Source organism: Antechinus flavipes, chromosome X (genome assembly GCF_016432865.1).
Source record: "Antechinus flavipes isolate AdamAnt ecotype Samford, QLD, Australia chromosome X, AdamAnt_v2, whole genome shotgun sequence".
Taxonomy (NCBI): Eukaryota; Metazoa; Chordata; class Mammalia; order Dasyuromorphia; family Dasyuridae; genus Antechinus; species Antechinus flavipes.
The window spans coordinates 44,159,168-44,303,346 of NC_067404.1; the positions used below are offsets into that span (position 1 = coordinate 44,159,168).

At 40.8% G+C, this 144,179-nt stretch overlaps 2 protein-coding genes across 5 annotated transcripts; one reads left to right on the plus strand and one right to left on the minus strand.

Moving 5' to 3' along the window:
- The first annotated feature begins 11,165 nt into the window (after positions 1-11,165).
- On the plus strand, positions 11,166-52,014 carry FRMD7 (FERM domain containing 7). The gene is made up of 12 exons (XM_051969154.1): positions 11,166-11,222; positions 24,601-24,705; positions 25,802-25,844; positions 29,362-29,440; positions 32,130-32,227; positions 36,905-37,019; positions 38,327-38,474; positions 47,578-47,673; positions 48,626-48,789; positions 49,549-49,617; positions 49,710-49,785; positions 50,625-52,014. The coding sequence occupies exons 1-12, from the start codon at positions 11,166-11,168 to the stop codon at positions 51,678-51,680; spliced, it is 2,106 nt and encodes a 701-aa protein (XP_051825114.1). The 3' UTR covers positions 51,681-52,014.
- Positions 52,015-52,337: 323 nt separating this feature from the next.
- Positions 52,338-106,299, minus strand: STK26 (serine/threonine kinase 26). 4 transcript variants are annotated; one of them, XM_051969070.1, is made up of 12 exons: positions 106,193-106,274; positions 101,471-101,503; positions 67,926-68,156; positions 62,372-62,428; positions 58,601-58,709; positions 58,360-58,517; positions 57,115-57,300; positions 56,190-56,338; positions 55,292-55,385; positions 55,046-55,108; positions 54,814-54,963; positions 52,338-54,111 (listed from the first exon to the last, which is right to left on the minus strand). In XM_051969070.1, exons 1-11 carry the CDS (start codon positions 106,232-106,234, stop codon positions 54,823-54,825), a joined length of 1,263 nt encoding a protein of 420 aa, XP_051825030.1. In that variant the 5' UTR covers positions 106,235-106,274; the 3' UTR covers positions 52,338-54,111; positions 54,814-54,822. The 4 variants fall into 4 exon arrangements, with proteins under 4 accessions (XP_051825030.1, XP_051825028.1, XP_051825031.1 ...); XM_051969068.1 differs by having other exon boundaries at positions 54,827-54,963; positions 106,193-106,273; XM_051969071.1 differs by lacking the exon at positions 101,471-101,503 and having other exon boundaries at positions 54,827-54,963; positions 106,193-106,299.
- Between the last annotated feature and the right edge of the window lie 37,880 nt (positions 106,300-144,179).

Genomic DNA, 144,179 nt, shown 5'->3' on the forward strand with positions numbered 1-144,179 from the left:
TTTCTTTTTCCAAATTCACAAATCCTTTTCTCCCTCCCGCCACCTCCCCTTCCCCCATGCAGAAGTGTGGCTGCCCTGGGCAAAAGCCCCGTGCTGCAGAGTGGGGTTGCACACAGCTGTGGTCCATGCTGAGTCATTTCCAGTGCTGGGTAGGTGTGACCAGGTCCTGTTAAACACTGGCGTTTTTTGGAGTACACTCTATCTTTGGCATTTGTGTAACTTTTCTGCTGATCTACTGCTTTACAACCAAAGCAGAGCAGCCAACCTGTGATGGAGTCCTCTCTGCAAATTCTCCTCCCATGGAGATCATTCCCTGCCTCTGAACTGCTCATTGTGCTAGCTTCCATGTTCTGTCTCCCTACACGCGTTGGCCTTCTCCTGCCAATCAGGACATATCTTTTTTTGGTGATCTTCCAGATTATCTTCTGCTTGTAATTTGTTGTACTCCCAATATTCATGCATTTTACCAGTCAAGCACTATTTCAGAGCTTGAATTTGGTAATTAGTAGTGAGGGTAGAAGGGGAGCTTAAAATGAAGTGTGTCCTCTCTGCCATTTTGGCTCTGCCTCCTTGTTTTTGTTTTTTTGAATACTTGGCATGTGCAGTCATATAAAACATTTCCATGCAAGTCATTTTATGGAAGAAAACTTGAACCAAAAAGATGAAAAAAAGCAAAGAAAGTGAAAAATAGTGTGCTTCACTCTGCATTTAGACACCCCTAGTTCTTTCTCTGGAGGCAAGTAGCATTTCTCATTATGAATCTTGAATCATTGTATTAGTGAGAATATCCAAGTCATTCACAGTTGATCATCATACAATATTGCAGTTAAAATGTACGGTGTTCTGGTTCTGTTCACTCTGCATCAGTTCATGAAAGTCTTTTTAGGTTTTACTGAAATCCTCCTGCTTGTCATTTCTTATATCACAATAGTAGTTGATTACAATTGTATACTACAGCTTATTCAGCCACTTCCCAATTGATGGACATCCTCTTGATTTTTCAAGTTCTTAGCCACCACAAAAAAAAAAAAAAAAGCTGTTATAAATATTTTTGTACAAATAGGTCCTCTCCTCTCCCCCTTTTTCTTTTTTTGATCTCTTTGGGATATAGATCTTGTGGTGGTATTGCTAGATCAATGAATATGGACAGTTTGCCCTTTGGGCATGGTTCCAAATTGCTCTTTAGAATGGTTGAATTACTCTGTCAAGAGTATGTTAGTGCCTCAGTTTTCCCATATCCTCTCTAACATTTATCATTTTCTTTTTCTATCACATTAGCCAATCTGATAGGTGCGAAGTAGTACCTCAGAATTTTTTTTGTTGTTGTTGCATTTCTCTAATACTAATTTAAAGCATTTTTATATGACTATACATAGTTTTGATTTCTTTGTTTGAAAACTGTCAGTTCATATATACTTTGACCATTTGGCAATTGGGGAAATGACAGTCATCATTTCTTGCAGCGCAGTAATATATCATTGCATTCACATACCACAGTTTGTTTAGCCATTCTCCTATCATTGGGTATCTCCTTTTGTTTCCAGTTCTTTGCTATCATAAAAAAGTAGTGACGTGAATATTTTGGTGTGTTAGAGGACTTTATTATCAATAAAGACATAAGTCCTTATTTTCCTTTGGAAAGTTATTATAAGCACAACTTGTTTTTGTCTGGGTAAAGGGTCTGGACATTTTAATAATTTTAAACTTTTTTTTTTTCAAATGCTTTTTTTCTTTTCACAGTTCCACTAATAATGTATCTGTGTCCCTATCTTCCCGCGTTGATTATTGCCATTTTTTTTATCTTTTCCAGTTTGTAGGATATGAGGTATAGCTTCAGGGTTATATTGGTTTGTATTTCTCATGTTATTGGTGATTTGTCTTTCATATGGTTGTTGATAGTTTGCAGTTCTTCTTTTGAGAATTATCTAATTATCCCTTAACTTTTGGGAAATGGCTGTTGGTCTTATATAGGTTAATTGTTTATCTTGGATTCCAAACCTTTTTCAGAAAAATTTGATAGAATTTTTTTCCTTAGTCATTTCCCTTCTTATCCTAGGTCATTTTACAGTCTGCTTCGGTCTCCTTGTCTGTAAAATAGGGATAATAACAGTATCTACCCACCAGAGTTTTGAGAATCAAGTGTGATAATATTTGTAAAATACTAACAGTTTCTGACACAGAAGTAGGTGTCATGTAAATGATTATTCCCTCCTCTTCCTCTTTATCTTATCCATTCCCACAATATATTGACACTGATTATAGGAAATCCACTGCAAATGGGCTGCTTGATGGTACAGCAGATAGTCAGGCTTTGGAGTCAGGGAGAGACATGAGTTCAAATCCTGCCTCTTAGTAGTTGTGTGAAACCTGAGCAAATCACTTAAGTTCTTTACTTATTTGTTTGTAAAAGGGGCCTAAAAGCACTAACCTAAAAAGATGTTAGAATCAAATGACATAATATATGTTAAGTGGCTTTGAAAATTTAAAGTACTATATAAGTTCTAGCTATTACTATTAGCCACTTCAGCTGTGACCTAGACTTTTTTTTTAACCTATCTTCACTTGAGCAGTGATACCACTCCCTTCAGTAGCCCTGTTTCCAAAATTCTCAGTAGAAACTGTGATTCCCCAACAGACTCATCAAGAGTCCCCAGTATAATACTTGATTGCCAGTGTATCTAATAGCCTCATATATTTGATGGTTTCCCTCTTGACTCCCTGCCCCTTTCCAATTTATTGTCACTTGGGCAGTGATCATCACCACTTGTCTTGCAGTTAGAATAGATTGAGCTTCAGGGGAAACTTGACTCTTGCTTTAGAATAGGAGCTCTTAGTGTGGAGGTCTATGAACTTGTTTTTTCTTTTTTTTTTTATATTTCAATCTTTGTATTTCTATATGATTGATTTCTCTTGAAATTCTGTATATTTTAGGCATTTAAAAACAGTCTGAGAAAATCTCCATAGTTCGTACCAGCCTGCCAGAACAATCCATGACACAAAGCAAGTTAAGAATCCTTGGTCTGAGTCCTTAAAGTCTGCCATAAAAAGACTTGAGTAATTTTGTAATGGTCAGGTTGGGTGGGGACTTTGAGAAATGTCCTAAGTTTAGGCTAAATAGAAGCATCATGATATCAGGTAGCATGATATAATTTTACTGAAATAGGCTGGTGATCTTTCTTGAAACTGTGTTTCAGGAGCTGATCCTCCTTATGGAAGATGGTATCATCACTGCTCATCTAAAAAGATGATGGCCATCATCCCTTGAGCACCTATTTGTTTGAGGGACCATATTTTCCTAGAAAGCCTCTGGGGCAGTCCTTGTCTCCTATTTGCATTTCATGAGTTGCTCTGTCCTAGTTTGTATGGAGGTGTGGTAGTGAGACTCATAGCTAGCTAAAGTGTGTTCTATTTATGTCGGCTCCACCCAGAATGTGAAATCTAGTTGCCTCTGACAAGCTGGTCATAGTAGGGCTAGAGAAGGTGGGGATGAGGTGATATAAGTTTACCAGACCCATATCTTTAGAAACTTTACCTTGCTAACCCCACTAGGAAGATGGAATTCATTTTTATTGGGCCAAGTATCAAGAACTCATCTTATCCACTAAAAAGGGACAAAGGATAATTATCTGGGTCCTTTAACTGACTTTTCCAAAGGAGATGTGTGAAGTCTGACAAATTGATGACCCTGCAGCTGAGATTACACATTATCTCCATTAGATCACACCCTCAATAACCGTTGTTCTAATGGTTTAAGTTGCTGTTAAAACTTCTCTAGATTCCCAGGTTTCTTGCATGGGTGAAAGCCACCTACTGTCTGATTCCTTTGTAGGGGAAATCCCACTCCAGGGTGGTGTAATAGGATAAGCTTGACTTTCTCACTATGTGCCACAGTTCCAAATTCTCAACCTCACTCAGGCTTTGGTTTTCATCCCTAATAATAGACCTACTATCAGCAAGATTCAATACATTTTCTAGAGGGACCTCTGAGTCAGAAGCCTTATTTCTCACCTGGAATCTATCAATCCCATTCCTTCCCCTACATAAATATTGTGCTTTCACCTGAGCTGTTGCCAGCACCATTTACTGCCTCTTTGCCTTCAAGGCATGAACCTTACAAAGCAAAAGTATATCTATCTCTTATTACTGAATATGCAGACATTTTGTTTTCATTTCTTTTATATTGTTGATCCAGCTTTTCTAAGACTGTTAGAGCCAGGGCATGTTAGATTTCAAAATATTTTTACTCTCCCTGTCAAACTTGAGCAATTTGAGCTAATATTACAGGGTCAGTGGGAGCCACCTTATTCTATTAAGACTTCCCATGTAGGCCTAATAGTGCTGCAGATGCAAAATACTCATCATGTGTCCATCCAATCTAAGACTACCTTTTTGCCAGCATGGCCCTTTCCCCACTTCCACCATGAGAACCACAAAATCATTACCATTTAATCCTACTAAATATTGTTGTGGGCCAAACAGAGATCGGGCCAGTTCAGTGAGTCAGGCTTGAGGATGGATAAAATAAATAAAAGTAACTATAATAAAAAGGATACACTTAAATAAAAACACTCCCCCTGCCACTTTTGCATTCACCAGGGCAGGGGGTCAGAATGTCCAGTAGGTCAGTAGGAACTCTACCAAACCTTTGGAGATGTGACCCTAAATAGACTGGGGTTTTTATACCTTAGAGTTCTCCATATCAAACAAAACACAAGAATGGCTCCCTTGAAGGGAAATGATCATAGCTCACATAAATACTACTTATATTACATATAGTATATAGATGTAATTGTGTGTGTGTGTGTGTGTGTGTGTGTGTGTGTGTGTAATGTAGTGTAAAGACTACAGTGTCCAATTTTCTCACCATTCTAGTTAATTTTCCTGAGTATTCCATGGTTTGTATTTTTCCTAAACTTGTGGCCATAACTGGTCAGAGTATTCTAGAGACACTGGTCACTTGAGTGAGAAAAATGTGGACTTTTATATGAATGTCTCATTCAGAAATTAACAGTTGAAGTAGGGGTTAAAAAAGAGGAGCGGGAGCTAGGCTTATTAAAATTTATTTTTCCAATTACATATAAAAACAATTCATTAACATTCATTTTTAAAATTTAGGTTCCAAATTCCCTACTCCCCTCATAGAGAAGGCAAAATATTCTTGGTTAGTCCTATTTCCTTGAGAAGGAGAGCTTGTTTTGGGCTTCAGACATTAGACCTCATTTCTGATTTTAACTGTTAGTAGCCAGCCACGAAGTTTGGATGCTATTCTTGGAGTCCAGATGGCTTGGATTCAAATGCTGCTTTGAATTATGTGTGACACTGGCAAGTTATTTTAATTCTCAATCCCAGTTTCTTCATCTTTGAAATGGGAAGAATAATACCTACCTCACAGAGTTGTTGTAAAGATCAAATGAGACACAGTGCATATACATACAGTGCTTTGTAAGTTTTAGAAGGTTTATGTTGCTGTCCTCTGTTTTTTATTCCCATCCAGCCTTCCACATCCAACCATCTTGCCACCAGTCCTGGAGCAGGACCAAGATCAAGGCCCAAACACAGGCTTCTTGTCACCAAGTCCTGCCCAGGCCAGAGACCTGTGCTTTTACTCCATCTCCCTTCTCCCCTCTCCCCTCCCCCTCTAGGTAATCAATTCCACATTGGAGCTGACCTTGAGGCAGAATTTGAGGGTGAATAAATCAACTAGACCTCACTTGGCCACAAATAGCACAAGTCTCTTCTCATCCAGCCTTAGGTCTCTTGCCATCTGGTCTATTCCCACTTTTTGTTCAGGCAGTGTTAATCTAATGTAGTTTAAATTGAACCAGAATCTCATCTGCCGTTGTTCCTGGGGTACTGTTCCTTAACTTGCAGATTGTTTTCTAGTCAGATTCTTTGTAGCTTTGTCCTACCCCTCCATTGTGTTTTAAGGGTAACAAATGACCTCATATTAGGCCTTTTCCCTCACACTTTGTTCAAGTTCTTTCAGTCACAAAATCCTGGCTTCCTCTAGAAGACATTGTGTCTATGTCCACTGCCTCCAGTACTGGATGCACCTCCTTCAGTGCCTCAGGCTAGGCCAGAAAAAGCAGTAGGCATGATTTTGTTCCTTATTCTGTGCCAACAGATCATCTGATTTAGAGCTCAATTGCTGTAATCTACTGACTCTAGGTTATCTTCTTTCTTAAGTTTGATATCTGAGTTGTTAGACCACACTCTGTCCTTACTTTGGGGAACTTCAGCTTACATGCTGTTATCTCTTTAAATGTGTTTGCTTCTTGGTTTATCCATCGCTCAGTCGCCTTTATTTCCCACATCTATGCTTTCATTCCATCTCATTGATCTTGTCACAAGTAAGTGTACCATCTCCTTAAACCAAAACTCTGAAATTCCTCTCTTGGGCCACAATTTTCTGATGTCCATCTCTTAACTGTTTGTTACCCTCGTGGAATCTATTTTCCCTTTTCAGTGTAGCTTTGTGTCACTTTGCCCTTCCTACTTTACCAGGCTATTCCTTCTACTCTGGTCTTTCTTCCCCTTCAGACTCTGATGCAGTTGTTCAGCTTTACAATATCTTGTCATATTAGTATCTTTCCATTGTCACAGTAACACAAGGAGGAAGGTTTGGACTCATGTCAAATACTACAGAGAAGTCTAAAAAAGAAACATTTAGCATAATGACCTTGGAAGGAATAGTTTTAGTCAAAGTGGTGGAGACAAAACAGAATGCAAGGGATTGCAAAGGGGGAGGAGGAGAAAAGAAAAGAAAGGAAAAAAAGTATAGAAAGCTTTTCTTGACTTGTCACTTTCTAAACCTTAACCTTTTATTTCTATTGCTTTCTCTATTCTTGGTCCAATGCTATTCAGTACTGTAGTCGCAAGGTGATTGGATCCACTACAGATTTGTTTTCCAGTCTCATTAAGGTGCTCATTGCAGTTGATCTTTTTGCTCTTTCCAGATTGATTATCTCATAGCCTCTGTTTCAAATCCTCTCTTCTGCATTTAAGCTGTTTTTACATTTCCCCTCCCTTCCCCCAAGCTTAGCGGAAGATTTATTCTCCTACTGGAAAAAAAATGGAAGCCCTCCATTGTGTGCTTCATCTTCTCCCCAAGTTTATACTTCAGATTCCTTCAATATCTTACTCCTCAATTCTTTCCTCCTTTTGTCTAGACCAGGGCTCCTCAAACTTTTAAAATTGGGGGCCAGTTCACTGTCCCTCAGACTGTTGGAGGGCCAGACTATAGTAAAAACAAAAACTTTGTTTTGTGGGCCTTTAAATAAAGAAACTTCCTAGCCCTGGGGGAGGGGGATAATCATCCTCAGCTGCCGCATCTGGCCCCGTGGGCCGTAGTTTGAATATCCCTGCTCTAGATTCTGATGAATAGGTGACCCTTTTTGCCAAAGCCAGTCTCTTATGCATTTGATCTCCTATCTCTTCTGGGAGCTTGCCCTTGAATTATGTGTTTGTATTACCTTCTCTTCCCCTGACCCCCACACGTACCCCACTCTCCCCATAGAATGTGACCACTGTTGACTTTTCAAGTCATTCTTTCCTCCCTTGCATGACTATTCTCTTTACCTGTGCAGGAGAATCTTAATGACCATGCATAGAAGGGAACAGAGGGGGAAAGGCAACAGGATGGAGGCTATTTTTAAAGACCACTTTTTTAGAATGGGGGGCTAAAAGGACTGGATCCATATGCCTTGTTCTTTCTCTCCTTTTCAGAGGTTAATCGGATATACCAAGATTCTCTTTCTTAAAGCTTCTGAGCCCCCATTCAAAATGGACTCCTATTGATTTCTGTATTTTGATCTGTATACCATGGCCCACACTCCACTCTGCCTTCCCTTGTAACAAAGCAAAACAAGGAAAACTAACTGACATAGCAATTACATATGACAGAATGTGTAGTATTTCACACCCATAGTTCCCTCCTGCTAGCACAAAGTGAATATAGTGCATTCCCTCACTTATTTTTTAGGAGTAAGATCGGTTACTAGAAGTACACAGCATTGAGTTTTGGTTTATTGTTTCTTGTTTATATTATTGTAGTTGCATATATTTGTCTTTGTCTCTTTTTGCAGAAACAAACATCATAATACTCATGGTCTATCAACCTTTATCAAATTGACATTCAAACAAATTATATATATATATATATATATATATCTTCAGAGAGCCAGAGCTAAGCTGTAGGTGGGCTTTAGAATAAGAAGTCACTTCCTGGGAAGGGAAGAAAGATGCTAAGACAGGGTTAGAGAGGTATCCATCATCTTTGGCAAGCTCAAACATCCATTGCCTATCATGCCTCATCCTCAGACGCTCTCTACACTGTGTAGGTTCCTCTCCCGCCCCCTCCCCCACACTGTCTACCACATTGTAACTAGCAGTCACTCCCTTGCTTCTTCCCCTTGTTTCTCCCTCTTGCTTGCGTTGCTCACTAGCATCTTTTCCCCATCCTTCTGTCCTGGATTGCATCCCCCAAAGTGTCTCCCAGAGCTAGAAGAAAATACACTAAATTTTTTTGGTTTTGGTGAGGCAGTTGGGCTTAAGTGACTTGCCCAGGGAAAAACACAGTTAGGGTTTAGTGTTTGAGATCAGATTTGAACTCCTGTCCTCCTGACTTCAAGGCTAGTACTCTATCCACTGTGCCAACTAGCTGCCCCAAGATGACTATTTAAAAATTTTTCCATCGTATTTTTATTTTTCCAAATATACATAAAGATAGTTTTTACCATTCGCCCTTGCAGTAACTTTTGTTCCATGATTTTCCCCCCCTCTGCCCTTAGATAGCAAGTAATCCAATATAGGTTAAACATGTGTGCAGTCCTCTTAAACATATTTGTATATTTGTCATGTTGCCAAGACACTACTTTTTACTCTTCATTCTGTTGTGTCCTGAGAGGCCAAAGACTTTTATTCCTCAGCACTCATTAGTCCATTTCAGGAATGTACCAGGTCACATCACTTTGCCTAATGTGAAGGCATTATTATGTGCCTGTCTTTGTTCTGCTTATTCCAACCTATATCAGTTCACCTAAATCTTTGCACATAGCTCTGAATTCTCATAATTGGCATCTTTCTCCTCAATTGCATTATATTTCTATATCATGGTTTCTTCAGCCTTTAATCCAAAGACTGAAAAAATGTTTGTGATCACCCAACTAGTAAGTGTCAAAGGTGGAATTTGAACCCAGGTTTTGCTGGCTAAGTCTGGTGCTCTTTTATCACTCACACTGACATTCTGCCATGTCATGTGACATGATGTTGTCCTTTTTATCCAGGAGCTCTGTCCTTTTTTATGGAGCTCTATTTATGCTCCTTCTCCGAGAGAGTGGGATTATGGGTTTCTGTATCTCCCAGAGCGCTCTCTGGCCCTAAGAGCTTCTTGCTTATATGAACTCTCTAAAGGTGTGAACACAAGCATTGGTTTTATCAGTTCTACTTAGTACCTTGTTTCTTCTGGCCCATAACATCTCCTTGTAGGATCACATCAATCATACTGAACCATCCTAAATTAGATAATTATTGTCTCTATCAACTCTAATGACTTAACAGTTTGTAAAGATTCCAACATCTCCTGCTTTCTTTTGTTTTAGAACATAAGGTGGTCATAACCTCCCTGACTTCTCAAGGAGGTGAGAACCCCCAAAAGAAGGTGATCACGCCTTCCCTGACTGCTCAAAAAAGGAGTGAAAACACCATAAAAATCTCCTGACATCTCAGGAAGGGAGATGATAACACGAAAGGAAATAGGAAGTCAAATCAGATTAGCATGTTTCTGAAGGGGGGCTCACTTGAAACGGGTATACATAAATCCATCAATATGGATTTCAAGCCATACAAGCCAAGAGGAACCTCGGAGACCACTTGCTGTGATTTTTTTATTTTTACGTCAGTGGTTTCTTGATCTACCCCAACCTTCCTTTATAACAAAGAAGAATTAAGCAAAACTAAAGGACTTAGCAGCTACATCTTACTGAACACGGCACACTTTATTCATGGTACTTTACCTCTCCAGTTAAGGGAGGGTAGACATTTCTTCATACATATGTATAGAATGATACAGTGTGCATGATACAGTATCAGGCTTGATTCTACTATTTTTGGTTACATATTGTAATTATATACATTTTATATATTATAATCTTTCCATCTTCTACAGTTCTTATGACACAATATTCTATTGCCTTCATATACCAGTATTGGTTCAGCCAGTCTCCAGTTGATGGAAACCTAGGGTTTTTGTTGTTGTTTGTTTTTTATGTTTTGCAAAAAGCACTCCTATGAATATTATGTATACGCTTTTATATATATACGTGTGTGTGTACCTATCTTTTTTTTTTTTTTTTTTTTTTGGCTGAGGCAATTGGGGGTAAGTGACTTGCCCTGGGTCACTCAGCTAGAAAATGTTAAGTGTCTGAGACCAGATTTGAACTCAGGTCCTCCTGACTTCAGGGCTGGTACTCTATCCACTGTGCCACCTAGTGCCCTAGTGTGTGTACATATCTTAATGTATGTGAACGTGTGTATTTTTGGAGCCTTTCTATTGTTTGCAGATGTATTAATGAATGAGAAATCATTAAGTGTTAGCACTATTTTAGGCACGTATGCCCAGCAGCAGTATTTCTGAGTCAAGGGCCAACTACCTTATTTTTTTAGATGGGGAAACTGAGGCCCCAAGCAAGAAGGGGACTTGCCCAAAGTCAGCCAGCAGTTTTAGCCACTACTATTGTGCTTCCCCATCCAACACTCTATAAAGAAGAAAAGCCTATCTGCCCAGTTCTACTGGGACGTCTTCCATTGTAGAATTCTAAAATCAAGGAGATGCCCTGTGGCTTAAAAATTATTTTAAAAAGCTCATTCTCATGCTGAGATTGCTTTAAGGATGCGCTCAGCATCCCAGCAAGAAATGCTTCCTCTTTGTCTGCCATCTAAGTCTAGGGGGCTGCTCCAGCGAGCGGGGTTATTTCTGGCACGGCCTCCTTTGGCATACATCACTTCAGCCCAACTGGATTGTGCCCTGTGCCAGGGGCGGTTTCTTTATCAAGCTCCATCCAGCTGCAAGGGGGAAGCCTAAGTGGAAACAGGCTGCATAGCGAGAAACCCCTTTCACTCGGTACCTACAACACCAAGGCTGCTGGCAGTCCTCTGCCTCTGCGAGAATGCTGCACTTGCGAGTCCAGTTCCTGGATGATTCCCAGAAGATTTTCATGGTAGATGTAAGTGGCAGTCCCCTTATTGTCCTCCTTGTTTCCGGCGTGACCTAATGGCCATTTGACCACTTTACCTTCATTAGCCAACCTAAGAGGTGATTGTTGTCCCCAGGAAAAACCATTCAAAGATAGTACTTTTGGGGAAAAGGGAGGTTTTATTTAATTTAAAATTGGGTTTGGGGCATTTTTCCATGAAACTCCTCGAGTGAGTACTTTGCTTCCTTGAAGAAGAATAGCTTTTGAGGCATGCTTAACATTTGCGAGTAGGAGCTGTTCCATGATAGAACGGAGACCCTGCTGTGGTGAGGTAGTGAGTTGGCCATCACTGAAAAGAAATCTCTAAGCAAAGACTGGATGATCACTTGGATGGGGCTGCCCTAGAGGGAAGTCTTGTTCTGGCATAGATTGGGCTAAGCTGGCCTCCGAGATCCCTTTCAGCTTGAGGAATCTGTGCTTTCACAGAGTTACCTGTTTAGACTGGGCATCCAAGGGGTAAGTGATGGAATTATTCTCATTGATATCATTCCGTGTCCTTTGTCTAAGCACTAGAGAGAGGATGACACTGGTCATGAAAAGGAGAGGTTCAATCTATTTGCCTCTCCCTGAGGAAAGGTAATCAGAAGAGGAAAGAGTGGAATACATAGAATAAATACAAGGGAGCCTTAGGAAAGAGGAAAAAACCAAGGAGGAAGGTTCAAGTTGAACTGAGCTTTATTTATTGATGCAGTTTTGGACAATTGAAGACGACCAGTCCTTTGAGACGATTTGTATCTTTTTAGGTGTCATTTCCCAATATCATCGGGAAGGGAACATTGTTAAAGCGATATTTATTTTTTTTATAGTAACCTGGTTTGTGAGTCTTAGAAGTTGATGATTCCTAATTGAAATAATAATTATCAGAAAGATAATTTAAAAAATCAAAGATTTCCTAGGATCATACAAAAGGTATATTTTATTTTGAAAACATTAACTCACAACTAATAGAGGCCTATCTTGCAGGTCAGCTGTGTGGGTAACCCCCTTTTAAAATGGGTTTTTCTTTTTATGTGCATCATGTGTTTTCGGTATGATGTCTGCAGTTCCAGGCCTGCCATTTCTCTGTCTCTTCATCGTTTTTATGTGGAAAGACGTCTGGAAAGCCACAGACCTGAACGTTTTCACAGCAAATGACTCCCATCATAGGGTCTAGGCATTTCCTATTCTTTCTGGGAACGTCATTAAAAAGAAAAGGAACTTTTGGGTAGGGGGAAGCTGAGAGGGGAGCAGCCTTTTAAGTATGGAAAGGTGTGGGAGGGGGAGTAGCCTTTTAAGTATGAAGTGGGGGGGGGGGGGGGCTGAGAGGGAGAACAGCTTTTTAAGTATTTTATCCATTTACTGGCTGTGACATGGTCTCGCCTTTCAGGCCCTGAATCGGCGACCTCCACTTTCAGAAAGACCTGCTCTAGGCTAAGTTTTGAATAGACATTTCAGGCAGCTCAAAGCCAGTCTTTTGACATGAAGTGACAAGGAAGCCTGTTGTACAGAAGACATTAGGAGATGGTTAATGGGGAAGCACCTAATATGGGAACTTGTGGGGAAAAGTCACCCATTGCTGTTGCTTTTGATTTGCTCCAGCTCTTGGCTTCGAGTCAGCTATCCTCTTGCAAATGGTGAGGCCTGCTGTTATTTTGGGGTATAATGGGAGAGGCTTGATACCCAGCAATTGGGGTGTCAGCACAGCTGAGGCTGCTGGCATTGTGGGAAGCCAGGCTGTAAGTAGTAATCCTAGCAGGATTCTCATTGCAGGGCTGGGTGTAGCCCTAGTTTTGGTTGGGGGGGGGGGGGAAGAGGGGGAGAAATCAGGAGAGGGAGCATGAAAAGGAAGCATCTTTTAAAGATGCCCAGCCATGGAAAGAACCCTCTAATGAAGTAATGATGAAAGCATATTTTTATAGCACTCAGAGGTTTGAAAAGTTCTTGCAAGTTGCTCATTAATGGCTCCCTATGACGGCCCATTTTATAGATGGGGAAAGAGGTTCAGAAAGGTTGTTACTTACCCAGACTTGTATAGCTACAGTAGTATTTGTGGTGGGATTCAAACCCTTAGATCTCCTTACCCTTATGGGCTTGGCTAGTGGACTCCCTTGGGACTGGAAGCATTGAAGCAAAGACTTTTCCCCCCATACACCTTATCAGGGTGTTCCAGGGGGCATGCCGAAGGCCAGCTCAGCCACACTAGGGTTCTTAGAAAGGCAATATAGTTGAATGAAAAAGACACTGATCTCAGGAAGTAAGAGACCTGGGCTTTAATGCTGATTAGGCCCCTGAAAAGGTCCCTTTCTTTCCTAGAGCTTGAATTTCCTTGTCAATAGAACTGGGGATACTTTTCTGGGTACCTATGAGGAAAGTGCTTTATAAACCGTCAATCACTGCAGTAATCAGAATTGATGTCTTAGTTGTGGTTTGAGGTTTGTGATGCTCTTCCTATGCGTTCTCTCCTTTGGGATGGAGTGGTCAGCATGGACTGCAGCAGCTGCCAAAGCTGGCTGCTGAGGTGAAGATGGGTGGTGGTCTGTGTGAACAGAGGGATGGACTCCGGGGAGGAAGTCCTGGGTCTTTGAGGTTTCGAAGATGAATTTGGTGGTCTCAGCAGCCTGGGAGGATGTCAGTGTCTAGCCTTGTAAAATTATTGGGGGGGGGGGGGGTGTTTTCCTCCTCATGTCCAGAACTCTTAATGTGTTTGTGTGTGATTTTTTTTTTTTTTCTTCCTCATGTCTAGGTCTCCTAAATTGTCCAGAACCCTCCTGTAGTGGGAACAGTCAACATGCATTTATTAAGCACTTATTGTGCACCAGGCACTGGGCTAAAGGCTGAGGATAAAAGTTTAAAATGAGCTTGGATTCTAGCAGGGAAGATAAATACATGCAGCAAAATACAAAATGAACAAGAACATATAGAGAGAATCACAAAGTAGTTAAATACAAGGTTGTTTATGAGGCGGGGGACCAGGAAAGGTTTCCTATAGACAATGATACCCCACCTGCATCTTGAAGAAGGGGATTGGATGAGGCAGGGGTCCATTGCAGGCAAAGGTACAGGGATGGGAGATGGAGCGGCATGACACAGGAACAGAGAGAAGGCCTTTTTGGGGAGATTAGTGTGTGGGAGGAGAAACAGTGTCTAATGAGCCTGGAAAGGTAGGTTGGGACAGATTATAGAAGGCTTTAAAAGCTCTACAGAAGAGTTGATCTTTTATCTTGCAAACACCAGGAAGCCCCTGGAGTTGATTGAGTAGGGGAGTGACAAAGATAGAAATATTTCCATCAGCCCCTCTCCTGACTAAGATGCACCAGTCAGGCTGTGGGCTCAAAGCACTAATCACAATGTGGGTGCTCGGTACCAGCAAGTACCCAGCTGAGCATTGAGGGAAGAGCAAACTTTGTTCAGTGCATAAATAGCAGGGAGTCAGCTAATGCAAGCCCCCACAAATAATTAAACCTCAGCACTTCAAGTAGAAAGGTATTGGCAACACTGGCACTGGAAGGGTGTAAATAGCTACAAGATAGTTCAGGGGCCCTTACGGGCCAACTTTTTAGTACAAGTTGCTAATGATTTGTACATCCTTCTCCCCTTTTCCCCATAAATTTCCCTGCCTTTGCAGATTAAAATGTGCCTCTCCTTCCCTCCTAGTCCACGTATATTGAAGTGTTTTGAAGAGGCGGACAGTATGGTATAATCAGAGCCCTAAGTAAGAAGGGAGGGGTGGTAGATTTGCTTGGTGGAGGATGCCCCTAGGTACTTCAGGCCCCAGCCCCTGCCTGCCCTGAGTGCTTGAGGAGAAGAGGGACCTTGGAAGAGTTTTACCGTGCAGCAGGATGAGGTCAGCTGAAGCCAAGTGCAAGAGGATGGCCATAAGAACCTGTTCACTTGACTCTGGTAACAGCTTGGGTAGAGAGGGGACAGTTGCCCAGGCCTGGCAGTCGGAAAACTTGAGGTCTATAGCCCACTCTGCTACCTAGTAATTTTGTGGTCTCCTACAGATCCCTTCCCTTCTTGGAGTCGCCTATAAAATGAAGTGATGGCAATTCTAAAATGCTAGAGCTGAAGTTATAAAGACACTGATCTTTACAGATGAGGAAACTCAAGGAGGTCCAGAGAGGGAAAAGGGCATTTCCAAAGTTGCACAGTAACTGATTGCTGACTCATAATCTATCCATATTTCTATCATCTTGATAATTAAGGGACCTGGTAGCGAGATGACCAAGTTTACCCTGTGAATTGATGACAGTCCTATGTGAAAGATGTGGTTGGGTAGCACAGGCTACCGCGGGATACAGGAGTCAGAAAGAACAGAGTTAAAATCTCGCCTCAGAGAATTGTTAGCTGTGTTATCCTGGTCAAATCTCTGAATCTTTGCTTGCTTCAGTTTCCTCATCTGTAATGTAGTAAGATAATACATGAGAAATGCCTTGTAAGCCTTAAAGTGCTACATATATATTAGCTCTTGTGTAGATGAAACTAATAAGTAAGTAACAAGCATTTATTAAGCACCTCCTATGCCAGCCATTAGGAGTACAAATAAAACAAATGAAACAATTCCTACTTGTAAGGAGCTTTTATATTCTAATGGAGAAGACAAATCCATATCTGAGCAGAGACAGAATAGATACAAATAAAATGACAAGCTCTGTGTCATTGAATACTTAGTAGTTTGGGACAAAGGACACTGGCAATTGAAAGAGGAGAAAGATCCTCGAGAAAGTGGTGATTGAGCTACTTCTTGAAAGAAAAAATCAGTCTTTGGAGGCAGAGGTGAGGAAGGGAAAATATTACAGAGAAGGAGAATGGTCTGTGAGAGATGGAATATAGAGAGTGTGTGTTTCACACACACATGCATGCATATATAACAAGAGGCCAGTTTTACAAGCTTTCAGAGTAAAGGTTGGACAGTGTCCACTGAGATAGGAAATATAGGTTGGAGCCAAATTGTAAAGAATTTACAAAAACTAAATCAGAGTTGATATTTTATTTGGGGGATAAGAGGGAGTCATTGAAGTTTGAGTAGGGGAATGAATGACATGATCATATGAGGAAGATCACTGGCAGCAATGTGTAGGATGGACTAGCTAGTTGGTCACTGATGAGTGACTTGAGGCAGGAAGACTAGTGGACATTATTGCATGTGAGAAGTGATGAGGATCTGAACTAAGGGGGCTAAGCTGTGTGAATAGACCCTAGTGGATGCCAGAGATAGTGAGAAAGGAGAACAAGATTTGGCAACTGATTGGGTATGTGGGGCAAAAAGGAGTGAGGAATAGAGGATAATGATGAGATCGTCAACCTGAGAAGGATGGTGGTGTTTCTGACAGAACTGGGGAAGTTGGGAAGAAGGGAGGGCTTAAGGGGGGAAAGATAGTGAGTCCAATTTTAGACTTGTTGAGTCTAAAATGTCTCTGGGGCATCCAATTTAAAAATACCCAATAAGTAATTGGTAATGGGGGACCACAGCTCAGGAGAGAGACTGATGTTGTTTTCATGGAGATGACCTGATGAGCCCAATGAGAACTTATTTGGGGGGTAGGGGGAGTAAGTGGAACCAGGAAAGAACTTTGAGGAACAATTAGAGTTGCATGGCATGACATGGATGGTGAGGCAGCAAACGAGATGGAGAGAGAGGAGTCAGGCAGATAAGGAACAGAACCAGGGGGGAGTAGTCTCATAAAGACCCAGAGAGGAGCCAGGAAGAGAAGGGCGTCACCAGTGCCAAATGGAGCAGACATGTTGAAAAGGATAAGAACTGGCAAGAGCTAATTAAAAGGTCATTTGTGATTAGTGAGAGGAAGATAGAAGCTAGTGAAGTTGATTTTTTTTTTTTCCTCCTCCCAAGGATGCGAAGATCAACAGGAGTTTTATACAATATCCACATGGCTACTGAAGGCAGTAGGGAGAGAACCAGTAGGTAATGAAAAGGAAGATGAGTGAGGATGATTCTCTGCTAGAGAAGACAGCTGGGAATGGATGCACTGTCTACATGGAGACATTGGACCATTGCCTCTTTGGCAGATTCTAGGAGGATGGGAGAGAGTGGGAGGAATCAGCCAAAGGGTTTTGAGATGAAAGGGAAATAATGAAGATTTATTTTCCAAATCCCAGAAGACTTATCCAATTCACTCCCAAAAGGGCATGGTCTCAGGCAATTAGGAGAACTTCCTGTATTTCCCCACTGTACTGTATAATAAACACCTGGAATCATTATCTTCAGTCCCGAGCATATGTTGAAAATATAAACAGGTTCAAGAAAGGCTTAAGGAAATTTCTGAATGGCAAACTTCAAATGATTCCCAAAAGAAGATTAGGGAGGATTGGGTATCTGGATACTGTGCTGGACCCAATGGGGGTGTTTTTGAAGTTTGTCTCTCTAAAATAGTTGCTGAAGTACAAGGCCGCCAGGATGAGATGACCTCAGGAGTCCTTTCCATTTCAGACATTCACTGTTTTGCTCATTCAGTTGACAAACCGTTAAGCCCCTTCTATATGCAGAGCCCTATGCTAAGTACTGGGAAAGATACAAAGTTGAGATGGAAATTCTGGTCTAGTCAGGGGATTAGCCACATGAATATTTGGTTTCTCTGAACGGAAGATGCAGTCAGTGAAATGGAAAGAACACAAGGTTTGGAGTTCGGAGGTCTTGATTGAAATCCTCCGACTTACTATATATGTGATCTAGAGCAAGTCACTTAATCTCCCTGGCTCTTAGTTTCCTTGTTTGTTAAATGGAGTTGGACTGGGCGAGCCTCTAAAAGCCTCCTAAGTTTACTATATTATGAGTCTAAGTCGGATTATCTACTGGCCTCTGATATCTGTTGCTGTGTCGTGCCAATGCCCGGAGAACAGATGAGGTGTTAAGAAGTCCTGTCCCCTGGTTTGTGGCAGGCCTTCCACTGTAATGTGAATTGAGATCCAAGGGAAAAGGGGAATGGGACCAGGAGCTCAAATAATAGCCAGATAATCAATTTCAAAGAAGAACAAAGAATTTAAAAGATTGGGTACCAGCCAGGAAGTCAGGTAGGAATTAGTGAAGGCACCGGCAAACCAAGGATCAGAGGCCCGATTGGAAGAGCTGGGTGATGAGAGACACCAGGATGGAGGAGAGGACTCCTGAATAACAGGCAACCAAAATGAAGCTTGATACCGAGCCAAAGGCTTTGCACAACAGGGACTTTGAAACTAATTCCTGCCCAAGGCAGGCACTACTTTCCAAATGGGGGTTGGGAGAGAGACTGTGGTTCCTGACGGCTAGAATGGCATTGATTCGTCACGTGACCTGTTCTTTCCCAAGGAGTATGGAGTGCTGTGGTTCATTTAATCCTATACTTAGATCCTAAAATACACGTGATTCCAAAGGGTGCTGAAGCCCTTCTCTCTTCTGCCCCAATCCCATTATAGTTTGTTATACGTTCCTAAGGATTTCTTTAAAAATGGGTTTTCTGTTCATTCAGTACAAATTTTCTATGCTAACCTTAATAGATTTGCATTCTTGGTTCCCTGTGCGGCTGAACTTTTCAAAAGTGTTATGTCTTGATGATTCCCTTTGAGAGTTTTCAGCAGCCCCTCAGAATTGAGCAGCTTCTAGCTGCTGACATTTCACTGCCTTATGAGGCCGGCTGGGGATGACCAGCTGTTCACATTCCTGGCAAGGAGGGCTAATGGAAGGAGGGAAGGGTACACGAGGAGGAGGGGAGAAGGAACAGCCAAACTAGTGGGATAAGCAATGGGAGGTAAAGGGATAGAATACAACTGCTGAAAATACAGGGACTGGCTTGCCTACTTGTGTTTTTATATTGCTTTGGAACACAGTAAGCACTTAATAGATGCTACATTGATCATCTGTCTAGCAATCATATATCTAGCTGTCATTTATCCACCTATTAGATTTGGGAAATAAAGGATCGGGGCTGAGGTGGAGAAGCTGGGCAACAAGAGTCCAGATTTAAGGAGAAGAGCCAGCCAGCCCTCCGTTTAACTATCCACAAATTATAAAGTTAGAAGAGTGGGGAAGAATGTAAAGAAAATAGGGTGAACTCCAAAGAAAGAACTTGGGAAGCATTTCTTGTCTCTGGCTCGCTCCCCTGTCCCAATATTATCCCTTTGTTTCAGTTATCTTGGGATAACAAAAAGTATACTGTTTCATACTTTTAGTATGGTGGTCGAGACTTTTTCCTCTGCAAAGTGAAGGAAGCTAGTTATTTTCTGCTCTGGCCTTTCTATGTCATGGAAAAGAATGGTTGGATGCCTTTATATTCATGCATTGATGCAAATATGTTTTGCTTCTTCAGAGAAGAATTCTAGCTCCCAGTTGCAGGCTGTGGCTGCACATCAAGCTCACATGGTTTTGGTGCTAGAGCATTCATAGAAACAAACAATTCTAATTGTTTTAATTACCCCAAGTAGCTAGCAATTTCCAGAAGACTTGGGAGCACTGTCTTGAGAAAGCTATTATTACACTGTCACTTTTCAGGTCTTTTGGATACAGGCATGGTAATTGCATCCCCTCCCCCCCCCAAAAAAAAAAAATAAGGCTGGGTTGTTCTTCCCAGTTTTATACAATATCCATGCGGCTCCCCTAAGCAGGAGTCTCAGATTTAGTGAGACCTTCCTGGGAAGCCTTAGTGGGCCAGCAGCATGGGGAAAGTAAGTAAAAGCTTGCCTACCCTGAGAAGTAACAGCTATTATGTTAACATACCTGAGAAGGCAACATTTCTTCTTTGGTAAATTATATAGAAGGAACTTTAGATTTGGAGTCAAGTCATTTAACCCCAATCGCCTTGCCAAAAAAAAAACCCCAAAACCAAAAAAACAAACAAACTACAGCAAGAAATGCATGGAGATGAGCAATGAGAGGTCACATTTAAGAAAGTTTCCCACTGAAAACAGGGACACTAATACACTGTTGGTGGAATTGTGAATACATCCAGCCATTCTAGAGAGCAATCTGGAACTATGCTCAAAAAGTTATCAAACTGTGCATACCCTTTGATCCAGCAGTGTTACTACTGGGCTTATACCCCAAAGAGATACTAAAGAAGGGAAAGAGACCTGTAGGTGCCAAAATCTTTGTGGCAGCCCTGTTTGTAGTGGCTAGAAACTGGAAAATGAATGGATGCCCATCCATTGGAGAATGGCTGGGTAAATTGTGGTATATGAATGTTATGGAATATTATTGTTCTGTAAGAAATGACCAGCAGGAGGAATACAGAGAGGCTTGCAGAGACATGAACTGATGCTGAGTGAAATGAGCAGAACCAGGAGATCATTGTACACTTCAACAACAATACTGTTTGAGGATGTATTCTGATGGAAGTGGATTTCTTCAACAAAGAGAAGCTCTAATTCAGTTTCACTTGATCAATGATGGACAGAAGCAGCTACACCCAGAGGAAGAACACTGGGAAATGAATGTAAATGTAAACTGTTTGCATTTTGGTTTTTCTTCCTGGGTTATTTTTACCTCCTGAATCCAATTCTCCCTGTGCAACAAGAGAACTGTTCGATTTTGTGCACATATATGGTATCTAGGATATACTGTGACATATTTAACACGTATAGGACTGCTTGCCATCTGGGGGAGGGGGTGGAGGGAGGGAGGGGAAAAGTCAGAACAGAAGTGAGTGCAAGGGATAATGTTGTAAAAAATTACTCAGGCATGGGTTCTGCCAATAAAAAGTTATAATTATAAAAAAAAAAAAAGAGAGAAAGAAAGTTTCCCACTAATTATCTGAATTCTAGAACGTGTGCAAGGGAATAATGCAAAGTCAAGTGGGATTAAAGAGGCTGGAGCTGGATTGTGGCTGGCCAAGGAGCTTGTCCTAAAGGTAGAAGGATGTGGCCTAGTTTGTGCTTTTAGGAAGATTATGACAGCACCTGCATAGAGGATGGATTGGAGACGAAAGAGGCTACAGTCATTGAGAACAAGTAGGAAGAAATGGCATGGGAGTGCGCATTTAGGGTTAGAGTCGGGAGGCGCACATTTAGGGTTAGGGTTAGAGTCGGGTTAGAGGGGAGTAAAGAGAATAGGAAGGTGGCAATGCTGTGGACAAAACAACAACAGCTTGTTAGAACTGATTGAAGATGGGTAAGAAGGAATCGAGCATGCCAGGCTGCAAAATTGGGAACTTGGTGGTATCCTCAACACAAATGGACACTTGGGAGGTAGGGACAGAATATACTGACCCTCATGCCTAGAATGCTCTCCTTCAACTCTACTTCTTAGATTTCCCAGCTCCCTTGGTGTGTTACTGTCATGGGACCTTTCCCTTTAGCCTCCTGGAATTATTTGGTATTTACTTTGTATGGATTTGTGTGTGTGTGTGTGTGTGCGTGCGTGCACATTTCCCATCATAAAATATAAACCCTGAGAGCAGGGACTATTTATTTTTGCCTGTGTCTTCCCAGACCCTTGCCCAGGACCTGACTTTTAAGATCATAGATCTGGAGGTAGAAGGGACTTGGAAATCATGTAATCTCATTCCTTCACTTAACAGATGAGGAAAAGGGGGAGTCCAGATGTTAAATGCCTTGCCCAAGGACATACAGATAATAAATGGCAGAGCCAGGTTTTGAACTTGGCTCTTATAGAGACAACTGTCTTGAGTTCTTTGAGTACTTGAGTACTATGCTGTATCCTTTTAGCAGGTAATTAATAAATGATTTTTGATTGATGTGATTGACTACAGATCAAAAGTGCTTTGTGAGAGGATTGTGCAGATACTGAGTTTACTTATTTGTGCTGCTACTGCTGCTATCCAGCTTGGCAAGTGCGTTTACTGTAGTTGGGGTAAATGAATGAATGAATGAAAGAGAACATATCGGTGCTTACTGTATGCTAAATAGGGATACAAGTAGAAAAAGTGAGATAGTCCTTGCTCTCAAGGAGCTCACACTTTAATCCGGGAAGATGAGACTTAACAAAAGTGAGCTGTAGGGTAGATGGAAAGTTCCTGAAGTCTTCAGGGAGTAGTCGCTGGGCAGATACCAAGGCCCAAGGGGGGTTGGGGTTGTAACACATGTCAGATGACAACGCTGAGGTCTGGAAGCCTAGAAGCAGGACAGGTGGTGAAAGTTCTTCAACTTCAAAATTCAAAGGCATGGTAGGTCATTAAACATGGCTTTCTATCTCCCTGGAAGAAACAGAGTTTGGCACTTCCAAATTACCCAGATGGCATGAGTAAATCAAGCAACCTATGGATGAGGTCTGGGCAGCCCAAGGATGGGATAAGGAGGAAAAAGCAAAATGGTGCTCTTCCACCACCTAGTTTGCCCTACACCCTTCTGGGTGGCTTGGTGCTGAAGGGAGGGGTTGAAAGGAAGGCAAAGGGATTACATGGGACTGTGGTTCGTTTGTAGCGGCAAATCATCTTGGCAGCCTCATGGATATGGATACCATACACACAAACTATCATTTATCCTGACTAAATGTATTTTTTGTTTTGTTTATATGCTTGGAATATGAGTAGCAGCAGTGTGACCATTAGATGGGGGCTCTTAAGCTGTAGATTAGATTGGTTGATTACCCTAGAAGCATTTTGAACCAAAGAAGTAGCGCCAAGGTGGGAGGTGAGGTGGGGTTTGCCCTAGCTTCTGGCAGACTTGTCAAGGATAACTTAGGAATTTGTATAAGACTGTTTTGGAGTATTAGGTCAAGCTAAGGCTAACTTTTCTAGCAGTGAAGGAAACCACTAAAAGGATTTTTTTGGGTTTATTTTAGGATTTTTTTTGTTGTTGTTTATATATTGGTAAGTGTCTAAAAAAAGCTGCCACCTCCCAAAGCAAATTATGAGTTCTAATATTCCCAAACAATTCCCATACTTTCCAGTCTTTTGGAAGAAGGACAGAGTTGATGTAAACTCAGCATTAGGTGTTGGAGTGCTTGAAAGTATCTTCAAGATATATTGGAGAACTTCTCTCATTCTTGGAGCAATGACTGGTAGACAGTGTCCCCTTGGAGGTTGCAATTTACTATGTCAAATTGATTCTCTTTCCCAGATCTAGCCTTGTTTCTGACCGTTTCTCTGTCTTCTTCCCCTTCCCCCATTGCTCTACCAGCTGTTCTTTTTGCTCTGTCAGAAACTCTTATACTATCAACTTTCCTTCTTGTATCTCCAACTTCCACTGCTACAGCCAATCTCAGTGAGGGGAGAAAGAGAGAGATTGGTTTCCCTTTTTCCTTTTACATGGAGCCCACTGACAGCTACTGGCTTTCTAGGGGGAAGCACAACCTTCTGGGAGATGTAGTTCCTGATATCTCCACCCTGGAACTATTCTCTTGCTTCAACAAAAATCCATATGAGAAATGAAAATAAGAGGCAAGAAGAAAAACTGGGAAAGTTGAGAATGGGGAGGGGGAGAGCATTTAGGAGTTATCGTCGGCATCAATTTGGAGCAATGACAAAAATCTTGGATGGGAGAGGCAGGTGACCCGGCTTTGACCTTGGACAACCCATTGAAACTCTCTGAGCCTCTGCTTTCCCTGTAGGATAAGACTCTTGCCTGTGCTTTCTCCTTTCCAGGGTTGTTTTGAACTCTAATTATAGCTCTAGAGAAATGGAAGCCGCCATCATGATTCCAACTGCATCCCTGACAAGCCCTGTGTTATTTATGGTATGAAAGCAACCCTTAAACATCACAAGCTTCCAGGGCCACAACCCTGAGCCTCTGCCTTAACTAGAGGCTTTCAGCCTATCAACATGCAGCCAATTTTCCCATCATGCTCCTCACCAAGCTCCCCTGGACTTTAGAACGTTTGCTGCCAAGCCTCAGGCTTAGCCAAACTCAGCTGGAAGAATATAGCCTCAAAGTTCCCTGTCAGTTTGGACTTGGGTCTGGCAAGGGCTTTGCTGGAAAAATGGGTGACCTTGGCTTATATTATGGTGACTGCTGTATACAATTAAAATAACTCTTGACAGATATTCATTAAGCACCTATTGTATGCGAAGCCCCATGCTAGGTACAGGGGATACACAAGCAGTTCTGGTCTTCATGGAACTTTCACTCTTGGGAGTTGCCTGGAATAATAACGGGAAGAAAGCGCTCCAAATTTTGGGAAGCATTTACGTGCATTAGACCTTTTGAGTTTTCCAACACTCTTGAAAAGTCGGTGTTCTTAGTAGCCTAATTTTACAGATGAGGAATCTGAGATTCAGTAAAGTTCAATGTTTTGTTCAGGAATACAAAGCTGATAATTAATAGATTGCATGGAGCATGTTCATCTCTTGAAAAATCCCTCAACAGCAACCCCACAAATGGGTCTTCGTATTTCTTGTTTATTCTGTGTGGCCATGGCCAAATTGAGCTGTGCCAAACCCTCAGGAGACTATAACTGTTGATCCATCTCTTTGTCCTGCTTTAGCAAAAGTCCTCCGGGAAAGCATTGTTCAACCTGAGCTGCTGTCACCTTAACTTGGCTGAGAAAGAATATTTTGGATTGGAATTCCGGAGTCAGTCAGGAAACAATGTAAGTTGGTTTGGTGCCAATGTTCTTGGGGGCAAAGCCCCATCTGGACTTGAGATTTGAGTCGGCTAAGGGCCAGTAACAATGGGGAGAAGTGGTCACACCAACATGGGATGTTGATTTCTACTCCTTGCTGTCCCTGAAACTGTATCTACCCTCAACAAGTAGAAATTGGATTCAGGTCTATTCAACAGGTAGCCATTAATTTGTGAGGGGCAGAGAGATGGTGCTGTAGTGGATAGAGCACTGCCCCTGGAGAGAGCCTAAGAGAACCTAAGTTCAAATCCAGTCTCAGATATTTAAATAACACTTCCTAGCTGTGTAACCTTGGGTGAGTCACTTAACCCCAATTGTCTTACCAAAAACAAACAAACAAACAAAAAAAGGTAGCTATTAGTAGGATTCCTTTCTTCTTTCCTCTTGCTCAGAGATGGTATTATTTATGTGCTAAAACCTACTTCTTTTCTGTCTGTGGGAGAGAGGGAATTTGTCAAGTCTCCCTGGTAAGCTAAGCTTGACCTGTAGCTAAGCCCTCACAATCCCCATTTCCCTTCCTGGTCTGAACCTATCCCATTGACTCCTAAGCGAAAGAGGAGATAGTCTTCCTTCGTACCCCCAGCCCCAGGCTTGACTCTTTGCCAAGTTTTCCCAGTTGGGGTCACTGATGGGCATCTTTACCATCTGGCCACTTTACCCTGGAGGCTTATGTTCATTCATTAAATGCTGCCATTTATAGGTCATAGGTTTTAATTGGAAACCAAATTGCTTTCATTATTCATCTGTGGCAACTCAGGAAATGAGTCTCTGCCACCTCTTTGTAATCGATATGGAAGCAAGGGAGTAGTAATTCTGAGAGGTTGGACCTATGATCAGGAGGCTTTTCTTACAATGTTTATCATCAGGGAGAGGACAAAAGAGGCAGGCAAGGTTGGGAACTTTGTGTCACCTTTTGGACACTGACCAATCTCAAACTTCCTTTTAAATCCAAAGTGCCAAGCTAATGATAGGCTAATTATTGACTCTGTGTGTGTGTGTGTGTGTGTGTGTGTGATGTACCTGAACTATGCTTTAGCCACCTTTTTAATTCCTGCCCTTACAGGTTTGGTTGGAACTTCTAAAGCCTATAACAAAACAAGTTAAAAGTAAGTGTCTTAACATTTGACAACTACTTTGCAGGTGGGACATGGGGGAAATCGGCAACAACAGAAGAACTGGGTTTGCATCGCAATTCTGCTATGTAGTTGCTCTGTGCTGTGGGCAAGTTGGTTTGAGCTTTCTGGTCCTTACTTTTTTTTTATATAAAGAGACCAGATTTCCAACAGGTGATCTCTCAGGCCTCTTCAGGTCTGCCTGGTGTCTAGGTCAGGGGGCTGAGCAGAAAAAGAGAGGAAGCCAGGGCCTGAGGTTTCCCAGAAAGCAGCAGGTAAGATCCTGGAATATGAGGTGAGAGGAAGAGAATGAGAGTGAGATTAGTTTCAGGGTTAGGGAGGACTCCTTGAGGAGACCTGGTTGAAAATGGATAAGAGCAGGAGGGGATAAGTGATGGCAAACAGTCTCTGCTATTGTCCCTGCCTCCCTCCTGGAGCTTAGTTTCCTCCTCTTCAAGATTGAAGGCGCTAGATTAGGCGACCAAGCTCTAAATCCTGTGAGCCCATGACTTTAAACCATCTCAGTGACCAGATCCAATTGCCCAAGTCCCTGATGTGTAAATGAGTGCTCTTACTGAAGTCTCTGAGGCATCAGGTGGGTTTTATGGAAACCTGTGCTATTTGGCCTGCACTGGGCTAGGTGTGTGAGAAGCCTGAGAGCTATATTCAAATGCTCTGCCAGTTTGCAGCTCCTTGAACCTGAATGGGACCCAGCTGTCCTACTGAAAATCCATTTGCCCTTTGCTTGAAGAGGTTTGGATTGTAGACAGTGGAAGAATGGACCCTGAGGTCAGGTCAAAGCCATCCTGTCTTCCTGTTAGATTCAGAAATCAGAAATTTGCTGGAGAGATGGCTCCCTCGCTTCTCCACACACTTGCGTCCTCCAGGCAGCGAGCTGGTCCTTATTTCTGAATGCCAGAGAACTCTGGAGGCAGACCATCTTATTTCATCTGCCATAAATACTGTGAGCCCCACAGAGTTGACCTGGCAATTGTTGGCTCTCTGAGCAATGTGTGCACTTGTGCTTTTCGTGGAATTGGGGCATCTCAGAGACATCAGCAACCTCAGGGAACATCCAGTCCAGCTCCCTTAGGAGGAAGAATTCTTCTATCTCCCTTTCTCCTTACAATATCCCTCACAAATGGTAAGAATTTAGGAACTCTTAAGATTTAGACTCCCCAAATCGAGAGCAGATTGGCCTACTACTGTGTTTTCTGGGACCATGAGCTAGCTGTGGAAACATCAAGTAACTCCCCCATGTCACTTTTGAGATGCTGGTTGTTTTTGGCAATGAAAAATTCTTACAGATTTCTAAATTGTAGTGATAGCCTTAATCTTGAGTGTTATCCATACTTGTGTTTTATCCTTTAGCTTAAGGAATGGGGTGTTGGGGAGTGGGCCAAGGGAGAGGGTAGGCACATGAATCTCATTTAACGAATTGGGTAGCAAACCTCAATGCACTAGTATTTCTGCGAACGTGACGCTTTCTACCCCGTTCCACCATCATTCCCAAGTTAAACTCTACCATATCCTCTTTGGGGCAAGGACACAGTGCTTAAGAAAAGAGGAAATTCAGCTTAGCCCAAAGAATATTTTAAAAAAGGAAAGAGCGTCCCAATTCTAATGTGGAGTCCAGGATGTGAGCTGCCATTAGCCTGTCTTCATTTTGTCTCTTGATAGTACTGGTCTAGTAGGTAAAACAGGTGAACCTAATAGATGTAGTTCACTTTGGTTTCAGCAAACATTGGACAGAGTCTCTCCTGCTGTTTCAGCGCGAAAGATGGGGAGATAGATGTGGGCTAGATGAGAGTCCAGGGACGTTGATTTGGAATTGCTTGAGCGGACGGACCCAGAGAGTGAGCGATCGTTAAAGTTTGGTGCCAATTTGGAGAGGTCTCTGGGCATTTGTGCTCAACACCTTTATTCCCTACTTTGGTTAATCACTTGGATGAAAGCTTAGATAACATACCTGCCTGACTTTGAGGGAGCACCCTACTAGGAAGGATAGTCTAGTTTGCCAACTGGATACAGATAATGGCTAATAATTACAGCTAACATTTGCATAGCACTTACTGTGTACTAGGCATTATCCTAAGTGCTTTACTTACCTCATCAAATTCTTATCTCCTTTGACCTTCACAACAGCCCTGGGAGATAGGTGCTGTAATTACCCCCATTTTACAGTTGAGGAACTGAGGTAAATAGAGGTTAATTAACTCATTCAGGGTACCACAGTTAGGTCAGAGGCCAAATTTGAATTCAGGTCCACCTGACTTCAGGCCTGGTGCTCTATCCACAGTACTAACTAGTGGCCCACAAAAGATTTCAGGCTCCAATTATGAGCCAAACCGAATAAATGATATTCACAAAGATAGAAGTCAAATTCAGCATGTGTTCCAACAGTCAACTTGAATAATGTACAGTTTAGAAGGTGGGGCCAAAAAAAAATCTGGGGGTTTCAGTGGACCACAGGCTGACTAAGTCTGCAGTGTTGAATGGAAGCCAAAAAAGGGGCTGATGCTATCTCAACATTTCCAGGATGAGGGAAATGATTGGCTCTGCTGTACTTTTGCTCTGGTCTGGCTTCACCTGGAGATGTTGAGTCATGAGCACCATGTTTCAGGAAAGATGTAGCCAACCTAGAGTGTGTTGAGAACAGGATGACCAGGTTGATGAAAAGCCTTATGATCCTGCGGCATAGGTTGCTGAGTGGAAGGAATTAGGATTGTTTAGTCTAAAGAAAAGACAAGACTTAGAGGGGATATGGTCACGTGACCTTTTGGAGTATTTGAAGGCCTTTGGCTCCAGAGAGGGAAGTCAGGAATGATGTGAGGATGCTGGAGAAAGAAAGAGAGATTGATGTAAGGAAATAGCCTCTAATCAGAGCTTGAAGGAGTAGATTCCCCTTATCTAGCAGAGGCTACTAGGGGTCCTCAAACTACGGCCTGCGGGCCAGATGTGGCAGCTGAGGACATTTATCCCCCTCACCCAGGGCTATGAAGTTTATTTAAAGAACCACAAAACAAAGTTTTTGTTTTTACTATAGTCCAGCCCTCCAACAGTCTGAGGGACAGTGAACTGGCCCCCTATTTAAGAAGTTTGAGGACCCCTGGCGCTAGACGATTAGTTATTGTGGATGTTACCATAGGAGATTCTTGCTCAGCTACCAGTTGGACTCAGAAATCCCTTCTAGTTCTTGGACGCTCCGTTTCTGACTTCTTAACCTTAATCTAGTCATCAAACATTTATTAAGCACCGTGTTCAGCTCTTGGGGAAATATAACATCGAGCTAATTCGATTGTTAAGTTTCGAGTGAGTACAGCATAGTCGTGTGCCTGCCCTCTTGGAACTCCTGTCTTGATTAGAATTTGACCTGAGTGAAATCTAAAAAGGAGAAAACTGCTGAATTGGGGAGGGCTTGGTGGGGGAGAATGGACAATAATTATGTATAGATATCTAAGTGTTCTTGATTGGCATTTAAATTAAACTTATGAAGATGTTGTGTTTTAAGACCCTAAGGAGATTCTTTTCAAATTTATGGTGAAATTTTTCCCAGTGGATCCTGGACACCTGAGAGATGAGCTGACAAGGTATTTATTATATGTATTCGCTCATGTGTGCTGATGTCATTGTATGAATGGAAGACTTGGAGTTAGTCACTAGTGGGGAGGGAAGATAGGAAGGGAAGAACGTCCTGGTCCTTGTCTCTCGTCTCTCCCCTTCAACTACCGCTACTGCCACACATGTGTCCTTTGAACCCAACATCTGTCACAGAGGTCAATTATTCAGGAGTAGGATGTTAAGTTGGGAGCCTATTCATCTTGGTTGCCAGGGGATGATGGAGTAGAGTATCGGTGATCACACAGCGACATGAGCACCGGGTGCCTACCGGCAACAGGGATCAGCAGGCACGTGCCATCTTTGGTACAGGGGGGAGGATGTTGCCAATTGCCTCACCCCAAGTGACCTAGTTGGGCATGCAAATCTTAATCTTGTCTATGTGACCCTATAGATGGTGACCTTTTTTTATACAAAATTCTGTTTTCTCTCTTATGATTCAAGCTGATTTTTGTGAGCATTGAAAGTGGTAGGTGTGTAGGGACATCAGCAGGTGGGAGAGAAAATAATAATGACAAATGGCTGCCAGTGAGCTTGATTTGTCTCAAACGTTTTCCATTTTCTGGAAAATATTTTCTCTAGTAATGTCTAATCAAGTTTTAGCTCCGAATGATCATGGCCTACGTTTCCAGGGTGTTTTAAGGTTAATAAAGATAATAACCAGTTATAGAACACTTTCCTCATAACAGCCCTAGGAGTCAGGTAGTCAAATTATCATTATGTCCATTTTACAAATGAAGAAACTGAGGTCCAGAGAGGGGGAATGACTCTTCCAAAGATCAATAGTAAGTCACAGAGGGGAGACTAGAACCCACGGTGTCTGATCTAAAGTTTAGTGCGCTGAGAATCTGATATGTTGCTTTGGCTACCCTCATTCAGAATGCCTATGGAAATATATTCTCACCTTAAAAGATGTTACTTCTTCTCTGGAAAAGTTGTCTGAAAACAGTTTTTCCTACAGTCTTTTCATTGTTCTTTTCTCCCCTGGCTCAACTGCTAGGTGCAAAACTACAGCCCCAGGAAAATGTGCACGTGTGCTGATATCTAGACAAGATTTAGATTTATGAATGCCAGCATGTACCATGAGTCATAGATGTTAGAGCCTAAAGGATCTAGGAAATTATTTAGTCCAGTCCTACCCCATTCTTCAGAAAAAGAAACCGAGGACCAATGAAGGGAAAGGTCTTGGCAAAGGTCACAGTCAATAAATGTGTGTGTGTGTGTGTGTGTGTGTGTGTGTGTGTGTGTGTGTGTGTGTGTGTGTGTGTAAGTAATATATTCAGATCTTGGTCTGCTGATACCAGATCTCACACTTTTGACACTATGCCAAACTAGACCAAACAAACCTCACGAGAGATCAATAGACCCAAATCTCAATTGTGGACAATGAAGGAAGGATCCCTAGATAAGAGATTCTTAACCTTTTCTTGGTTCCCCCTTGGGTTATCTCCTTGGGTGGACTGGTGAAGAACGTGGACCATCCTCAGAGTAATGTTTGTGAATGTACAAAACAAAACACTGCCGTTCTCTGAGTAAAGTGGAGATGTGATCTTTAGGAACATCACTTTGGTGTCTGAATGGAGGATGAAATGGAGTGAGGAGATGCTGGAGGCACACAGCCCCACCAGCACGGTGTGAGGCGATGACGGCCTATATTAGAGTGGTGCCAGGGTCAGAGAAGAAGGGGTGTGTTCCAAGAGATGTTGCAGTGGTGAAGTAGGCAGGCCTTGGCAACAAGCAGCTTGGATGTGGGAGATAGAGATAGTGAGGAGGTGTGGTTGCCACCAACATGGCGAGCCTAGAAACCAACGGAAACCACTTCCGTTGAAATACAGTTATGAGAACATTTTTAAAACCAAGTTCATGACCCCAGCTTAGAAACCTTTGCTCTAGAATTCTTATAACGGCATGAGCTAAAATGGGTGGGCCAAAGGTCATCTATCTGCTGGTGCGTGAGCCTGCAAGGGCATGGCCCACAGACCTTATTTCCAGAGAGTTTCCTGAGGGCACTGATGGTGTCTTGACTTGGTCAGTTCCTGGGCTGGAGGCTGGCCTTGACACCCAGTCCTTTCTACCTTGGAACCCAGGTCTCTGCTGTATATGCCAACGGGACAGCCCAGGAAGCTGACTGTACTTGTGGTCAGAAGGTTCAAGTTTGAACCTCAGCTCTTTCATTTACTGACTCAGTGAACTTGGACCAAACCTTTTGTCTCTGAGCCTGAGTTTTTTCATGTGTCAAATGGGGTTATTTAAAAAAATGGGGCTACCTCACTCTGAGGGCTATTGGCAAGGATTGTGCTGAGCAAATCTCTAGACAGCTAGAAATGTGAATTATTAACAGAAGACCCTAGAACATAGAATAGCACAGACTGTGACCCTGCCCACTCTCCATCTCTTCAACACTGTAAGGGACTCACCCACCTTGTCCCACGTAGGGCAGTTGAAACCCAGAGAGGGCAAATGATTGATCCACTGTCACACAGATAGTGATGGAGCTAGGCCTTGATCCTGGGTCTCTGGCCTCCTAGGCCCAAGGTCATTGCATTGCTTGCTGTCGAATCAGCTTGAATCTCCGGGAAGGAACAAAGTAGTGTTGTTGTTGTCGCTTTCTCCAGGGGACTTGCCTGCTAAGTGTACTGAGGCCTGCTTTCTGTCATGCAGGTACCTATTTGCCCTTCAGATCAAGAAGGATCTGGCCCAAGGAAGACTTCCCTGCAGTGATAACTGTACCGCGCTACTGGTATCTCACATTTTACAAGGTAAGCATGAACAGTGGGAGTGTGGCCGGCCCCCCAATAACGTGCGGGAGAATTCAAAGGGCATCTCCTCAGGGAATGGAATATTGACCGTGTCCAGGGAATCTCGGCCACTCTGAGCTGGAAGGGAGCTCCTGACCATAATTGTCCTTGGCAGCATCCCAGAGAAAAGGCTATCCACCTTCTAGAGGGCTGACATGTAATAATGGGAAGCTCCTTACCTGAGTCTAAGTAGCATGTCTTACTCTAGGAAGCTTCTCTTTCTATTAAGCTAAGCTCTGCCCTCTCTGACTGCCCTTCATCATGGAGGTGAACTTGGATTCTCAAAGTGTAGGCCAACTAAGTGGAAACTTCTCTAATGGGTCTCACTGAACTTCAGAGGCTTTGCATATGGGCCTACAATTGACCAGAGGGGATTTGTTTAAGATCCAGCCCAATGAAGTTCAGACAATGTAGCACAGTATCCCAGACAAAGTAAGTCTCCAAAACTATCTAGCTCTGATCTAGCACCATAAAGCTTACCAAGCACCAAGGATTGTCTCTTTTGAGTCTCACTATAACCCGGGGGGAGGAGAGGGAGGTAAGTGTTATACCTATTTTACTCAGGGAGGTTAAGTGGTTTACCAGGATGTCACACTTACATCTAGGGTAGGATTTGAACTCCACCCTTCCTGCCTCCCATTCCAGAGCTTTATTCACAGTGCCACTTAGCTGCCCATGCCTCGGTCATAGAGATTTTGATTTGTATTGATGGAGGGACTAAGCAAACTCATGGAATTATTGCTTGTTGAAGTGCAGGGACCATAAATCCGGAGCTGGCAGGGGTCTCTGAGGCCATCTAGTCCTGCCCCTCATTTCACAGGCCCTGTGAGCGTAAAGGACTTGTCCAAGGTCTCGTAGGCAGTGAGCGTCAGAAGAGGGTTCTGACTGCAGAGCCAGAGCTTTCCCCTTGCATCATAATTGTTGAATAGAATTATGGCTGGAGTTTTAGAAGGGACTTTTAGAGATCATCTCATCTAGTCACCTCATTTTACAAGTGAGGAAACTGAGTCCCACAGAAGGAAGAGATTTGCTATGAGACAGCAGTGTTCAGGGCCTGTTTGTCAGATCTGACTCACCCTGAGAAACAAAGCCACCTAAAGTCCTTCGTCTTATTTGCTTAAGCCAAACTGAATTGGATGAGAGGAGATAAATTGACCGCAGACAGGCTGAGCTGCCCAAAGCTTTTGGTCCCTGTCTTTTGGTTTGAGTTATCCCCTGCTTAGCTGTGTTAGCCCAGATAATCCCAACCTGACAGGGATGGCACCTCAGCACACCCTCGTCCCCTCAAGAGGCTGGCGTGATGAAGCATTCAATCATTTTCCAATTTTTCTTTTCAAGATTCAACTCCGTTCCTTATAGCAGTTTGCAAGAAATGCTCAAAAATCTCATTTCTTGAGAGAAAAGCAAGTCCTCCTCATCCTAGTTGGCTTTGCTACAGTTGCTATGTAGTTGTATAATTGCTATATAATGTTGTCTAGCTTCATTAAATCGCACAGTGACTTTGGGAAAGTGGGTGCTATTTGACCCCACCCTGTCTTTTCATCAGTGTTCCTCAGAAACTCCCAGTGGGGAAATTGCCAACAACTTCTCTGTAACTTAGAATCTGATGGAGTCTTCCAAGGTACCGAGACTTTGAATGACGTAGCCGAAGTCCTGGAGCTGGGATGTTGTAGAGCAACGGGTGATTTTCCCGGTGCCAGTGCCAACCCTATATGTAGACCGTGTTACTTCTCGGATACTAGTGTGACCCCTCTCTGAGTAAAGAGTCAATCTTAGGAAGGTCTGAGTTTGAATCCTGCCTCATTAGCTATGTAACTCTGAACATGGCACTGTCTTCTCAGCTTTCTCTTCCTTGTCTCTAAGTTCTTGAGAAGAGCAACTGAGATAACAGATGGAAAATGTTTTGCAAACTTTTTTTTAAAGAGCTTTAGAAATGTTAGCTATTTATTATTAACGTAGTTACAGATCTATGTTTCCATGATCCTTCCTTGGCAAATGTCTCCTCATTTCTGTCTTTCCTGGTCTTCTTTCAAGGTCCTTTTGGCCACTGCTTCTTTCTCAAAGCCATCCAAGAACTCCCCAGGAGTTGTGACTCTCTGCTTCTTGGTCTCCCACTGTATCCGGGTCTATGTCAGTCATCCCAGTCTCAATGTAGCCACTGGTCCCACGTGGTTCTGGAGGGGAAAGTGAGGCAGTGACCTTGGCCAGCCATCCTCACTTAATCCAACTCACTTGCTTGTCATGACATCATGACATGTCATGGGTCATGTCATGGGCCTTTTCTAGGATGAAGGGCAAACAACAACTAGCTTTGCACTTCCTAACTCTCAGCTCGCTAGAGCTGATTGTGAAGTTTTCAATGAGAGCAATTGGAAATTGACCAGTGCTACAAATTGGGGCTTGTATGATTAATTGTTTTGAGACTTGTCTCTCATTTTCTCAATATAAATATGCAGGTTAAACCTAAAAATGTGTTATGGGCACATTTTCTTTTCCCAGAGAACCATTTTAAACCTTTACCAGCATATCTCTGACTGTATTATACTTAATACATATTACTGTGTTCATGTTAGAAACCCTCTCCCCCTCCCCCCCATTTAGATTCTAAGCTACCTGAAGGCATGACTGTGCCAGTTTGGATCTTTGTATCTTCACCTCCTCCTACATGGTAGGCACTTAATAAATATTTGTTGAATTCACCACCCTCTTTTCTCACATGGGGAAACTAAGACCTAGAAATGGGAAGGAAGAACTTAAAATCTTAGACTTCCAGAAACAAAAGCTGTGATGTAGTAGAAAAACACACACATATACACAGAGTTACAGTTAGAGGGCCTGAGTTCAAATCCCGGCTCTACTACTATTTGTGTGACATTGGGCAAGTCACTTGTCTGCCTGGAGCCTCCATTTCTTTACCATTTCTTAATGTAAAAGATTAGCTCAAATGACCTCTGTCCCAGCTCTAAATCTATACTTCTCTGCTCTCTCATTAGTGTAGAAGCCTTTGTTCTGTTTTCTCCCTTAGAAAGATAATTCACACTTAGCTAACTTATTGGTCTGAACAGAGGATCAAATAAGAACTTCACATGGACAAAGGTTGCTTGCTACATATATAGAATCTGTGCTGTTACAGGGGGCATCTATCTGCCTTTGCCTCTCCACAGGAGCTTAGGAACACGTGATTTTTTTTTGTCCAGGGATCTGTTGCCAGGGATAGGGCTGGGGGGTATCTTAGCTATCTGAGGACTGGTAGATGAGGAAGAAGCCCAGAATATCGATTAGCTGTATGTAAAAAAAGGTTTCACATGACAAATAATGAGAAAAACTGATTAAAGTGACTGAGGCGCTACCTATCAGATTGCCAAAAATGACAAAAAAGGAAACTTAAAGAAGCTGGAGGGATTGTGGAAAATTGGGCATGTTCCCGCTGTATTGATGGAGCTGGGAATGGTCCCAGCCACTGTGGAGAACAATTTGGAATTATGCACAGATTTCCTAAGCCACGCAAGCCCTTTGACTCAGATACTACACCTGGGCCTGTACCCCAAAGAACTCAGAGCCAGGTAGTAGGTACTTAAGAAAACTGTATTTTTCCATTGCTATATACAAAAATATTTATAGCAGCTCTTTTTTTGTTGTGGCAAAGAATTGAAAACTGAGGTGGGATGCTTATCAAATGGGGAATGACTGAACAAATTATGGCATGTAAATGTGGGAGAATACTATTGAGCTAGAAAAAATGAGAAAGGGAGTTGGTTTTAGAGAAACCTGGGTAAACACACATAAACTGATGAAATGTGAAGTGAGCAGAAGAGAGAATAATTTATATGGTAATAGCATTATAAAGACAAACCATTTTGACAGACTTAAGAATTCTGATGCAGTGACCAAGCATGATTTCAGTGGACTCATGATGAAACATGGTCTTGACAGAGAGGTGGTGGACTTGGGGTGTAGAATGAGATAGATTACAAGAGTTGTTTCTATATGTATTTTTTATTTTTCATGGGATGATAGTGGTGGTGATAGAGAGGAAAAAAATAGAATATGTGAAAAAAGCTAAATATAAAAACACATTAAAAATTTTTTTTTATCTGTCCCTTCCCCCATAAGAAAAATTGGGGTCCAGAAGTGAACACAGTCCTTCAGGTGTGATCTGACCAGGGTGGAGGCCAGAGCATCCCTTTCCTAGCTGTGGACGCTACCGTTCTTAATGCAGCTAAGATGGCCTGTGCTTTTTTGGCTGACCTGCCATCTTATGGGAAGGGGGTGGAGGTCAAGAAGAGAACTGAGGTGGGAGGAGGCAGAGAAAAAAGCATGAAACATCCGACAGAACCAATAATCCTCAAATAACGAGGTTTGACTGAACCACTGACATTTCAAAGTCTGGATTGTGTTAATAGGACTTAGGCTTTCAGAGCCCGGGCTCCCTTGGTGTCAGAATTGATCCACAGCAAGGATGTGTAGGATGTCTGGGATGCCAGTCATTGCCTTTGCCCTTGGTTAGCAGCAGATTGACTCTAAAGCAGCCTCCCAGGGGGTTCCTCTTAAGGAGAGGAAATGGCCCAAGACATCAACTGGGACGTGGCTTTCTCTCTCTTTCTTACTTTTTCTCCCTCTCTCTTGCCCCCACTCCAGCGGAGCTGGGTGACTTTCATGAAGAAACAGACAGGAAGCATCTGGAACAAAACCACTACTTACCTAACCAGGCTGGCTTAGACAGCAAGATCCTGCACTTTCATCAAAGACACATGTAAGTACTTTAATTAGTGCCCGCTTCAACAGCCTCAACTAATGGTTCAGTCTGAAACAGTCTTGGAAAATAAACTGGAAAGGAGTAGCCCGGGGCCCCGATACGAGCACAGTAGAAGCGGCTGGCATTTCTGGTACACTTTAGCAGTTCCAAAGCACTTTACAGATATTACTTTACTGGCCTACAAGCCTGTAAGGCAGGCAGTGAGAAAATCATTGTTATAGCCCAGCTTGCTCAGTTGCCACGTGACATGGGGCAAGCTGCTTCATCTCCCTGGACTCCAGTTGAGAGATTGAGACTAGAGTAGAAGTGTCCCACACGAGGCCTATTCTGGCCCACGACATTTCCAAGGGTGGCTCAAATCACATTCAAATAGAATTGGGAAATATTTAACAATAAAAATACAAGAAAACATATAATAGGACATTTTAAAATTAAGTTCTGGATGAAGATCAAAGCATAATATTTTCACTTTTTTTTTTCCCTCATTCTGATTTTTCTTTCACAACATGAAAAATATTGAAATATGTTTAAAATGATTGTATATCTATAACCTATATTGGATTGCTTGCTGTCTGGGGGGAGGGGGCAGGGGAGGGAGAAAAAAATTGGAACCCAGTCTTACAAAAATAAATGTTGAAAACCATCTTTAACTGTAATTGGGGGGGGGGGGGGAAGATCCTATTAAGTGGAAAAAAGCAAGTCATTGGATAACCCCTCATGTATGGTTTAGTGGCCCCTGTTTCTATCTGAGTTTCACCCTACTGACCTATAAAGCTGCTTATAACCCTTAAATCTGTGACCTTCTGATCTCCATTTTAGAGATGATGAAGCTGCAGTTCAGGGAGGGGCAATGATTTAAGATCTCAGATGTGGAGTGGGAAGAGATCTTAAGAGTTCATTGGGTCTAAATCCCTCATTTTACAGAGGAAGAAAACTTAATCCTAGAGGCAAGTGACATTCGGTCTTAAATCTACTAAGTGTGTAAGGCAGGATTAAGCACCTTCCTCATAGCTCCATGAGGTTCATAGGGCAGGTATCATTAAGCCCATCTTATAAACTTGAAAACTGAGGACCAGAAAGAGCAAGATAATCCACATCAGAGAAAAAATTCCAATTTAGGACTTTCTTATGCTAAGGAGATTGCCTTCTTCCTAACTTGATCAGGATTCTCTGATAAATGGCAGAGGCAGGACTTGGGCCTCTCTCTTGTAATTGAGGGCCAGCTGTGGGTGAGCTGGGGAGAGGAGTGGGGGAGCAGTCCCTCCAGCAGAGTTGGAAAGTTCATCCATTTCTTTTCCTTACAGCGGTAAGAGCCCCGCGGAATCGGACATCCAACTCCTGGACGTAGCCAGGAAGCTTGAAATGTATGGAATCAGACCTCACCCTGCCAGTGATGGTGAAGGAACTCAGATTCATTTGGCTGTTGCCCACATGGGAGTGCTGGTATTACGGGTAAGGGTGTTTCCTTTTGCTCAGTGGAAACTGGTATCTCTCCATCATACCCAATTCCCACATAGGTTCTGGAGCTGTTTGTTTGGAACTGGAAACTTTTGACACTGTCTGGTTTTAGAAGATCACAAGGTTTCATAGCTAGAACAGATATTCGAGATGATCTGCTACTCCAGTCCCCTTCCCTTACCGATGACCTAGAACAGATTCACAGCTTGTTTGTAACAGAACCCGGGCCAGTGTCGAATACTCTTTCTGCTGTATTGTACTCCTTTAGTCTCCTTGTTTTACAGCTGAGGAAACTGAGGCACAGAGAATAATTTGCCTAAGGTCCTGTAAAGGACAGGAACTCTGAAAAGGTATACTTAAAGCTCTCTATGAGTGATTTAATCTTACAAGATAGTAACTCTGTGGAATTGATGAAATAATGGTTCCCTACTGATATTATGATTGGCTTATACTCAGTATGACGAATTGATTTAATTGTAATAGAGTATTTAAGAGGTCAGAGTCAGACTGAAGTCAGAACAGAGACTGAGATGTGCAGACTGCTGACTGGCTGACTGACTGAGACTGCTGGTGCAGACTGGGAGACTGAAGGAGACAATAAAGACTTTGGACTTTATCCCTGACTATTGTTGTGGTGATTATTCTGCTGAGACCAAAGCTGGTCTGAGGGCCTTCCAGAAGGCTAGCCTGGACATTAATTAATAGTGGAGTCAGATTTCATCTGGAGTATTGTGTTCAATTGTAGGCACTTTCTTTTTCCCCTTTTCTTTCTTTGAAACTTAAATACAAAATAGAAAAAGGAAGAAAAAAACATAGCTGTGTACAAACAACATAGGAGCAGATTCAAAATATGAGGCAGTAAATTTCCACTTTAAGAAATTCTATGTAATAAATACTTCACATTGTGTTCAGAGCTGTCCTTCTTGGCTTTGCTTTCTTGTTAGGTTTTCTTTTGTTCTCTGCTGTGCACTTTTTACTTTTTTTCCCCCCTTTCTTTCCTCCCCATTTTCCTCAGGAAGTTACAATTAAGTGAAGATATATTTATACACATACACATAGGTACATACACACACATACGTGCATACACATAGATAATCTAAAAATACACATATATATATATATTCATACACCAATATTTAAGACTGTACCATGTTCATTTGTGTTTCTCTGAAGGTAGATAACGTCTTCCTTCATAAATCCAAGTCTTACCATATTTTTCAGCTTATCATTTCTTACAGCACAGCAATATTCCATCTTTATACTGTCTAGTTATTTTGTGATTTAAAATTTTATTTATCCTAGTTACATGTAAAACAAGTTTTTTTACATTTGTTTTTAAAATATGGAGCTCCAGATTCTCTTCCTTGCTTTCTCCCCAGCTGCCCCATTGAGAATGCACATGCAAAATTATGTAAAACATTTCTGTAAAAGCCATATTGCTAAAGAAAACATAGATTTCTCCCCCCTCCCACCTTCCTCCCGAAAAAACCCTCAAGAAAAATAAAGTTTTAAAAAAATCCGCTTCAGTGTGTACTCAGACACAATCAGCTTTCTCTGGGTATGGACACATTTGTCATAAGTCCTTGAGAGTAGTCTTGGATCATTGTATTGCCGAGAATAGCGAAGTCATTCACGGCTGATCATCCCACAACATTGCTGTTATTCTGCACACAGTACATTTCACTTTACATGAGCTCATGCAGGTTTTTCTGAAGTCATCCTGCTCATCATTTCTCATGGAACAATAATATTCCTCCATAATCACTTACCACAGTTTGTTCAGCCACCCCCAGTTGATGGGCATCCCTCCACTTTCCAACTCCTTACCTGAGAAAAGACCTGCTATAAATATTTTTGTACATATAGCTCCTTTTCCTTTTCTAAAAATATCTTTTGGGATACATGCCTAGAAGTAATATTATTAGGTCAAAGGGTATGCATGATTTTGTAACCCTGTGAGCATAGTTCCATGGCTCTACAGAATGGTCGAATCAGTTCACAATTCAACAGGCCATTAATGTCTCATTTTTCCCACGTTCCCTCTTATATTTGTCTGACTCGTTGGCCAATCTAATGGGTATGAGATAGTACCTCAGAATTGGCCCAATTTGCATTTCTCCAATCAGTAGTGAATTAGCATTTTTTAAAATATAGCTCAATTAGTTTATTTGTTCATAGATTTTGATGACTTACTGACTGGGAAATGGTTTGTTTAGTTTTGTTTTGTTTTAAATAAATTTGACTCAGTTCTCATTGAGACCTTCATCAGAGAAACATGCTTCAAAATTCTTTTCACAATTACTATTGCTAACCCTCTATCTACCTCTGTTTATTTTGTTCTCTCCTTTCTCCCTGTCCCTCCTCAAAAGTGTTTTGCTTCTATACAAACACCCTTCTCCCAATATGCCCTCTGTTCTGTCACCCTTTCCATTTCTTTTATATCCCTTTCCCTTTCTACTTTCCTGCAGAGTAAAACAGATTTCTTTACCCATATTGAATGTGTATGTTATTTTCTCTTTGAGCCAATTCTGATGAGACTGAGGTTCACTCACTCCCTCTCCCCTCTTCCTCTTTTCTTTGTAAAAGCTTTTTATTACCTCTTTTATGGCAGATGATTTATATCATTTCATCTCTCCCTTTCCCTGTCTCCTAAGTATATTCCTCTCTCGCCTCTTAATTTTATTTTTTTAGATGTTATCCCTTCATAGTCAACTCACCCCTGTGCCCTCTGTCTCTATACACTCCTCCTAATTGCTCTAATAATGAGAAAGTTCTTATGAGTTACAAGTATCGTCCTCCTATGTAGGAATGTAAATAGATTAACCTTAGTAAGTCCCTCATGGTTCCCCTTTCAGATGTTCTATTCAGCTCTGGTCTTTTCATCATGAATGCTTAAAAGTCCTCTATCTCATTGAATGTCCCCCCTTTCCCCCTGAAGGATTATACTCTGTTTTGCTGGGTAAGTGATTCTTGGTTATCCCAACTCCTTTGCTTTTTGGAATATATTCTAAACCCTCTGGTTTGTTTTTTTTTTTTTTTAAATACAAGCTGCTAAATCTTGTGTTACCCTAACTGTGGCTCCAAAACATTTGAATTGTTTTTTCCTGGATGTTTGCAATATTTTCTCCTTGACTGGAGAGTTCTAGGATTTGGCTATAACATTCCTGGGAGTTTTAATCTTGGGCTCTTTTTCAGGAGGTAGTCAGTGGATTCTTTCAATTTCTAATATATAGTCAAAATTCTATTCTATAGAATTCAATATTCTATTTTTCCCCTCTGGTTCTAGAATATCAAGACAGTTTTTCTTTTATTATAACTTTTTATTGACAGAACATATGCATGGGTAATTTTTTATAACATTATCTCTTGTACTCATTTCTGTTCTGACTTTTCCCTTCCCTCCCACCACCCCTTCCCCTAGATGGCAGGCAGTCTTATACATGTTGAATAGTATAGCCTAGATAGAATATATGTGTGCAGAACCGTACGGTTCTCTTGTTGCACAGAAGGTAAAAATAACCTGGGAAGAAAAACAAAAAATGCGCACAGTTCACACTCATTTCCCAGTGTTTCTTCTCTGGGTGTAGCTGCTTCAGGACAGTTCTTCTTGATAATTTCTTGAAAGATGATGTGTAGACTTTTTTTTTTTTTTTTTTTGATCCTGACTTTCAGATAGATCCAGGAAAGAAAATTTTAAAGTTATTAGTCTATTTTCCAGACCAGTTGTTGTTTCAGTGAGATATTTCACATGTTTTCTACTTTTTTCATTTTTGTTTTATTGTGTCTTGATTTGCCATAAGGTCATTAGCTTCCATTTGTATTTCCTTTTGCATCCCTCTAATTTCTCTTTTCAATTTTTCCTCTGTCTCTATTACTTGATTTTCAAAATCCCTTTTGAGCTCTTCCATGGCCTGAGACCAATTCTTATTTTTCTTGGAAGCTTTGGATGTAGGAGCTTTGCCTTTGTTATCTTCCGAGTGTGTGATTTGCTCTTCCTCGCCACTATGGTCAGAATTTTTTCTGTTGTTTGCATATTTCCCCAGCCCATTATTCAGCTTTTAATTATTTGTTAAAATAGGGTTCTGCTTCCAGTCCGGGGTGGGGGTGGGGGGGAGGAGGAGGGAGGTGCATACTAGCTCAAGCTTCAGGTTTTTGTGCAGTAGTTTTCAGAGATCCTTCTAGGGACCTGTAAGTTTTCAGTTCGTCTGAGGTGGGATGATCCAAAGAGAAGTGTGGTTACTATTCTCCTGACCTGTGCTCTGGTCTGTGAGTGACCACAAACACTCTTTTCTGCCCTGGAGCTGTGAGGAGGATCCCAAATCTACTCTGGGTATAAGTTCCATTGTGCTAGTGTTCCTTCTTGCCCTGGGATTGTGAGCTAGCATTACAACCCAGATCTGAGTATGGGCAAAGCAACTGAGTCCTGCCTCAGTACTAGCAAAGGAGACCCTTGTAATCTGTTTGGGGGAGAGCGCGGGCGAATCCCAGCTTTTACTCTACCATCTTTGCTCTGCCTCTGTCTAATTATTTTAAATAGTCTAAAATGGTATTGATTAATATGGCTGGCATGCTGTAGTATCCCTATTTTTCTCTTTTGATTGTCTATTTTATCTTTAATTTTCAGATCAATGATTACTACCTTGATTTCTTTTTTTAAGCAAATAATTCAACTCCTGATCTTTATTATTAAGTTTGTGTTTATCTTTTCTTCCCTATCCCTCTTGAATCCTCTGCTTTACTTTTGCCCATTACCTTGTCTTCCTATTACTTAACCTGACCTCCCTTATCCTTTCCCAACTTTTCCTTCCCTCTTTATCCCCTTCCCATTAATCTATACATTCCACTATAACCCTCTTCTTATTCTCTCACCCTTGTATTTCTTTATAAATTAAAAAAAATTTGTTTCTTCTAAATATATATATTATTCTCTCTTTAACCTAGATAAATTGTGAGCGGGCTTCCTGTTTAAAAATCCCTTCCTTATATAACCCCCCTGCCTTCCCTATGCTCTTATCTTCTTATATTTTTTCTGAATTTAGAGGACTTTTATACTCCTTTTATGTATTCACACACACACACACACACAATACATACACACCTAGTTCCCTCTTTAACCTACTCGCCATGAGAGTACTGTTCCAGAAGTACCAGCCCTGGATCCTCATCTAATTCTTTTGTGTCAGTTTTTACTCTTATACCTCATTAGTGTGAGATAATTATTCTTTTGACCTTTTCTTGTATAGTTTTACTTTTTAAGAATCACATTATACTCAGTTTTACCCCAATCCTGTTTTTGAATTACCCGATCACTTAATGACAGCGTTAGACATATGATTTATATGTATTTCTTTGTATAAAACAAACAATTTGTCCTTATTGAGTTTCTTGCATTTGGTTTTTGATGTTTATCTTGTTTTTCTTTTGGATCTTCTATGTCAGATTTTCTATTAAGGTCAGGTCTTTTTGTGAAAAAATCCTGAAAATCTGGCTATTCATTGAATGTCCATTTTTTTGTTGTTGTTGTTGTTGTTCAAGATGTATGATATTTTCGGCTACAACGTCATTTCTTTTGCTCTTCAATATATGCTGTTCCAAAATCTGTAGGCTTTTAATGTAGCCACTGCTAGGCCTTGTGTGATTCTAATTGTGGCTCTGCCATATTTGAATTGTTTTTTTCTTGTCGCTTGTAATATTTTTTCCCTTGAAATGTGGGTTTTGGGATTTGGCTATGATGATCCTGTAAGTTCTCCTCATAGGATCTTTTTCAAGTGATGATTGGTGGATTTGTTTTTCCATTTCTACTTTTCCCTCTTGTTTTAACACTTCAGGACAATTTTCTATAATTATTTCTTTTATTGTTAAGCTTCTTTGGTTGTAGCTTTCAGGTAGTCCAAGTATTCTCATGTTCTCTTCTATTTTTTTCATTCTTTCTATTTTATTTTATTATTTTTTGGTGGCTTATAACTTCACTGACTTCCCCTTGCCCAATTCTAGTTTTTCATTTGATATTTAAAGTCTTTTAAAATTTCTCTTATGGATTCTTTGGGGACAGTTGGCCATGTGATGTTATTCATTTGACATTACTGTTTGGGTTAGGAAAGGTGTTTTTTGTTTGTTTTTTGCTTCAGTATCCTCCTCTGCAGAGGAACCCTGCTGACCTCTATTCTCAAAGTAACTTTCTGTGCTTGGGTTTTCTCTCCTTTAGCCACTCATTTTTCCCCTGAAAATTTATAGTTAGTTTTGTTTTAGGGTATGGATCTAAGGTGGATTGTCAACTGCGGTGGGTGGTAAAGGGCCTGGAGTCCATGACATAGGAGGTTCAGCTAAAGGTTATGTTTATACTGGAGAAGGGAAGACTCAGGTGAGCCATGGTAGTGGTATTCAGATATTTAAAGTGCCATCATGTGAAGGAGGGACGAGAGAGAAATCGCAGCCTTTGTTAGAAAGAGCTAAGAGGCAGGTTTAGGCTAACAAGGAGATTTAAAGTGGGATGGGCAACTACATGCAAGGTGCTGAGGGCAAAGTGACAAAAAATGACGAGAGTTTCTGCCTGCAAAGTGCTTATATTCTACTGAGGTGAGAGAGACATGTTCGGGGATAAGGATAGTGTAGTGAAGGAAGTAACAGAACCAAGAGAGTTAACATAGGCAAAGTATTTAAGCAGAAAGTGACGAGAAATGCTTTCGGCTCAGTGGCTCGGGGCAGGAAGCAACATGAAGGAAGTACATTCCAGACTTAGGCAGATGTACGGCGGCAGTCACTAAGAGGCTGAGCGTGGGGAGGAGCTCGGGAGTTCATTTGGCTGGACTTCTCTATGTGTGAAATAAGTTGGAGAGGTGGATCGTGGTAGACCTTACAAATCTCTATGGCGTCCCAGGGACTGTGCAAAGGAGGCAAAAAGATGATCCTTGCCCTTGACAAGCTTCTGTTCTGTTGAAATAACCATGGATACACAAGATGTATACAGTGTAACTGGAAGGCCATCTTGGAGGGAAGGCAATAGTAATGGGGTGAGCAAAAAAAGAAAGCCTCCTGCAGAAGGTGGGATTTTATGAGACTCTAGAAGGAAACTAGGGAAGCCAGGATTCAGAGCGTGTTCGTAAGAGGAAAGTAATTCCAGCCACATGACATGTTTCCTGACTCGGGGATCATAGAGTATGTACAAGAAAACCAAGTGTAAAAATAGCAGAAAGCATGGGACTGTTTGTAGGCAGCAGGGAAATAGCCGGGACATGGGGAGACACTGAAACTTGGCAAACATTTTTCTGGTGGAGAAAGGGGGGATGGTGACAGAAGTATACAGGAGTTCAAAAAGTGAAGTGATGTGGGAAGAGGTAGCACTCTGCGAATGGCCTCAGTTTTTTGGATCAAGTGTGAGGCAGAGTCTGCAGCCGAGAGAGTCTGAAGCGGGCACAATAGGTGGCAGGAGAAGGGATTAAAAAGGTTTGGAATAGGCACTGTTGGGAAGGAGAGTGACTTGATTAGGGAGGGAGGTGTCCAAGGATTGCCTTGCAGCGAGGACTCGGTTGAGATTACGTAACTTAAGCTCGTGATGGAGCCGGCCAACACAATCCCATGATTTTCTCCATGGAATGCTGGGAGTGATCCAGGGGCGGGGGTTTGACAAGATATGACTGGCAATAGGACGAAGGACTTGGGTTAGACTCGAATGATTCATCGGGTGGTCAAGATGGGGAAGGGAAGAGAGTACAGATAGTTCAGGGTCGTTGTCTGGGGAAGACCTGAGGATTGATTAGGAGGATTGATGAGGTTAAAGAACAGGTTGAGGGGTCATAAGGCAAAAGGAGACATAGAATGATAGAAGAGATGATCGTATAAAGGCACTTCAGAGTTCCTGAATATGGAAATAGAACCATTGGAGAAGATGGTAACATCCAGCAGATGATCATTCTGTAAGATCTGGGGTAGGGGGAGGAGTAGGCCATGGAAATTGAATAGATTGAGGAACTGATGGCAGGGCTTTTGAAAAGAGGATGATTGAAGCGTCCCAGTGGGAAGTTAGAAGTTAGGATGGAAAGAGTGGGAGCCAGGTCCTGAACTCATTGAGGCAAGGTGGGAGAATGACCTGGGAGTGCTAGGGAACAGATACAAGGTTCTTCACTGGCTGATAGATCCAGATTGCTCAAACCTCAAAAGAGATGTGGCTAAGGGATACTTGTAGAGCAGGGGTGTGGAAGTCCAACTAGTCCTCGAAAGGATGGCCAGGGGTGTCACATCAACAGGAAGGGAGCCAGGAGAGGGTAGAAAGCAAATTTGTTAATTTTGCAGATAGTCTAGAGAACCCAGGGACAAAGGGTAAATCTGAGTGGAATATTTGGGAGGTAGGATTGAGGAGATACAAATAAAAAAAGCAGGAACTGTGGGATAAGGAAACTGGAATTATATGCCAGCCAGCAGTTCAGAATCGCAGGAATGGGACTAGTGTGACCTGATAGGTTTACGATTGAGGGATAAATCCAGTCAATCAATGGCTGGAAAGAAGTCATGGGATTCAAGGTCCTCCCTCAACATAGCAGGTGGGGATGTAATGTTCTCTAGGACCCAAGAGGCCCGCCTCACAGTGAGCGGGAAGGAATAGACAAAGGTAAGACCTAGAAAGAGGCCAGAAGTCCAGATCCGGCTATTTGAGGAGAATCTAGAAATGACTTCCAGAAAACTGGAGAAGGCCCTGGGGCAGAGAACAGATTTGGGGCTGGTGCTGGGAGTTAACCAAAAAGTCAAGAGCATCTTATCCTAAAGGCAATAATGAGCCCTAAAAGTTTTTGAGAAGGTGACTGAAGTCAGAACTGTGTCTTAGGAAGGTTATTTATTTTGTCAGATGTATGGAGGATAAGTCAGTATTTAGTAAAAGCCTCCTGTCCTAGGGGAAAAGTGTAAGGAATGAAATGGCCCGCATTCTAAAGGAACTTAGATGCTAATGAAGTCAGACGAGTACGTCCGTAAGTATACACAGGAATAAATGAAAAATAGATCAGAGGGGAAAAGATCAGACTAATGAGGAGCCTGTTATGATAATGATAATAATCTGGCTGGGGGGGATGTGTTGACTTCAACACTTCAATGTATTTCATTGTAGGGGAATACCAAGATCAATACTTTCAACTGGGCTAAAATCCGGAAGCTGAGTTTTAAGAGAAAGCATTTTCTTATCAAACTCCATGCCAATATTTCGGTAAGTGTGTTCCGACTGTGGTCATTTGATTTCCTGTTCATTTGTGGGGCTGGGGCTGCTTTTGCAAACACCCAGCGCACGTGGTTGGAATGGGCACTGTGAATGTTGGCAGGCCCCTTGCTTCTACACCCCTCCCCTCCACCCCCACCCCCATCACCACTCCTCTCATGGTCAGAAGCAAAGCTCTAGTGGCGATTTTCCTGTGGGAAAATTCCAAAGCGGGTGGGTCCACGTGCCATTGTGTTCAGCTAAGGAAACGCCAGCAAGTTGTGCAGTAGGAAGCTCGGAGCCACTTTCCGAGGCAGCCGGTGAGTTACATGTGGTCCAGGACTACATGTGCTGGGGGGGGGAGGAGGTGTCGCTGACTCTCTGATTAGCTTGGAAAATGAGTTTGTCATTTTTATATCCCTGGGAGCCCCGCCTCCTCAGGAACCCATTCCTGTGGGTGCCGTCTACTTTGCTTAATGGTTTCATCTCCCACTGCATTCTCCATTCCGTACCCGTAGTCCAAGGAGAAGAGGAAGGTACATCAGAATTTTGATACTGTCACAAGCTTTGGTACAAACTAGACAGTAACACCCAGTGAGGTACAGCCTTCTATCTGAGGTTACCCGGGCTGTGAATCATGTTCTTTCTTGGTTTGAAGAATACTCAATTCAGTGCCATCCCTGAAATACTACTATGATGGTGTGTGTGTGTGTGTGTGTGTGTGTGTGTGTGTGTGTGTGTGTGAGAGAGAGAGAGATGGGATTTCTTCATTTGCATCCTCCCTGTTTTACTGATGAGAAAATTGAAATCCGGTACCACAGCTAGGAAATGGAAGTGTATGGGGTGTTTGCGTTGCCTCCCTAGAAAGGGAGCTATCTAGTTGGACTACCTCCCTTTGCAGGGTAAGAAACCAAGGGGTAATTCTTCCGGATTCTGAGGGCAGTGTCTTATGTGACTCGTGCAGGTGTTGTACAAGGACACGTTGGAGTTTACCATGGCCAACAGGGACGCGTGCAAAGCATTCTGGAAGACGTGTGTTGAGTACCATGCCTTTTTTAGACTCTCCGAAGAACCCAAATCCAGGCCCAAAACACTCTTCTGCAGTAAGGGCTCAAGTTTTCGCTATAGGTAATATGTTTTAAAAGCTTATTTTGGAAAAAAAAGAACAAAACCAAACCTGTTTTCAGTAACTGGGGGGGGGGGGGGAGGGAGGGAGGGGGAGGGAACCTGGAGACTTTGTTCTAGAAGTAAAAAAAAAAAAAAAAAAAACTAAGTTGGGGTTGGTTATGTGCATGCTTGGCCGTAGGCTGCCTGGGTGAGGTTCCCTTTGGTCCACCTAAGGCCCGTCCGCTCGTACGGCTTTCAGAGTGGCTGGGACGTGAAATGGTCGGTTACCGATACTTTGAAAAGTATAGAGATTGTGAGCTGGATCTGGCGAAAGCGGAGGCTACTAAGTGTGGTTTACATGCTTCCAACCAATAGGATAATTAAACACTTTCTTAACGATGCCAGGCTTTTAATTAGAGCTAGGGATTTGACCTGTAATTTCACCATGCCAGTGCGGGTTAGTCTCCTTTCTGCAACTTAGCCTCAAGTACCTTCTAGCTCTCCTGCTCTGCCGTTTTCTCGGGAGCCCTTCCGGCTCCCATCTCCATTCCTGCCTCTGTACTCTGGCCTCGGCTCCCTCCAAGCCCAGCGCGCTGCAGGTTTCCCAGCCTCCCTCCAGATACCCAGCTTTCTCTCTGTTTTCTATTTTCTCCCATATGTAGGTATCTTTCCTTCAATGTAACAGTGAGTGTAGGCTCTAATGCTTACGTTGACTGTGTTTAACTAAGATAACAGCGAAGACAAATGTTTTACTTAACACAGAGGTCTTCGTTTTCTTAGTGGCAGGACCCAAAGGCAACTTTTGGAGTATGGGAAAAAAGGCCGGCTGAAGAGCTTACCCTTCGAGAGGTAGGTGGAGGGGGTCGGTCTGAGCTGCACTTAGGTTTCTCTGTGCTGCTGTGCTCACGAACCCCGATGACTGTCCTGTTTTGGGATTTCAGGAAACATTACCCGCCTCGATACCACGAGCGGCAGTGCAGGTCATCCCCGGACCTCCTTTCGGACGTGGCTAAGCAGGTAAAATTTCTATCCGTTGAGCATTTTAGCAGCTTTCAGTGTTCCACCCGCTTCTCGCAAGGCTCTTCACTGGTGAAAACACAGACACCTTTAACGGCACACTTGGCTCTTTTGAGCCAGAGGAGCGTTTAGGAAGGACCATCTGGGTACCTGGGTGGCTGAGGTTGGGGTGACTCCTCCAAAAATGAGTGTCTCTCGAGTTCAAGGGGGCTGATTTTTCCTTACAGACTTTTAAAGTCTACCAGGAATAAAAGGTCTAAAGGCATTTTTTGTTTGATGGCTCCGAAACTCAATTTCCGAGAAGACATTTGCCGTTCCCTTGATACACAGGGATTTGCTTCAAGTTGAATTTAGTGACATTTATTATCCTCCTTCCCTTCCACCCCTAAGATTCAACAGCCTGTACTCATTCATTATGTGGCCCATAAACTCCTCTCCCTTCATGTAAATCAAAGGCATTTGTGCACACCCAGAAGACTTTGAGCAATGAAAGAGACCTTGGAGATAATCTAATCGAATCTGGTGTCTTCCCCCTTGCTCACAAGGCAGAGGAGAGAACTAAGGCCCAGAGAGAGAATGAGGAGGACTCCATGGCACGTAGTTCAGTTGGCGTAGAGCTGGGCTCCTGCCTCCCGGGCTCCTGCCTCCCAGGCCCATGGGATGGAAGGCTGAGAGACCACAGCTGGCCACGCACGGTCCCCCTTCCTGGGCTGGCCTGTCACATGCTTTTTATCTTTTCTGCACGAATGGTTCTGACCCCTCAATTCCCCTGCAAGCTTTGCCCTTTCCAAGCTGACTTAAAAGCTTTTCCTGTCCTTCCCTCCTCACCTTCCCCCAAGGTTGAAGATTTGCATCTCGTCTACGGCAGCGGGTGTTACCGCAACGCCAATGGAGTTCACGCCTCGGAACCCACGCTGGACAGCAGGAGGAGGAACTCCACAGTGGAGGTGACGTTCGCAGCCGAGTTTGAGCGCTCCAGACCAGAAGCCGCCCACCCGACACTTGTGCACCAGTCCCAGAGCAGCTCCACTTTTCCTTTCATTTACCCCCAGCCTGACTTTCACGCTGACCCCGAGCCCGATGACTTCTACAGACAGAAGAGCCCCCTCAACTCCTTCCAGATCAGCTCCAAGTTCGCCGAAGGGAACACGAGCACGTCTTTTGGGAGCACGAGAGGGGCGACCCCCCCAAGGCAGCAACTGACTTACACGGACCTGCCTTACGTTCCCAGTGTCAGCCAGCGGGTCGACGTTGCCCCTCCCCAGGTCTTTTTTTATGTGGACCAGCCACCCCAGGTGCCCAGGCGCTCTCCAGCCATGGCCGCTTTAGGAAAGGCAGCCAAAAGAAGCCCCCGGGTTGCCAGAATGGAGACCTTTCAGCATGATTTTCAGGATGTGGAAGAAGCCCTAGCCAGGACTAGCAGTGGGGACGCCCCCGATGTGGGTATGGAAGATGACGATGGGACTCTGGAAGGTGCCTTTGAGTACAGGGCTCAAGAACAAACCCCTAAACGGTCTCATAGCCATTCTGACATGAAAACCATCCGTTTTCCTTTTGGGTCCGAGTTCCAGCCTCTGGGGCCCTGCCCTGCTCTAAGTCGAAAAGCCGATTTCTTCACCTACATGTTTGCCCAGCAGGAGTTCCCAGAGGTCTTGAGGAGTCAGAGCGCGGCCGAACGATATTTAGGTAGCGATTCCAGCGACTCGGAACCGGAGATGCTTCACCCGGACTACTACGCTTTGTATGACAAGACGGTGAGATCCCCCGTAGCCAGAATCCGTCTGTCTTCAGGCAGTCTCCAACTGGATGAAACAGACGAGGAGGCGTCTTTTACTACGCCTGTCACTGACACGGGCCGGACTGCGCTGAAAACACGCAATTATTTTCTAGCGTAAATGGTACACCCCGTGTCGTACAAATACTGTTCTTTCTGGCAAAGTACTCTGGGTCCCCAGTGGAGCTATTGCTCCGGCCCCTTCCCTCCCTCACTCTGTTGCAATTGGGGGAGAACAAAAGGGATTTTAAAGGTAGCAGAGAGATTCGTGTGTCCTGCCATCCCTAGCTCCAACTTGAAAGAGTTTTTTTTTTTTTTTTTGGCTAGAGTATAAGTGGCGGTTCAGTTCCATCGTGTTGTTGGTGCCATTATTCTACCTTAGGGTTAATAACTGACTGACACTGGTGAACAACTCATGATTCCTCAAGAGGTAGGTTGACTTGGGTTGCTGGCCATTAGCAGCGGCAGCAAGGATGAGTCTCTTTTTGAGAGACTTCTGAAGTTTTTAAAAAGAGGTTTCTGCTTGAGACTTTGTTCCTCCAGTGAAGTAGCCTTTCTCAGTTCCCCTTTCAGTAAGCTTACTGTGTGTTTATCACCTCTCTCTCACCCTGTAACTCCTCTATTGTCATCTTTATCTCTCCACATAAAGCCCACCACAAGAAGCAAGACTATGTGCTCCGCCGTTCAGTGTCTGGCTGCAGTTTGCCAGCCGGAGACTCCCGAGGAGAGACAGGTAATCGTTCCCCGCCACAAACAGGAACAGTACAAGTCACGGAAGTTTACGGAATTAAAATATTTATTTTTGTAACCTCCCCGACAGGGTGAAGGAACATACACTTTAAATAGTAAGACTTAATTAACTACACTGATAATGCACGTTACTAGTTGAACTTTGTAAAGCTTCAGATAACTGTGTTTATATGACTTGTTGCTTATACAAAAATATTTTAATCCAGAACACTCTTGTTTTCAAAAATGACCTCCAGACTTGTAGATAGAAATCGTAAGTAATTGAGTTTCAGTTACACAGCAGGTGAAAATCTTAACAGAATCATTTCTTGAACACGAAAACAAGGAATGAAAAATATTTTTTATACACTGTAGGCACCATTGAAAAGAACTTATCCTTGGTATACAGGAGAACACTGCACTTTCTGACTCTCGGGTGTCTCGGATCAAAAAAAAGAAGCCAATGGCCACTTGACTCCCCAGACCTTCACACCTTCCTCCTTCTTATATTTGGCAGATAGGATATGCAGGTTCTTAACAAGACTTGTGCAAAAACAAGATTGTGCAGATCCAAATGATACGAGAAACACAAGAACCTTTATAAAAAATAAATGTACACCAACAATCCCACAAGTATTGAAATTCAGCATAATATACATACTGGATCCGTAAGTACCATAAATAGAACGAAAAAGCAATTGTATCACCTTACCTACTTTTTGGGAGGGAAAAATATTACTCTATTCCACTGGAGACTACTTGGGGGAAAGAATACCTCTAACTCAGTTATTTGCATACTAACAGGAAATATATATTCAAAATACCCTTTCGGAAATTATGAACAAATGATGGCTGTGGACAGATTGAGAAAACAAACACTTCACGAGCCAACTTAACCCCCATACGCACACACAAATAATGCTGGTTGGGATTTCTGCTCGGATACCCGCCGTCGCTGCTGGGGAGGAAGAGGTGGTAGCCAACCTCTTCGAGCTCCCCCTAAACCTAAGCATTGGGAACGTTTCAGGGAGATGGACCAGCCTGCATTTCCAACGGTATTGTAAAAGCCTTCCCTGGCTGTGCGGTATTGCTCTTAAGTTTCTAGCTGTGATTGACGATAAGACTTCAAATATGACTCGAAAAAGCCTGTTCTACGAAAGATGATGTTTGTTGATGTGGCTACATGGAGCAGCTGCAAACTACTTTACTACATTATTGCTCTCAAATGAGGGGAGTGGGGAATCGGTGAGTGGTTTGTCCTGGTCCAAAAACAGAATGGGTACGCGGTGACAAGTGCGCCTTTTCACGCTTTGCCTTTCCTGGTGCTACGCAGGTGAGCGCTGCCTAGAACGGTCTCTTGGGGGGTGGGGAGGAGAGAGAAGAGCTGGTTTTGGAAACTTCTTGATAAGTTTCACTCATGGTTGCTATGACAGATCTGTATGTCTCAGCAGTGTACAGTTAACCAAAGAGCAAAATCCTACTATTAACTTGCGCATCCTATTAAAAATAATTGATGCCTAAAAGCAAAACTAGAGCTCAACATTTACCAGAATAAACATAGATGATACTATGATATTAAAACCTCTCTACAAAATCATCTCCTGAAAATATAAAACCATATACGCCCTCACAAAATAGTTGAGTAGGTGCTTCCAAATCCTTCACCATCAGTATGCTGCAAAGATCCAAAAGGCACATGGGAGCTCATGAGCTAATAAGTAAGCACTGCCAAGCTTGAAGTTGTCTGGGTGGATTTCAATGGAGCTGGATGTAACTGAAGTCAATAATGGGAAGTTTCTTAGGATGAGTCATTAACGGAAAACCTATGAATTAAAAAAACCAAACAATTAAAAACAAAAAGTATTAACAATCAATTGATTCCACAGGCTGCTAAAACTCTTTTAATCTGATGGGTGGCAGAAATCAATTTCCAAGCAACTGTTATTTGCCAATTGCCAAGGAAGGAAAATAGTTTTCCATGTTTTCCTGATAAAACTGGAACCTGTTGTTCTTGAATCTCCTAAACTAAAAATAAAGGTTTTTGTGATTTTTTTTTTATAAAGTGGGGGGAGGGAAGAGAATTTAAATTTACATATTGTATCCCGCTTTGCCTTTTATGACAAAAAGAAATGTTTAAATGCTCTTCATATTTTTTGCCTAAAGAATATTATAGGGGCAGCTGGGTGGCACAGTAGATGGAGAACCAGAGTTCAAATCTGATCTGATACATTGTGTGGCTCTGGGCGAATCACTTAACCCCAGTTGCCTCAGCAAAAAATAGATTTTTTTTTCGGGGGTGAGGGGGGTGGGGGAAGAGGGAGGAGGGGAGAGAGAGGGAGAGCAATTTTTAAGTTCTGGAGACAGTCAACAACTGTTTCTAAAATGCTAGCTAAAAATCATTTCTTGGTTGGGAAGGAAATTGTGACTGTATGTTTGTGGCCAATTAGCCTGCTTAAGCCAAGGAACCAAACTGGAGGAAGAAGACGAGAGTTTTTCAAGAATGACTTGAAGGAAAAGTAGCTTACCCAGGAAACTTACTTTTGAAACTTCTCAATTAATTTCTTCACCATCTTATCCGTAATTCCAGGACAGGCAGATTCCGCCACTGCCATACTCTTTTCAAGCTCTTCGATCGCTTTTGTTCTGCTTGCGTTACTTGTGTCTTGCTCTTTCAACTAAACAGCAGAGACCGATGATACTTTCAGGTTAAAAAGAATCTTGCAAAGAGCAAGCCATAGAGAATGGAACAGTACTTACTTCAGCAAATACGGGTGTGATTATTGTAGACAAGCAGCTCAGGGTTTTGGCAAGGTCTTGTTCCTTTAACATAAAGATCAAAGGACAGACAAGAATGATTTGTTACAAAGGGAATGGTGCTCTTTTCCTAAAGGGCCACCTCCCTAAGCCTGTAGCCACAAACTAGCCAAAGAGGTGCTCAGCACCAGGGCACCTCGGGGCAATTTTAGTTTTTCCACGTTCTATAGGAAAAGACCATCTCCTTACCGTTCCGTTCTGGAGTTTCTTTGCATCAGGTTTCTTCCTGACGGTAGTGAAAGTCCATTCGGGATGAGAATTACTTTCCTTGCTGCTGCATTCCCTAAGAGGGGAAAAAAAGACCTTTTGTTTTTTCTCTGTCAACAAGAATACTTTATCCAGTAATGGTCAGTAAACGATGTTAGTGATGATAGAAGATACCAGTTAGCCCTCAGAGAGGTCTCCTTTTACCAAACTTAAGTGTTCCTGTGCCTGCACTGACTTGTTGGAATCAGTGAGATTCAAACTGACCAGTTGTTATGTAGACACTCTATGGTACTACCTTTGGAATCCTTAAAAAAAAAAAAAAAATGTTGAGAACAGCATCATGGGTGTAGGAATCGGAGATTTAGATAATTTAGAATTTCAATGGCTTTTGTGCCCATCCTGCCAAGGAAAAATGATTATTTTGGTGTAGCTAAACATAGACTATTCTAAAACTAATTCAGAAATTTTATAAAAATACCGAATCTATCTTATCTGCTCAGGTGACACGGTTTTTATAGAATGTATACATATAGCTATATACAGAAAATGTGTTTTGCAAAACTTAAGCCTGACATAATGTCAATTATGCAAACTCCGTAGGAACAAACTGTGACAATTGCTACAGGAGATAAAAATGGCTGAGATTAAACTACAGATTTAATGGGGTTAATTCAGGTAACTTTTTAGGGCTGATTTTGAGATGGCCTTAAGACATCTAGATCTACCACTTCCTTTTCAAAATCGGTCCTGGAGGCCAGAAGCAGATAATCAGATAAATAAAGAGATGGCCCGATGGTCAGTGTCGGTGCTGATTTGAGAAGACTTTCAGAATGACCCCCAGTCCCAGGTTAGTAACTGAGCGAGCTGCGGCTACACTCACGAGTCAGAGCCGTCGGAATCTGATTCGTCATCGCTGTGCCCTTCGGCTTTCCACCTCTTGAACCGATCGATCAGTTCTGTCAGGTATGATGTCTTCTTGGCATTTTTAATAATGAATTTGTGCTTCAGCAGTTCTTTAGCCGTCGGACGCTAAGTCAAAAATAAAGGATGCATGAATATGTGTATCTTTGAATTATTGATAATGCTGTGAATGGTTAAGCTGCAAAGCATATGTTGTGGAGATGACTAACAGTTTTGCAGCACAAATAGTACATTTGAACGGAAGCTTACTGATTTAGTACCAATTTGAAATGTCAACTTGGACACACAAAGATGACTTTACTAGCTCACCTGCAAAGGGAAAAGCTGGGCTCAGGACTTGAAAACAAAATTCCATTTAAAAGACATTTGGGAGTTCAGATACCGTGAGTATCTTAATTGTTCTCACTAAAATGATCAGCACTGCATCAATATGAATAAGTAACATGTTTAAATTTCAAGTTGTATCTCCAAACTCGGTTACTTTTTCCTTTTTGATGCCAGGGGGAAAAGAAAGACATCTTCAAGCCCACTGGCAACCGCCACGTAGGGTGCAGTGGAAAGCTCATTGGCTGGCTCTGGAGGTAGGGGACTCTAGGTTCAAATCGTGCCTTCCTTTAAGATGAAAAACCAAGCTGACTAAACTCCTTATGTGAAGGAAGCATTTTACTTTAAGTGTCACCTAAGCTACACCTTATTTTCCAAGCTCCCTCTCTCCTGAAAAGAGAAAGGAAGCAAGCTAAGAACCATGAGAGAGGCAAATTAGGGGAATATTGGACAATTTCTGTGTATCTCATTATTCACGGAGAAGGAGACATTTGATACACGCATACGTTCTTTACCATTTTGAACTTAATAGAATATAACAGCAATCAATAGATACTCACAAATGACGGATCCTTGTTCAAACACGCATCCGTGAACTCTTTAAAGGGCTTAGTAAAATCTCCCAATAGAGTTGGTGGATTATTTTTTGGAATCAGGAAAAGAACTCTCATGGGATGCATGTCAGAGTTGGGTGGCTCTCCTTTGGCTAATTCAATGGCAGTTATTCCTAAGGACCATATGTCAGCCTCAAGTGAGAAAAGAAAAAAATACAGACAATGCTTAAAAGGCAACATTCTTACACGGGCACCTTTCTTTAAAAACTCTAAAACAGGCTGAGATGGTAACTACAAAGTCCCATTTATAGTTTGGGGCCCTCTTCTCATTGATGACCACATTTTAGTAAGGACTCCAGCAATGTGATTCTCCTCTAGCAAGTCTTGAGACTTGTTGAGACTATCACTTACAAGATAAATGGCTTTCTTAGGCCATCTGGAATTCTGGGAAAACTTAATCAAGTCAGAAAAAGTACTACTTGAGCTTTAAGTAGGTGAGTGATTTTATATTGGGGGGGCGGGTAATGATGGAGGCTCATGGCAAACAGTTGATCCTGACACACAGAAGTGAGAGTTAGCAGGTAAGAATCCTATTCAGGAGAGGTACATGTGCATAAACACTTTGCTCACCACCTACTCAAGGTACTATGCTAGGCCCAGGGATTTATAAAGACAAAAATAAAGTTCCTGCACTAGAAATGAGATTGGGAGAGGTTTTCTAAGGGGGGGGAGAGGTAGCTGGGGCTGGGAAGAAAGCAGATAAGGAAGGAGAGTGTTCTAAGAATGGAATGTGAAAATGAAAATGTCCAGAATAGGAATGTCTTGTTCAAGGAACTTAAGCGGGGGAAGGGATAATGTTTAAGAAAACCAGAAGAGTATGTGTGTGGGGTGGGGGGGAAGGGGACGCAGATTACATAGAGCTTTGAATGCCAGAGAATTTCATATTTGATCCTGGAGGTAAAATAGGGAGTATGACATGATGAGGCCTCTGCTTCAGATCACTTTGACAGCTGGATGGCTTGGAATGGGAGAGATTTGAGGCAGGCCGCCCCAGCAGTAACGTGATAAGGCCCTCCACATGAACACTTAATATCTGCGAGATGAATTCCAACTTGGGAGCCAGGGCCCAAGCCCAGTAAGGTACCACCCCAACCTAGTGCCACAGTGGTTCTGGGGGCCCAGGGTCACTGAGATTTGGATCTATCCACTCACACCTAAAATCACAATGGAAACACAGGTAATGTATCTTACTTTTGAGTCATAGGCAGATTGCTGAATAACTTCAGGGGCCATCCAGAATGGGGTTCCCACAAAGGTGTTCCTTTTAATCTGCGTATCTGTCAACTGGCCAGCGACTCCAAAGTCTGCAAGCTTAACGTCTCCTTGCTCTGACAACAAGACGTTGGCAGCTGGAAAATGTCAAAGTCCAAAATGAATTACCTTCCTCAGAAGACATCCATTTTTAGCAAGTTCATACTGAAGTTTTGCACACCTTTTATATCCCTGTGAATTTTCTTTTCGGAATGCAGGTAGTCTAGACCTTTCAAAATTTCCTTTAGCATGGTAGCTATCTGGAACTCGTCAAATGGGCCAGCTCGAAGCTTAGGGGCAAAAAACAAAACACGTACACACACGATACACAAAGGTTTGGGGAAGAAAAAAGGTTAAATTAATCTTTCAGTTATCTTTGAAATAAAGGAAATGACACAAAAGCTGTTTCACAATGTTTAAGAAACATGCCTGAAACTTTTTCAAAAAGGAATTTCAATAGGACAAGTAAGCCAAAACAGGTCTTAAAATAAGGAATTTAACCTTGAAAGTATGAGAGGACTTACCAGGCCAGCTGTTCCACAAGAGTTTGAAGTAAGTATGCTTCAATAATGAAGGAAACTTTTTCACATGGAGGGAAAAGATTAGCTACTCAGATGCTGCCGTTTTGAAATAAAACAGCATTCTATCGGAATATGCTTTCAAATCCTACAGCAAAACGATTTCAGATTATGCGAGTTCTATGAGCTCCTGAGACAGACATTAAATGTTAACATTTAACAATGTTTTAACACTACATGGAAAAGGTGATGGATTTGGGGATGGAGGATCTGGGTTTCTTCCTCTTTCCTTTTTAAGGAAAAGGTCAGACTAGAATAGATGATCTTGACATTCCCTTTCAGGCCTGTTGGGCTTCCCAAATTCAAAAATTCTGACTTGTATGAAATCAGGCAGAGTTCAGATCTTTCATGAAGATATAACACATCCGTCCCTCTCTCCCCATCCCTTGTACCAAAGCCAATTGGCTTGACACGAGGAAAGCAATCACTGGGTTTCGGGACAATTTGTAATGGAATATCTGAAAATCTTTTTTTCAGTGAAGTTATTTTAAAATTCTGGTACCTCATAAAGCACAAATAGCGATGTGTACAATCTTATTACAGGAAAGGGTGGGAATGTCAAGGCAGGGTTGAGGTGGAGCTCTGTTTGCTGTGGGGAGGGCAGAGGTGGTTAAGAAAAAACAAGCCCCTGCCCACACCAAGGGATTCATGGTTCTCTGGCACCTCGTGTACTTCATCTGAAATGAATGCCACCTTTATAGTCAATGAAGAGCACTTTTATGTTAAACTTGAATCACTTAAACTAGAGCATGCTTCACTGTAGTCTGATAATCTTCCAGACTTGGGAAGTTCAATAGCTCTGTTGAAAATTTTATTTTCAAAACCATCAAATTCTAGGAAAAAAGTTTCTATTTTAATATGCAGTCATCTGGGAGGGCGAGAAACTCCCATTTTAATCACTGATGGCACTGAAACGTCCATGAGAGAGCAGACGTTAAGGAGCCGAGTATGTACTTCTTTCTGCAGGCATTTGGGCCTCGGTGGAAACCAGTCAGTATATTCTTATCACTTTGGGGAATTTACACAGAGCTAGCATCTCCATGCAGTATTTGAAAATGGATGGTCCTGGAAGACCTCTAATTTGAAAGAATCAATTTGAGAATAAGCTCTAAAACATTAGTTAACTGTGGCACTCATGGGGACTCAGCTGTGGCTAAGTGACAACCAAAAAAACAAAACAAAAAACCTGTTTCAAACTTGGCAGGTTATTGACACAAATTTTGTCCCCATTGAACACAACTGAATCTGTCTTTGATGGCTCTGCTGCTACTTAGGGCTAAAAAGGTGAGTGAATTTTCCAGTAAGCCTTAGGTTCATTGTCCAGGGCCCCTATGACTCTTTGGGAGATCACTGCTTCTACTATTTATGTACTTCTATTCTCTGTTAGAGAAGAAGAAAATTTTGGAATATACCAAGGAAATAACTGCACATAACTCCAGGAGTCTGATCTCAGTGTAAAGCATCTGTCTGCTCCCACCAGACATTAGTTCTTAGACTGTATCCTAGGTTTATGTATTTCAGCCCCTGCATTTTCCAGAAAAGAAACTTGGGCCTCGAGAGGAAGAGACTCGACTAGATTCGGGGCCTTTACTCCTCACACACAACATCAATTGCTTTTGTTCATCAGAGAATTAGATAAAATTTCCTCTCCTTATATTGTAGACTTCTAAAAGGGGAAAAGTTATTAGTTGTGGTGAATTGTAGCCAGAACAAGCAGAGAAGAGCAAGTGTTTGGACTGAGATATAGTTAGAGGGGGAGAGAGAGAGCAAAGAAATATAGATACAGATATAGTTAGAAGGGGAGAGAGAGCTAGAAAGTTACAGAGATAGGTACAGATATAGTTACAGGGGGAGAGAGAAATATAGATACGGATAGAGGGGGAGAAAGTTATAGGAGAGATAGCGGTATAGATACAGGGGGAAAGAAATGGGAAGAGATAGATATTTAGAGTTAGAGGGGAGAGATAGTTATGAGAGACAGGTAGATATGAGATACAGTAGTTATGAGATACAGTTAGAGGGGGAGAGACATAGAGGTATAGGTACCCTCTCCAGATAAGGACAAAGGGGTTACTTGAGAGCTCCAGAATTCTACTCTAGCCTTCCTTCTGCTATACTATTGTGACTTTCTAGTGAACAGTATTTATTCATTTAAATTAACCATCTTAAAGCAATACTCTTACCTGCTTTACCACTAATAAAATCTTTTTACCTTCTTGGTTAAATGGTTATCTAACTCTGTTGTCTTGACTCAAACAGTCTCTCTATTGAGAGCCCTGGGAGAAACAGCTTGGCTGTACTTTATGTATACCTGGGTATATAAGGAAGAACAACAAGCTGGGATTTCAGAGATGCTATAAACTAGCAGTATCCAAAGTAATCCTCTTGCCATCACCTAAAAAACGCTGGAGCAGACTTTTGTCCTAAAGGACTATCTCCTCCCTTCCATTAGGAATAAAAGGAGCTAAAGCCACCCACCTCCTCTCTTCCAGAAGAATATCAAACTGAAAAAAGGGGATAGTAAACCAAAAGAGACTTAAGTCTATGCAAACAATTATTGTTACTTTAAGTGACCTGCAGTTGTAAGCAGCATCAAAGGCTTTTCAACACCCCCAGAAAAAGCAAAGTCAGAAGCCAGCTAACAACTGACATTTGTAGGAAGCCTAGAGCTTTATACTTGCTGTTCTTCTGTGTAGTCTTTTCAAAAAGCACACAAATGATAGTAGAGGCAGAGCAGAAGCCACTCTATTGAGGAGGAAATCGGTCCCAAAGTCCAGGCCCAGTGCTCATTGATTATCAGAGATTATTCTTTCAATGAGTGTTTCAACTTCTTCCCTGGCTCACAGTTGATAGCCTAGCTGGTTGGTCTACACAGCCAACCTTGGCGATTGCTTGAATTGTGGGCACTTTGCCTAAAAGGAAGGACATATCAACTCCCCTGGGGCCGGCCCCACCAACCCGAATCTAAAGAGGCAGCAGATGCCACAGACAAAACTCTTTCAGGTTTAAAATGTCAGGCCAAAAGCATTTGCTAATTTTAGCATGGTGGCCAACACGTGGACCTTCTGCCACGCAGCCTTCTCCCTTACAGTAGAGGGAATGTGGTGCTAAGGGACGCTCCAGCTGCGACTACTCAAGAAGACTGCTTTACTTTGTATATGAGACACACACACACAATACTTAAAGGATAATACCGATCCTCCATCCAAGAAAGTTATTTCATTATGATCCACAAAGTGTTTGAGGTCTCCCCAACATGTGATTTCATTCGCACAGGTTAGCTGAAACTTTATTAGCCTGCTTGAGGAAGATTGCTCACCTCACTTTGTGTGTGTATGCATATATACGTACATGTGTATTTTTCCAATACTTACAAGATCCAGTGCTGATCCTCCACCCAAGTATTCCATTATGATCCACAGCTTTGTGCCCTGTGAAGACCAAGTCAACAAATGATCATGAAATGGTGTTTTTGTCTTTCAGAGGAAGGTCTAGGTTGTGTTCCTTGAGTTCCTATGTTTATTGGGTACATTTGATAATTCTCCCCCAGAACCTGCTCTTCCATCTAACTTCACTTTTCTATGTCTGAAGGCTTCAGGCAGATTTTCCCAGCTCCATTTCTTCCTATCACTTTTAGATCTACAGCCTTTTCACACATCTGGATCATCCTCCCTATTGTGGAGCTCTCTCTCTCTTGGAAGATCCTTCCAGTGAAGGAGCTAACCTGCCTGTCTTTCTGAACAAGTCTTGCTGCTTTCACTCTTCCCTTGCCTATCAAAACATCCTTTAAACCATTAACACAATCACCTACCTTACACTTAGATCTGGCCAACTCATTCTTCTGTTCAAAAGTCTTCAGAGAATCTCTATTGCTTTCTGAGTTAATGTTCCCACTTGTACACCTGGCATTCAAAGCCTCCTGCCATCTGCTGCCACTTGCCCTTTCTAGCTTTCTCTTATTCACTCTTCACGTTTTACATCGATACAAGTATACTGAAAGACACAATTGTCTATAATCATGTCCTTCACTTTCTTGTCTCCTTATGCCCAGAATGCATACCATACTCCACAAACACTTTTTGAATTCCACTCCGAACCCCCAGTCAAGTTTTTCTGGATTCGTCCTACTGGTTATATAATCTTTTGCCCTCATGCACTCAATCTTCTATACTACAGAGTTCCTTGTGGAGATCTCACACCTCACTATAAGATTGCAGGCTCCATGTCATATCAAATAAACATTTGGCATTGGAAATGCAAAGATAAAATAAAAAAAATCCAGTGCTGCCATAAAGGAGTTGATAGTCCGTTTAGCTAAATGTTGCATCTTCCCAATGCTCTCCAAAGTACTCGCGATACAATAATGTTCATTCAGTCATGTCCAACGCTCTGTGACCCCGTGGACCATGGAATACCAAGCCCTTCTGTCCTCCATATCTCACCAAGTCTGTCCAAGCTCATTTTCATTGCCTCCTTGATACCATCTCTCCATCTCATCATCTGCTGTCCCCTTCTCTTTTGGCCTTCAATCCATCCTAACACGGGGGTCCTTATCCAATGACTCCCGTCTTCTTAAGTGGATAAGACTCCCTATTTTACCTTCCAGCAAATAGCCTGAATTAATTTCTTTATATTGACTGATTTGATCACCTTGCTGTCCAAGGGACTCTCAATAATAGTAACTCACATTATCATAAGAGACTAACATTTCTTTCCTCATAGTAATCCTCTTTGGGAAGAAGTGCATCTATTCCCATATTACAGATGGGGAAATAGGCTTCAGAAGATTATGGAGCCGACGGTAAGTAGCAGAGTCGGGATTCGAATCCAAGTCAAGACTACAGTTACTGCTGTTCACATTGTACCACAATGTGCCTTATAACAGACAGTAAATGATGTTGATGAATCTAAACTTATTTTACAGAATATACTGAGGCCCAGAGAAGTGATAATCTACTAACAAAACAAAAATATCATATGCTTACTTAGAACAAAAAGTATTAAAAATATGGTTGAAATATTAGTGATCTGACAAAACAGAAAATTAAATGGAATAAGTAGGTTTTTAAAAAAATGGCTGCAGGTACTTGAAGTAAAGCGGTTTTAATGAAAAGATAATGAAGAGGTAGATGAAGACTTTTGAAATTATTCTGAAGGCAGTTTCTATACATTTTCAAGGATTTGAAAAAGTTGATGATGCTAGTTCTTCATTATAGCTAATTTAATTTTAAAACTTCTGTCTTTTCTTTCTTTCACACACACACAGCACCTGTCAGGCTGTCCATATAATTAGGGATTTTTTTTTTTGCCTTATAAAGAGAAAGGGGAAGATATCTCCATCCCCAACTCTCCCAGATAAAAAGGTAAGACTTATGAGAAGGGAAAAAAGACAGTTTTTACGTACACCTACAGGAGCTCTTAATCTGGTATAAAGTTTCTTCTTGTATATTTTTCTGTGTTTCAAAGATAATTGTGCTTCCTTTGTAATCCTGTTTTTCATTTTATTTTATGCATTTAAAAACAGGACTTTGGAATCACCACTTTTTAGACCATTTCTTACAGGTTCTCAAAGGAGTATAAAAATTTTCCTAAAATTATCCCTACTCACACCCTACTTCATAGCTGTACAAATCTATATTATTTCTTTCCAAAAAAACAAAAAAAAAACTTCTGGAACTTTTTCAGTCTTTTTCTAAGGGAAATTGAAAAAGGACATTCTTTTGGAGGCAGAGTGAAAAATATTTCCTTAACATAAATAGAAAGCTAGAGGCGATTTCTAACAACAAGTAGAGGCATGACTCAAATTACATTTAATGCCTGAGTGAACCTCACTGAGATTTACATTGAACTAGAAAAATACTTTAAGATGATGAAAGATACTTCCAGTGTGATGAGATCACATGGGAAGGGTTCACTAACTTCAGCACTCTTCATAAAGGCTAACTTTGTCAGTCAAGAAAATTGACAATGGACTCAAATTTAAGAAAAACATTGTGGTTATACCAAAGTGTTTATCTGGTTTCTGCTTTCGTTTTTTAAGATGGAGTTACACAGTGATCTCAGTCAAAATGAATACCTACTAATTTTTTTTACATGTCCCAAAGAAGTCACTACAACTCTCTAAGAACATATAATTATACACGCGCGCACACATACACACATACACACACACACACACACTCTCTCTCTCTCTCTCCTTTCCTATTTATTATGAAATATTGGTTATTCAAAGAAGCTTCATCTAAGGATGACTTTAAAAAAATACATGTCTTACTTGAGGAAATAAACAGGATTCCATGTGTAAGAGCCTCGAATAGTGCCAGAAAGAGCAGCACGGGCCATGTGTAGTATATCTATTAATAACACAGCTCCCAGTCTTAAGTGACACTGACTAGACCCTACTACTCTAGACTACTGTTGAGCAGATAACACAAAGTAAAAATGTATACCCAAACTAAAAACAAGATATTCTTGGCAGATAATTTGGATTGGACAGAAATTGATAAGGTAAGAAAGCCAGTCACTTAAACTGACAGAATATGAAAGCAAAAAGTTAGCTATAAAAGAGTAGGCAGGGCATAGGAGAAAGAATATTGAACCTCCAGACAGGAGACCTAAGTTCTGAGATATTTATTTTAAGTAAATTTTGTCATTTGCACAATGGGGGAAGTAACGTTCATATTAACTAATCCCACAGGGTATTGGGAGGATAGAAGCACTTTAGCCTTTAAACAGAAGAAAATAAAAAGGAGGTATTATGATCATGAATAGCAATATGCATGATACAATATAAATGGACTTAGGATTAAAGTTAATCACTCTTGTCATCTGGATATTCCTGTAATTGCACCAGGAAGCAAATAAACACTTCAGAAGTGCTCTTTTTAGTTCATTATGGAAACAACTAGCTACTGATATGACGATGATTTAATGTAGCTCTTTAAAAATGTAGTGGAGGCAACCATTTTGAATTGCTGGAGGGACTTAGGGCACTTGGAGTATAAAATTTGTATGAACTCTTTCAAAACCAGATTTCTTTAATTTAGAAAATATTGATCAGATATCTAAGGTGCAAGGTAAAAAGAAATAACTAAGAGCTCCTTTTTCAGGAGACTACAAAAATAAAAACCAATAGGAATAGAAGCTTTTTCAACATCGACAGTCTGTCAGTGTAATATAGGATGTCCTGTCTGAAAAGGTCTTATTTAATATTTTCAGTCAGATCCAGAAATATAGCAGAGGTTTGCTGCTATTTGTTCCCAAGTGGGACTAAAGGTCTGGAAATAGCAGAATTTAATGCAGACTACAGAAAACAAGTAGCAGCCTACAAGCCAGCCTCCTAAGATAAGAGAGAGCCACGAAGCTCTCTAAAAATAGCAACTGCTTCATTTAATCTATATGAATGCAAAGAAATGCTTCAGTGAATTATGGTAAAATGGTAAAATGTACATATACGACTAGTAACACAGTCATGACTTCCATCTTGAAATAAATGTTGAAATTCAGTTTTTTTAAAGAAAGTTTATGATATGCAACTATTCTCTTCTAATGGCATGCAATCTGTTATTAAGATTAAGTGGACTTTATAAGAAGTAATGCAACTCAAATGGCTTATTTGAAAAATGACTATTAGTGAGAGGATACCCAAATTCTCTGCACAGTACAGAAGGAAGAAGACCGACTTGGCTTCAAGTTCTAACTCAGACTTGGGGCAAGCTCATCATGCTTTTTGAACCTTGTTTTTATACTCTATAAATTGGAGAGCAAAAAGAGTGTCCATTCTGCCTACAAACTGATCTTTTAAGGGAATTTTGTGTGCCTGAATAATCTTACACTAATTAGGACAAAAACAAAAGCCCAGCCACAGAAGGATATTTTTTGAAGGTGGAGAAGGTACTATTTTGAGAAAATTCCCTTTCAAACTTTGAGTTCTTATGGTATCCATCACATTCCACATTGTATCAAAGTTATTTGTGTGCTTTCTTCTTCTTACCCTATTAACCTGGCATCTCCGTTACAGCAGGGCCTGAAGCTGCCTCTGCTCTGTAGCTCTCCTAATACCAACCAGATCATCTTTCAGGAGACTCAACATTCACCGAGAGATGATAAAACATCTTCCCAAAGTCACAAGGGTGTAAGCTGTGACCCCCGTGTCTCTTTTCGTAATTCACCTCAGCCCAAACGCAAAAGCCATCCATGAAAGTTGTGCCAGTCTGCTACACCACGGAGTGAAACAAACCTCTCTTCTACCTAGATGGTAAAATCATTAATTAGCTACTTTGTGCTAAAGGGAGATACAAAGATAAATAGTCACGATCCCTTCCTTCAAGAATCTCGTGATCTTGGAGAGGAGAAACAAAATTTCTCTCCCCACCAAAGTTCCTGGGTGGCAAAGAGGTAACAATGACAAAGTAAAGCCGTCATTCCTTCAAAGCATTCCTTCAAAATTCCTAGAAGTGTTGGCAAGATTGTTAGAGAAAGCTCAGAAACGCATGGGATTTTGTGGCTCATCTTTTCAGGAGACCGACCCAAACTTCCTGATGGTCAGTACTATCCTGGAAGCAACAAAAACATAAAATGTTGCTGTTTCGGGGGGGTTCCTGGTTCCTGCCTTATTCCATCAAATTTGTATACGAGTATCTTTGTAACCTGAGTGATCCATGTAAACATAAAGATCTAGCCCTTTCCTGGAGCTGCATTTGCCCAAGGGTCAGTTTCATTTTCAGTCCCATGAGAATCCAAAGTTTAGATGCAGAAACTGAGCCCCAAGCTGGAGTCAGGATACAGCTGTTAAATCCAAGAGCAGGCTGTTTGGCATCACTAACTGTACTTGATGGAGCCCACAGCTGCCAAACTTTGATTTAAAGCATTGCCTTTTATAAAAAGAACTATAATGAAAATACCTTATGACTTACATAAAAACATTACCTTTAAATATGATCCATAGTATTTGGTTACATACGAACTGTCACATTGACTTAAAACAGTTATTTCTTGCTGAATGTCTTCTATTTCATCTTCTGCTTCCTCAAGGTCTATGATTTTTATAGCAACCACTTGCTGGGTCCGGTTATCAATTCCTTTAAAAACTTCTCCAAAGGAGCCTTTCCCAATGCGCTCCAATTTGGTGAACAACTCTTCGGGATCAGTTCTCTGATTCTAAGGAAAAAGAAAAAAGAAAAAAAAATTGAGTAAGAAAGGGAAGAGAGGAGATAAATTCCTTCACTCCTTCAAATATCCATGATTTTGTCAATGTGGATCCAATCCTCCACAGATACAAAGTACTTCCCATTTCTTAGCAGAGTCTTCATGAACTGCTGCAGTTAAAAAAAATCACCCTTTGGCCAACCTTCTGATTAGGGCTCTCTCCAACAGCCAGGCTGGGCCTCAAGCATCCCATACTCATTATCCCTGGCCTGAACTTTCCACCTTAGTAGGCAGCCACAGATAGTATCTACTTGAGACTGCTTTCAAATATTAGCCAGATCTGCTATATATCGCAATTGGGGACCCAAGTGGGATTTTAGAAAATGGTTCAAAAATTGAGGAAAATAAATCGAAAACAGTTGTAGGGAGTACTGACTCTGCATTCAGTTTGTCTATTGCTCTGGCTCGTCCAGTTTTTTTGACCCTCGACTGGTTTCCTGGCCCTCGGCATCGGACAAACTCTATCTGATCATGGCCAGTGTGTGGCCTGAGCATACTGCCCCGGCTAGGGGCAGTGCCCCCAGCCAAGATTCCATCGGCATTCTAACTGAATCACCAGCCGTCATCCTCTGTCGTTTAATCTTTCATCCTATTACTACTTGAAACCTGAATTACCGAATTACTCCCACCACACCATCTCCTCTCCTCTGACTTGTGGGTTTAAAGGAACCAGAGGAAGTCCTGCATCCAAGCTACAAATTTATGATCTCAACTCAGTCTTCACTGCAACAAGATAATCTCTGTAATCTTCCCAAATTGACTTTATATTCTGTTCTTCCCAAAGGCTGTCCCCCCCAGACCACCTGCTTCATACTCCAATATCAGGTCCTCCCCTCAGACTTTTTAATAACAGCAAGAAGCTATTTACCATAAGCTCCTTTTTCACATTCTCTTCATCTCAAAACTCCTTTGCATCATTCTCACGTTACTCTCTCCTCCTTTACTTTAGTTCCCGATCATAAGGCAGCTCTCCTCCTCAGCCAGGCTAACAGTCCTTTTCCATGTGTCCTTGATCCCATACCCTCCTATCTTCTGACAGAGATTGTCCTTTCAATCATCCTCTCTGACTAATCTTCAATTTATCCCTTTCTAATGGTGCCTTTCCTGCTGCCTACAATCATGGGCAAGTCTCCTGAGTGTATCCTTAAAATACCTTCACTAAATATCCCTTCAAACTGTCAGACAGTAACATCTCCTCTCTTTCACATCAAAACTACTAGAAGAAGCACTATACTTACTGCCTCCATTTACTCTCCTCTGATTTACTTCTCAGTCCTTTATAATCTGGTTCTTAAACTCATCATTCAATGAAACTGCTCTCTCCAAAATAAGGAAAACTGCACTGAATTGCCAACCTGGAGGGTCTTTACTCAATTTCACTTTCTTGACCTCTTAGCAGTCTGACACTGCTGACCACCTGTCTTCTGTGAATCTGTGTGACACTTCTCTCCTAGATCACCTCCAATTTGTGATGAATCATCAGTCTCCTTTGCTAATTCATCATTTGTATCATGCCAACTTGAGATCTTCTCTCCTTTCTCCATATTCTCTCAGCAAGCCCCTCAGCTCCCATGGGTTCAGGTATCACCGCTTAACAAATAATTCCCAGATGTTGAGATGTAGCCTCAGTTTCTTTCTGGAGCTCCCACTCTGCATTGCTGAACATTCTTTTTCTTTTAAAATTATAGCTTTTTATTTTCAAAATATATACATGGGTCATTTTCAACATTCACCCCTACAAAACCCTAATTTCTTCCCCCGGCCCACAAGTGATATGTTAACATGTGCAGTCTCTATACATATTTCCACAAACATCATGCTGCACAAGAAAAACTGAACATTTCTTAACGGCTGTGCCACAGACATCTCAAAATTAGTATTTCCAAAACAATTCTCCCCTTCACGTCTTCCATTTAGAAAAACAAAAACAAAGCACAAAAAACTTCCCCATTACCATAGATGGCACCACCATCCTTTTAGTCACCCACGTTTGCAAGTCTCAGCAGTGTTAGCCTCATCTTCTCATTCTCCCTCACTCCACACAGCTGACCCACTGCCAAATGGGGCTGTTATCTCCACAACCTCTCGTATCTATCCCTATTCTCTCTACCTTACCCCACCACCTTAGCTCAAGGCCATCTCAACTCTCACCTGGACTACTGCAAAAGCCTTCTAATTGGTTTCAAGTGACCGTCCACAATCTACCTTCTCCGCCGCTACCAAAGTGATTTTCCTTAAGCTCTGTCACTCTCCTACTCAATAAACTACACTGGCTGCCTATTACGGTCAACTATAACATCTGTTTGGCTTCTAAAGAAAAGCTCTTCACAAATTGGCTTCAACTTGCCTGTCCGGTCTCATCATACACAACTCCACTCAGTTTAACTAAAATGGCCTTCCTACCATTCTTCACATATAATACTTCATCTTACCTCCATCCCTGGAAGAGATTCCCTTCTCATTTGTTCCTTCAAGACTCAGTTCTCAAATACTACCTTCCACATGTTTCCTGAGCCCCAACTGCTTATGTCGTCTTCCCCCAAATTAACTTGTGTTTATTTTGTATATTTGTATAAATATACATATTATTTCCCCTTCCTTTTTTTCTTTGCATCTCTAGCATAGCATACTATTTGGCACATAGCAGGTGCTTATTAAATGTTTCTTGATTGCCACAGGCTTCTCCATAGGTTGCTAATGAATGCTTAGCACATCCTTCAAACATGTCCTACATATTAATTCAAATTAACTTTTAAGCAAATGATTTGAGCTGATTAAAAAGCCCAAGCACATATGTGTTTTTCTTTTCTTTGTATATGGAGGTTTTAATGTTTCTTGGTTTGTGTCAAGGTCAGAAAAATAGCAAAATTGTTTTCTAAATGAATCCAGTTTAGTTGCTTAATCCAAGTAATACTGGTTTTCCTATGTAGATTTTCTTATGTTAAAAGTGCACAATTCTTCTAGACATATTTCCACAATGACCTTGTTGCACAAGAAAAATCAAATCAAAAAGGGGGAAAATGAGAAAGAAAATGCAAGGAAATAACAACAAAAAGAGTGAAAATGCTATGTTGCGGTCCATACTTAGTTCCTACAATCCCCTCTTTCTCTCTCTGGATGCAGATGGCTTTCTCCATCATTAGTCTATTGGAATGAGCCTGAATCATGTCATTGTTAAAAAAGAGCCATGTCCATCAGAATTGATCACCATATAACCTTGCTGTTATGTACAATGTTCTCTTGCTTCTCTTACTTCACTTAGCATCAGTTATTGAAGTCTCTCGGCTTCTCTGAAATCATCCTGCTGTTTCTTATAGAACAATAATTCATAACATTCGTGTACCACAACTTATTCAGCCACTCTCTGATGAGCATCCATTCAGATTCCAGTTTCTTGCCACTACAAAAAGGGCTGCCACAAACATTTTTGAACATGTGAATCCTTTTCCCTTTTTTATGATCTCTTTGGGCTACGTCTCAGTAGAGACACTGCTTGTTTAAAGGCGATCACAGTTTGATAGCCCTTTGGGTATAGTTGCATATTGTTCTTTAGAATGGTTGGAACATTTCACAACTTCACCAACAATGTATTAGTGTCCCAGTTTTCCCACATCCTCTCCGACATTTTTCATTATCTTTTCCTGTCAGCCAATCTGAGAGGTTTGTAGTGGATACTCAGAGTTGCCTTCATTTGTCCTATGCAAATATTCAGAGAGCTGGGCTAAACTTCAGAGATCAAGATCAATAAATTTTATTTACAAAAACTTTAACCTTGGACCAATGCTAATTCTTTTGAAAAAATATTCAGATTTCCCTTTCTCTTTTAAGGAATGGAACTGAAGGTTTGTTTTATATCAGTAGTGAATCTGTATTTTATTCTAGCAGTTTAAACAGTAAGCAGTAAGGATGAGAACAAGTAAGCAAATGGGACAGTGGCCATTAAAATGAGCATTTCAGGCATTTCTGTGGTCAAGCTAAGTGCCATCAGAAAGGACATGGTATACCTTCACTCACTTTTGCTTTCCAGAATGGGAGATAATTAGCTTAAAACCAACAGGAATATTTCACTGGTTCTGAGACTGCTGCCACCAGCAAAGATGAGCTCCTCTTAATTTTTGGCAGTTTGCCTGAACAGAGACAAAACCTTCACAGCAGCAAAGACACACTTTTAATGCTGCACAAATCCTTTTATAAGTGTGATGTGAGATTGAGCAACATGTGTCAGGCTAATAAAATACACCAAAAAAGGAATTCAAGGCGGAGGAAAAACAAATTGTAATGAAGTCAACACCTGTTAATAGTCTCGAAACAGAATACACCACTCATTATAGCAGACACCATTACAAGGAAACATGCAACACAGGTAAGCCACTTCCATATAACGCTGGAGAGTGTACAGCAATCGTATTTTATTTCAACAAATAATGCTATTTTTAAAAAGTCCTGCTTTCTACCCAAATATCAGTCATTCTGTCTTATCTAGGCAAGATCAGTAGCAGGCTAAACTCAGCTACAACGGACTTACTTGTATAACAAGCAAAATGTATTCAACTTTTGACCTCTCAACTAACCCACCTAAACATATGCTAGCACATGTACCAACATAATTAGAAATTAGCAGATGCATTAACAGTTTATTAGCAAGTTTGTTACCCAAGGGTAAGATGCTCTGCTCTTCAATTTGAAATGAAACTAAGCAATTGAGAGTCAACCTTTATATTTGTGAAGAGGTCATATCATTATAAATTATAATTTAATCCAAACAGAAACCACCTCCAAATTTGCCTTTAGCATATTACCCTGATTCCACCAGTAAGTGCTTCTACTGCTCTAAGAGAATGTTGTCTTGCAAGAGTTCGAGGATTTTTGTTTTACTTTACATTGTTTTTCATTCTGAAAGGCAATGGGAATAAGCATGGCTCAATGTGATAACTGAAACTTGGCCACCAAAACAGAAGTCTCTGAGCTTTTCAGGTGAAGATACTAATTTTCCATTCCCCCCAAAGCCATAAGATCAATGAGAGAAAGAACAATTGCTGCACTTTATTTAAAGTCAAGGACAGAGTTGGGTATTAAAAAAAGGGAAACACAGGCAGTAGAATCCCTGACTATAATAGAAAAGGGAATGCCCGTTTCTGTCCATCTCTGTGCTTCCCTACTGATTGAGAATACAGAGGGAAGAAAGAAGCTATTGTAGTAGGAACCAGCTTTGAGAACTTCTGGGCAGGCTTTGATTACCTTCCAACAGACATAGATCTAACGACAAGGGACATTTTAATAGGTATTATCTTCCATTAAATTTTTTTTTATTTCCAGCACCTGTGGGAGATAGCAGAATCATCTGAACCAGAAAAAGGCATAAAGTAGTTCAGGTGCTTCGGAAGAGGTTGATTTAGTGAAGTATGTCAGATGTTGAATTTGGGAAGGAGAAATTTTGAAGAATAATCTCCAGGCCCAGATACTGGGCTAGATCTGATTTCCAGGTAGGAAGAGAAGTAAGACCAAAGACAAGGAGGAAATAAAAGAATTAAGGAGAGTACCAAGTAAGAACAGGAAATAGTACTTGAAGAATTTGGTTAAGAATAAGGAAAAGATAGTTGGCCAAAAAAAGCAAATTAAGTAAGAAAAGGTAAAGGCTAAGCAAATTAACAGTGGTGAAGGGGACCAAATTGGTGACACGGAAAGGAGACTGGTTCAAGGGTCAAGGGGAAGAATTTGACTGGAGTTCTTGTTTAGACAAAGCAAAATTTGAGTAGGGTTGGCTATAAAAAGTTTTAATCTAGGTGCTTAGGATTGAGGAATAAATAACCACAAATAGTTTCTAAAAACAAGGCTAAAAATCTCAACAAGTGGGGAAAACTGGGTAGTTATTTGTGTCATGTGTGATATCTGTGTGACTTATATTTTAAGTGTAGGCTATCTTATATTTTTGGACCAGAAGGCAAATGGATCCAAAGAATGCCTCTCTACACTCTAGGTTGTTTGGAAGAAGGAAAGGCTTCTAAAGGAACACTTCAAGGAAAAAACAGATCTGAAGTTGAATAGGGATGACTTGATCCTTGTCAGTATGATGGAAAACAGAAGAATGTAACAAAGAGGAGAGAGGGAAGACAAAGTACACCTGTACAACGAGATCTTGAAAAAAGATAGGAGACTCTTACTGAAGAGGAGAAAGCTGAATGCTTTGAGTAAAAAGCTGCTTTTCTTCCCAAAATGATATAGTAGAAGCACAATAGCTAACAGGTAAAAAATCACGGTCCAGTAAGATGCAGGTGAAAAAAGGAATAATAGTTGGTGGCTTCTACTGAGGGGTATAGAGGCAACTATATGACAATGTGATAAGAAGAGAGATCTGCTTTCTTCTTGGGACAGAACAGAAAACTCCCTACAACTTATAAAGTGAATGACAACTAGGCACTTGTGAAGATTCACATGGGCACTAGTGATAGTTCCAAAAGGAAACTAAGAAACATTATGAAGAACATAAAGGAAAAATTAATTTGGGAAGTAAACAGCCCCAATCCATGAACAAGAAGATCGGGGTGAACAAGAGCAGTAACTACAAGACTGGAAAAGGGCAAATGTTCCTATTTTCTAAAGTGATGACAAGAGTTTAAAAATATAGACCTTGACTTCAGTTCCTGAGAAAATTCAGGAACAGATTATTAAAAAGATGATTGGCAAGCATCTAGAAAGGAAAGCAGTTATTAACAAAGAATCAGTATAGTTTCATCAGGAACAAGTTATGCCAGACTTACCTTATTTCCTTCTTTTGAAAGGCTTACTAAATGAGCAGAAGAGGGGAGTACTGAGTGTAATCTGTTCAGATTTTAACAAAACTTTGAATAAAATTATTTCATACTATTCTTTTTTTGCCTTTAATTTTGTTAATCTCTTCTTTGATTTTCAGAATTTCTACTTTGGTATTAGCTGGAAGGAGTTTGATTTGCTGTTTTTCTAGTTTAACTGCACATCTCATGTATTGAATTATTCTCTCTTTTGTTGATGAAATTGTTTAGAGATTAAAAATTTCCCTTAAAGACTGCTTTAGCTGTATCCCATAAATTTTGCTATGTTCTCTTACTGTTGGCATTTTCTTTGATGAAATATTGTAGTTTCTATGATTTGTTCTTTGATCTAATAATTATTTGGACATATAGCCTACAATTCTTTCTTCAAAAGTCTTTTATTAAATATAATTTTGGGGGTTTTTTGATCAGCAAAGAGTGTTCAGTATTTCTACTTTTCTGCATGCTAGTGGCCCTTTAATGCCTCCATGACATGGTCAATTTTATAAAAGGTGCTACACACATCTAAGAAGTACACAAACCTCTTTCTGATTCCCATCTGCTGATTGACAAAGATCTAGCAATTCAGCAACGATTCTTAGTAGTAATATTTCATCCTGACCTTTTGTGTTTTTTCTTCTCTCTGCCCCATTCCCTTTTAGAAAGCAGATGGTAAAAATGGAAATTTGCAAACAAAAAGAAGCCCAAGACCTGTAGACTATTCAGAAGCCTCAAAGCCTTTATCACTAAATATTTTCATCCAGAAGAGTGCTGAAAGACACTGGACATCGTGAGTGCTGAACAACACTAAAAAGAAAATAAAAGCGAATTTATAGAAACATAAAAGAAATTGGTCACTGATACGAGAACCCTATCAGAATCAGCTGTCTGTATGCAAGCAGTCATATCATTGCCTAGTCAGAGCAAAGGTCAAACATCATCAAGTCAGAAATGTAAAGATGAGAAGACACCGTGAACAATTTTAGCAGCTCCAACCTAACCTATTCAAACCAGCTGTCAATACTGAAAAATAGGAAATGAAAAAAAGGCAAAGGTATTGCTTTGATTAGCACCATTTCCTGTAAAATTCTAACCAATGTTCTAAAACATGAGGCCAAAGATTCCTGAAATCAAGTTACCAACAAATGCTATCTGATAAGCAGAGACAGATGTCAGGGTTAAGGAGCTCCCAGCTATGTTCCTTGGTGAGCTCATCAGTCCATAAGAATCATTTCTGTACAAGTGATTCAAAGATCTTTTAATATCCACCTCTAATCTCTGTCCTGAGGTACTATCTTACATCTCCAACATCTTGAGAGTTGGGTGTTCTCTAGGAATCTCAAACTCCAAATGTTTAAAATAGAACACATCACCTTTCCCCCCAGACCTTAACCATTCTTCCAGGGCCCCATCATCCTCCTAGTTACCCTCACAACCTCAGGGTCACTCCCCATTTTCTTTCACATTCACCTTACATATATTGTCAAATAATGTCATTTCTATCCTCTCTTGTATTTTTCCCCTTCTTTTTTATGGGTCCTCATTACCTCTCATCTGGTCTAATTAGACTCCCTACCTCAGTCCTCTCCCCAATTCACTCAGCTCAGGCAAAGATTCCTGAAATCAAGTTACCAACAAATGCTATCTGATAAGCAGAGTCAGATGTTGCTCAAGGGCAACAAATTTAGAATTTTAATAATTTATAAAATACAAAGGAAGGTAAAAGACCATGAGCAATATCACCTTATAAAATAGTGAAAAACAGTAGAAGTGAAAACAAATCCAAAGAAATTTGGCATGAGACCCAACTGAATGAATTCATCCTAAGGGTCCTTCATATATACAACTGGCAGGAGGCTAACAAATAGAAAATGAAACAAATCTGTTGACCTATTTTCATCGTCAGTAAATGTAATCACAGATTTGTACCCTAACATTCCAGGCTCTGATATGAGGAAGCTGAAATGATACTTAGGAAGATGAAAGTAAGAAGAATGGCTGGTCTATATCAACTGTATTCTAAAAAAATTAATGCTAAAAGTGACAATCCTGAAAGCACTGCAGGATAATTTTACAAGATATTTCAGAGTGGGAAGGGGGTTTATTAACCATAAAAATGTGACCAAGAGAATGTCAATAACTAACTCAATACTAAAAAGATAGTAGGCTACTTTCAGGCAGGGCTTCTGCAAGCAATTTTCTGTAATGTGCTTTGTCTTTCCCATCACTCAAATGACCAAAAATGTGGAGGACAGAAGATCCTGTTGAGCTTGTTGATTAAAAAAAAAAAAAAACTACTTGAATAGAGCCACAAAGGCTTTCCTCCAAAAACTTGGGACTTATGCATATGTTAAGATCCTATAAAATTGGATGATAACTGGAATTGCACAGATAACTGTTTAATGACTCTAATTCTTAGTGCCAAGCCAAAGAGAGAACAGAAGATATGTTATCCAGAGTTTGTCACTGTCATGGAATATGTTCTGTGTAAGGTTACAATGCAGATGGTGAGATGTTCTCATAGCTGATATTGTATTAAGTGCATCAAACCCCAATAATATTCATGCCTTCAATAAGAGCCACAAGTACTCATACAATTATAGATTTAATGCCTGATATCATCCAGGTCAATTCCCTCATTTTGAAGCTGAAACTGAGGCTTCAAGATGCTAAGTGGCTTGCTCAAGGTCCCACAGGCAGTAAATAGTAGGCTTGGGATTCAAACTCAGGATCTCTATCTAATGCCAAACCAGAACTCTTTTCATTGTACCCCACTTAGAGAGAACACATAGGAAAAGCTAAATGGATAAAAAATGCTTGTTGTCCAGACTATGAAGTGAGGTTATATGGTCACTGGAACAAGCACTGAAGATGAATGAGTTTGGCCCAGAATTAAATAGGAGAGCGGTCCAGACTGCATTTGGGAAAATGTACTCTCGACTTACAGTATTTTCATTGATCCAGATACTTCCCAGCACAAAAGCCTTTTTAAAAATAGTGTCTTGATACAGTAGACATATTCCAACTAGCACATCACTAGCCCCCACAAAGCACATTCCCAGGAAAACAATTAAGCAACACTAAATTGTGATAGCAGCAACTAGTAATCCATGCCACTTTAAATTTGATCTGCCATTTGGGGTTGTGTTAATTTATGTTACTGTAATCATTTTGTATTTGCCCTTTTGTCTCTCTCTTCATTATGTATCACTTCATGCAAATGCTTTTCTGAATTCTTAATTATCATTCCTTAAGATACAATAACATTGTATTACATCCACATATCATTCCATTCAGCAGTTCCCAAAGTATGAGGTGGTTAGTTTGTTTCTAACTTTTCTTTCTTCAACTAATGCTATTATGTATGCTTTTATACAGATGAGTTTTTTTCCTATTTTCAACAATCTTCCTTTAGTGTAAACCCATTATACCGCGATGGCTTTATTACATGCTTACTACTAGTGCCGAGCACTATAATAATCAACAGGAATGTAAATATAAACACTCAAGCCCGGCCCCCTCAAAGGGATTACACTCTGATGGCAGAAAACAATACATAAAGGGGTTCTAAAAAAGTAGAGGGATGTATATATTATCAGTTACGTGATGTGGAGATGGCCTCTAAGTGAGGTAAAAGCCGGGATCTGAGCAAGATAAAGAAGGATGAAGTCTAAGTTTTGAGATGGGGAGAACAGACAGGCCTCTTCTGAGGAACATCATACTTAAGTAGATGATTTCTGAGAAAACATGCACAAGAACCTCACAGGATGCAAAGGTTGCCTTCTGCACTTATGGAGAGGCCATTAACATAAATTTCCTGATAGAAAAGCAGTAGTGACCTACAAAATAGGTTTAAATGCTATAAAATAATGCTATACATGAAATGCTTCTGTGATAGTCCCCCCGACAGTTCTTCTCCAAGAAAGCAATCAATTGCTTGTTTGAACCATGCAAAAGTTGAGCTTTGGCTTGATCTCTATTCTACCATCAAGAACAAAACTGGGTACTATGTCACATCTATCAGCCATCCAGCCCAATATTCTATCTGACGTGGCACTATAAATCCATCATTAAAGTTTGTCAAGCTCTTTTTTGAATAGATTATTATTAGTCTATTGTATTTTCTGAGATAATTTCCACAGGCTTAAGATCTCTTAATGTCATGCATAAAGGCATAGATGAAATGCTTATCAAATTTCCAGATGAAAGAAAGCTGAAAGGGATAGCTAACACTCTATAAGATAGTCAGGATCCAAAAAGATCTTGACAGGCCAGCACACTGGACTGAATCAAATTAAGATGAAATTAAATAGAAAGTCTTGCATTTGAAATGGAAAAAAAATCAACTTTACGAGTACAAGATGGTGAAAGGTGTGGTTAGGTAGCAAGTCAATAATGGAAGAACTGGGGGTGGGGGTGGGAGTTTACAAGACTGGAAGCTCCTTGAGTCAACACTATCCCCCTCCCCCCAAAAAAACCAAATTGAAACAAAGTGATTTAGGCTGCAGTAAGGCAAGTTATAGCTTCTGGGGAAAAGGAGACGTCCAACTGAAACTGCTTCCCCAAAAGTCAATAATGATTCTCAATCATCATCTGCCTTGATTTCTCTGTATTCTCTGCAACTGTCAATCACCTCTTCTCCAGGATATTCTTCTCTAGGTTTATGTAACAAGTCTCTTTGTTCTCCACTTGTGTGTGTGACCACTCTATTCTTAGATAGAAGCTGGGACCCAATTCTCTTCCTTTCTTCCTCTATACCAAGTTCTTAAATTTTATTGTGACATTGACCCTTATGAAAATCTAGTGAAGCCCTTGAACTTCTCAGAAGAATGTTTTCAAATGCATAAAATAAAATACATTGGAAACCAATTCTATGCAAAATATTAAAAAAAAAACAACTTTGTAACTATATCAGGTCACATAACCTAGGGTTAAGGAGCTCCCAGCTATGTTCCTTGGTGAGCTCAACAGTCCATAAGAATCATTTCTGTACAAGTGATTCAAAGATCTTTTAATATCCACCTCTAATCTCTGTCCTGAGATTACATCTCCAACATCTTGACAGTTGGGTGTTCTCTAGGAATCTCAAACTCCAAATGTTTAAAACAGAACACATCACCTTTCCCCCCAGACCTTAACCATTCTTCCAGGGCCCCATCATCCTCCTAGTTACCCTCACAACCTCAGGGTCACTCCCCATTTTCTTTCACATTCACCTTACAAATATTGTCAAATAATGTCATTTCTATCCTCTCTTGTATTTTTCCCCTTCTTTTTTATGGGTCCTCATTACCTCTCATCTGGTCTAATTAGACTCCCTACCTCAGTCCTCTCCCCAATTCACTCAGCTGCCAAAGGGACTTTTAAAAAGTGCAATCATTTTAACCCTTTCCTTTCTCCCACTAAAAAACTCCAGTGGCTCTCTATTACTTCTAAGATAAAATCTCAAATTCTCTCTGACTTTTAAAGCTCTTAACAATTTGACTCCTTCCTAACTTTCTTTTCTTGCATTTTATTCCCTATTCCCAGTCAAGCACTCTACAAACCTAGTTCCATATTGCTGAGTCCAGACCGCTGCATTGGTTGTACCCCCCTATACCTGGAATGTTCTCTCTCCTTACCTATACCTCCTGGTTTCTTTGGGTTCAGCTCAAAACCTACCACCTACTGCAGAAGGCTATTATTGTCCCTGTCCCCTATATCTTTCCTTCTAAAGACTACCTTCTATTTATAATCGTATCTCATATGTACATAATTATTTTCATGTTGTTTCCCCCCACTCAGAATTCGAGCTCTTTGAGAGTAGGGGCCATGTTTCTGCCTTTCTTTGAATCCCCAACATTTAACAGAGCACCCGGCACCTGGTAACAAATAATTGGTGACTTGATTTGACATTTCTTTGTACTCTGCCCTAGTCTATCTTGTTCGATTCTGGCCACCACAGTTCTGGAAGAACTGCTGTGTCTAGAAGGGTGAGTAGGATGGTACCTGAGTCCTTGTCATATGGGGAACAATATAGTAACAACATGGAATATTTAGCCTAGAAAAGACTGACTAGAAGGGGGATAATAGGATAATTTTCTTCAAAGATATTAAAAGCCAACACATTGAAGAGATTCGGTTTGTTCTTTCTGTCCCCAGAAGGCAAAACCAATGTAACAGTAGACAAAGTTGAAAAGGGCAAATTTGGGCTGGTTACCAGAAAAGGCTTCCCAACACCAAGAGCTGCCCTGGAGCACAGCAGACTCCCCCTCATTGGTAGGCAGAGCATTTCTGGGACATCTTTTAGTGATGGTTCCTTTTAAAATCCAGGTTGTACTAAGTGGCCACTGCAATCTCTTTCAATTCTGAATTCTTGTGAGATTTTAGAGGCAGATGCAACCATAGAGAAACCAAAGCCTGCAAGTCATATAATTTGTTCCAGTTCATACAGGGGAGGAAGTAGCAAAAGTGGGATTCAAGTCCAACTCTTGACTCCAGCTCCAGTGTTTTTTGCATCAGATGATATTCTATTTTCTTTATCTGTCCCAAATTTGTATTTGGCATTTTATCAGTAACCTTCACAACATCTTAATATTCTGTAACTTCATGATTTTTTTAAATATTCAGAAGAATTTAGTGTTATTTAAGCACTCAATAAATGTTTATTGAATGATTCTACACAAACTTAAAAGATTATAAGGTATTTTTCCTTCACACTATTTATTAAAAGATTCAATAAAACTGGAAGTTAGTCCTGATTCTTAAAAAATACCTCTGTTCACATTAGAAATGCCCATTTATCCTTTTATATTCCTTTGCTGTTGCTGCTTCTTTTTGGAAAAGTGTTTGTTTGTTTTTTTAATAAAAATGCTGTTATTACCCAACGGCATCCACCTCCCTCTCCTTACATTTTGTTACCAAAAAGGCCAAGTTAAGCAAAATAAAACAAACTGATAGTATATGCCTCACTCTGTACCTGTAGTCCACCACTTCACCTAAAGAGCATTACTTAAACAGGACAATAGCACTTAAAAATCCCGTGACAATTCATTTTTAAAAGATACCCTTGGACATTATAACATGGCAATAGGATTTTTTCAGAACTAAAATATTATTTTTACTGGTTTCTTTTAACCCAAAACTTATTTATCTCCCCAAAGATTTTCTCTCATATGAGCCATGCTGCCTTTCTCCCCAAAAGCTTGTTAATATAAGGAGGCTGAGCTTTTTGGGATGGAAAAAAATATTAGTGGAAGGATTTAGAACTGTGGTTAGGTAGAAACCTAATAAGATTAGCCAGAAAGACTAGATAAAAAGGAATTGAACTGAGTCACTCTCCTTTAGATGTTTCTGCCAGAGAAGGGGATTGTGAGCAGCTAAGTCTCATAGAGGATAGGGGCTTTATCTGGGCCCACATGCCTCTCTCTATCTGTGGTATGGGAGAATGATGCCTTTTGTACAGCTTAGAGGTTAGAGCCCCATGAAGCAACCCTAAGCCCTGAGTAATGGCACAGAAGCAGAAGAACCACAGAGATAAATTAATACCCTTCTGCTAGGCCATGTTTAAATGTGGACCACAGTAAGGCTGAAACCCAAGTCCAACCTGAGATGGGGTTTCTGCCTTCTTACCTATTTAGTCTCTTATTCTGATCCTTAAAACTCCAAGCAAATTTGTTATAGATGTAATGTGGGGACAGTGGCTTTCACTACCCTAATCCTCAAGAAGCACTTGTTCAGGAAGGAAGTGCAGGCAGGAAGTCCAAAGGATAGAGTTTCACTGGTTTCTCTTTGGACAAATAATAATAAAGGCCAAATATGGCTCAGAAAAGCCAGAAGTGGTTATAAAAGAGCCTACTACCTGGCAGCATCACTTACTGTAGGCAAGCATAGCTTTAATTCTAAGTTAAAGTACCTTAGGACACAAACAACTTGGACATTAAAGATAAAAGATAGGATTTGGGAAAAAGAAAAATTAGAAATTCTTCCTCTAAATAACTTTGATATTAAACCAAGGTTTTTTAAAAAAAAATCAACAGCCATACTAATGAGGCTTCTATACTAATATTCCTCATAGCTCTATATCAGGCATTTTCAACTGAGGGTCTGTGGGTAGATTTCATGGTGGGGGCATAAACTTGGATAGGAGAGCAAATAACATCTTTATGTACATGTATGTGCGTAGCAGGGGAGAGGGAGAGAGAGAGAAAGCAAGCGAGAGCGAGAGAGAGAGGAGAAAGAGAGCTGTTTCCTTTGTAATTACACAGACTTTATGAATTTAAAAACATGATTCTGATAAGGAGTCCATCTATAAGTTTGCCAAATGTGCCCATGATGCACAAAAACATTAAGAACCTCTGGTTCTCTGCCTATGACCCTATGATAATAACAGGTTCCTTACCCCCATGTGTCTCTGCAGTCTTACACCCAGAGTATCGCATCTAATCTTTATAAAAGAAGATACTTGAAAAATTTGGAACACAAGGTTTTGCAAGGGTGAATGTTGAAAATTACCTATGCATATATTTTGAAAATAAAAAGCTAAACAAAAATTTTTATAAAACTTTTTATTTTCAAAACATATGCAAAGATAATTTGACAACATTGATCCTTGCATAGCCTCGTGTTTCAGATTTTCTCCTTCCCTCCACCCTCTCCCCAGAAGGCAGGCAATCCAGTATATGGTAAACATGTTAAAATATATATATTAAATCCAATATGTAGAAACATATTTACACAATTCTCTTGCTGCACAAGAAAAATCAGATAAAAAAAGAAAGTAAATGAGTAAGAAAACAAAATGCAAGTGAACAACAAAAAGAGTGAGAATATTATGTTGGGATATACATTCAGTTCCCACAGTCCTCTCTGGGTGTAGATGGATCTCTTCATCACAAGATCCTTCAAACTGGCACCAATCATCTCCTTGTTGGAAAGAGTCACATTCATCAGAATTTATCATCATATAATATTGCTGCTGCCATGTACAATGATTTCCAGGCCTCTCTAAAATCATCCTGCTGGGATTTTCATGATTTCAGAGAGGATTGGAGAGACTGACATGAACTGATGCTAAGTGAAATCAGCAGAACCAGGAGATCATTCACGGCAACAACAAGATTATACGACGATCAACTCTGATGGATGTGGCTTTCTTCAACAGTGAGATGATTCAAACCAGTTCCAATTATTCAGTAAAGAAGAGAATCAGCTGCACTCAGAGAGAAACTCTGGGAAATGAGTGTGGACCAGCGTAGCATTTCCACTCTCTCCGTTATTGTTTGCTTGCATTTTTGTTTTCCTTCTCAGGTTTTTCTTTCTTTCTAGATCTGATTTTTCTTTTGCATCAAGATAGCTGTATAAATAGGTATATATACATTGGATTTAACATATACTTTACCATATTTAACATACAGTGGATTGCCTGCCACCTAGGAGAGGGGGTGGGGGAAGGAGGGGAAAAGTTGGAACAGAAGGTTTTGCAAGGGTCACTGTTGAAAAATTACCCATGCATATGTTTGGTAAATAAAAAGCTATAATAATAAAATAAAAATAAATAAATAAATAAAATCATCCTGCTGGTCGTTTCTTATGGAACAATAATATTCCATAACATTCACTTATTTGGCCATTCTCCAACTGAGGGGCATCCACTCAGTTTCCACTTTCTTGTTACTATGAAAGGGCTGCCACAAACATTTTTGCACATGTGGGTCCCTCTCCTTCCTTTAAGATCTCTTAGGGATATAGGCCCAATAGAAACATTGCTGGGTCAAAGGGTGTGCACAGTTTGATAACTTTTTGAACATAGTTTCAAATTGTTCTCCAGAATGTCTGGATCCATTCACAGTTTCACCAACAATGTATCAGTGTCCCAGTTTTCCCACATCTCTTCCAACATTTGTGCCTGTCTTTTCTTGTCATCTTAGCCAATCTGAGAGGTGTGTAATAGTATCTCAGAGTTGTATTAATTTGCATTTCTCTGATCAACAGTGATTTAGAGCACCTTCTCATATGATTAGCAATAGTTTTAATTTCTTCATCTGAAAATTGTCTGTTCATATCCTTTGACCATTTACCAACTGGAGAATGGCTTGAATTCTCATCAATTTGAGTCAGTTCTCCATACATTTTAGAAATGAGGCTTTTATCGGAACCCTTAAATGTAAAAATGATTTCCAATTTATTGCTTCCCTTCTGATCTTGTCTGCATTAGTTTTGTTTGTACATAAACTTTTTAACTTAATATAATCAAAATTATCTAGTGTTCAATTATGAGTTCCAATTCTTCTTTGGACACAAATTCCTTCCTTCTCCACAGATCTGAGAAGTAAACTATCCTATGTTCTTCTGATTTGCTTATAACATCACTTAAAGAAAAAATTTTTAATAAAAAAGAAGATACTTATTTATGGTAATATCCAAGATTGAAGTCAGGTTTGGGAGAGAAGATAACAGAAAAGACTAGAAGAAGGAAAAAGGAATGACCAAATAGCAGGAAACGGGCAGCGACAAGAGTATTAGGTGCCACAATTCAATCTGTGGGGCATACACACAGGCCTAGAAAATTATTCTGCCAGAACCTAGAGAAAGAAGAAAGGGGACTTGATTCCTCAAGGCAAGGAATAGAAAAAAATAAGGTTGGCAGCTCTGAGTTGAAATGACCACCAGAAAGGAGAATCCAGAAATAGAAAACTCTCTAAAACTTCTCTCCTACCCTGAAAATAAGAAAAATGATGTCTCATGCCCAAGATTTTTGTCAAATGTATTGCTCAAAATACACTTCTTTACCTCTGAACTCAGGCTTATGCTAGTAAGTATTTGATGCTGTTTTTCAGAATAGAAGGGGAAAAAATCCTAATCTTGAATATACTTTAAACAACAGAATAGGAAATTTTTAAATATTAAAACCAAATGTCTATGTTACAAGTAAAAAATGAAGACAGGAGCCTAAGAGAAAGGGCTTAAGTTTTATATGTTAGGTTCCTTTAGGTGTTTTAAGTTCTTCAAGAGTTTGAAGGGACTTCAGATATAATTTAGTCTAATTCTCTCATTCTATAGTTGAGTAAAGTGAGTCAAAAGAAATGCTGTGACTAAACTATAGCATTGCTAAAATACTATGTACTTGCTGTGCAAAACAGCACGAATGAAATGATCAACTTGACAAAACAAAATTAATCTGAATAGAAGACTTTTAAAAATTACGGCTACTAACCTTTAGAGCTGACCTAAAAGAGAATGAAATATGTTTTAAACAAATTATATGTCACGGAAAGTTTAGAAAAAGAGAGACAGTGAAGTAGACTTATTTTTTGAGATTCTAAAGAGGACTTCTGAGAAGATTATTGGCAAACCTTAATGTACAATTCTAATGATAACAGTAATGATGATGATGTAAAAGGTTGATTACTTTTGTCTTTATTATATTTGATTTTATTGCCCAAGACAAGCAGTTGAGGGGATTAGGATTGTGAGGATAAGCAGGTAGAGGAGCAAAGAAGTCAAATACAATCATTTGTTTAGATGTACAAGCCATTTGTGGATCAGATGTTTACATGGGAAATCTTTTCAACTCAACTATGAATGATAGGGGGCGCTACCAGAGAGTTATGATGAAAGAGGGAAAAACGATTCTCCTAAGCTAACACAAGTGGGTTCCTATTTAGAAATATAGACAGGGCCCACTTTAGGAAACAAGTTTTATTCTAAAAGTTCTTTTGTAACTCAGAACACATTTTCTGGAGAAACAAGGCCGTAGATGGTAGCTGGAGTCTCTGAAGGGGTAAGAGCCCAGAGTGCTTGCTTTTATGGAATATTTGCATTTACCTTCATTTTTCTCTCTTAAATGCTATTTTCAAAATTCTAAGTAAACCCAGAATTCTTAAACTGTGTGTATACTGAGTTATAAGTACATTAAGACTACATGTTATTTTTTAAATAGTCACACACTTCCTTTTAGATAATAACATTTATCAGCTCACAAGGGGGCCTCTTTTTTTTGCCACACCCACTTAGAAAGCAGTTTCAAAGACCTGCCGCCCCCAGTGGGATGTTTGCCTGTTCTCAGAGGCAAAACATGAAAGTCGTGGAACTTAAGACTATATTTTCTCTATACACGAGACAGTAGTTTCACTTTCGGCAACATTATTGAGAATAAAGAGTACTTTCCAAGCCTTACGAGCAGTGAGTGTTCAAATCCTGCCCGTGACACCCAGTTTCACAGTATTCAGTTTCAGCTAATCTGTTAAATTACATCTGGACTCCTCTGAGTGATGAATTCACAGGTCAAGACCCTCAAAGCCTGCTTTTATACCCAATTACTTTGCCATTCCTATTTTTAAATATGTTTCTCAAATATTAAATATTTTCTTTAGCAATTATTTTATTTATAATAATAGGTCTTTACTTTCAAAATACAAGCAAAGATACTTTACCATTCACCTTTGCAAAAACTTGTGTTCCCAATTTTTCTCCCTCCCTTCCCACCTCTTTCCTTCCCTTAGCCTGCAAGTAATCCAATATATCTTAAACACGGGCAATTCTTCTAAACATATTTCCACATTTATCATAGCAATTATTTTAGTACAGTATAGTTTTGCATTAAAATTGTTCAACTACGACAAAAATATATACTGGTCTTAATAATCTTCTCATTCTGACTTTTAGACTTGAAAGAACTCTATATTAGAAGAAAAAAGGAATAATTGAAAATATTCTTTCAGGTAATTTTTCAAAAAAGTTCTAAGCAGGAACACGTTTCATTGCTTTCAATTCAGTAGGCAGCTAGAGTGCTGGGCCTGGGAACAGGAAGACCTGGGTTGGAATTCAGCCTCATTGGCTGTGTTGACTCTGGGGAAGTCACAACCTCTGCCTGCCTCAGTTTCTCCAAATGTAAAATGGGAATAGTAGTAATAATAGTACCTACCTCCTAGAGTGGTTGTCAGGGTCGATAACCCTTGCAAAGTGATTTGGTCCAGTGTCTTACACTAGCTATTATTATTATATGCTAACCACTGTTAGGTGTTGGGGATTGTGAAGAAAACAAAAATCCCTTTCCTCTAGATGCTTACAACCCATTTTCCATATAGCGTCCTTCCCCTTGGGCAGGTGTCTAACCAACAAGTCAAAAGAACAGGTCAGGCCTGCATACAGTCTAGGCAACCACAAAGGCCATGGAATCCTTCCCTTCTCTGGCAATGCCGAGCCTGACTGCCCACAGGTGAGCATGTGTGGATACTGCACTGGTCAAGTCCAGAACTTCATCTTTTCTCCCAAACCTGCTCCTCTGTGACCTTCATTACTTTTCTGTCAGTCTCTCATGCTGGAAATCTTGGAGTTACTTTGGGAAGTGAGCCACAATGAAAAGAGAGCATCACTTCTCAGTCCCTCTCTTGCCACTGACACCCCCTAGCAATGCCCACCTGGACTACCACCTCCATCCTTTCCCATGTCACCATACCGCCCTTCCCACCCTACTGGACAAACTGTTCTTGTTCAGAGATCCTGTCATATCAGTTTTCTTTTCAAAAATATTGAGTAGCTGCTCCCCCGAATCCCAGATAACACCCAAATTCCTTTGCCTGCCATTCAAGAAATCCCATCATCTGGTGCCATTTTTTTCTCTTTCTCTCTATTTTCTCTCTCTAATAGTCTGTGCTCAAAGCAAACCGAATTACTTATTTGTCATCCCCTCAACATACCCTGTACACTCCTGCCTCTGGCCTTTGGTCACCCTGTTCTCTAGACCTAAAATGCCTTCCCCTCCCCCCATTCTCTGCTTGTCAAATTCCTACCTAACATTTAAAGGCCACTGAAAATGCCATCTACTCCATGAAGGCTTCCTAGACTGCCCTTCCATTCAGTAATGGGCTCTTCCTTCATGGGCTCACAGAACTTTGTTTTGTGCCTCTCTTCCAGTTAACTGTATACATCATGTGTCTTTCCCTTCCCACGAGAGTAAGCTTCAGGGGAGCAGACAGCAGATCTAATCTACACGATGCATCTTCTATTCCCCCCCCCCAACCACACCCAGTGTCTAGCACATTTATTAAAGTTATTATTTTATAATATTTATAAAATTGAAAGTTCTGCACATTTTGATTTCTGTGCAGTTCTAAATACTGGTACAGAATAGGGAGCTCTCTGTGGCTGTTCCTCTCAACCTGCCCCAGTTTGGGGGCTCTTCAGACCTAGGGTAGGGACCTCCCCGATGAGGAAACTCCTTCCGCCAATGGATGGCGGGCACCTTCTCTGCAGTGCTACAAATTGCCTAGGAAATCAAAAGGTGAAGTGACTTGCCTGGAGTCGCTCAGCCGGTAAGTGTTAAGAGAAGGGACTCCAATCCCTCTATGCTTACCTCTACAGCCACTGTGACACCTCAAGCCACCTCTCTTGATATCTGGAACATGGACCCATTATTTTCCCCTCCCTTCCAGAAGGCTGCAATAGTAAGCATTTAAAAAAACTCAAATCCCCCTCAAAACCAACTCCCTAAATTAAAAGTAGGAAACTGAGCTTATTTTGCAGTTAGATAAGTCAACATTGGACAGAATTCTCGAATGAAAGGAAGTGATTCATTATTTGATCTTAAGTTCCGTAAAATCCTTAATGTGAGAAAAAAAATGAATCACCTTCCTCTCAATAACAGGCCCATGACTTGAAATAAATGAGAGATGCCAAAGCACTGCCTAGTTTATGTGACTCTACTTTTGTGACTTTTCTGGAGAAAACCCAAGATGAGGTTTCTCACAAATGGTCAGGAGCTGGTCAAATCAAGGCAGCTAACTGGGCTCATACAGAAAGCAGCTGGGAAGCAAAGACTGAGAAATGTGGAAACCAAAGCAAGTTTCAGTTTTCTCCACCTTCCTTTCTATCACCAAGAGAGATCAGAGACAGAAAGGCTGGGAGTTATCTGGCATATAGTCTAACCTTTCATATTGTAGGATGAGAAAACTGAGAATCAGGCATGTTGAATGCTCCCAAAGTCACAGTGCTGAGAGAGCCCAGATTTGAAATCAGCTCCTCTGACTCCAAATGGAACACTCTTTGCCCTGAACCAAGCTATCTCCCATTGCCACCATTCTACATAGACTCTTGCATGAATCAAAGATGAGGATGAAACTGGTCACATGACCATTAGATGCTACTCAGATGCTAAGAACATGAATCACAAATATATAGTAAGCAATCATTATCCTCATAGGAAGAAGTGAGAATGGGGGTGGGTACACTGCACTGAAGCTGTTTAAGGCCACAAAATACAACCAGGAGAGTCACCTAAATACAACACATGTTCCTCAAAGTGCAACACAGCAAATGAGTAGTTCAGGACCTTCTGCCCTCACCCCAAATCTCATCTCTCAGTGACGATGATCATCTTAATAGAATCATAAGTCAAAGCTGAAAGAGACCTTAGAGGCCAGATAAGGAAACCGAGGCCCAGAGAAGTCAAATGACATGCCAGGATCACCAGTTAGTAAGTATCTGAAATATGATTTGAATCCAGGATCTTTTATTATAATAATACAGGTTGGAAGGACTTAATAATACTAGAATTCTGACAGAAAAAATTACCAGCTACATTACCACATCTTATCTGTACTGTCTCAGGCCTCAGATATCAAGATTTAAACACAATGTGCTATGGAATGGGAGATAGCTTTTAGTCTTTAGGAGGGTATCTAGGGCAGGGAAGGAGAGAAAGGAAAGAGAAGAATAACAGAATAATTTCCCTTTAAAAACTTCATTTCTAAAGTTATAAACAGTACAAGTAAAAACTTCTATAACATTCATTTTCTTTTCTTTAATTTATTTACTTTATTAAAGCTTTTTATTTTCAAAACACGTGCATGGACAATTCTTCAATTGAAGAATTTATATTTATAAATATATAATTATACATATAATATATATTATATATATATATAAATTATATCTTCAATTGAAGATATTAAATTCTGGCAAAACCTCATGTTCCAATCCCCCCCCTTCCCTTACTTCTTCCCCTAGATGCCAAGTAGTCCAATGTATATTAAACATGGTAGAAATATATAATATTCATTTTCAATGCATAATTGGGACCTTTGTTTTTGTCAACCTGAATATCACAGGACAAGCAGTTTTTTTTAGATATGACCATAACACCATTTTTAGACTAATTTACAATGTCAAAATTGAAAAAAAAAACAACTGGGGGCAAAGTATGAAGGTGCTTCTTAGTTTTTTCCTTGAAAATTAGGTAGAAGGAATTTTCAAAATCTGCACACTAATTCTGACAGTGTTGATCTATTTTTGCTTTTAAATCTGGATGACTATACCTATTTCTCAAAAAAAAAAAGGGGGGGCTGTCTTTTTTCTTTGGGTGTCTGTCTTATATACAACTGCTCTAGTAATTTATCGAAAGAAATATCAGTGAAGTTTGGTGTTACTAAAATTCATTTGATGTTAATAACAGCCTTTAAGACAAAACACAAACTAAGACTGTCATATTGAGAATTCAATCAGTTTCTAACTTTACAATATCAAGTTTATCTTTTAAAGCTTTGCTCCCCTCCCTAAACACACACTCAGTGAAGACCTAACTAAATGCAACTGTAAACCTCCCAATCTTTATATAAAGCTTAAAAAAAAATCAGGAGGTCTAAGGTCACAAAGAAATCGAAAGCAAGATTAACCAAAGGGACAATTGAGATTTAAATGTATAACCAACCACAAGAAGTCTTAGGCCTAAAGTGACCAAGCATGCTGTATTAATTAGGAAGTAGAATCCTGAATTTTAGCTATCACTGTACATCCTTCCCATAATACATTTTTTTTTCTTCTCTGAGTGTTCTGGTCCTTTTCTCATTTTCTCTCCCTGCTCCATGAATATCATATTTCCTTGCTAAGCAACAGACCTAAAATGTTCTTTTATTTCCACTTTCCAAGGGAATTGCAAGGCTGCATCTGTGTACCTGCTAGTATACCTCCTCCTTCCACACCAATATTTCCATATATTTCAATACCATTCACTCTTAATACTCTGAATCCCACCAGAATTGAGTAGGACAACAGCCTCTCCCTACTCAGATTCATCCAGGAGATTCACTTTGTCCTACTCTAAGGCTTGGAGCTAAAACCTGCTCCCTTCAGTAAAGCACCCCAAATGACAAATCAGGTATTTAATCAAAAATAAGGGTTGCTAATAAGTCAGGTATAAATAATCACTTTTAACTAAGAGTCAGAACCTTTTAATAAAAAAAAGCAAATATCATCATAATCCTAAAAAAAGTATTTCCATGTCACTCAGAAAATCTGCATTGCTGATGCATCTAGAGCAATATCAGGAATTCTGTGTGAAGGAAGACGCCTATAAAATAGAAACATTCATAAGTACCTCTCTATTTCCCCCTCAATTCATACTGAAAAAGCAAAGATACTCTACAGATGATAATTTACACAAAGTAATTAAATACAGAACTTAATTTTAACAGTACTTGTACTTGAATATTTAATAATGTTCAGGTACTGAGCTATTTGCAGAGAGAATTTTATTTTAATAACATTTTAAATAGTCTTAATAAAATCCAGAATCAAGAAAACACAGTAGATGAAAAGTCAGGCTAGGAATCAGAAAGACCCAGCTTCAAAACTTGATTCTAACACAAACTGGTTGTGAGACCATAGGCATAGTCTCTTTACCAATTTCCATATTGAGAGTTCCACATGTGAACAAAATCACTGATGTGGACCATAATGAAAGAAACCGAGTTGGGGGGCGGGGAAGCATTTCTTCCCCAAAATGTTAGATTGTACTTAAGAGGTTTCATGCAAATACAAGACTGTACACTTGGAAAAAGATTTTATGAAGGGTTCACTTTAAAAAACAAAAAAGGAATGATTTCTGGCTACTAGTATACCTGACTGTGGTGAAAGGGGCTATAAACCCAAAGAAGCCCATTCAGCTTAGGCCAGAAGCAAACTATAAAGTGCATTCATTACCACTGTAGATTACTGGCACTGAAACTAAGCTGTCATTCATTCACAGAGTAATTAAAATGCTTTGGGCAGTTTGCTACATTACAAGATAATGAGATCGAGAACCTGAGCTGATCCATACCCTATCACTTTTCCGTTCCCCCCCCCCCCAGCTCTAGAATCAACACCTAAGAAGAAACTTCCTACCTAACAATAACATACCCAAAAAATCATCTATGTAATGCTCTGAAAAGGTCTCCTTACCCCCCATCAAGTCTGGTAATTTAACTACCCTCACCTCTATCACCTTCCCCAATAATTCTTCCTTGAAGGCTCATCAAAGTTCCACTTTCTCCAGGAAGCCTTTCTGAATCCATCCTAAACTCTCATTGCTTTCTCTCAACTTCTTTGAATTTTCAGCACTGAAAATCAGGCAGAGGGATTAGGTTTTGAAATTGTAGGAAACAGGGAGTCAGCGAAGGCTTTTGAGGAGACTGATAAGATGAAATCAATATTTAAGAGAAGATTAATTTGACAAGGTACAGGATGAATTGTACTAGCCAAGGAAACCTACTTAGTGGAAGGCAGATGTGAGATGATGAGGGTCTAGAACTAGGAGTGGGTGGCAGAGGTGACGTATGTGAGACATTTTGTAGGAGCAAAAAAAACGGACAGGGCTTCATAACTAAATGATGACAGGCAAAGAAAGATAGTCAACAAACTCCAAGTACTGCATTGTGGCAGGTTTTTTTTTTTTTTTTTTTTTTGTACTCTTTATTTATTTATTTTTTGCAGGGGGAGAGGGAGAAGGTTGTTCCTGTATCTTTATGACCCTCCTAAATCACCAAGGAGCCTAAATTATCTAGAACCTAATTATTCCATATGCTGTAATCTAATAATTTTAAAGTCTTGATTAATACTATTATTCTTACTGCTGACAAAGTGCCCAAGATGCTAATCGTGGGGTGAAGACACTCATTTGTTACAATGAAGAGGCAAATGTGATTACATTGGTCGCTTACCACTGCCTATTCACTTTCCTTCCCTAATAGAAATACCCTTTACTCTAAAATGCTGATTAAAAAATGTAATACTGTTATGATCTTCCCTCCTTCTTTACTTTCTTATTTGAACAGCTAGAAAAATCTCCTAGATCCTAATTTTTTTAAAAAAGGAAAAGTTAAAAAAAGATAAGTTTATATCATTATTTACCATTGGTAGCAAATTACAGAAAATTTAACTTCTATAAGAATGGTGAAACAGATTAATAACATTTACTTCTTTTAGCCCAGAGGCTTTGGCTCATTTGGTTAAGTATTGTGTTGAGGCCAAAGTATAATCCATCTGAGAACTGATCATGAGTCAGTTGAGCGTAGAGAAAAACTGTTCTATAGTCACATTGTATACCCCTGACCACCCCCCCCTCCCCAGATACCGATGGCCAGAGAAGGAAATGGAAGAATAAATGCAATGAAAACCCATCGCCAAGCTAGTGGAAAAACAACTCAACAAGGCCCACCTTCATCCCAAGAAAGACCACATTATATTGACTATAGAAGACATACATCCAAATTTTCAAGAGGCCTCTTTTTGTACACTATGTGCCAGATGTTTTAACTTAGCCACCTCTCAGCAGCAAATCAATTACACTTGAAATTAACAATTTCTACTCTCCATGTGGGAGCAAGCAGCTAAAGCAGATGCAACTCAAATTAACTTGGAAGTGAAGTGGGGGTGGCTGTCAAGTGTTTGGGGGGGAAATGACAATGTTTTATAAGTTCACCCAAATTTACTAGAATTTTATTTCTCATTACATATGCATGTATTTGTTGAGCCATGGTGGCTTGGTTTTCTGTTTTGTTTTGTCTTTTTTTTTTTTTTTTTTTTTTTTGCTTTATACTAAACATACTACACTGTGGCATAAACATTAAATTATTTTGAAAAGGTCTATATTGTAACAAAAAGTTAAAACATTCTGAAGGCTAACTTGTTCACATTTTATAAAGATGTTAGTCTTTTATAATGAATAAACTATAATCTCAGTAAGAACACATTTTAATTAGTACTGCCTTCCAGTATATCGGTTCTGCTGCACAGATTAAAAAGATGGGAATCGAGCAAAATACCTATAGGTTATTTGCAACCAATTCATACAATGCATTGATTTAAAACAGTAAGTGTATATGTGTGTATAAAAACATGTGTGTGTATGTGGACATATATACATATACATATATATAGTACACCAAAAACAATACATTTAGTTATAATTGGTTATTAAAAGGCAACAGCAGAAAATCATTTTTAAGATTTAGAATTGCTTAGGTTTTTCTTTTTCTTTTTCTTAAGTAATTAAATTACCACCATCCCTTCACCTCCACAGCATTAACCAAATAGTGTTAAAAAGTCATTAGGCAAATTTCTTTAAGGAACTATATGAGATATTAACTCGACCTTGAAATGAGCTCAAGTGCTGTGTTAGTCATTCCCTGAGGGAAACCTCTAAGGTCAAGCAAGGCCCATACTGGGAAAATAACAGTGATATTAATATTAATCCATGACACTTGGGAGTGAATTAGGGTCCTTCTCCTCAACCTTCTATGTTCCCTCCTTCCCTGCCCCTCCCCTAACTACCCATATTGGCCTAACAGAATTCAATAACATTCTGAAATTTTCACTGCCTAATGAGTGCTAATTCACTTTGACTATAGAAAAAGAAGGCCATAAGAAACAGCCTTAAAGGTCTAGAAACAATTTATTGGCCTAGGACAGACTCAGCCAAAACAACACATTTTAAGTAGAAAAGCAGCTGAAGTCACCACCCCTATGATGTCACCTCTTTTCCCATCTCTCACTAACTTTCCTCCAACCCCAAAACACCCTTATAAACCTTTTACAATGTTTAATTTACCAAAAACAAAAAGCATGTTAGCATAATAAATTAAGAAACTTGCTAATCCTCTGGCTTTAAAAAACTAGCTCTTCCTTCCTTAGGCAAGGTATCCTCAGTAGCATCAAAAGATCATTGTGCCCAAACCTTTGCAGAGAGATGAGTCACAGAAAAGTGAAGTATGGATTAGATAATTTCATTCTATTACCAAGAATCATGGTGGGGGTTTTTAAACTAACCCCTTTACTAAAACCTTCATATTAATTCACTGAATAACTAGTCAAAATCCCACTTTGTCATTTTCTGTGCCCTTTGTGTAGCTTGGAATAGATAGGGTGACGAAAGGTTCTCTTTCAGCTGCAGTTACAGTTTTTCATGGAGGGGATAAGCAGTTATGAACAGAAATCCTTCAGGTACAAGGCTTCTTTTGTCTCTAAAAGCAGAATCCAAGGCTCCGTTTTCCTCTGCGTTCCCCACCATGCTAGAATCTGTATTCTGAAATGCCTACACCAAAAGAATGAGGAGGTATTTCTATAACCCAAAAGTCATATACCAAAACTATGCTGTACAGCAGCTTTTCATTTTGCTAACTTTTAAACTAACTTAAAATTATCAGAAGTATCATCTTCAGAGCAACTATAAAATATAAAAGCTTTCACAGGCAAAATTGAGCAAAGAATCAGACTTGTCGAATACAATTTATATAATATCCAATTCAAATTCAACAAAGAATTAATTTTGATATACAATACCCTATATGGAATTGATTTGAGTAAAAGTCCAATAATTTAATACTAAGTATTAAAAAGGCATGAAAAATTAACTACTATAAATGTATCTATCATATAGATATTTAGAATGATTATTCTGAAACCAATGTCTTAAGTAATCCCTTATATTTCATGTACATCTATGGACAACAGAAATTTACTGAAGTCAACAATTTTACATGCACATGTATTATACACATACACACAGGTCCAATTTCATGGGGTTTGCTAATCATTCTTCCCTATACATAGAAGATACTTAGTACCAAAAGGCCAGGGGAATATAAGTACAGATTTTAAATGTTTTCTTTCACAGGGCAGCAAGGCTTTTTAAGGCTATTCTCCTAACTAGGAGAAAAAGTTAAAACTTCCTACCCCCAAATCAAAGTATGAACGTATGATCTGTTGATTAGTATACTCCTTGCCTCCGCTTAAAGGAAAGGCAGGTAACAGGAAATGATTCCATAGTCTTAAGACCTTCCCAGTTCCAGCAGGCAGAAATGATGATGAGGTAAAGGGTTATAGAAAAATTAGGTCCTTATAAAGAAGAAGAAGAATATTTAACACTTATATAGCACTTAATGTGTGTTTGCACAATTATTACCTCACTAAGCTTCACAACAACCCTGGGAAGGTGGTTATTATTCCCATTTTACAAATGAGGAAACAGAGATCTTCCTAACTCCAGGCTGGTGTTCTCTCCACTTCACCACTAAGCTGCCAATCTATGGTTTAAATGATTGACCTTTGGCCTTTTTTTCTTTTGCTTGCATTAACAACTTGTGCACCAACCTGATTCTAGATATTGCCTACTTCTCCCACGACACTCATTTCTACTAAACAGTTACTAAGTAAAATCCTGGCTTAAGATAATATATCTCTTGGAGTAAAGTGATACAGCCCAATGCCAATTTTTGAAGGGAAAATAAAATGGCACTAGCCATTTATACTTTAAAATGTCTTTAAATATTTCTGGATGCATCTAGATATCTTTGAAGTATTTTCCCCCAACTGCCAAATATTCACTGCTAAGACTGATATCAGGCATGAAAACATGGTAGAGCAATATACTACATCTCAGGCTAGAAATCTCCTAACAAATCTAATAAAGTATGAATTTCAAATACAGTAAAGCCTGATTTAAGTTGATACTAGGAGGTTGTTTGTTATTCAAAGCAACTGATGCCTCAGCTAGATATTGTTCATTAATAAACATATTGAGTAATCCAACTCCAGTTGATTTGAAGTCTGTTTTTCTAGTTCTAGGCATTTTAAATTGATTAGATTTGACTATGTTTCCCTTGTCTTTAGGGGAAAGGGAAAACAAAACCAGTCACACTAACTCAGTAATAAGGAGAGTGAATAGATGCAACAACTTGTGCTCCTCATCAGTAGAGAAACACATACTGAAACAATTCCTTTACTTCTACGGGATCTTATATTATAGCCTGAATTTTTTTAAAGATAAGAATGTTAAGACATTATCGTTTATGCACATCTCTCATCTACATTCTTCATTTTTCAACTCCAAGTTTCTAGTAACAGATCATACCTTCATTCTAATTTTGATATCATGACCCAAACCATACTTACTATTATTCTGATTCTTTTATGAACATTAATCATTCTACTTACTGATCTACAATACATTGAAGTTTCTTAACTCCCTTTTCATCAAACCCCTTAGCTCTCTCTACCAAAAGGAGAGAATACTACAGATAGGCAAAGTAACTAATGTGCTGGGGCCCAAAGGCAACTTGGGGGAGAAACCTCTATCTCTACTCCAATAGGGTACAGATGAAGGGAAAGGCAAATCAGATATACAGAAAGATGCAAGATTCACCATGTGACTTCTTGGGGGTATAGGGAAACAAAGTCCATGGCCACCAGAACCACCAATTTGAAAAATAAAAATAAAAAAATCCCACCATTTTTCAACGGTGCCTAAAAAAAAAAAAACACCAGTAAAACTAACTTTTAAAAATGCAAAAAACCTGAAAGGGACAGTTATTTTAGCTTTGATCACCCCCCCATTAAATGTTAAGTTGTTTATCACTCCCATTCTAATTAAAAGCCCAGTTAAAAAAATGAACCCTATAACTGGTAAGTTTTGATAACAGGGAAGGGAAGAAGGGGGAGAAGGGGTAGAAGGGGGAAGTAAGCAAAAAGAAACTCTGAAAAAAAAATCACAGGAAATGAAGTAATAGTGAAAAGAAAGCCAACCAACAACTTGCATTTATAGAGTGCTTAGAGGACTAGGTGTGGAGGCCCAAAAAAGTCAGGTTATTTCCCAGTTTTATCTAGAGTTCATCTCTCACCTTAATGGAGAAAGAAGAAAGGTCAAAGGAAGTCAAGGAAATCGGTTTCAGTATATGGACAACTGGCTTATTTCTAGGCTATCTAGGCTCAGAAAGAATTCTGAGATGTTTTTGAGCATATGCAAGTAGATAATATCCATGACATCTCTTTTTATTGGGCACTCATATCCATCACTCTTACTATGAAGCAAGAATTCAGGAATTGCAAATCTGATCTAAAGGAAAAGGTCTCAGAAAAAGAGATTACAAAAATAATACCTGATTTTGGAAAAGTCCAGCTAAATTCAGGCCACCTAACAAATATTTTTTACTTGCCCAACAATTAGGCTAGCTAAATCCAGAGAGGATCACCCCCAGGTTGGCTCTAAGGTGCCCAATTTTCCAACCACAAATTCTAGAAGACATTCTCATTCATTTTAGAAGCGTCCATGAGCACTGATAGGGGAAAATTACATTTTAATGTTCACTAACCTCTAACTTGGATTACTAATATCCTTTTTTTTTTCCTGAGGCAATTGGGGTTAAGAGATAGGAAGTGTTAAGTGTCTGAGGTCGGATTTGAACTCAGATCCTCCTGACTTCAGCTGGTACTCTACCCACCGCGCCATCTAGCTGTCTCTAATATCCATTTTTGTGCTGTGGAACCCTGTAGTGGTCTATCTAGTAAAGCCTAGTTAATTGACCCTTTAAATGCATGAAATAAAATACATAGGACCATATGGGAAACTACTTCTGCTGAAATACACTTTAAACATATTTTTAAAGACAAGTTCATGGACCTTGGTTAAAACCCTCCATTCCAATGGGAATTTTGCATTTCTTTCAACTATGAATGAATATAGGCAACATGATTAGTTGGCAAAAGGGTCCATAAGGTTCACCGGACTTCCAAAAGGGAGACAAAGAAACGCTGGCAAGAGAGACTGCAATATAGAGCAACACCAATGAAACTGCAGATAATTGAGGTATATGCTGAACATATAGAAAATAAAAGAGCAAGACAGTTTCTGTCTGAGGACCCTAGTGAGACAAGACACCTCAACAAGCATTTATTAAGAGTTTACCATGTAGTATGCACTGTAGCATGCATTGTAGCAAGCACTGAGGACACCAAAACAGCAAAACAATGGTGCTGTCCTCAAGGAGCTTACGCTCTAATGGCTGAAGCCACACATAATATCCAGGGACATACAAGATGGATGGATGGGGAAATTAACATTCATTAAACATGCCAGACACTGTGCTAGCAGAGATAGCTAAGCTGAGTTGGTGTGGAGGGGCCTGAAAAAGTAGGAAGGAGAGCCAGGTTTGAAAGGGCTCTAAGTGTCAAATAGAATGGAATATTTGATTCTGGCAGTGACAAAGCTCCTCTGGAGTTTACTAAGCAGAGAGGCAGCATGGGCAGAGTGATGCTTCGAGTGGAGGAAGGACTGGAGCGGGAGACACTTGAGGCAGGAGGAATCACCATTAGTCCAGGTAACTAATGGTCACCTAAGCTACAGTGGGTACTGTGGGTGGAGGTCAAAGACGTTATAAAGATAGAAACAATCAACACTTCACTACAGATCAAGTATGTGAGCTGAGTGAGATTGAGGAAGGAATCAAGGATAATACAGGGCCGGGGAACCTGGGTGCTAGACAGTTTGCTACTTCACAAGGTTGTTGTGGAAATCAAGTAAAATGAAATTTCAAAGCACTTCGTAAATTTTAAGCATTATAAGAATGGGAAATAGGATGCTAGGTGGCATAGTGGATAGAGGGCTGGCCCCGAGTTCAAATTTTTTGTCAGATTTTTTTTTAGCTTGGTGCCCCAGGCATGTCACTTCACCCCTGTTTGCTTCAGTCTCCACAACTGTCAAATGGTGATAATAATAGCAACTATCTCCCAGGCTTGTTTTGAGACTCAAATGACTTAACATAAGTAAAATGCTATATAAATGCTGCTAATATTATCCTTAAACAAGATTTGATTCTAAACCCCAAAATAACCATTTTAGAACCGAACCACCTCTAACAACTAAGAATACAAAGGCTTCTCTTCTTATCATTGAAGATATTCTATCGAATAGTGAGGAATAAAAGTTAATGCTTGAAATGAATCCAACATTACAACTTTACATTCTAGCGAAGAACTGTTTTGCAAAATAAACAAGATCTGCATATTTATCCCCATTAACATAAATAAAGTTCCTAAGGGGAAAAAAACCACCAGGCTAAAGTAAACCTATATCTATTTATTAAAGCCCCTACTATATGCAAAGCATCACACGAGACCAACAGATACAAAAATGAAAAATCAGTCTCTTCTCTCCTGGACTGTATAACATAATGGGGAGGATGAGACGGGGTTTATATTTACAAATAACAATGATGCGTGACAAAATAGACTGGGACAAGGACAAAGTACAGCAAGAGAATCAGAGAGAGGAGTGATCACTTTCAAATGCATGCTCAGGGAAGGCTTTGTGGAGGGAGTGCTGAACTTTCAGGAGTTAGAAGGATTTCAACAAGCACAAATGTGAATGAATGAAATGAATGAATCAAAAATCATTTATCAAGTGCTTACTGTGTTCCAGGAAGATGAGGCCGAGGCTCCTGCCTGCAGGAACGCACAGAGATAGGAGAGAAGAAAACATCAGGGCACAGTTAGTATTCTAGTTTGGTGGGACTGTGGTATGAAATAAGGCTGGAAAGGGAGCTGGAGCCTAACTGGATCGGCCTTTAACTGCCAGCCTAAGAAATCAGCATTTTCCCCCCACAGGCATGGGGCCCCACGGAAGATTTCTAAGCAAGGGAATATCAGACCTGGGAGTATTGGCATGAAGAGAAGGGAGAGACTAGAGGCAGGGAAGACAGTTAGGATGTGATTGAAATATTCCCGAATAGAAGTCATGACATTTAATGAAGGTAATATCAATGTGAGTGGGAAGAGAGATTACTTTCAACTGAGGGGATCAGGGAAGGCTTCCTGGAAGAGGTGACATCTGAAGGGGGCCCACAAAGGTAGCAATATGGAAAGGGAAATATCAAAGTTAACTTGGAGGTCTTCAGCTCTAGAGAATGGGCCACTAATAGAATTAAGTAATTTGGGAAAATTAGGAGTTTAATTTGGGAAATGCCAAACTGGAAGTCATCCTGTAGAGAGAATAGGCAGCTGCAAATGCAGAGATGGAGTTAAGGACTAGTTATCAAGTTTCTATACCTATATAAATAGATATAGAGAAATACATATGTGTACATAAATAGGTATATAGAAACATATATATGTACATAAATAGGTATATAGAAATATGTGTACATATGTATGTAAATAGAAACATATATATTATATATGTGGGTATTTTTGTATACAAATAGGTACAGAGCAATACATATATGTATAAGATATGTATAGATTATATGTGTATATGTATATAAATGGGTATATAGAAATACATATAAATTTGTATGTATATACATGTGTGTAGGTATGTATATTTATATATGATTTACTACATTTTTACATATGAATATACATATAACATACATTTGACAATCATCAGCACAAAAACTTAAGTTCTGGTGGGAATGAGATCATTAACGGAGAATACCGAGAGACCAGTGTCCAAGGACACAGCTTTGCAGAGAGACCTACGAAGAGCCTCAGTAAGCCAGGCAGGAGAATAAACAGCAGAAAAGCTCTCTAGGTCTCTCTTTTCGTCTACTCTTCTAAATCCTCTGCAATCTAACTTCCAACTTGATCCTTCGAAACAGCTCTCTCCACCAAAGGCAAGCAGGTGGCTCAGTGGGTAGAACACTGGACTTGGAGGCAGGAAAACCCAAATTCCAATCATCTCTTAAACACTACCTACATGAGGGCACCTATCAGCCTCAGTTTCCTCATTTGTTAAATGAGGATAATAATAATCATCATCCTTGATGCCTTACTTGGCCCACAGAAGCCAACTTATTGCATATCTTCTTGTTTGCGTGTTATAATGATTCTCCTCCAGTGGAGCTCAGCTGTGCTGCCTCTCTACTCAATAAACTTCACTGGATCCCTATCACTTCCAGGATCAATTATTCGATTCTCAGTTTGCCATTTAAGGCTCTTCAAAACCCAGCACCTTTTACTGTTCTAATCTTTTTCCACTACTCCCCTGCACACATGCTACACTGGCCTACCTCTTCTCCTGTGTGCGCTGGCTGTGTCTTATGGCAGAAATGCTCTCCTTCATCATCTCTGCCTGAGCACCAAGCCTGCAGCAGGAGGACACCATTCTCAGTGTCACCAGTTGTCAGTGCCTTCCCTCTGACATGACCTTCCATTTATGTATGTGTGTGTGTGTGTGTGTGTGTGTGTGTGTGTGTGTGTGTGTGTATTTGGTATGTGCTTAAATATTTGTCCCATTGCCCTCTTCCATTTGAATGTGTGCTCCTTGAGGGCAGGGATCATGGTTTTGGCTCCTTTTACCAGCACCAAATTATATAGAGCTTGAGAGTTTGCAAGAAGATTTATATACATCCCCCACTTTAACCCTGTACCATAATTATCTAATTATTACCCCCCATTTAACAGAACAGAAAACAAACTCCAAGAGATGTGACTTGCTCAGAGTCACACAGCAAATATCTCAAGGCAGCCTTTAAATCAAGGTCTTCTTAATTTCTCAAACCATAACCACTAGGATCACGTTGCTTCAAGAACCAGAGAAAAGTTGTGGTACACAAAGTATCTCTAAGAATAGACCAGTAGATACAGATTATATGAACAATACTGCAGTAGAAAGACATTGTTTTGATAATAAAAGCAACACTATACTTTGAGATTCTTAACATAGGAAAAAATGTTTCCACTTGTAGCTAACAAAAAAGTTACAATTTAAAAGGACCTATACAGACTGTACTAAAAATAAAGTACTGTGTCTGTATTTTGAATGATAGTGGAAAAAGAAGTTTCAGGAGGTTTGCTACCTAAAGTATCAGAATTGGAATGATTCTTGTGTCTCCTTCAAACTTTTTTTTTTCCTATTTTAAACAAGTGACAAATTCCTTTGTCTAAAAGTCAGGAATGTCGAGTAGACTTAATAGATAGAACAGGTAATTTTATTTCAATGTCCAGTTTGGGGTCAAGGGAATAAGTGAACCAGGAGCAAGATGATGACTTTCTGAAAAGTTTCTTGCTCCTAACTTCCTTAAATTGCTTTTAAAAATACTTTTAAAGGAGAAAATTATAAGAGCAATTATCTCCCTCTTTTTTTTTTTTAAATGTAGGTTCTAAAACACACGATTAACTTTAAAGTTTCTTTAGCACTCTATATCTGAAATTTTCTTCCCACTGTTTTGGTTACATCTTCCTAACGCTTTTTTAGAAAGTAATAATTTTCCTGCTATATGAATGTTGCATCGATAACATCACACAATGAATATTCAAAGTAATCTGGACTAATGTTATGCTCATGTGGTCAGATATTTATTTTTAGGGCAGTGTACAAACTTGACTGTGGAAAGCAAGAGTTTAAAAACTATGTTAGGAGTGGTGGTAGAAAGAGTGGAGAAGTTAAAATTTCATTAAAGAAAAAGGCAGATAAATGATTCTTTCTGTGTTCCTAATACCAATTTGGGGGTAAAAATCAATTTAAGAGTCCTATGACTACAATCTCGGTGGGAAGAAAGAAAGAGGCACAGCTTATAATTGAGAAAAAAGGAATATTAATATAAATCACTTCCATACTAGAAAAGCAGCTGATAGGACAAACACTGAAGATGAGTGGCTAACTAATTTATAGGACAAGTTTAAAGCGATTTGAAAACCACTTCACCAGAGTACCTCACTTGAACTTCTGAGACTCCCAAACTTTACAAACAGTAACCACAATCACAGACATAAAAAAAGGAATTGTCAAAAGGTGTCCACAGACTAAAGTAGAAATCACGTTTTACAAAAGAAATGACTGAGCAATTTATAAGCTGCCTACCCATTACAATTTGGGAGAGCTTAATCTGTTCTGTTTCCCATTTTTATTTTCTAAAAAATAAGAAGTAAAAACGTGAGATTAGGCATTGAACTCTCCCTGAATCTATCTAAAAGGCCTAGTTATTAGGAAACCCTGCTAAAACCTGAGTTTATATTACAGATAGATAGATATAGTGTGTGTGTGTAGAGAATAGAAATGACTTTTCCTTCTGAAGGACTTAAAAAATCACCACGAACCTGCATAAAAGAGACTAACTACTAAACTAAACGACATTCAAACCTCAATAAAACTTTAAAGGAAACTTTTCAGGTGGCTGCAAACCCATGATCAGGAATGCTACTGGAAATTTGTGGCTGCCTACTACTCCAACAAATTTTTCCGAACTTTAAAAAGTTTTCTTATTGTTACAAGAGGAGGGACGGAGGCTTTCATCTTCTTGGTCTCTGAGCTATTCACAGAAGACTTTTGGAAGCAATTGGGGGAGGAGGGGGCAGAAAGGGGGCGTTTAGAGAAGAGGTTTATGCTCATTTAGAAAAACTAGTTCAGACTTGGATGGCATTTACTAACTAGTCTGAAATGCAATGTCCCAAAAGTCTTAATTGTCTTCCTCGACTGCCTTCCTAAGGCTTAACAACTTTGCTTTTATAAGAAAGCGAAGGTGTTTGTGGGTTTTGTTTTTTTTTTCCCCTGTCAAGGGGAGGAGGGGAGAGGAGGGGAGGGGAGGGAACGAGAGGGGAGGGGAGGGAAGGGCGCAAGATGAATGATTCGGTAGAAATACATATTTGTCCTGCACACGCATCCCGTCCCACCCAGGGCACAAAGTTCTGTCCCTTAGGAAGCTGGGGCGGGCTGGGGGTAGGGGGCGGAGAAGGGCTCCCCTCCATCGGGCTGGAACTGGGCTTTCCAGTTGGAGAAAGCGATGAGGCTTCACAGCTGAAGCAGCAGCTCCAAAATGAAAGAAAAAAGAGAGGGGAGAGTCACCTCATTCTACCCACAGGAAGAGCCCATTTAGTTGAGCGTCTCCTCCGCCACCCCAGGGCCGGCCCGGCCCGCCCTGACTCCTGGGGGAAGGCCCATGGGGCCCAAGCCCCCACCGAGGGGCTGCCGCAGTCTCCTGCCCGCAGCCCCCAATCTTGCCTTCTCCCCACGGCGGGCGCAGGTGCTCGGGACTGAGGCCCCATTCCATCGCATCCCATCCCCTGCCGTCGGACGCCCCCTCGTTCGGGTAGTCCTCCCACCCCTGACCCCAGCTCCCTGAGGGGGCCTCCGAGAAGCCCCCTCTCCCGCCCCTGGGCCGCATCGGGCCGCCCCGGCGGCCTGGGCCTCCTCACCTGCATCCCGGGCACTTGAACGGCCACCGGCGAGTGCGCCATGGCGGGGGCGGCGGCGGCGGCGGCTGCGGCGGCGGCGCGTTCCTCTCGGGCCGGCTTCCCTCGCGGGCCTGCCCTGGCGGCTGCGGCGCCGGCGCCGGCACCGCGGCCTGGGGGGGCGGATGAGCGCGGCGTGTCGCCGGTGAGTGGCCCGGGACGGAGAAGAGGGGAGGGCTGCGCAGGTGAGGGGCGCTGCGCGGCTGCGGGCGCCTCAGTCTCCTCAGCCGCCGAGTCCGCGTGCCCCGGGGACGGCGCGCGAGCAGGGGAGCGGGAGAGCTCCCTGCGCAGCCGCCGCCGCTGCTGTTGCTGCCGCAGCGGCTACAACTGCCGCGGCCGCTGCTCCTCACGCCGCCGCCGCCGCCGCCGCCGTCCGGCTGCGCTGCGCCGCGCGCTGCCTCCCTCGGCTGAGCTCGCCTTGGGCCGCGCGGCACTGCGTGTGCGGCGCGGTGCGGCAGCGCGGACTCCAGTGATGCCGTCCGCCGGCGCCTCGCCGCTTTTGGCAGCTTGGGAGGCGGCGCCAGCCGGGGCTGGCCGGCCCGAGGGGCGGGCGAAGGGCGGGCCGGCGGCGAGCCCTGCCCCTGGCCCTGGCCCTGGCCCTCCGGGAACGGGCCGGAACGGAACGGGCCGGGCCGACACAGGACCGGACGCGAAGCCTTTGAACTCTTCGGGGACTCGTACCGCTCCCAGGCAATGGAGCTGGGGAGGGAGGCACTCTGGCCAGGAGCCTCGAGGGCTGCGGGGTCACCTCTAGGGGCAGCAGCTCAAGCTGGAGTGGGCGCCGGCTCGGAAGGCACACCTGAACCTCGGCCTTGGCCACATCAACTTCCCCTACTTCCAGGCCAGTAGGGAAAGCCCCTCTGGGCTGGAGAAACTCTCCCCTTGTGACCTTCTTTTGCCCCCTGCCCGGACTTGAGGGGGAAGTGCCATGAGAATGGGTGCTAAGATCACAATTCGTCTCATGGGAAAGGGCCCTCTGCTAGCTCAGCTCCCCTTTATTTTCGATTCAGAGAACAAGTGACTTGTCCAAAGTCACTCCTTCAAAACGCCAACACGTGGGGTGTTTTCTCAAAAGATGCTGATCACAAATGAGCCACCCCTGCCCATCTCAGGTTACTCTATTCTATGACCTCCCATAGGTTCAGCACAGGGATTCCACCCCACCTGCAAAAGGTGTGGACTCTTCCTTGCTTTCTCTGTGCCCTCTGACTATACTGGTGAAGTATTTGAGATCACCCTGCCTCCCACCAAATTACTTACATCTTTTCTGATCATATATTGACTCAGTAATATCCCTTATGACACTTCTCTGCTCCGGACCATAATCTGTTCTAGTATGCTAAATGGGTCTTTGAAAATAATTTTTTAACCAGATAGCCCCTTAGAGTCTTTAAAAGCACTATACAATTTCCCAAATGCAATTCAACCCACTCTTTTCCTCTTGGGCTCCAGTAACTGTCGGTCAGCAGTCCCAATAAGGATATTGGATAGATGTGCTAATGGACTGACTTAATGTTTAGGCCATCCAATTGCATGTTATCTGGACAATAAGCATTTTTCATCCATTTGGTTTATATTCTCCAAACTGTTAGGCTGAGCTTTTTTGAATGACTATAGATCTCATTGAAAAAAGCCTCTAATGCTGGGCAATTTTGAGGCAATCAGCACAATTTCCGCAACAAACAGTAATGTCTAGAGGACCTCACCATCTATCGGTGAGATTATTAGGAGTACACACACATAGGCAACACACACGTAAGCACAGTTCCTCTGCTCAGGTCTCACTCTTATCACGTCGATTTCATACTCAAGGAAAACAAGCATTTTTTTTAAAAAAAGAGCAATTGGATAAAATTTTATTTCCCAGGTGACCCTGTGCTCTCAAAAACTATTCCAGCAGAACAAGGTACTAACAAGCCAAATTCAATAAAGGAGCTGTAGTTGAAGTGTAAAGGCCCAGCAGAGCAAAGGGCTCATCAAACAGTCAAAGGCTGTCTCCCAAGATATGGAGAGGTTACCAGGAGGAAGAAGGTGTTCAGATTTTGGGGACCAAAGTTCCTAACAGATCATCTAATCACTGGATTATAGCTGAAAGAGATCTTCTTTATGAGTGATATCATCAAACTCACTGGACAGAGGAGGAGATTCTGGACCAGAGAGGTCAGGTCACTCATCCAAGATGGTTGCTTGTTGTCTGTTCTCCAAGAGGACCCAAATGATGTCATCATGTTGGGGTCAAGATGCAGTGTGTCTGACGGTGGCTGACCAGACCAGTAGGAGCTTGGAAAGCTCTATCACCCATCAAGCACAGATAGTCTATATGAACTTTTGAAATGGGAATGTCTCCAAATTTGCACCTCTCTCACATTTTACTTGGGCCGCTGCAATTCTGCTTTGCTCATAGAACACAATGCCTTCTTTGATGTGGGAGCACCATCCTGTGGCAGGGGCTCGTGTTTCCTAATTGGTTCCAAAGTTCTTCAGACAGACAGACCTTGAGAGTGTCTTTGGATTGCTTCTTCTGACCTCCATGTGAGTGTCTTGTGTGAGTTCTCCATCAAATAATCTTTTAGGCAAACATACTTTTGGCATTCGAACTTGGCCAGCCCATTAGGGTTGTGCTCTCTGCAGTAGAATTTAAATGCTTGGCAGTTCAGCTCCAGAGAAGACCTCAGTGTCTGGTACCTTATCCTGCCAGGTGATCTTCAGAATCTTCCTAAGACAATTCAAATGGAAATGATTCAGTTTCCTGGCACGGCGAACCAATGCCACTGTCCAGGTTTCACAGACTCACAACAATGAGGTCAGCACACGGCTCTGTAGACCTTCAGTTTGATGTTCAGTGGAGTAACTCTTTGTTCTCACACTTTCCTTCGGTGTTCCTTCTGAACACTGAGCAGGTTCTGGCAATGAATGAGTTAACCATATCATCTACGTGGACATCCCTGGAAATGATACTGCCAAAGTAAGTGACCTTATCCCCAGCATTCAGAAATTCTCCATTTGCTATATAACTAACGGATTCCGTGTATGGTTGGTGGGGTGCTGGCTGGTGGAGAACCTCTGTTTTCTTGGTATTAATTGCTAGGCCAAAATTAGCACAAGCTGCAGAGAATCGATCCATACTTTGTTGCACCTCAGCCTCAGAGACTGCATTGAATGCACAATCATATGCAAACAAAAAGTCATCCATCACCTCTCCTTCCCCTGCTCAAGGTGAAGTTCCATAGGTAGAGTCAGATCTAGGATTCTAACCAAGGTCCTTTGAGAGCAAATCTAGCTCCCCTTGGTTTCTATATGTATTCAATAAATGATATGATTTTCCTTACTCCATGTTCAATTGACCTTGTGATGCTGGACTTCATACCTACTTCACTTGGACAGACCATTCTTTCCATGCAAAGGTTTTTTACTTCAGCCACCCCTAGTCACATCAAACTTAGATTAGTTTGAATTGTCACCAAGTTGTTCTCTGACTGTAGTCTCTACAATCTATAATTCATCCTTGATCTGAGATTAATCATCATAAAACACATGCTTTCTAAATGACCACACTCCTCAGAATTTATAATAGCTTCCCATTACCTACAATAGTATTTCCTAACTTATGTAGCCACAGAAGTCCATAAAGACTGACCCAAGAGATCTGAGGACATCAAATAACCCAAAGAGAAAAGGGGGGAGGAGTTGTCAGGAAATTTGGGAACAGACTAGAAGAATTTAACCTGCAAAAATCATCAAGTATGTTTTTGTGGCATCCTTTAATATTTTAGAGGGGAAATATTTAATAGTGTCAAAGTCCAGAGCCCTCTATTTATATTGCACAGAATAACAGATGAAGAAACAGGCTTAGAAGAGTTAGGTTATTTTCTCAAGTAAGTGGCTGAGCTAGACTTTAAATCCAGATTTCTGAAGCCCAAGCCTAATAGTCTCTCTATTACATTTTATAAGAATCAGTCTAACTGGATCGTAAGGTAAAGGTAAAGAAAGTAGCATATAGTACAGTGGGGAAAAGCACTAAGTTTGGAGGCAAAAACGGTGAAGTGACTGACCCAGGATCACACAGCTACTAGGTGTCTGAGGCCAGATTTGAACTCAACAATGAATGTTCCTGACTCCAGGCCCAACACGCTATCAGTTGCAGAGCCACTTAGCTGCCCTGAAATGAGAGTATCTTGGTTTAAATCCTAGTCCTGCTATTGATTACTTGTGTCACCTTGGACAAATTGCGTCCCCTTTTCAGGACTCTGTGAAATAAGGGAGTTGGACTAGATGGCCTCTGTGGGCTCTTTCTTCTTTAGGAGTTCTGTATACTCCTTGGCATTCCTAATGGAAGTTCACACAGTGCTGAGTCCAGACACACATTAGCAGACTGGTGGTTCTGAATAGGTCTGGATTTTTTTGATCCTCTTTTACGATTTCAAAAGTCTCGGGCTTTCCCAGTATAGAAATCCCTCTATAACTAGAATATAACTTCTAATCTTAAACAGTCATTAGCAGGCCATCGAGAGACCGAGTGACTTCTCATAAGTCCATGTCTTGGATGTTCCAAGGATCTCAGGTCTTCCTGCTCTCATAGCCTATCGACAATGCCCTGCCTTTCCGACTCTTTTAGAACTTCATAATTAAATAAAAGGCAAGCTGCCCCACAGACCAAATGGCCAGTAAATTTCAAGTTAGCAGACGTGGTCCTTAGTCCAGCACAAACATCACCGTAATGTAGTTCAAAAGAGAACCCAGGACTTCAATTTCTCTAGGTTTGCAGCAGTCTTAATGTTAAACATTTTTAACGTCTTCTCGGGTTTATAAATATTTATTGAAAGCTATAAAATGTAAGTAGCTTGGGAAACAATGCAGGTTCATAAATAAAATGTAGCGGGGAAGAAAAAAGTGACAGAAGAGCTTTTAGCGTGGGCCAGCGGAAGGGAATGCATTTAGGGAAAAGTACACAGTAAACTTAAAAGATAATGGGCTCTCAGCTATCTGTTACTAACCAATAAGCAGAATAACTCATGTGTTAGAGAGCATTAGCGCACTCAGAGATTTGGGGAGTGGGAAGGCTGCAAACAGCTTTTGCCCCAAACCTTCAAAAAGGACAGCCAGCAACCTTTCTAACACCTAAAGGCATCTGGGAGCCTAACCTGAAGAAACAAAGGGAGCCCACCCTGTCTGGTCCGTACACTGCAGTGCCATTGTGTTAGGGAGGGAGAATAAGGGGGCTGGTCCAGACCTGACCTTTCTGTGGCAGAAACATGGGGAGTTTTTCCATCATGCATCCCCAGGACCTGACAAATATAAGTAGCTAGGCATTTCATAAATGTGTATCGACCAGAACTGCAGCTGTGATCTAAATGCTAGGGATCTAGTACTGGAATTCAAGAAGACTTAGAGGCAAATTCTGCCTCAGGTACTTACTACCCAGGTGACCCTAAGCAAGTCATTCAAATGCTCTGTGCCTCAGTTCACCTCTTTGTCAAAAGAAGAGGTTATTCTGACTGGCCTCCAAAGTCTCTTCTAACTCTAAACCTGTAATGCTATGAATTTGTAGGAGGATGATTAAAAACAAAATAGAAACCATCATCTTAATGTCATACAGTATTTTCCCTCTGTTATTCAAAAAGGTATACAGACCTGGTTGTTCACCCTTGGGGAGAAAAAAAAACTAGCAGAGTGAGAAAAGCAAATTGAAAAATACTCACTTTTCCATTTAAAATTTTCCTATTCTGGTTCATGCTTTCTAATGAGAGCATTTCATTAGATTTCATTTATGAAATAAATTTCATTCATTCAACCTTTCACTTGGCCTATTAAAACGTGTTTGTTACAAGGTGGTTTTTTCCCCCCAAGGGAGGGAGAAAGGAGAAAAGATCGATTTTTGTTAATTGAAAAATTAAAAAAAAACCTTCTAAATGGTTTTTTGCCTCTAGCCTCTCTTACCTCCAATCTACTCTGCACACAATTGTCAGATTAATCTTCCTAATAGGCAGGCTTGGTCCTGTCATTCCCCTGCTTGGAAATTTTCAGTGACTCTGAATCATCTATGGAAATAAGTCTCTAGCCCTCAGTTTAGAATTCAGAGGCCTTTAGGTTCTAATCTCCTTTCCCAGTTTCCTCTCTGTTCCTCTACATATACCCTAGGGCTGGCTCCAGCCAAAGGTGATGGTGGCTGTGGGGTGATGCTCGATGTTCTTCGAATATCCCTTTTTCTGTCCTTGCCTTTGACAAACTGTTCCCTCTGCCTGGATGCCCTTCCTTCCTGCTTTGCTTATTGGAATTCTATTCATCTTCAAAAGCATAGTTCAAATGCCTCCTTGATCAAAGGTGAATGCTAAGTAATTGGTTGGAAAAGACTTATTATAGGCTCATAGATCTAGGACTGCAAGGACCTGAAAAACTACCTGCTCCAACCCCTTCATTTGAAACTGAAGCCCAGAAGGAAGTGATTTTTCCATCTGAATGGCACTGATCACATACTCCAAAATCACCTGTGTATACTTGCTACATCTTTAGCTCCCTAAGGCAGTCACCGTGCTGTGGTCTGGCTCAGATAACTTAGATTCTAGTTGATCTTCCGAAGTCTACTGGGTGCCCTTGCATAAAGTACGTCTTTCTAAGGGTCTCAGTTTCCTCCTCTGTTAAACAGGGGACTTGGACTAGATGGACTCTGAGGGCTTTCTCAGTTGTAGAACTAGAATCCTAGAACTTAGGCTTCTTTCTGCCATTCTCTTAGTGGCTGGCCTTATCTGGAAACCTTACACAGAATAGATACTCAAGTAAATGTTGAACCAGTAAGTCTTCAGATACTGTTGCTGGGATAGAGTGCCTTTCAAACGCCCTATTAAACCACTAGGTCAAGGAACACTGAATCTCCAGGCCCAGTGAACTGGTCTATATATAGCTCAGGTTCTGAATTCAGGGGCCTACATGAATGCAGGTCTCTTCTTGGGTAATTTCTTCATTCATGGAGCTGAGGTTCCTCAGTATGGAATGGTCTAGGTCATCTTTTACTTCCTGGTGCTTCGGAAAGGACCAAAGTTCCCAGCACAGCCGCTGAGAAAGTAGTTTCCTGCCTCAAACATTTCCTTGCTTATGAACAGACTCATTTTTCAAGCATTATTCTCAATGCTCCCCTGGACTGTGCTCTGTATTCAATGCCTTCCCGGTGAATTCAGAGGGCTCACTGGGCTCAGTCCAGTTTCACTCACTTGCAGGAGTGACAGGTGTAATAGCTCCCATTTCTATAACAATAGCAACAGCTGCTCCTGTCTCTCTCAGGCTCTCACCATGACCTTGTGAGAGAGATGGTGTGACAGAGAACTAAATTGAGGTTCAGAATGCTGGAAGAGATTTCAGAGATCATCTGTTTGATCCCCTCACTTTGTAAATGAGGAAACTGAGGCCCAAGAAGGATTATAGCATGGTAGACAGAGCTGGAAGGAACCTCAGAGGCCATCTAGTCCAACACCCCTATTGTACAGATAAGGAAACTGAGGCCCAACGAGGTTTTTTAGGATTGTAAATAGGGTTGGAAGGAAGCTCAGAGGCTTAATCTTGAGGAGGCTTCCATGTTAGAATGGATTTGGGCTCACAGGTCTTGGGTTTGAATTCCAGCTCTCACTTCTTAGCTGTGGAACTCTGGGAAGGTTAATTTGCCTTCCCTGGGCTTCAGCTTCCTCCTCTGTAAAGCAAGAGAGTTGGAATGAAAATGAGATCCCTTTTACTTCTAGAGCTCAGCTCCTGTAAATCCCATGATTTGGCCAATGCTCATCCCATTAGCATGGCTCAGAGGCGGGACTTCCTGATCCCAAGGCTGGCCGGCTACACTGTTTCTCTCTCCTGCCACATAGTAGGTGCTTATTAAATGGCAAAGGCTTAATAAATATTCCTTGAATTGTGTGGCTACAAAGACTGCCTCTTTGGGGACATAACTGTGTACCCTCTCAGTCAGAAGGAAAGACATAAAACATAAAACAATCTTAAGCAGCAAGCAATCTTAGAGAAGAAAGTATAGATAGTGTTTTGCAATCTTGAAAATGTGATTGTGCAAGTTTGCAAAACACTATATACTTTCTCTGTGGCAATTATACTTTCTATATACTTTCTGTGGCAGTTATAAATGGGAAAAAAGCAGACAGTTACAGATCAATGGGAAGTGACTGTCATCAGCTCACACCGGAAGGGAAAGGAAGTTATTGCCAGGACCCCCAAGAGAAGCACTTGAGCAAAACGACTTCCTTTTAGTTGTGTCTCTGTCACCATTTTTTTCAAAGGCTACATAGTTCCCCCTCTGATTAGACTCATCTGACAGGGGATGAGGTGACAGCACACACATAATATTTTATCATAATATCATATTACATATGATAGGATATAGTGTAATATAATAATATATGATATTGTATGGTATTGTAATATATCCTATCCTATCCTATATCACTTTCCTGGGTTTCCTTATTAGAGCGTGACCATACTGTTAATCAGAAACTAAAAAGATTTATTAAGGCAGTTAGGTGGCTCAGTAGAAAGAACACTGGGCTTGGAGTTTGAAAGGTCTAGATTCAATATGACCTCAGATACTTTCTAGCTAAGTAACTGTGCTCAAGTTACTTCACTGCTGTTTGCCTCAGTTTTCTCATCTGTTAGATGGGGATAATAGCACCTACCTCCTAGAATTGTTCTGAGGATAAAATCTGTAAAGCATTTAGCACAGAACCTGGCACATAGTAGGTGCCATATAAATTTAGTTAGTAATAGAAGAGAAACCAAAAGTTTAAGGAAAATCACATCCCTACCTCAACTCATTTTTTGAGCATATCTCCAATCTATTCCAATAAGCAAGCATTATATTGCTTCTGTATGTCCCAGTCTTAAGACTAGAAGTAACAGAGAAGACACTGACTTACAGTGATAGTTTCCTCATCTTGGACTGCCCGATACCAATCAAATCACAGGTGATCTAAGCCTTTTCTTTCTAAGGCTAAGCCTAGTACCCTTGAGATATTAGGAGAAAGCAAGGACGGCTTTAAACATGTTGGGTGGACTCTTAAGACAAACTCATGGAAGGACATAAGGAGTTACAAAGGATAGACAGGCATGAATAAGCTGCAATCTGCATCATTGGGGAAAACTCCTACATTGATAAGAGGAGACATCATAGTCCAGAAAGATCTATATCCAAATCCCATCTATGATACTTATTACCCATATGACCTTGTACAAATCTTGTTACTTCTCTGTACCTCAGTTTCCTTCGGTGTAAAATGAAGATATTGGACTCCATAGCCTATAAGATTCCTTCCAACTTTAAATCTATGATCTTGTGATTCTATAAGATCACAGATATATTTTAATATGATAATAATTTGTATTTTAATGTTTGTATTTATTTATTTTGGCCTGGTTTGGTTTGTATTTATTTGGTTTGATCAGTGATTTCATCTGCATAGGAACTGACAAATCACTTGACTTCTGTTTGCCTCAGTTTCTTCAACTGTAAAATGGGGATAATGATAGCACCCACTAAGCAATATTTTGGGGAGGATAAAATGAGATAATATTTGAAAAGCACTTAGCATAGTGCCTGGCATATACTGGGTGCTATCTTAAATGTTAATTGTTTTATTATTATTAATTATAATTTCCAGTATGGAAACTCCTTCCATGGATGCAGAGCAACTCATAAATAAGTAACTCATTACTTACTTACAGTCTTAGAGATTATCCAAGCGGCAGGTTAAATGATTTGCTGCTATTTCCACCGTTTCAGAGGCAGAATTTGATTTCAGGTCTACTTGGCTTCCAGCCTAGCCCTTAATTTACTATACCCTCTCTGCCTATCTATTTTTCTCTATCTCTCTCCTCTCTCTCTCTTCTTTCTCTGTCTCTTTTCTGTAAAAAATTTCTCTCTTTTTTCTCTGTCACTTTCTGTCTGTCTGTGTGTGTGTGTGTGTGTGTCTGTCTGTCTCTCTCTCTCACACACACACACACACACTCATTCACTCATTCACTCACATACACACATACCTAAAGTCCAGTTCAATAACTAGCACCTAAACTTTAGCACCTGAATCTGAGATAACATTTTTCTTTCTACTCAGCCGGTGTCATCCTATTAGAGTATAGAATTTAGAATTTAAAGTGACCTCAAGAGATCAACTAGTTCAATTCAATTGTTTTAATGGAGAAGAAAACTGAGGTCTAGAGGGATTCAGTGACTTAAATTCAGAAGGGTCACCAACCTGAACCAGGAGCCAAGCCCCAGCTCTCCTGCCTCCATCCAATAATCTTTCCAGTGTGCAAAGAGTACTTAGCATTTTCTGCATCATAGAGCCCGCTGGAAACCTGGCAAATGCTATGGACCCCTCCTCAAAATCACATTTTAAAAGTAAATAAAATAAAATACATGGAATTACAAAGGAAATCATGTCTACTGACAAATAGAATTTATCAAAAAATTTTTTTAAAGTTTATGGGTCCTGGATTCAGAATTTCTTTTATTACACTGTATAGTCTTCCCTTGGTTACTTGGATTATTTTATGTATGGCATAAAGTTTTTAGGACCCCTTTAATACAAAACCCACATGACATCCCTGGAGTAAAAGTCTAGGGGGATGTCTGTATGGCTTCCTCCTTCTAGCCCAATTTTTCACATTTCTCAACCCTGTACAAGCCATACCTTCCACCTGTATCTTCCTTCTCCAGAAAATATTATAACATGTTTTAATGGTGTGTGTGTGGTGTGTGTGGGGTGTGTGTGTGTGTGTGTGTGTGTGTGTGTGTATGTAAAATGTGCATGTGTTTAAGGAGAAATTTCTTAGTCCTTCCCTGTGTTCTGAAAAGTACATTTCTGTCATCCAAATTGTATCATTAAGGTGCAGAAAGAACCAAAACAAAACAAGAGTTATTTGTCTTATCTCATACTATCAAGAAGGGAGCAGGAAAGGAGGAGGTGGGAATGAGCTTTAAGGCCCACTGTGTGCCAGGCACTGGGCTTACTGCTTTACAAATGTTATTTCATTTGATTACAACAACCCTGGGAGATTGGTGCCATTATTATCCCCATTTTACAGATGAGAAATGGAGGCAGATAGAAACAAAGTCACTTGCCCAAGATTACACAACCAGAAAGTGTCTACTGCTGGATTTGGCCTCCAGGACCAGGGCTCCCTCCAATTTACCACCAGCTTCCTATAAGAAATCTCGAAGAAGGAAATGTGAAGATGCAGCCTCGCCCATTACAGATGAGGCACAGAGACAGATGGGACTTGTCCAAAGTTGCCCATGGCTATAAATGGCAGAGACAAGATTTCAGCCCATGTCTTTTGCTTCCAAATCCACAAGATAGCTTAGGATCCTATCTTTGAGACCAAGGCAGATCCTAACAATGTCTCCTTGAAGAGATCCTTTCTTTCTCCTCTCTCTAGTCAGAAAAGTACCTCACTTTCTTTGAAATCAAAGCTGGCCAGCTGATGACTTCAACACTGTGTTGCCCATTATTATAACTGTTTTCTTACACACACACACACACACACACACACACACACACACACACACACACACACACACACAGCTTTTGAATGCAAGACAGGGACCATAAAGTGAGAGTCGGAATAGGGGACAGAAACAGATGTGGAGAGATTTGACTGGGATTTTGCCAGGTTTTCTGGGATCGTTTTTTCTTGCATGCAACTGTAAAATAGATTATCATGAGCCAGAACAGTTTGTATTATAATATTTCCCCTCCTACACTCAGAAGAAAATGAGGTGGGAGATGACAAGCTCGCCTGCTTTCATAAAGCCAAGATGGGGTCGTCTCCAGTGGAAAGAAAAATAGGAGCTACTTATTCACATTTGAAGCCCAGATTATTGGCGAAGTCGGGGCATTTGTCAGCTGCTAAAGGGCATGACCATACTTAGTGCAATTTCCCCCGATTTTTCAATCATTTGGTGTTATTCTCTCTGCTTTCTTCATTCTTTCCTGAAAGATGCCTTTGGTGCATTGAAAAGGACACCAGGTATGGGGCAGAAGGTAGGACTTGAAACCTGGATTCTGCTACTTATTCTCTGTGTGATGTGATCTTGGGAAAGCTTTCCTCAACCCCAACCCCACCCACACAGACACACAGAAGAGCCTCAGTTTCCTCCTCTCCAAAAGAAAGGCATTGGACTAGGTGGTAGCTAATGTCCCTTCCAGCCCTAGATCATACCCTCCTATGAAATTTCACACGTCCTTTGCATTTACCAGATGTGTAGGTCAACATTCAACTGCCTTGAAGACAAATCAGAAGGAGATGAGAGGCAGTGGGACTTAATAGAAAGAGCTCTGGATCTAAAGTCGGTATCTGTGTGACCCTGGACTAGTGGCCTTCCCTCTCTGGGACTCAGTTTCCTTTATAAGATGAAGAAATTAGTCTAGATGGTCTCCAAGTTATCCACCCCTAACTAACATGTTATTGTCATTGTAGGCTAATAATTCTTTTTTTCCAAAAATTTTGGAAACTGATGATAGTCACAACCTGAGATTTCAGAAAGAGATATATATCTTTTAATGCTTTCATTTTGTTTTTGTTCAGTTGTGTCTAACTCTTCATGACCCCATTGAGATTTCCTTAGCAAAGAGAGGTTTGTCATTGCCTTTTCCAGCTCATTTGACAGATGAGGAAACTGAGACAAACAGGATGAAGTGACTTGCCCAGGGTCACATAATTAATAAATGCCTGAAGCCAAATTTGAACTCCCAAAGATGAGTCTTCACGACTCCAGGACCAGCTTTCCATCCATTGCAGAGTCACCTGACTGCCCAGCGCTCTCATGTAACACATTTTATTGGGCCTGAGGTCTTTGTAAAGAGGCAGCCTAGTCAGGGTAAATACTTTCTTGATCGTCTCCCATCCTTACATGCCCTAACCATGAGGTATATAAACAAATCTCTGAACCATAGAGCTCCAAGAGCATCGCTGGTCTTTGCCATGGAAAAGACAGCTCTGGAAGGGGAGACTCACATACCTAAGTGGTGGGAGGCCTTGAACCCCAGGATCCAAAAAAAGGAAGTCAGATTTCCTGGAGAATAATGAGTCCCTGGAGAGTTTGGAGATACAACTTTATAGAGAAAAACATGGGAGGTTCTAGACAGTGGAACCTTCTTTTGGGGAGAAGATTGCATATGTGGTAAGGTGCTGAATTGTAATGGGGGGAGCAAGAGATCTGCCCTCTGCTAGTGGGTTAGAAGGACAATGCAGATCTGGTGGGGAGGGCCTGGTCTCTTTCACAGTCCCAAGGTGGTTTGCTTTCCAGGGAAAGTTCAAGCTGCCAAGGTAGTCCCATAAAGCTATATGCTAAGGGGTGTTTGGGGGATGAAGGTGGGACTCACTGGACTTTTGAGGGTTGCTGCTTTAGCTTTTAGCAGCTTCGAGTTTATTTCCCTTCTTAGGGGAATCCAAATCATAGGGTGACACTATGAGTCTGGGGTGCTATTTGTATAGAGTACACAGGACACAGGCAAACTATGACACTTCCAAATGTGAGCCCAAACCAAACGAAAATGTAGTTGGGAAACAGTTAACAAAATACATTTAAAAATGTAACATAGATAACATTAATTTGTGGTTTTCTAAGTCAACATCTAGCCAGTAGGAATCCTTATGTAAGGCTTTGTTCTTCCCTTTATCCCCTTTCTATGTGAGTCTGATACAACAGCTGTTTGGGACCCTGAGGGGTAAGTGGTTCTCACTGGAGAGAGGAGAGAAGAGAATTTTATCAATTGTTCGTGAGCTACTATGAGTCCTTTATGTACTTTTTGCATTTCCTATGAGCTAAACTAAAGGCTGTCCTATACCTAGTATACAGTGTTACCTTGGAGGGTTTGCACAGGCACTGGCAATCCTTTTGCCCAAGTCTATGGTGATTTATACATGAACTGTATATTGAGATTTCCCAGAAGGAATGCTGAGTGGAAGAAAAACAAACTTAAGATTTATGATTTGGGAATATGAACCTAAATTTCACCTGGTCCTTTTTTAAATAGCTTTTTATTTTTCCAAATACATGCAAAGATAGTTTTATCCCCCCTTCTTCTTCCATAGGCTTGAGGGTCCTGGAGGCATGAGCTACACTAGACGGGGAATAGGACACTCCTTCCCCAGCTTGATTGTGCCCGAACCCAAACCTACCTGAAAGATCTGAACTTTGTGTCCTAATGGCTAGGAAGATGAAGACCGGCTCTGTTCTCTCACCCAGATAGGATCCAATTTGTGTGTCTTTCTTTCCACCCCCTCACAAGAGACTTTCTTCCAAACTCTGACCTAATCCTGCACACTTCCCTCATATGTGGTCTTCTTAGCTACAGCTTGAGTATATTTTGCTATCTCTGTCTTTCCCCCTCCATGTGGTGGTGGTTTGGAGTTTTCTCCCCTTCCCTTTCACAGGAACTTAATATCCCAAGGAAGTCTCTTGCTCAAGTCTCTTCCCCACTGGCCCATTCTCTCTGGGCACCAAGCTTTGTTTGCACCTGGTTGGAGGGGGCGATGTTTGTAAGGAGGGTGGCTCATTTGCTATGGCTTGGGGAAAGGACTTTGCTTCTCTAAATATGAGTTTATTCATCTAGAGAATGGGTGTAATAATGTTTGTTCTACTTGTTCATTGGGCTGTTGTAGGGAAATTCATACTTTATGAACCTTAACGCATCATAGAAATAGAAATAAGAAGTTCATTCTTCTTCTGAGAAACTGAAATATACCAGTTCTTAAATTTTTAATTTAATGTGACCTTTGCGTCTGAAAATCTACAGACTTCTGTTATGTGCATTTAGAGAATTGGATATTCTCCATGTCCTGGAGGATAAAATTTAGTTCATGAAACACACAATTGAAAAGAAAAAAAAATGGTATAACATTCTTATTCTTTACCAGACTTTAAAATGTGAAAAAAAGTAATGCAATATCGAGTGGAAAGTTCATTTATTTGAATAGCAGCCGAAGAAACTGTATCTGGGCTTTAAAATCGGGAGTTATTAAAAAATGCTTTCTGGCAAAATAAAATATTTAAGGTGAACTTGCATAACATTACATTTGAATATATTCACTTGTGTTTTTTCTACGCATACATTTGGTGATTCATAAGTAGTGTTTGTTTGGGGCTACAGAACTAAGATAAACAACAGTGAGCATGAATAAGGGATCTCATTTCCATACTGAATATGGAAGGTGTCAGACCGGGTCTCTAGAACCAGGAGGAAAGGAATGTTAGAAGGAAAGCAAAGGCTCGGGAGGCAGTGTCAAGGACATGGCCCTCACTGGTCTTGTGACAGCCCACACAATCCTTTTAGGGTGTGCTACGCTTGGAGACCTCTGGGAGCCTGCATTTTAGCCTAGTCTCTGTGAGAGACTAGCAAAGGGAACAGAAACACAGATCTGCCTGGAACTCCGTGCAGGTAAGCAGATGGCCCACCGCTGTACTGTTCTGCCCTGAAGAGGTCTTCTCTGGCTGCCTTGCTCTCCCCTCCAGAGGACAGAATTTGCTTCTCAATATGGGGATCAGCAGAGCAATGCCTGCTCTGAAACTTGGGTTAGCCTTGCTTTGAGAGACTGGCACTGGAATAGAGGGATAGGCTCTTATTCCATTGATCAATTATGCTGCTTTCCTAGAATTTTAGAATCTCAGAGTTGGAAGGAAGGAAGTCCTCTAGTCGAACTCCTACCCCAAATGTGAATCTCCTCTCCGGTGGTCCAACAAGTGCTCATCTGACTCCTTCCAGAGCAAAATGGGCCTAGTGCATGCCAACTGAGATTCAAAATGAAAACTTAATGGCAAAAGAAAAGCCAAATAATCTTCATTCTGGGCATATAAGATATCATAGTTGAATTAAGGATTTCAGAGATCATGTGGTCCAATTGCTACTCAAAGAGTAAGTCTTGTCTCCAATATCCCAAACAGATAGCCACCCAGCCTCTGCCTACAGATCTCCAGCGATGGAGAATTTTCTGTGCCAGTCATCTGGAACCCACATTATCAATGATCTAAGCCTTAGTTTCTCAGTGGGTTATAAGTCCTCGAGTTACTTTAAAAAGTTTCCTTTTGCCTCACTGTCCTACATCCATCTCTTGCTTGAGGTTTGGATGACAGAGCTGAAGCCATCTCCTTTGTGTGGGAAAAATGGGAAATAGTAAGTGAAAAGAAATCTGGAATTCTAATTTAAGGCAGACAGTTATTACTTTAAATCACTCATAGCTGTAAATACTATGAAAGGCTTTTCAGTGACCACCACACAACACAACTGAGACATGTTCAAAGTTCTCCTTTAAGCAGAGAAAGGAGACTAGGTATTAGGTTAAGCACGGATAGGTAGCAAGTGAAATTTGCAGGAAAAGCTTGTTATTCAGTTGTTTTCAATCAGTTTGTGACCCCTTTTCTTGATAATGATACTGGAGTGGTTGCAATTTCCTTCCCCAGCTTATCTTACAGATGAGAAAACTGAGGCAAACAAGGTGGAATGACTTGCCCTTGGTCACACGGCTAAGAAGTGCCTGAGGCTGGATTTGAACTACGGCTTCCTAACTCCTGGCTTGGTGCTCTATCTGCTGCAGTGCCACCTAGGTTCCTACTTGAAGAACTTGTACTTAGGGCTATATAGTTTTTGATATCTTTCTGTCAGTCATCTTTGAAAAACACATACATATGGTAACAGAATCAGAGCAGAAGGGAAACTTAGTTTGGTCTAGTCATTTAACTAATGAGGAAACTGAGTCCTAGAGAGAGTCACTCCTGGTTCAACTCAATTTCCAGACTTCACCAGCCCTAAGGCCCCTCTCTCTGGATTGGTAAGTCCCTGGGCCAGTCTATGGTTTTATGAAGGGTCCCAGGCAGGCTTACTTCACTCTGTTCAAATTGCTCTCTCAACTTTCACATCTCCTTTCTAGCAGCCTTCTCTTCTCTTCCCTCCCCATTTTTCCTACTTGCTTTTATAGTGCTTTCTTCCTCTTCCATTGAAATATTAGCATGTAGGATCCTTGAGGGTAGAGACTGTCTTGGTTCCTTGTATTCCCATTGCTTAGCACAGCACCTCGCACATGGTAAGCACCCAATAAATATATCTGTTTCCGTCCGTCTGTCCATTTTCTATTTGTCTATCTATTCCTCTGCCTTGTTCAAGGTAATTAGCAGCAAAGCTTGGCTAGGACCCAGGTCTAATGTTGGCTACTGGGCCATTGTTCTTTTAACGACAACCTACTAAAACTAAAATTAGTCTATCAGTAACTATATTGCTATATTCATGGAATTTTTATTGAAAACTTATTTCCCTGGTTCACATACTAAGTCTCTCTGTTATATACCAGTTGATATCCTAGCTGGTTGGTCTACACAGCCACACCTCACACACACACCATACCTCAGGTACTACCACTCGCCCACCCTGGCAATTGCTTGAATCGTGGGCGCTTTGCCTAAAAGGAAGGACATATCAATCCCCCTGGGGCCGGCCCCGCCAACCCGAATCTGAAGAGGCAGCAGATGCCACATGCAAAACTCTTTCAGGTTTAAAATGTCAGGCCGAAAGCATTTGCTAATTTTAGCCTGGTGGCCAACACGTGGACCTTCTGCCACGCAGCCTTCTCCCTTACAGTAGAGGCAATGTGGTGCTAAGGGACGGTCCAGAGTTAGCTGCGACTACTCAAGAAGACGACTCACTTGTGTCTTACTTTGAAACACAGATAGATAAAGGAATAGGACTCACTGCTGATCTCCTGCCCCAATTTTCCATCATGTACATTGTATTGCAATGCACATTGTACACTGTACCTTTGTGAAATGAAGTTACTGGCCCAAGGTCACATAGCTGATAAGGAAGGATCAGAGACAAGACTGGTGTCTTAACTATCCTATCAAGTGCTTGGAACAGCGGGTCCCAGCATCTCATTATTCCAATCTGATATGGCTTGTCTTTGAACATCATGGCCCATAAACAAGCTTTATGGGCATATTCCTATGGTAGGTTTGAATTGTTAAGCATAATTTTTTAAAAAATGGTTACCACAACCTTATCCTGGTGTTCCTCTTATCTGAATTTTTATTCCATTTAACAGACAACAATAGTGATGATACATTTTTAACTGATCACTTGACATGGTATTGGAAAAAGTCATTTGAAAGGTAGTCCAACATCTTGGAAAGGTGTTGAATGTGTAGGCTGGAGACCATGGTTAGATTTGTGTTTTCTCTACTCGAGTGTGTGTGTGTGTGTGTGTGTGTGTGTGTGTGTGTTATTTGACAAGCCCCTTCCTCTCTCTGGGCCTCCATTTTTCTCTCCCCTGTTGGAAACTGAGGGGGCTGAATAAGATAGATAATGCTTCAAGGCCTTGGAGCTCTCAACACGATGACTAATAAGTGATTCACCTTAATGACTCAGTCAGTGCATTAACTGATCAGTGCTGACATTTAATATGTTTCTCTCTTTCATCACGAAGTTTCTTATTGTTTATAAAAGCGTGTGTTTTTATCGATAAAAGAATGGATATTATATTTTCTCACAGAATTAACTCCTTCTCCCCCTGATATTTTCACAGTGAAACAAGTTCTAGACAATCTAAAGACCTGACTTTCCACCAGCCTTAGTTGCGGCTAATCATTTGCAGCTCAGGTCCAGAGTTCTTTAAGAATGGTAGTGACTAGGGGCAGCTAGGTAGTGCAATGGATAGAGCACCAGCCCTGAAGTCAGGAGGACCTGAGTTCAAATCTGGTCTCAGACACTGAACACTGCCTAGCTGAATGACTCAGGGCAAGTCACTTAACCCCAATTGCCTCAACAAAAGAAAAAAAAAAGAATGGTAGTGACCCATCCAGAATACTGCTGCCATCAGGGGCAGAGATCACTGCTTTCTGGTTCTCCTAAATCTCTCTTCTTTAAGTAATTCCTTATTTCCTGGTGTTCCAGCTTAGAGATTTCTGACTCTCGTTAGAGATGATTCCATATGCTTGATAGCATAGTTAGGACACCAGTCCCATATCTGATCCTTCCTTCTCAGCTGTGACCTCGGGCCAGTAGCTTCACTTTGCAAAAGTCCAGTGTCCTCATATGTGCAATGGGGTAGCATTATGGAGTGGACAGAGCAGTAGACTTAGAGTCAAGAAGGTGCTGAGTTCAAATCCTGTCTGTGTGACTTGGGGTAAACTCTCAGCCTGAGTTTCCTCTGCTGTAAATTAAGAAAGTGGGATTCGTTGACCTCGGAGGTTCCTTCCAGCTTTAGATCTAGGATCCTGTGATGTCACTGAGGATTGTGAAACACTTTGCAAACCTGAAAGGCAGCTAGCTGGTACAGATGATAGAGTGCAGGATTGGGAGTTCAGAAGATCTGGATCCTGCGTTAGACATTTAATAGCTATGTGTGAAGTTTTTTTAGTTCACCTCCGTGTACTTCAGTTTCCCCATCTGTAGAATGGGGAGAATAATAACACCTACCTCACAGGGCTGTTGTAAGGATAAAAAGGGATAATAATATGTAAAGTGCTTTGCAAACCTTAAGGCCCAAGGTAAGTGCTAGCTGTTATTATTATTAAAATGATATAGAAATGCCAGTTATTATTATTTAAAAAGGTTGGATCTCTTCATTTGGAAAGTTGAAGCCCAGTAGGATTCATGATTAGAGTCTATACTCTGAAATAGAATTGAAAGGAGGAATTTCGGGGTTTTTTTTTAACCGTGGGCAAAAAACCAAGACAAACCCTCAATGAGGAGGACTGAGGTGCTCAGCTACCAATTAAGCAGATTGGGGAAGGGAACAGAGGTGCAGAGGAATAGCAGGTAATAGAGCAATATGTCAGGATGGGCCAGCAAGAGGTGGGGCTGCACCAGAAGAAGGGGCAATCTTGCCCTCAATTCATTGTGGGTTATATAAGAAGGCACGGCAGCCAGAGGCTGGTTGAACTGCATTGGGCCAGTGAGGGAGGGGAGGGAATGGGCATTACTGGGGAGCCAAGAGTTGTCTCAGGGCAGAAGCAGCACCTCTATATTTCCCAAGAGGCACTCTGGAGCTAAGCTCTGTTGGCCTTATGCTGGTTATGACCGGAAAGCAAACATTAACTTGTTTCTACTGTGCCCCGGTCAGGTAGAACTAGAGACCCTTACCTTTCTTAGTGGTGGGACAAACAAAAAGACAAACAGTAAACTTGAGCCTCTTCCAAGAACTTGTGTAAGCCAAAAACCAAACTGATTCAAAGACAGAGATAAAGTCAGAAACAATAATACTCTAGTGCTTTTGGGGCTCACCAAGCACTTGACTCACAATGACCCTGTGAGATAGTTGAGGCAAGTATCATCAACTCCATTTTACAGAAGAAGAAACCAAGACCCAGAGAATCCCAGTGATCTGGCCAAAGTCACAGAGCTTGTATGTGGTAGAACTGGAATTCTCATTCAGGCCTTCTGGCACCAAATCTACTGAATGCTTTAAGCTAGGTAACTGTGCATAGATAATCCTAACCCTCAGGTGGATGTAGTCCAAGGGGGAGAGTCCTCATTTGTGAGGCAGGGGACTCAAGTTCAATCCTTGCTTTGCTATTTATTTCTTGAGTGACCTTAGCCAAGTAGTTTAACCTCGGTTTCCTCCTCTGAGGCCCCTTCCAGATCTAGTGCTCTAATACAGTATGGTTTTGGACAAGTCTTTTCTCCTCTTTGGGTCTCAATTTCCTCCTTTGTAAAAATTAAGGGACTAGAGGACCTCTGAGTTCCTTCAAGCTAAGAGAGCCTATGGTCCTTTACCACTTTACCTCTGTGGCCACTAGGTTCCCTGTCCTGTAAAAAAGGTAGTGATGGTGGAGATCTCTACAATCCCTTCCAGCTATAAATCTATGATCCTAAGAGAATAAGCCTACCCTCCCATGCCCCTAAGTGACCCCGTGAGAGCAAAACTCTTGGGTTGGAGGGATTCCAGGTTTGATTCAGCATGGCATTTCTTATGTCATGATGATATATATAGAAATAGAGCATACAAATATAATACTTGAGGGTTTCTCCAGATAGTTTGGCTTAAGTTTCTCTGACAAAGACCTCACTTCTCAAATGCATAGGGAACTGAGTCAAATTTATTAAAAAAGAGTCATTCCCCAATTGATAAATGATCAAAATGATCAAAATATATCATATCAAAAGATAAGAACTAATCAAAATATCAAAAAGCTATATAATCATGCATATCCTTTGACCTTATAATACCACTACTAGGCACAAATCCCATAGAAAAGGACCTATGTATACAAAAATATTTATAACAGCTCTCTTCTCAGAGCAAAGAATTAGAAACCGAAGGGATGCCCATCAGTTGGGGAAGGGTTCGATGAATTGTGGTATGTGTTTGTGATGGAAAATTATTTCTTTATGGGAAATGATGAGCAGGATGCTGTCAGAAAAACCTGGAAAGTCCTCCATAAACTCAAGCAAAGTGAAATGTACTGTGTACAAAGTAATAGCAATGTTCTGGGATCATCAGCTGTGAATGACTGTTATTCTCAGCAATACAATTATCTAAGATTACTTTGAAGGACTTATGATAAACTGAGAGAAAGAAATGAAAGCATACTTTTTAAACTTTATTTTTCTTGAGTTTTTTTGGGGGGAAGGATCTATGTTTTCTTTCACAACAACTTTTATGGAAATGTTTTACATATGCCTTCTTAAAGCAGTGGTGGGATGGGGAGGAAGGGAGAGAATCTGGAACTCAAGTTTTAAAAACAAATGTACTATAAAAATCATTTTACATGTAACTGAGGAAATATTAAATATAAATATAAAAAAGATAGTTTGGCTTCATATAGCAGCAGCTGATACTATGGTAAGTTTTCTTTTTATAGAGAATGGGGAAATTCCTTGGTTATACTTTATCTGTGGAACCCTATTTAAAGCAGAACTTCCTGAATTCTTCATAGATAGGATTTGAAATGAATGACTGAACATTTCTTCACTTAAGTCCTCCACTAATGCTGACTGCAAGCATCATAGTGTTAGAGGGCAGAAGTCATCCTGGACTCTGCTCTTGGAGCATGAGCTCAGGGGAATCCTGCAGAACTGGAGAGACTTTGGCTTCATGTCTAGGGATGGATTGAGTCTTTCAAAGACCAGTCTGGCTTAATGTGAGGAAACGTTTATTACCAGAAGAATGGCCATCAGGCAAGTGATTGACCGAGTGATCGGTTTGGGCAATAGCAATTTCACTCAGACACAGAGTGCTTGCAGTTTGTATTGGGTAAAAAAGCACCTATGATGAGATCATAGATCCTACAAGGATTAAAATTAGCAAATAAATAATAATCCTAATAGCTGCCACTTAGATTGCCTTAAAGTTTGCAAAGTTCTTCACATACTTCATTTCATTGGATCCTTACAACAATCTTATGAGGTAGATGCTATCAGTTTCCTCATTTTGACAGACAAGGATTTTACCAGGGTCACACAGACATTAAACATTTAAGATAGGCTTTGAGGTCTTTCTGATTTCAAATCAGGTGTTCTATCTACTTTTTAAGGCTTGTCATGTGCTTGTTATTTCATTTGACTTTAACAACAATCCTGTTATGTGGGTGCTATTATTAATTTCATTTGACAAATAAGGAAACTGAGGCCTGGGAGAGCTTAAGTGATTTGCTTAGGGTCACACAGCTACTAAGTGTCTGAAGTAGGATTTAAACTCAGGTCTTCTTGACTCCAAGGCCAGCATAATATCTAGTTAGCTACCTAGCTGCTATAGCAATAACTATAAAAAGTTTACAGACTGTATCCATATTAGCTTCATTTCTTAAAATCAAGTCATATTCCAACATATAAAGGACTGCTTGCCATCTAAGGGAGGGGGTGGAGGGAGGGAGGGGAAAAAATCGGAAAAGAAACGAGTGCAAGGGATAATGTTGTCAATATAAAGTAATCATTAAATAAAAATTAAAAAAAAAATCAAGTCATATTTTTATATTCCACAAAGCCATCCTAACTCTACCACTGGCCATTCATTCTTTTTGAATTCTAGAATTAAGAGCTCTCTAGTGGGAAAGTGCAGAAAGGGTCCTGGAGGATCGGTTTTAAAGGCTGGATGAAGGTGAAAGGGGGGCATGGCGAACAAATATGGTGTCACAGAAAGAGCTGTGGATTTGAGAAAAGCACACTTCCTGCCCCGCAACTTGTTACTTGCCCCCTCTGGGTCTCAATTTTTTAAATTTATAAAATGGAAATCTCTGATCTTGTGCTTCTATGAGTCTCCATTAGAAAATTCTTCTTGGTGGGGATAAGACTTAACATGGACAATCAGCTATTAACACTTCAGCAGTAATTAGAGGATCCTTAATCTAGAGCTGGAAGAGACATCAGAGGCTATTGAATCAAAGCCCCCTCATTTTAGAGGATTATGGAGAAGTGGCTTGTCCAAAGTCACTCAGAATCACAGATCTACAGATCTATAGATGGATGCAATTCAGAGGCTCTCAATTCCCATCCCCTCATGGCGGGGAGATGGCTCCTATGGAGAAGGAACCAAACATCCCCTCCAACTGCCACACACAGCCTCATTGATGCCCCAGTTACTTTGAGGGAAAACAGAGGCAGCACATTCCAGGCAAGTTGAACCATCATCACCACCTTGACCCTGATGAAGATGGCCAAGGATCTGGTAACCAAGAGTCTTGGGAATGGTAGAGCTCCCAGCCCAGTGCCCTTAGCCACCATCCTGAGAAGCATCCTCTGTGGAGATACAGCCTAACCACTGCTCCTGCAGGTACCATATCCACCCTCTCTTCCTAACACTCCAGGAGGGAAAGATCTTGCCACCAAGACCTTGGCTCTATCCAATGTTTCAACCTCAGACTTCATCCCAGTGCCAATGATATTGAAGAAGTCTTATCATCCATTTTGCTGCGGCAACCTAACCTAAGGACCATGGGACCTTTCCATCTGACTTGAAGCCGAACCATTTCTCTAGGTGGTGTCTCCTCCATTAAAATGTAAGCTCCCTGAGAGTAGGTACTGACTGATGTTTCTATTTGTATTCCCAGTGTTTTTGCACATAATCAGCACTCAAAAATGCTTTATTCAATCATTCATTTCCAAAGGAGGAAACTAAGTCTCAGAGGTGTAAGTGACCTGCCCAAGATCACACAGGTAGAAAATAAGATAATTAAGATCTCAATTCAGGTCTGACTTCAAATCTTGCCCTCCTTCATTCCATTGTACTATTTTGCTTCTCCAGTAGTAGATTAGCTCCTTTTCTTATGCAATTTTTGACTCTGTTTCTTTTTAATCCATAATATTTTTTCTCCCTGTCAGAGTTCAAAAAACGAAGCTCTTCAATTCAAGGCTCTGCCAGTGGAACCTAAGCTCTGGCAGGGCCCCAAAAGCTGGAAAGATTTTGAGGGTGGGCCTGGGGATGGACTGTGTGTGTCTGTTGCCTGAGGCCCAGCCCAGCTCAATTTGGAGAGGCTTGGCATTAGACTGACCACAGGAAGCTGATTTTATTGGCAGCCACAAGTCTGAAAGACCACATCTCAAGTTCTAGAGGGATTGGCTTCAGAATCTGTTGGGGCAGGACCCATGCCAATGAAATGAAGGTAGTGAGGAAAGAGAAAAAGAAGGGAGAGAGAGACAGAGAGACATGTGAGAGAGACAGAGGCAGAGAGAGACAGACAGAGAGAAGGAGGGAGGGAGGGAGAAAGAGAGAAGGAAGAAAGGAAGAAGAGAGAAAAGGAGGGAGGGAGGGGAAGAGAAAGCACATAGAGACAGAGAGAAGAAGGAAGACAAAGAGGGAGAGAGGGAGGGGGAAAGAGAGAGAGGCAGAGTGACAGAGAGAAACAGTGAGAATGGGGGGAAAAGAGAGAATAAGGGAAGGAGGAAGAGAGAGAGAGAAGGAGGGAGGGAGGGGAAGAGAAGGCACAGAGATACAGAAACAGAGAGAAAGAGGGAAGGAGAAAGGGAGGGATGGAGGGAGGGAAGCAAAAGGAGGGACAGACAGAAGAGAGAGTCAGACAGAAGAAGAGAAAAAGAGACTGGAGACACACAGAGAGAGACAGAGAGGCGAGAGAAAGCAGAAGAGAGAGAGAAAAAGAGAGAGGAGAGAGACAGAAAGGTAGAGAGAAGAAAAGAAAAAGGAGAGAGGGATAGAGAGAGTAGAGTGTACTCTACTGTGCTCTAGGCACTGCTGAAATTACAAAGAAAGTCAGAAAGTATTCCCTGCTTTCAAAGAGCTCACAATCTAATGGGTGAGACAATATACTAATAACTATGTATAAGCTTGATATAAGAGAGTGAGAAAGAGCGAGAAACAGAGAGAGATGAGAGAAAGATACAGAAGGGATAGAGACAGAGGAAGAGAGATAAGAGAGACCAGAGAGAGACAAACAGCGATGAGAGACAAGAGAGAGACAAAAGGGCCAGAAGGAGAGAGACAGAAAGGTAGCAAGAAGAGAAGAAGGAGAGAGGGAAAAACAATAAGACAGAAAGAGAGAGGAGAGAAGCAGAAGGAGGATCAGACAGAGACAGAAGAAGAGAGAGAAAAAGAGACAAACAGGAGGGACAGAGACACAGAGAGGAGAGGAAAGGAAAGGAGAGGGAAAGTTCAGATAAAGAGGAAAAAGAGAGAGAGAGAGAGAGAGAGAGAAGAGAGAAGAGAAGAGAAGAGAAGAGAAGAGAAGAGAAGAGAAGAGAAGAGAAGAGAAGAGAAGAGAAGAGAAGAGGAGAGACAGAGAGAGCAAGCAAGCACATTTACTAAGCATTTGCTATTGTGTGGGGGACTGTGCTAAAAGCTGGAGATACAGATAGAAGCAATCAAAATAGTGCCTGCCTTCCAAGAGTTCACATTCTACTAGAAAACCTTTGGGAAGAGGTTACATGAGACAGCACGGTGTAGAAATGGCTGAGACATGGTGTGGAGGCCTGATTTGGGACAAAGTTTTCAGAGTCTGGCTTCTCCGGGTAGAGTCCAAGGTTCCATTGGAGGGGAAGGGAAGCTGATGGCTGGGGTACAGACAGTGGTGTAGAAATGGCTCTCGCCATGTTCTTTGGGCTCCCTCATAGACACTGTAAGCCTTGTTTTTTTTGAGGGGGGATTTCTGGTAGCTTAGTTGCTTTGGGGAGTTTCTGATTGATTCTTCGGAGGGGAACTTTAGGGAGTTTGGCTCTCAGTCTGTCATCTTTCCAGCAGGCTTTTCTCAGATCATTTCCTAAGTGAAAACAGGCCAATGAGCCCAGCCAGGTGGGGCACAGGTAAAGTTTTGATGGGGGTGGGGTGGGGGAAAGGACTTGAATTAGGCCTTGGGCTGCCTTCAGAGCCTGTCTCTCAGTCCCCCTTTAGTGGACGTGTGTGTGACTTCATCTAAGAGTGTGTTTTAAAAACAGTTATACTTGTATAAAGTACATTTTCATACAAGGGAATAACAGGAAATTGACTCAGAAGAGAATTCCTGCCCTCAAACTGAAGCTGGACTAATCCTATGTGGATCTAAATAATGGCTTCTTTGTCGCACCAAGCCCTGGTGAGCACAGGAATAGGCTCCTTCAGTGTTGTCTGTGGGCTAAGATTTGTCTATGGTGTGACACACTGCTAATTTTCCATAACGCTTACCAACATCCTCCCTGGGCCTGTGGCTCTCTGTGCTAGTAAAAGCACTGTATGTAATTTGGGCACACTATGAAGAGGGAAAAGAGCAGGGGAGACACGTTGCTGCCATTAGGGTCACTGGAGGTAGAAGTTACCCCAGAACATAGGCGGACCCAGCTGCAAGGGACCCGCAGCATTCTCTAGTCAAATTCTGCTCTTTTTCTACAGGGAAAACTGAGGCCCAGAGAGAGAAGACAGGCAACTTGGACAAGATTGTGAGGCTAGTGAGGGGCCACTGAATTTAAGCCAAGATCACCTGATCCAGAGGGTTCAAATGGGTCCAAATGCCAACTCTCCCTCAGTGTCCACATGCCCTGTTTACATAGAGGCCCTCTCCTCTTCTCCTCCCTCCCAGTTATGGTGCCATACCTAGTCCCCTCAACTTCTAGCAGAGCTTTGCCCATAGATCTTTCTTACCTCTCCCTCCCAACTTGCCTGTGTAGTTTCCCAGCTCCTCATCCAGCAGGCATTTAGTGAATGCTTGTCCACTGAGGAGTTAGAGTGGCAGCCAGGCTCCTTTCCATTACACCCACCCTCCTGACCAGTGTCCGGACATGTGTTTCAACAAGAAAAAATGGTATTTATGGAGCAGCAGCATGAAAGAGTGGAAAGAATGCTAACCTCGAAGTCAGGAGAGGAGGGTTCAAGGCCCAAACCCACCTTCGGATGGCTGGGGAACAGTGGGTGAATCATTGATCCTTAATGAACTTTAGTTTTCTTATCTGTAAACCAGGGACACTAATATGTTAGCCATCTATTTCAGCGGCTTGTGGTGAGGAATGTGCTTTAAAAACTCTAAAATCCTACAGAAAGATGAGCTATCCTTTTTTTCTTTTAAGTCTGTCATCCCTAGCTCCTGACTCTAGTGTTTCTGCCTAACCTTTAAGGCCTCATTTCAGTGCTACCTCTAGTAGGAAGCTTGTTCTTCCTGTTACCTCTTCCCAATCCTGTTAGTAATTTCCTAGCTCAGGGCTCACATAGCATTTCGGGGCACTTCACTTCAGCATTTTTCATGGATTATGCTAGAATGTAAGCTGTTCGTGGGCAGCGATGGATTCACCTTTGTTTTTGAATCCCCCGGTGTCTAACCCAGAGGCACCGGCACACCTTGCACCAAGCAGGTGCTCATTAAACTTTTATCAATAAATTATTTATTATAGTTATTTGTATTCATCACATCCCCCTGTTACATTAGAACTCTATGAGTTAGTTCTCCGCGCCAATTATTACCAACTCTACATATTCAGCCTTAGCCTCTCCCTGAGTCCCAGGCTTTCATGCCTCTTGGACATTGTCAATTGGATGTTCCGTAGACATCTCAAACTCAACATGTATAAAACAGAACTCATCTTTTCTTCCAAACGCTTCCATTTTCTGAACTTTTCCGCTCCTGTTGAGGGTACTACCATCCTTTCAGTGACATAGGTGCAACCTCAGTTTATTCTTCATTCCTCTCACCCTACGTATTCAATCTGTCATCAAGTTTTTCCATCTTTACCTTCTCAATATCCATTGTATATATTCCCTTCTCTTTCCTCACATACACACCATCCTGGTAATTATTGCAATAGCCTGCTGATTGGTCACTTTTCCTAAAGTCTCTCTCTACTCTAGTCTATTCTTTACTGAGTTACCAAAATGATTTCCCTGAAATGCAGATTTGACCATGTCATCTCACTACTCTACCAACTTGCGTGGCTACCTCTAATTACATCCAGGATCAAAAATAAAACCCTCTATTTGGCATTTAAAGCTCTTTCTACGTTTCTGGTCTTACTCTTTATTCCTGTCCATAGACTGTGATCCAGTGATTCTGGCCTTCTAGGTGTTCCTCACATAAGCCACTCCTCCCAACTCCATGCTTTTTCATTGACTGTCCCTTGCAGGTGAATGAGCCACTTCTTGATTTTCCTTGGTTTCCCTCAAGAGAGCTCTAATTTCATTTCTTTAGGAAGCCTTTCCTAGATTCTCCACTGCTGCCTTCCCCTTGAGATTAGCTACAATCTATCCTGTCTATATCAAGCTTATACAGTTATTAGTATATTGTCTCACCCATTAGATTGTGAGCTCTTTGAGAGCAGGGAGTACTTTTTGACTTTCTTTGTAATTCCAGCAGTGCTTAGAGCACAGTAGGCACTTATGAAATGCTTGCTGACCGATTTACTGATTGTTAAATCCTCCATTTTACTACATATATATTATAAGGCTCTGTCCTGAATGAGGGATATAGAAATGCTTCCAAAGAGAGAGACAGAAATAGAAAGACTCACTGTGGGATTGAACAGGATATTGAATTTTACTTTCATCAAGAGAAATGGTATAGGATGCAGATACTAAAGATCCAGATATTCAAAATGTAGTTCATAACCATATATAGGGTCTCACAGCTGAATGTGGGACTTACAAAATCATGACTTACTATCAGTAAATTTTGATATGTACACCTATTTTATATACTTATATACCCAGTCACGTCTCTGGAAAAGGAGTCATGAGTAGAAAAAGTTTAAGAAGCCCTGGTATAAGAGACATCATCAAGATCAAAGATGGAAAAAAAGAGGGTCCAATCATGTAGTGAGAATAATTGTTAACTCAGGTGCTGTTCTTTTATCTACAAAATGAAAAAAACTTAAGGACGTCTTCCAACACGTTGATTTTCTATGGAAGATGTCGAGGACAAGCGTAGATTAAAAACTCAGGGGATCAAAAGGAATGGAGAAGTTGCGACCTTTACCAGTGGAGAGACTACACACATCTATTGAAGTAATGAGATCCAGTGATGGAACCAAGGCTCAGAGAGGGGAAGTAACAAGATCAGGTTACCCAGATGAGCTAGGGTGGCCAGACCAGGTAAGCAAGGAGATTTACCTAGAACTCATCCATGGACTGCATGAATCGCTCATCCACCCGTGCTAGGCTGGAAATCAGGAAACGAGCCTCAGGTATTATCTTGTGAATGAGCATGCATTGGTGTATTGAGACCTCTTATATCTGATGTGTTTCCTTCTTTTCAGTCACACAGGTGAAGGCTCTCTATTTATTCCTTAATAGAGTAGTGATTATGGCGCAGTGATTTCAGATTGATTTGCACCTGCTAAGTAGGCAGATTCCAAACAATAAAAATATCCTCAGCCTCTGTGAGGCAAACATAATAAACACATGATCTATTTTATCCAAACTGTTAATTAACACTTCCATATTAAAATAATAATAAAATAGAATTCTGAATTGGTAATTAGTGATGTTTTGCCCCTCACCTCTTGAGGTACATGTGTGTATTCCTTTATTCTTTCTCTCAGATGGCTTTTTGTTAAAAAAAAAAAAAAGACAGAAGTGACTAGAAAATTGTTGCTGGGAGGTACTGAGGCAGCTTTTTGTTGATCTCTTAACAAAAATAGATCTGCTGTCTTCCTTGGCCATTTATTTAAGACAACAGAAAATCACTCTAGATTCACAAAAATGTGAATTCACAAGTATCCACTTTTGATAATTCAGTCTGGGCATAAATGATACTACCGGAAGGAACCTAGAAAGTCTTGCTAAAGATTATGAAGTCTTGGGCAAGAACCTGAATACCTTAGGGGCACAGGTGGTATTTTCATCACTGTTGCTCATCCAAGGCAAGAGAATTCAGAGGAGAAAAGCAGATTTGGAAAATGAACATCTGGTTAAGAAGATAGTATCTGAGAATGAGCTTTGGATTTATGGACTGCAGCTTAAAATATAGGAATGACAGGTTCCTGGCCAAGAATGGAGTTTACCTAACAAAGGTTGGCAAGAATGTATTTTCTTGAAGTCTTGCAAATGCAATCAAAAAGGCTTTAAAGAAAAAAAGGAATGGAAAGAGAGAAAACTCTATATAAAGTATATATGTATATATCTCACAACACATATGTATGTATATATGTATATTAGCAAGAGAAGTAACTTTAATGTAGGAAGAATAGAAGTTGAGAAACCAAGAAATTCATAGAAGATAGATCTGAATGTGTTACATTTTAAGTCCTCCACAATATAGTTCTCATATACTTCTTCAATATTATTCCATATTGTTCTCTTTCATACATTCCCCATTTCAGCCAAACTGGCCTACTAGCACCCCACCTTCTTCCTCTCTACTTTTCCACAGATTCCCCTATGTCTGGAATGGACTCCCTCCTTATCTTGTCCTCTTAGAATTCATATACTTTTTTTAAAATCCCACTCAGGTATCTCCTCTTACCCAGAGACTTTCCTGATTCTCCTATTTATTCATGTCTGCTATCTCTTGGATTTAACTTTGCATATATCATGGAATTTGTCACCCCAAAGATTTCCCAAAGCTCCATTCCCAAAACAGTTGCTAGAATATTCTTGCTAGAAACTCTGTCTCTGATATAATTCGGTTTAGTGGTATATTTAATTATTTCAACCAATCTCAATACATTTCCTGGGATAGAGTACTAGACTTTCTCAATTTTATAAAGTGGGAATACTAGCTGGACTCTGAGGTCTCTTCTGGCTCTGTATATAGGATGCTACGTGTTATCTAGAATACATCTCTTCCCATTCCTGGGCACAGACTCTCTAAAATGAAGACTTTCAACTAGATGGCTACTGAGGTCCCGTCAAACATGGCCTCAACACTTAGTACCTGTGTAACTCTGAGAAAGTCACAATCTCTCTCATCTTCAGTTCCCTTATCTGTAAAAATGAGAAGAATAGCATCTACCTCACAGAACTGTTGTGAGGTACACAGGACTGTGTACAAATGAGGCACAGTATGTAAAGCACTTTATGAACTGTAGGCCAATCTATAAATGGAAGCTATTCTTATTGTTATTATTTATTTACTTATTTCAATCCTTGTAAGTTCTGTTACCTGATCATTGACACCCTTGGCACCCAATGCAGACTGCAAGCACTCTGTGTTTTAGTAGAGTTGTGTTAAAATGTTATATAAATGCTATCTATTATTAATTATTGTTATTATTATTTGTTGAATAGAGGTATCTAGGAATTTTTTCCAAATATTTTCCACCTCTGATTGCTTCTGTAACACAAAGAGATGTTCTCATCTGATGAAGATATCAGGGCTTAGAGAATCATGTTCCTTATATTAGAGTTGACTGTGTTGTCCATCCCACTTACACTGGTATAACCTGGGCTTCATGAAGCATGAAGTCATGCTGTCCCTTTCTGATGATCACCACTTTTTTCCAGGTGCTCACTAAGTATTTCTTTAATAGCCCATTTTAGAATTTTCCCAGAAACTCCAGCTTACATAGTTTGCAGATTTCTGCCTTTGGAAAAAGCAAACTTTGTAATCTTTGGAAATACTGTCCGGGAGCCTTCTGGCAACATCATCTGTGTTCTCGTGAATCACCGTGTGTGTGTAGGGGGGGTGGGTAGTTATTCGTTTCTACAAATCTTAAGAGGTTTCCAGTTAGGAGTTCTTGGATACTTCCAGGAAAATAGCAGACCTCTCTGTTGTTATTTTCAGGTCAACAAACAACTGCCTCAGTACCCCTGAGCAGGAAGCCATCAATCATCATTACTCTTCTTCCTGATACTTACTGCATAATCTCTCACCTGACAGCACCTGTGTGTACTTTATCTTTCCTTGGAGGATATGCAGCTGCTTCCTCTTCATCAAGAAGAGTTTCACATCTAATTTTTAGTCTCAAATGTATAGTGATCCTCCTTCCCTTCTTGCTTCCTGTGACATTTTTCTGTTCTCTAGCCTCCTGACATAGATAGATCAGATTTACTTTCCCCTTCAAAACTCTTTTCTTTTTTTCCACATTAAAGCTCTTATTCCATTAAAAAATTAATTCGATGGGTAAAAAATTCATCTTTTCTCCCTCCTACCTTTTTCCTTCTCTTGAAAAAAAAAAAAGAAAAGGAAAACTCAAGGGAAAACAAGGGCATGCTTAGTCAAAGAAAACAAATTCCAGTATTGGCCACGTACCAAAAATATGTGTACTAATCTATACCTTGAAATCCTTCTCTCTTCTATTAGAAAGTAGATAGCATGTTTCGTTATGGGTCCTCTGGGATCCTGCTTCTTCATTTCATTGTTAAGAATTCTTGTCTTTCAAAGTGATTTGTCTTTACAATGTTATTGTTATTGTATAATTTGTTCTCTTGGTTCTTCTCACTTCATTCTGTATCAGTGCATACAAGTCGTTCCAGGTTTTTTGAATCTATTCTCTTCATCATTTCTTTCAACACAATACTATCCCATAACATTCCCATACCATATTCTGTTTGTCAGTTCCCCAATTAGTGGGCAGCCTTATCATTTCCAGTTCTTTGTTACCATGAAAAGAGCTACTGGGAATATTTTGTACATATGGCTCCTTTTCTTCTTTCTATATGGATGGTTAAATGGCATTTCTTTCATTTTTTTTAAATTGAGAAACACTATTGTTCCTAATGATCTGGGATATGGAGAGTTATTCCCTATCAGGGGTCCTCAAACTATGGCTGCGGGCCAGATGCTGCAGCTGAGGACGATTATCCCCCTCACCCAGGGCTATGAAGTTTCTTTATTTAAAGGCCCACAAAACAAAATTTTTGTTTTTATATAGTCCGGCCCTCCAACAGTCTGAGGGACACTGAACTGGCCCCCTATTTAAAAAGTTTCAGGACCTCTGCCCTAAGTACTTTCACCTTATATTCTGTGTTGTTTAGTTGTTTCAGTCTCTGCATGACCCCATTTGGGATTTTCTTAGAAAAGAAACTGGAGTGGTTTGCCATTTAGTTCTCCAGCTCATTTTACAGATAAGGAAACTGAGGCGAACAGGGGGAAGTGACTTACCCAGGGTGACACAACTAGTATGCATCTGAGGCTGGATTTGAACTCAAGGCTTCCTAACTCTTAGCCTGGCGCTCTATCCACTGCCGTGCCACCTAGCTGCCCTATATGTTTTTGTACATACTATATATTTCCAGTAGAATGCAAGCTCTTTGAGGGTGGAAATTGCTTTATTTTTGTCTCCATATACTAAGCACCTGACACAAGACCTGAAAAATGCTTGTTAAATGATTGCGAATGGAAGCAAGGGCAGAGGATAAGTACAAAAGCATGATATAGTCCTATAAGAATAGCATCAGATTGCCCATCAATTGGAGAATGGCTGGGTAAATTGTGGTATATGAATGTTATGGAATATTATTGCTCTGTAAGGAATGACCAGCAGGATGAATACAGAGAGGCTTGGAGAGACCTACATGGACTGATGCTAAGTGAGATGAGCAGAACCAGGAGATCATTATACACTTTGACAACGATATTGTATGAGGATGTATTCTGATGGAAGTGGATTTCTCTGACAAAGAGACTTAACTGAGTTTCATTGGAGAAATGATGGACAGAAACAGGTACACCCAAAGAAGGAATACTGGGAAATGAATGTGAACTATTTGCATTTTTGATTTTCTTCCCGAGTTATTTTTACCTTCTGAATCCAATTCTCCCTGTGCAACAAGAGAACTGTTCGGTTCTGCAAACATATATTGTATCTAGGATATACTGCAACATGTTTAGCATATAGGACTGCTTGCCATCCTGGGGGGGGGGGAGGAGGGAGGGAGGGGAAAAAACGAAACATAAGTGATTGCAAGGGATAATGTCGTGTAGAAATTATCCTGGCATGGATTCTGTCAATGCGAAGTTATTATTAAATAAAATAAAATTTATATATATATAAAAAAAAAAGAATAGCATCAGATGCTCTAAATGTCAAAGTGAGTTGAGGTTGGATAGGAAAGCCAAGGACCACAAAAAGGCTAAATTTTTTTGAAAAGCAGAATAATCAAAGAACACAAGAATCTACCACTGCTTGGGAGTGGATTAGACAGTGATAACAGACAACTGGGAGAAGGCAAAGCCCTCAATATTTCTTTTGGTTCTGTTTTCATTGTCAAGGAGAATGATTCCTAGACTGGAAATAACAGAAGAAAGGCTGGCACGAAGCCCTGTGGTACCTTACAGTTTAATTCTGTGGTTCCAGGCTTACTTCAATTGCTAACTATCCCAAATGAAAAATTAGAGAATAATATTTTAATGGAGTTCTTGTCAAATCAAAGAACTCTTCTGTCCTTCTGTCTTTCTTGCCCTTTTATCCATTCTTCTTTTAAGTGCTTTTTATGATCATTCTTTTTCCTTCAATTTCTTTGATGGATCCCTAATGTGTGCCCTCTCTTTACTTGGTACAAACTGCAATCTCTCCATGCCTTCTCATCTTGTGTGACTATTGTCCACATCCTTCTAGAAATCCTTCATAAAGTATCTATCTAACATGCTAGAGACTTTCTTTGGGTCTTTTGGCATTCTGTAAGCACCAGTACATCATGTGTCCTGGATATCTGTTATCTCTCCCTCTTGGAACATAGCTGGTCCACCCCTTTCTCTAATCATCTATATACTTGGTGGTGTCTTTTACAAGATTTTTTTTTAACTTTTCTTGGTGTCTTCTGTTTTTACATTGGAGCCATTACTAGATCTATTGATTGCTCTTGTATCTCCCATACTACCCAAGTCTTCCCTTATAATAAGAAAAAGAAGTCTCACTGAGTAAAACTTTCTGAAATAATGACAGAATCTGACATTGTATGCAATGTTCCACCATTCCTCCCTTTTCTCCACTGAACGACTGGAAAGGCATTTTCTTATCTCTGCTGGGACCAAAAATGGTCATTATAATTATACAGAGGTTCACTTTCATTTTGTTGTTCTTTTTGCTTACATTGTTTGCCACAATTTGCAAACAAATCCTGGTTTGGTACTTTAGGATGGCTTACTTACATTCACCACGAATCTTTCCATTGACCTTTGGGTCATCCTCAATTTTGATTTTTTTTTTTTTGGTAAAACATTTTTTTCCTTTTTTTTCAATTTTGATTCTTTAGAGATGGTGGTATTCCATAATTTGTAGCATCACCAGGAGAATATTGATGCTAACTTGAGATAGTTGAAAGTGTGATATAATTTCTCCAATGCATCTTAACCTGTTCTCTTCCTCCTGTTCATTTGTAGGGTTTTTGTACTGTCCATTGTGTCTGAATAAGAAATATATATTATTAAATGTACAGGTGTAACATATCAAATTGCTTACCATGGGGGGGGTTAAGAGGTAGGAGGGAGGGAAAGAATATAGAACTCAAAACTTAAAAAAAACCAAATGTTTAAAATAGTTTTTATATCTAATATATACCTATATAATTTATATCTAATATAATCTTTATATTATTTTAAACTATGTATTGAGAAACTAACTCAAAGTTTGGACGTCTTTTTTAAAGGTAGCAAAAATCTGACTTTAATGTGATATTCTACCATTTGCTCAGTTAAAATTTATCATAGCTAATAGAGACATCGTTGTGCTACAATGGAAAGAACATGCATTCAGAACCAGAAGGCTTGGATTCTAGTCCTGATTCTGTCCCTAACTGATTATATGACTGTGGTCATTTTTCCTCTCTAGGCTTTAGTTCTCTCTTATGTTAAGTTAGGAAGTTGGATCCCCCAGGCTCTTTTCATCTCTGACATGTTATGATAAATATGCTATGATAAAGCCCCTCAGATTTGGAGGTGTCTTTCTCTAATGCTACTAGTTAAAGCCCCCAACCTAGTATATTCTTTATAATTTTAATCTGTTATCCCACAATAACCCTAGTCTTATTTAAGCAATTAACATCTATTAACTTTTGCCAAGGGATATTGACTGAGAAGATATAGCAAGAACAAAAATATAAACATTTCTCCTCCAGTACCTGGGGCCACGATCTCCTATAGCACTGCAGTTTCCAGAGAGAATAGGCTCAAACTCAAAGCAGTTTCTATAGAGCATTTGCTCCACCAAATTCCCTTCCAAAATCAGCATAGCTAATGGATGAATCATTATACCTCTTGGCCTTTGATCTATATTGAATCAAATAAGTCACTTGAGACTTTGCTCCTAACCATCCGGACTAGACACAAAATCTGCCATGCACTCTAGTCTCCCAGACCTCTGGTAGGCCACCATTCCAACCTTTTGAAGTTCACAGGGTCATAGCAGTCTCTAATACACCCTTACCTAAAAGTACCAATAAGATACACAACAGAGGAAAGAGCGACAGCAGGGCCATGTATCAAGAGCTCCCCATTGGGGAGTCTAAGTCTCCCCACTGAAGGCTTACAGCAGTCCTTGTCTCCTCAATAAAGCAAGAAAGATGAACACCCAATTTTGTTGTTTACTGCCTTTTAAATATCCCCAAGTTCTGCCTTTGCAGCCAACCAAGTCTGTCTCTTCCTCACATAGTTAGCAGATAGGAACAAGCTATAGAATGTTCTGTGCTGTGCATCTTCCGGATCAGAAAGCAGGGCCTTCCTGTTACATGACATCACACTCCTTTGGAAGCAGGCACCCTAGCTTCATACAGATGGTCTGCTGTATGCATACACAATAAGCAGTGCCTGCTCTGAGGATGGTCTTCCTTTGGATGGGGCCCACCACTTTACAGGTATTATTAGTGGAAGTGTGATGTTGTGTAGAAAGACTGGTAGATTTGAAGCTGAGGACCTGAGTTCAAATTAAGGGCTTTGCCATTTTTCCTGTGTTATCTTGGACAGATCACTTAACTTTTCTGAGTCGGTTTCCTCATCTATAAAATGAGGATGTTTAGCTGGTTGACCTCTGGGGTCCCTTCCTGGTCTAGACATATGCTTTTAACAGCTTGCTAACAGAAGACAGGGAGAATATGAACAATTTAGTTCTTTTTGCTTCTGTTAGTATAGATGGGATTTAAATCCAAAGCAAAAAAAAAATCACAGAATCACAGGTTTGGAGTTAGAAGGAACCTCAGCAGCTAACTGGTCCAACCAATACATGAAAAAGAACCATCACTAAAAAATATTTTGTCAACTTGGTCATCTCGACTTTGCTTGAAGTGTGGGTGGTTCTGTTACCTTTGGAAGCCACCAATTCTTCCATGGGATAGCTCTGATTATTAGAAAGTTAAATTTGTTTCTTTGCAACCTCTTACACCCTACTCTGGCCACATTGGTCTTGGTTCTGCCTTTGGGGGCCAATCTCTCCTCCATATAATTGCCTTTTAAATACTAGAATATGGGAATGTGGAATTGTAAAGGCGACTTTATCTTAGAATGTCAGTGCTGAAAGGATACTCAGAGATCACCTTTTTAACCCCTCTTATTTTATAGAAGGGGAAACTGAGGCCTGAGGGTGGGAAGTACCTTGCTTCAGGTCACTTATCCACAGAAGTAGGAGAAAAACCCAAACCATTACTCACATAGAATCCAAGAATGATCTAGCTAGGGAGGCCCTTAGAGATTGTCTAGCTC

What these genes read in the sequence shown, in the direction of transcription:
- STK26 (XM_051969068.1), bottom strand. Translation starts at nt 106,234, where the DNA reads ATGGCGCACTCGCCGGTGGCCGTTCAAGTGCCCGGGATGCAG. An exon ending in TTCAAGTGCCCGGGATGCAG is followed by an intron (nt 101,504 to 106,192) that starts GTGAGGAGGCCC and finishes GCGTTCCTGCAG; the next exon opens with GCAGGAGCCTCGGCCTCATC. An exon ending in GATTCCGACGGCTCTGACTC is followed by an intron (nt 55,386 to 56,189) that starts GTGAGTGTAGCC and finishes TTCCCCTCTTAG; the next exon opens with GGAATGCAGCAGCAAGGAAA.
- FRMD7 (XM_051969154.1), top strand. Translation starts at nt 11,166, where the DNA reads ATGCTGCACTTGCGAGTCCAGTTCCTGGATGATTCCCAGAAGATTTTC. An exon ending in TGGGAGTGCTGGTATTACGG is followed by an intron (nt 38,475 to 47,577) that starts GTAAGGGTGTTT and finishes ATTTCATTGTAG; the next exon opens with GGGAATACCAAGATCAATAC. An exon ending in AAGAGCTTACCCTTCGAGAG is followed by an intron (nt 49,618 to 49,709) that starts GTAGGTGGAGGG and finishes TTGGGATTTCAG; the next exon opens with GAAACATTACCCGCCTCGAT.